The 144,179-nt window shown below is 46.7% G+C and overlaps 2 protein-coding genes across 5 annotated transcripts; one reads left to right on the top strand and one right to left on the bottom strand.

The window, feature by feature from the left end:
• Positions 1-2,992: 2,992 nt before the first annotated feature.
• On the top strand, positions 2,993-98,367 carry rhbdf1a (rhomboid 5 homolog 1a (Drosophila)). 4 transcript variants are annotated; one of them, XM_039773951.1, is made up of 19 exons: positions 2,993-3,425; positions 63,410-63,548; positions 65,239-65,369; positions 65,838-65,945; positions 76,385-76,598; positions 76,709-76,915; positions 79,466-79,588; positions 82,467-82,630; positions 82,825-83,076; positions 87,739-87,850; positions 89,426-89,500; positions 90,121-90,282; positions 90,557-90,657; positions 91,692-91,755; positions 91,851-91,945; positions 92,168-92,243; positions 95,375-95,475; positions 96,325-96,478; positions 97,605-98,367. In XM_039773951.1, exons 2-19 carry the CDS (start codon positions 63,438-63,440, stop codon positions 98,022-98,024), a joined length of 2,670 nt encoding a protein of 889 aa, XP_039629885.1. In that variant the 5' UTR covers positions 2,993-3,425; positions 63,410-63,437; the 3' UTR covers positions 98,025-98,367. The 4 variants fall into 4 exon arrangements, with proteins under 4 accessions (XP_039629885.1, XP_039629886.1, XP_039629887.1 ...); XM_039773952.1 differs by having other exon boundaries at positions 65,841-65,945; XM_039773953.1 differs by lacking the exon at positions 65,838-65,945 and having other exon boundaries at positions 2,995-3,425.
• Positions 98,368-101,538: 3,171 nt separating this feature from the next.
• On the bottom strand, positions 101,539-106,710 carry aanat2 (arylalkylamine N-acetyltransferase 2). Its single transcript, XM_039774821.1, has 3 exons — positions 106,451-106,710; positions 103,423-103,577; positions 101,539-102,501 (listed from the first exon to the last, which is right to left on the bottom strand). The coding sequence occupies exons 1-3, from the start codon at positions 106,605-106,607 to the stop codon at positions 102,196-102,198; spliced, it is 618 nt and encodes a 205-aa protein (XP_039630755.1). The 5' UTR covers positions 106,608-106,710; the 3' UTR covers positions 101,539-102,195.
• Between the last annotated feature and the right edge of the window lie 37,469 nt (positions 106,711-144,179).

The raw sequence follows: 144,179 nt of genomic DNA on the forward strand, positions 1-144,179 counted from the left end.
TTGACACGTGTCTAGGTGGTCCGGGATTGTCTGTCCTTTCATGGTAAGTCATGGAGCAGCCACACCAAGGGGGAGTGTAAAACAACAGCGAGACGTCCTTTTAACCCCCCTAACTTCAGGTACGGCACGTCCATGTGCGAAAGGTCGATGCTGTGAATTCTGGCCCGGCGCCCTCGGCGGTGTCTCCTGTTCAACTTCAGTCCCAAACTGCCATGTGCTGCCAGTCACAATAATTAGTCATCTGCCAAGTGTGATCAACTGAACAGAAACTGTCTGTCTGTTCTGGGAGGACACTGGAAGGGGGTCTCAAAGTGTGCAGTGGTGGGCTGGGGAGTTTTCGGTCTGAGGTATTAGTGGGGGATTTAGAAGTGAAAATACGCTCTACAAAAAAGAAGTTTTAAGAAAATCCCAAAGAGATCCCGGTCAGGTGGGATGAGGCCACAAGTGAGGGGGTCCTTGGGCCGAATGGATTCCTTTAGTCAAACCGGAGTGGCCCGATGGCGCAGAAGGAGGCTTTACCTTTGAGCGGCATTGAACGCTCAGACCCCCGTCTAAGGTCAGTCAGGCTCAACAAGCTGCTGACACACAACGCTGACTCGCTATTTATAAAACAGGAAGTGAAAAATCTCCTACTGCTGAATAAAATGAAGACTGCAACAAAAAGAACAAGCAAGTCAGGTGGGAGGCGGTCAGCTGTGACATCTGCGGAGTTCCGTCTGTTAACTCATAGGCGGGCGCTGTCACATTAGATACACAAAGTGACACTTGTACTGGACATGCAGTTTATATGGACATCCCCAGCTTGCGGGCAGTTCGCCACTCTCTGTGCCGCTGCTTTAATGTCCGTGTCCGAGTGGCCGTGGCCGTGTCCAGCTCAGTTTAGCCCGCTATCGATGGAGGCGCTGCAGCTTTTTAAACACGGCGGGTTATTTTGGGCTGGACGCGCGCCTGTGAATCAGACATGTCGGCCGAGAGGGGCGGGGCGAGGCGGGGCGTGGCCGAGTGCGACCGCTCTTTGGTCAATCTGGGCGCTGTGTCAAAAGAAAATGGATATCCCATAATAAACAGTGAAGGAAAACAACCGCGAATGTCTCACAAACGACGGCTTCACTTATAGACGCATAATATCATTCTTGTCACGAGTACCGAGTCCGGCGGAATTCCTTAATTTACACTTTACCTTGTACAAAATGGGGAATTCAACTGGAGGAGAAGAACAGTAACAGAGCAACAAGACAAATAAAAGGGATCTGCCTGCACTAGGGTACATATGGTATATAGCGCCCTCTGCACATGGTGCTGGTATACGCACCTGTCTGTGGTCTCTGCCATGCCTGTCTGTACACACAGTTCAACGTTATGTTACACACTGCAGCTCCTTTCTAATCCGCGCCATACAACATCTTTGGGGTCAAATTCTTAGTCGGGTTGGCAGGTCCGACCAGTGTAGTGGGCACTCAGCAGCGCAGGATCAGTGAGTGAATATATTCATCTTATAGATTTATTTGTGTCAATAATATAGTGCCTTTCTGTATGACATATTAAAGGTTTATTTGTATCTCTTATATGGTGCCTTTTGTGTATATTATAGTTCTATAAGGCCCTTATTGTCCAGAGTCTAGTGAAATACTTACTTGTATGTGCTAATCAACATGAAACACCTCTCCATTATATGGCGCCATAACTGGTGAGGAGGGCTACCATAGACAGATAAATATGAAAGGCACTATAGATAGATAGATAGATAGATAGATAGATAGATAGATAGATAGATAGATAGATAGATAGATAGATAGATAGATAGATAGATAGATGAAAGGCACTATATGATAGATAGATAGATAGATAGATAGATAGATAGAAGATAGATAGATAGATAGAGATAGATAGATAGATAGATAGATAGATAGATATAGATGAAATGCACTATATGATAGATAGATAGATAGATAGATAGATAGATAGATAGATAGATAGATAGATATAGATAGATAGATAGATAGATAGATAGATAGATAGATAGATAGATAGATAGATAGATAGATAGATAGATGAAAGGCACTATATGATAGATAGATAGATGTGAAAGGCACTTTATAATAGAAAGAAACAGGTGTAAAATCCATCCATCCATTTTCCAACCCGCTGAATCCGAACACAGGGTCACGGGAGCCAATCCCAGGGCACAAGGCAAGAACCAATCCCGGGCAGGGTGCCAACCCACCGCAGGACACACACAAACACACCCACACACCAAGGCCAATTTAGAATCGCCAAACTATCTAACCTGTCTTTGGACTGTGTGAGGAAACCCATGCAGACACGGGGAGAACATTCAAACTCCACACAGGGAGGACCCGGGAAGACAACCCTGGTCTCCTTACTGCGAGGCAGCAGTGCTACCCACTGCGCCACTGTACTGCCCCTTTTTTTATTCAGAGAAAAAAAAAATCAAAGGAATAGCGCCCGATGGCACTCAGGTCCATGTGGGTTTCATAGTCTAGGCTATCCAGTTTGATTGGGAGCTCCATGTCCTTGGAAGTGCAGGTTCAAAATGAACCCCGGTCCCCTAACTGCGAGGCAGCAGCGCTACCACTCCGCCACCATACTGCCCACAGGTGTAAAAGACACTATATAAATGACAGATAGATATGAGAGGCACTGTGTGTATATATATATATAATATATTATTGTAGATTGTTATATATTATGTTATTTTATTCAATCCATCTGTTTTCTAGCCTTCTATTGTTGGTCACAAGCCTAAATGGGCCATGCTTACTTTTCCGGGTTCCTGGGAGCTCGCCCTCCGCTCACAAGCACTGACCGGCCAGAGGCTGAGCCCATCTCGTCTATGCACTGCGCCGCCCAGCACCCCGCGGTATCAAGTGACAATCCAAATTCAAGAAGCGCTTTATTGGCCCGTCGGGTCACGTGCTCCCGAGGCGCCGCGCCGCCCTGTCACCTCTGGTCACGTCCTGCCGTTGCCCGCGGGGCTCGCGTGATCGCCTCTCACCCGCCAGTTCCCATCCCCCGAAGTTTTAGATCCCCCCCTTTCCCTTAACGCCGCGTTCTTCGTCGGCCGTCCCTGGCAAGCCCGGCCCACCCCCGGGGCCGCATGTGGCGGGGGCGGAGTCTCCGAGTTTTGCACACTGTCATGGAATGCGCTGAAGTCGGGGCGGAACTGCATGGTTTTCTCAAGAAATTCCCTGCGATCTTCAGCGTTTCCCTTTTTCAGTCGGATTTTCCTGCGGGCGGACGGACGTGTTTTTTTTTCTTTTTGTTCTTCACGTTGTTCCTCTTCGTTTCATGTCGTTCTCCGTCCCAGGGTGTTTTTCGCGGAGCTTCGCTAGTTGCCATTCCTGGATTTGTAGCCGCTGTCATTGGCTGAGATCGTTCACGACAGGAGCCGCACTTCCAGAAAGGTGAGTCGTGACATCCGCAGAGCTGCACCGCCTGCCACCGGACTTCTGCTCGTCGCTCGTTTGTGAGATTTGTAGTTCTGAATAGACACTGAGCGCCTGATGATGTGCAGCCGCTCTCATTACAGCCGGCTGGACTTGCAGCGGCTCTTCCTGTCCGGTCCCTGTCTCATTGCGAGATGACACGCTACATTTCCTCGGAGCCTTTCCAGGAGGCAAAGTCTGGAGAATGAGGCGCCTTTCATTGTGAGCAGGCAAGGCAGCGGAGCTTGGCGCGGGTGTGATACCTGCCGGTAGTGCCGGTTACACGCCATTTCGTCACTCCGCCACTTAGTTACAGTGGATCTGGTCGGCTGTTTCGGCTTCATTTGCAGTCATTCTGGTTTAACTACTCTTCGTATCTCTTTTCTTTTTGTTGCCATTGATCTCTTATATCTCTTTAAATGTTTATTTCTACATATTATCGGAGTATCAAACTTTCCGCCGCTGTTAACAGTTTCGCATACTCTTCACATCGGGCTTGATTCAAACAGAAATGATAGTCTTATCAAAACGGCAAAGAATCGAATCGCAGCCGCCAAGTTTGTGTTTTTGTTTTTGGCTTGTTTGGAGTTTTGTGGACTTTAAAAATGTGAACTTTGAATTTGACTGTATTAATATATGTAGGTACTGTATATGTCCGCATGCTTGAGAATACAATGACCATATCCGGCCGCTAGTGATCCGTCAACTCAACGTCCTGTGTGTAAAGAGAGACGTGCTTCTGCGCTGTGGCGGCCTGGCGCTCTTTGTCTAGGGTGGGAATCGATTTTATAGTGCCTTTCATATCTATCTATCTATCTATCTATCTATCTATCTATCTATCTATCTATCTATCTATCTATTATATAGCGCCTTTCATATCTATCTATCGCTTTTCACATTTGCCTATATATATATCTTATATAGCGCCTTTTACATCTATCTATATGTATAGCGCCTTTTATGTATCTTTAGTTATCTATGTTGTACATATAGCAACTTTCACATGTATCAATTATATAGCGCCTTTCAGACTTGTATTTCCATCTATCAATTATATAGCGCCTTTCAGACTTGTATTTCAATCTTCAATATAGTGCCTTTCATATCTGCAGGGATGGATGGATGAATAGATGAATGAATGGATGGATGGGCACATGTCCACAGCCCAGGCTTCGACTAATTTGGACCTGGAAAGTCCCTACCCATCCCCGGACACAGAGCTCAACTTGAGTTCCGTTCGTTTACATTCTGTGATTACCGGTACCGGGGACTAACGAGGGATTTTCTTTCACTTTGGTCTCCGTGGAACGCGTGCTGTAAATTCCTTATCTTTTTTTTTTTTAAGACCCCAGCAGACGCTCGTTCCACGCTGTCCCGTTCGTTTTAAACGTCCGCCGCACATTCAGTGAGCGATAAGGAGAAACCCGAGGAGGGATCAGATAACGTTATTTACACAGCCACTAAGCGGGAAGGGAGAGATTTATTGCAGGATCTCTTGGAAATTGTTTGAAGAGCCCCTGAGGTCGCTTATGGTTACTTCGGCCACCTCAGGAACGGACGGCTGTCCGGTCAGCTCGCGAGCTTCCACATTGGGTGATTTCCAGTCTGCAAACCTGAAAAATACATCAGGCATTTCCTCTCTGAGTTTACGGAGGCCATCGTTTTTGATTTGTGCGCACATGGCATTATTTTAGCCAGTAACAAGTTTGCTTTGTGCTCATAAAATGTGAGTTTATAGCGTGCGTAGCCCGGCTAGCTGGGCGGCAGCTGTTTGTGTCTGATGCGGACCCGCGCGAAGCCGCTATACGGTATTTGTTTAAATGTTTCAAACGGTGACCGCTGTCTGTAACGTCACCTCGCCGGTCTTTCTCAGCGTCTCCCACTAAGTAACCTAAACTGACAGACTTGGGTGCCGCAGTGGCCGGAGCGCGTACAGTTCGGCTTCTGTGCTCAGCGGACTGGCGGCCCGGCGGTCCGGCTGGCTTTGTTTGTACACACAGCGTGTCGGCCTGGGTGGGTACATCGGCAGCCGGTGCCAGCAGGGCTATTTACTGGCCTGTCTGGGGGACGGAATTGGCCGCCATCAGGTATTTGGGTTTTATATAGGGCCTTTATGACCTGATGCCTGGAGTATCTGCTAATCAGCTTTTGAGCCCGGCGTGGGCGTGTGTGTCTGGGTGTGTGTCTGTGTGCGTCCTCATTATGATTTCACATACACATCATTGCACTTTGACTCCGCTGATGTGTTCCTACTTAGTCATCTGCTCTTATTGCTAAACGTTTGTACTTGACGCACGATGATTTTTCGCAGCCGCTTGTGAACACTGAGCTACAAAGCCAAGCTCTCATTTGCGCTTTGTGTAACATAACGTGACGTTGCGCAGCGTAACATAGCTTAGCCTAATGTAACTAATGTAACGTAACCTAACGTAGCGTGACGTAACAAAGCGTAATGTAACGTAATATAAGATAACATAACGTGACATGGGCGGCACGGTGGCGCAGAGGGGAGCGCTGCTGCCTCGCAGTTAGGAGACCTGGACTTCCTGGGTCCTCCATGCGTGGAGTTTGCATGTTCTCCCCGTGTCTGCGTGGGTTTTCTCAGTCCAAAGACATGCAGGTTAGGTGCATTGGAGATCCTAATGTGTGTGTGTGTGTGCCCTGCAATGGGCTGGCATCATGCCCGGGGTTTGTTTCCTGCCTTGCACCCTGTGTTGGCTGGGATTGGCTTCAGCAGACCCTTGTGATCCTGTAGTTAGGATATAGTGGGTTGGATGATGGATGGATGGATGGATGGATGGATAATGTGACATAATGTAGCGTAACGTAAAATACATAACGTAACATAACACAACATAATGTAGCGTAGCATAGCATAACATAATGTAACGTAAAATAGCGTAGCATAATATAAAATAATGTAATCTAATGTAACATAATGTAGCGTTGCATAGCATAACATAATGTAACGTAAAATAGCGTAGCGTAATATAAAATAACATAACGTAATCTAATGTAACATAATATAGTGTAACATAACGTAGCATAACACAACATAACATGATGTAACGTAACATAACATAACGTGACATAGCATAGCATAACGTAAAATACCATAACATACAGTAAGTAACATAGTGTAATGTAATGTAACATTGCATAATATAACATAATGTAACATAAAATAGTGTAGCGTAATGTAAAATAGCATAACATAATCTAATGTAACGTAACATAACACAATATAACATAACATAACGTGACATAGCGTAGCATAATGTAACATAACATAATCTAGTGTAACATAACCTAACATAACATAACATAACATAACATAACATAGCAAAACATAATGTAACATAACACAGCGTAATCATAATGTAACCTAACCTAATGTAACATAACGTAATAATGGCCAGGAAGTACTGCATGTAAGAGAATGTATCCCACTCAGTCCTCTTCAAGTCTCTTAATTCAGTTTAGGGTTACAGAGGACCAGTGCCTAACCAATAAACACACAGACACACAGACCAATCAGCCACAACATCAACCCCCCGCCCAATTGCCAGAACAGCTCTGACCCGTCACCGTGTGGACTCCACGAGATCTCTGATGGTGCCCACTGCTATCTGCACCAAGACGCTAGTGGCAGACCCTTTAAGTTCTGTCAGTTGTCAGGTGGGGTCCCCGTGGACCGGACTTGTTTTCTCGAACAGATTGAGATCTGCAGGATTTGGAGGCCAAGTCCACACACCTTGAACTCCTTGTCGTGTTCCTCAAACCATTCCTGAACTTTTTTTGCGGTGTGGCAGGGCGCTTTATCCTGCCAAAAGAGGCCACCACCATCAGGGAATACTACTGCCTTGAAGGGGAGTGCGTGGTCTGCAGCAATCTTCAGGTAGGTGGCACGTGTCAAAGTACCAGCCACATGAACGCAAGGACACAAGGCTTTCTAGCAGAACATCACCTGGGGCCTCATGTATAAACGGTGCGTACGAACGTTTCCACGCTCAAATCGCGATGTATAAAACCTAAACTTGGTGTAAAGACGCGCACATTTCCACAGTAGCTCATACCCTGGCGTACGCAAGTTATCCCCTTGGTTTTGCAGACTGGCGGCACCCAGCGTCAAAGCAGTGTTACTGTTCCTGTGTGGTTACCCTTTCTTTTCTTGACGCATCTTTATAAATACACTGAAATTAAACGCATATTGTTTATTAGTTTAATGCATCTGACTGTAATTAACTTGTAACAATATAATGGTCCACAGAATGGTCAAACTATTCTAAATACCATAGCTGCTTTAGTGTTGTTACTCTCACTGCAACTTCTTCTTCTTCTTCTTTCAGCTGCTCCCCTTAGGGGTTGCCACAGCGGATCATCTTTTTCCATACTGTATTACTCTCATTGCACCACTCAGAATATTTATATCACTGTATCTGAGTGTGAATCACAGGAGTACAGCAGCTGATCAGAAAGAGAATTATCAGGATACAGCATCAAGCACACGCTGCCTCAGCCACGCTGTCTATTTGAACTGCTCTCATACGGCAAACACTTCAGAGCTTTTCCTGTACGGACCTCGCGGTTCACAAACAGTTTCATCCAAAGAACTCTAAACACACTGCGTCAGTCCATCAAGTGCTCCTTGTAGACCTGTTAGCACTTATTAGTACAATCACCTCACTGTAAACTGGTACTGCAATTATAATATTACACAACCTGAGCCACTTTATAAAGCGCGTGTTTACATATGATGACGATATCATTTTTAAGATGAAATGCAGTAAAATATGTTTATTATATTATACAGATACAACTTTAACTCGATTTAAATAATCTATATTGTTAATAATTAAAGGACACGGTGTCGCTACGCTAGCAAGGATCTGGCGCTCCGCTCACGATTGTTCCTGCCCTGCACTGTATGCTTCACTGGGACTGGCGTGAAGGGCAGAATAATTAAACACGTACTACGAAGGTATTTCGATGTTCCTTAAAAGTTTTGAAGAATCGTCGTTCTGAGCTTACAGATGGCTTAACGTCCATTACAGAGCTGATTGTGTGGCGATCGGTTACTTGGGGAAAGAAAAGCAAGGACAGGAATTGGAGGTTAGTACGTTTGAGAGAGACAGGACTGCTGCAGTAAAGCATTTCATCGAAGGTCGCGCACAATCACTGCGCCACCGTGTTCCCATGTTTAATAACGTGCGTTAACTCGTATCATTATGAAAATGATATCACGTATACATCTCAGTATTTTAGTTATTCAGAGAGCTGTAATATCACGAATGTAATGGACTCTGTGTCCTGTCAGAGGAAGAGAGCCGGTTTAAGAAGCAAGTAGTGATTCACACACACAGAGCACATAGAAGATCACATACAAAACAAAGCATTTAATGTGCTACTTTACTTACGATGGGATTTGAGAAACTGGTTAATTAAAGTTTATGATTTTCTACTTTAATGACAAAATAAACTACGTGATTAAAGTGGAAATGTCGAGATTGAAGTTGACATTCCTTGATTTTTTCCTACTGTGTGCCTATTTTTTTTTTCTCTGTATCCTTACAATCTTTCATATGACGCTCAGACGGTGGGCTACGACTCGCCCTTTCACGGCGATTTTGATATGTGACAACTTTTTTTTTTATTTCAGGCACTGTGCGACTTTGTGAACGTGAGCTTTTGAGTTTCTCCGACACTCTATGTCACTCGATCAACTTCCTTTTCTTGTTAATCCCACTGTTTAAATCAACAGTACGTTTTTTTCTTTGCCTCCACTTGGTATTCACTGAAATTCTTATATTTTGCCCCATGCTTTTCCCATTGTCTTTTCACAGAACGCTGAGTTTAAGGGTTATTTACATTGATTTGCATATTCAAAGAGGAGTAATTCTGGCAGGAGTTGGGGCGGGACAGCAGGCGCGTGCACGAGCGTTACTTTTCACACTGATCGGGATTTATGGAGCGGAAGAACATGGAAGTTTGCGTACGCACAGATTCCTGCATCTGGATTTTTCTGTGCATACGTACGTTCCCGCTTTTGTCCGTACACCATATTAGAGTGTGAGTTCTACACATGATGTTATGCATGAGACCCCTGGTGTGTCCCACTGACTCTCTACACCTGGTAAACGACAAAGCACACACACACACCTGGCCGACAGATGATATTAAAAGAAAATGGCATTCTTCAGACCAGGCCAACTGCTTCCAATGCTCCATAGTCCAATTCTGATGCTCAGGTGCCCATTGCAGGAGCCTTGGTGGCCAGCAGGGACACCCTGACCAGTCTGTAGCCACACAACTCCATACAATGCCCTGTGTGTTTATGGCCAGCATAAAGTTTTCCAGCAGTTTGTGCTCCAGTGGCTCTTCTGTAGGATTGGACCAGATGGGCTGATCTTCACTCTCCATACATACATCGATGAGCCTTAGGGGTCCATCACCCTGTCACCCCGTGGTCCACTTTTAGTAGGTCCTAACCACTGCATACCACAAACAATTCGACAAGACCTGCCATTTTGGAAATGCTCTGACCCGGTGGTCTGGCCATCACAGAGTGGTCCTCGTCAGAGTTGCTTAGATCCTTACGCTTGTCCATTTATCCTTCTCGCAACACTTCACCTTCAGTAACTGAATGATATAAGCCACCCACCCCTTGACAGGAGCCGTTGGAGCGAGATGACCCGCGTCATTCACCTCACCTGGCAGGGCTTTGAATGTTGGGGCTGATCTATGATATGATATGATATGATATGATATGATATGATATGATATGATATGATATGATATGATATGATATGATATGATATGATATGATATGATATGATATGATATGATATGATATGATATGATATGATATGATATGATATGATATGATATGATATGATATGATATGATATGATATGCCCCATGTGTGCGTGGGTTTCCTCCCGGTACTCCAGTTTCCTCCCACAGTCCAAAGACATGCAATTTAGGTGCATTGGCAATCCTAAATTGTCCCTAGTGTGTGTTTGGTGTGTGTGTGTGTGTGTCGGTGCCCTGCGGTGGGCTGGAATTGGCTCCAGCAGACCCCCATGACCCTGTGGTTAGGATATAGCGGGTTGGGGGAGGATTGATGGATAATATAATATAATATAATATAATATAATATATATATCGTTGGCACAGTGGGGAGAAGCTCTCAGATGTACTTATGTAATTTAATATCACATAACACAACATAATCCTCTTAAAACTTTTGATCCAGTTCACAGTTAGAGAGGAACCAGTGCCTATATAATATAATATAATATAATATAATATAATATAATATAATATAATATAATATAATATAATATAATAATCTGTACTGTTTTGATTAGTATTTGATGATTTTATTGTATTCTGCACCTATCAGCCTCCAGTCTAAGCTAATGGAGGACATCATGGTGGGGCAGCGACTTTGACTTTGGCCACACAGACCCAGCGTCCTGTTTGAAGTCAGCCCTCCGTCTTGGTTTGTGTGTCGTTTGCATGTTCTCCCCATCTCCATTTTTTTTTTCCTTACATATTCCCAAAGACTGGTGTGATCAGTTGATTGCTCTAGGACAGGGTGGGTGTGGTGGACCCTGTAAAGGACTGGCACCATATTTCCTGCTTTATGGCCCTAGTGCTGCAAGGATAATCTCTGGCTCCTGGTGGTCCTAAGCATTATGAAAAAAAAAACAAAACAAAGAACAATCCATCAGTTTTTTTTTTATTTTCTCATCCCATTTTTTATTTTTTTTATTTGATGGCATTACAAATGTCCAAGTCCACATGGGGAGCATCGGATACTAAGATGGAGCCCCACCACTTCACCTGGACACGATGCCAGTTCATCACAGGGTAAAATGACATGCATGCATCCTCTATGACTAATTGCAAGGGCCCAATGGCGAGTGTTTCAGTTTGTTGAGGAGAAATGGAGACCCCAGACAAAGCTGACGAGAACACAGGAAGAAGCAAACAAAAAAAAAAACACCACCATGGCCTGAGATGATCTCCATGTTCAGTGTGGCATTGTGAGCACTGGCAGGGAGCACTGAACCCGTGACACTGTGCTTACTGGCTGATGCCTTGCAGTCATACATACATGGACTGCATATCCAATTTAAGAGATGTTAAAGGCGCTATATGATAGAGAGACTGAGAGGTACTGTAGATGTAAAACCACTACATGCAAGATAAATAGAAAGTTACAGGTGAAAGACACCATAAAATAAGAGATGGACAGACAGACAGATAGATAGGAGAGACACTACAGAGTACAGACTGATGTGAAAGGCACTTTATAATGGATAGATAGATAATGAAAGGCACTATATGATAGATAGATAGATAGATAGACAGATAGATAGAAAGGCTCTAAATGATAGATAGATAGATAGAAAATGAAAGGCACTATATGATAGATAGATAGATAGATAGATAGAAAGGCTCTAAATGATAGATAGATAGATAGATAGATAGATAGATAGATAGATAGATAGATAGAAAGGCACTCTACAATAGATAGATAGATAGATAGATAATGAAAGGCACTATATGATAGATAGATAGATAGATAGATAATGAAAGGCACTATATAATAGATAGATAGATAGATAGATAGATAGATAGATAGATAATGAAAGGCACTATATGATAGATAGATAGATAGATAGATAGATAGTTTTCTTTTTTTCACATCTTCGCGCCCCCCTAGTTTGAGAGCCACTGAACAGTGCCGTTCACATCAATCAGATGTAAAGCTCGTTTTATGAAATGCCAGACGGTGCTGATGCTGTGTTGCGTGTTTGGCTTCTTTCCATGTCACTGTCGCGTGTCCTCCGCCCTATTCCGACTCACACACACGCTGTTCCCGAGGCGTCGCCCGGCAGTCTGTGTGCCGTTTAATGGCCGGTTGATCCCAACCCCGAAGACAGTTCCCTCCGCTCTCCTTTCCCAGCCCGGCGGCTCTTTCTGCTCCCAGCTGTTCCTTCTTTGCTGTCGTTTTTCCTGAGAGGTCCGAGGCTCGGAGGTGGGGGGATTTTGCTCTTCCATTTCGGGTTATTTTGGTGTCCCTTAAATCGATGTTGTGGCTCACGTCCAGCATCCGGGAAGTGTTTGCCTTTTTTGTTTTCTGTCAATTCACCAGCATAATAAAGACAGGGAAAAAAGAAGGAAAGAAGCCATGTGCTATTTATATTTTCTTAGTAATTCTTAATCTACAGGCAAACAACGGAAATGTTGTATTTGAGCCGCAGATCTGATATCTTTGTTTTTAGCCTCGCTAATTTGGGCCCGCATTCTTGACTCATTTGTTGCAGACAGTCCGAGTTACTTGAGTCCGTCATTCAACGATTTTATTGTCCCTTTGGCAGTCGACGCGCTCGGAGTCTCTGCCTTTGTTAACCCGGGTGTGTGAGGTGGGCTCTAAAGGCCCACTCGCGTGGTAAGCTCAGGGATGCCTGTCGTTATTGGACCAGTGGTGCTGAAGTGGTACTTTAAACGGCTTAGGGTCCAAGGGCCGCAAGTACAGTATATCACCGTGCGTATCATTAACTAGAACTAGAAAGGCGCATATGCACAAAAAGGTTCAGATGCAAAAAAAGTGCGTGTTCGCCAAGTTCACGACTTCTCCTTTATAAATCCCAATGAACGTGAAATTTAACACACGTGCACGCGCCTACAGCCACACCCCAACTCCTCCCAGAATTCCACATATTTGAATATGCAAATTAACATAAACAGGCAGTTCAGTTCCAACAGAGTGTAATTGCAGACCGCAGTACCTATGAGGCCAGTCACGTACATGTCATGCGCCAACATCACGAAACGCCCTCAACGTCAGTCACGTAACACCCATCGTATTAGACTATGATTGATATTAGGGCCCGTTACACAACGGTTTAAGATCAGAGTTTTGAGTCACAGAGCCTTTTGTGATTGACGTTGTGGGTATTAACTGATCAGGGTCTTGCGGTCAGGGGAGGCAGGTGAGGTGTCATCATGAAAAGTAAAAAAAAAAACTAATAATGACAGCATAAAAGAAATGTGTCCACTGGTCTGTGCTATACATTTTTTTCTGTATGATTACAATAATTATGATCATTTTTATAGTCAAAATCGCTGAATTTGCACATTCCTGTTTATACATAGGGGAGAAACGCGAGGTGCTGCACTGACGAGTCTCAACTCTGCTCGGACCGCGCTCTCCTCACACACGGGGTTGATGCATTCAATCGGCGCGTGCCCGTCGCTGTCTCTCAGTATGTCGCCAATATAAGGTTTGCAGACACGTTTAGTACACACCCTGACTTTCCACAGTCTGGCTAAGATCTTTAATGAATGTCTGTGGCATATTTAGTCGTGCTGTTCGGACATAAAACTACAGTGAAAAAGCACAAGGAGAGGTAGACAGTACCGTGTGGCACCGAAGGGGGGCGCAGGTGAGCCCAACAGGTGCTCGTTGCTGCTGTTCTAATATGCAGAGGCGCCAACAAGTTCGCGATATCAGAAAGATGTTTTATTTTGTGTCCCAACTGACTGCCAAAATAGAAGATTAAAACTTTTTAAACTAAAGGAGAAATAATAATAATAATAATAATAATAATAATAATAATAATAATAATAATAATAATGAGGGACTTTTAGAGGAAAGGCGATGAATAATGCACTTCATTTACAAATAAAGGTAAGACCATAAACGGTTTTCAATTTTATAAAAAAAATGGGATCAGACTAAAAAAAACAATCCAATATTTAAAAACTGCATTTTGTCCTTAAATAAAATATTCTCGTTTTTCTTGTTATCCTATTCTGTATTAAAATTAGTCTCTATTAGTCACTATTAAAATTGCTTAAAGCATCAGAATAAAAAACTTAAAATCCGTTTTTTGTATATCACTCAATACGATCATTTGTATTGAATGAGTATGAATTGTGGAATTGCAACGGCAAATTTAGAACACGTGGAAGGTGAGGAGCAAATGCGCTCTCTCTCTCTCTCTCTCTCTCTCCTTCTCTCTCCTTCTCTCTCTCTCTCTCTCTCTCTCTCTCTCTCTCTCTCTCTCTCTCTCTCTCTCTCTCTCTCTCTCTCTCTCTCTCTCTCTCTCCTTCTCTCTCTCTCTCTCTCTCTCTCTTCTCTCTCTTTCTTTCTCTCTCTCTCTCTCTCTCTTTCTTTCTCTCTCTCTCCTTCTCTCTCTCTCTTTGCTCTCTCTCTCCTCTCTCTCTCACCCTCTCTCTCTCTACTCTCTCTCTCTCTCTCTCTCTCTCTCTCTCTCTCTCTCTCTCTCTCTCTCCCTCTCTCTCTCTCTCTCTCTCTCTCTCTCTCTCTCTCTGCTCTCTCTTTGCTCTCTCTCTCCTTCTCTCTCTCTCACTCCTTCTCTCTCTCTCTCTCTCTCTCTCTTTCTTTCTCTGTCTCTCTCTCCCCATTGTTTCTTAAAATATGCGCCTTACCTGTGAGTGTGTAAAGAATGCTGATGAGATATGAAACATAACCACTAGTCAGTGTGCCTTTTGGGTTCATCCATCCATCCATCCATCCATTATCCAACCCGCTATATCCTAGGGTCAGCCAACACAGGGCACATGGCAGGAAACAAACCTCTGGCAGGGCACCAGCCCACTGCAGGGCACACACACCAAGCACACACTAGGGACAATTTAGGATCGCCAGTGCCCCTAACCTGCATGTCTTTGGACTGTGGGAGGAACTGATGTCTTTAATAGGTGGTCCTGAATGGAGTGCGTTACAGTAATCGAGTGTGAACTCATTTCTCAGCATCTTGCAATGTTATAAGAGGTCTAATTTTTGCTATATTACTTAAAAGAAACAAATGCTGCCCTAGTAATCTGATTAATATCTCTCTATTATAAAAAAAATCCCGGAAAGGAAAAGCAGGGCGGCGAGACGTGATCTTCTCTGAAGACACAAACAATATCAAGTAACACTCAGTCGTGTAAAGACACGTAGCACACACAGATCCTGTGCTCTCAGCACACATAACGCGTATAAAGACAATACGTTCTCCATGAAATGTCAACGACTAAGCAAAGAAGAAAGAGCAGCGCGGAGAAAAGAGACTCAAAAGCGCTGGAGAGAAGAAAGGCAGATAAGAGATTATGAAAGCAGAGGAATTTGAAACAAATGATGGCGCGATACACACGCAGAGAAAGGTAACGAATATGAAAGCAGGAAAATTCAAAAGTATTGTAGCGTCCCAGCCAGGGTGAAGCCTTTTTGGTTTTAAGTGACTGTTGGGTCCGATTGAGGGAGGGCGGAGTGCAGCACGGAAGACATAGCAGCGCGACAGCCGCAGAAAGACAGCAGATGATCCGACGGCATCTCCTTAGCGTGCGTTCATCTGCGGCACTTGACAACGCGCACAGCGTTATACGTCCGGAGAAAGAGATTTAACCACGCCCGGGGCTGGAAATAAAGGACAAGTACTGTTTTTACAACGTCACGCGAGACCAGGCAGTGAGCCACCATTTAAAACAAGTCCACGGACATCTAGCCTCGCAGTTGTTGGATTGCTGTTGGCAGACACGCATCACGTGCTCCCAGCTCTTAAAACAACGACATGCGACAAGAAAAACACGCAGCTCGCCAAACCGCAGAAAGACAGCAGATGATCCGACGGCATCTCCTTAGCGTGCGTTCGGCCAAAATAAACAGCCCTTTACAATGCGAAGTGGCAAAAGGACAGCTGCTGTACAGGCTTTGAAATGATCGGGCAGCATATGTCACAATTCCCATGAAACTAACAATCTCTTTAAATTGTATATCCGGTAAACCAATCACGGCGGTGGGCAAGCGGAATGAGCAGGGGGCGGAGCCTCCTAGTGGGATGTCAATAGCGACCCCTGAATTCTTTACCTCCGTCTTGACTTTTCATCCTAATGGCTCAAGTTTATTTCTGACGCCCTCGTTATTTCCACTTCCAAAGCTCGGCCCCCGTTGTTTTATGAATCCTTGCAATCTTGAGATCTTAACGTGCGTTCAGGTTTATACGTAATGATAAGTCCAGATAACTAAACCCGCCTCGGCCATTTCTGGCTTTATATGTTAAAAGGAGGATTTTGAAATCGGCCCTAAATTTAACTGGTAGCGAGTGTAAGGACATGAGGACTGGGGTTACGTGTTTGGATTTTCTTCTTCTCGTAGTAGCAAATGTAAAAATCTGATTTGAAAAGTTTCGATTACTTGTGTTTTTTTTTAGTCTGACTACACTTCTCTCAAAAGCTCAGATCAGATCGAAGTGAAAAAAATCCGATTTGAGTTACGGTGGTCCGCGTTGCCTTCGACTGTTAGTCACTTTTATGTGCCGTGGACAGGGTGAGGTGGAGATGATCGATGAAAAGTGAAACGTGAGCTTGTGGACGTGTTTGTTGAGATCTGAGCGGATCAGACTTTTTTGGTGTGCGTAAAGGAGACGACGAGATTCCAGACGAGTTTCATGAAAATGAACTGGGAGGCTGGGAATATCGGTGAGGTTGGTCTCTTCCAAAAGGGATTATAAGCGATCTCACCGTGTAGATACTGGGAAATCGAGATTATCAATGGGCCGTAAAGTGGAGATGATCCGGGAGGACGGCGCTTTTTGGGTGTTGTGTGGGAGAAGTGGAAGTTATCGAGGAGCATAATTTGTAGAAACTGGGGATTACCGAAGCGGAACTGGGCCATTGTGAACATTGGTGGGATTGGCCGATGTAAATCAAGAGGGTGAGGATTATTACAGAGTTTGGTCTGCGTAAACCGAAGAACTGGGACTGTTGATTGATTCGGGTCATACGAGAACATCGGTGGTCTCACCGTGAGTGAATAGGCGTGTGCGAGTTTCATGTGTGTGAACGGGAAGCCCGAGGATTATCTCGATGACTTTGGTCCGTTTCAATGGAGAGAGAGGCTGATACTGTTGAGAAGTTCTGGTGGTAGAAACCGGAAAACCAAGCTTATCGATGTGTTTCTTGTACGTGAACTGGAAGGCTGAGATTATCCATGAGGACCGCTTGTCCTAAATCGAGGAATTCTGATGAACAATTGACGTTACGTGTAAACACCAGAAGCTTGAAATGAGTAACATGTTTCATTTGGATCAAATGGAGAGCCGAGGTTACCGATGTGTTTATCTCAACAAACTGGAAGGCTGGGATCACTGGGGTGGGTTTGTAGACGCTTTGGATGATAAGAACTGGCAGCTCAGACAATTAGTGCCCTCCACGTGTACAGATGGGGGCAGGGGAATGGAAATGGCAGGTGGACTTCACTGAAATGAGCTGGGAGGCTGAGGTTATCCGTGAGGACCACCCCTTCTAAACTGAGAGGCGGAGACTCTCTATGGATGTCGTGCGTGACAACTGGATGGCTGAAATTATCGATGAAGTTAACTGGAAACGCGGGATTATCGAGACGTTTATCAACGTGAACTGGAGATCATCGAGAGGTCTGACCGATGTAAACTGAGAAAGTGAGCTTATCGATGAGTGAGGCCTCCGTGATTCGGTTTGTATGCCATCTTCAGTGGTCTCACTGTGCATTAAAGGGGCAGCGAGGTGACTGAGGCGTTTCACACATATGGATGGGACGAGTTGGGCTCCACTTGACTTTACAAAGCTCGTGCGGCCGGTGAGTTTGGACCGTGAAAACCAGAACACCGAGATCTTCAATGTGTTTGATCCAAATGAGCCGGGAGGTCGAGATTATCGATGAGCTTGGAAACTGAAACAGTGAGATTACTCAGGTTGGGTATTCTGCATAAAGTGGAAGACTTGGAGTGCCAATAGGGAAATTTACATTAATGGTGGGATCGAGGGGCTGCTCCGTGAGTTTGGTCTGCGAGCTCAAGAACTGTGACTGTCGATTGGTGGGGTTTGTACGAGAACATCGGGGGTCTGCTGGCGGATTAAAGGACAGTGAGATGACTGATGAGTTTCATCTTTGTGAACTGAGAGTACACTGGTAACTGCTGTATTACTATCTATTTTAAATTATTACTATCCATTTACTTACCTTTTATTTACTTATGGTACAGTTTGGCTCTTTACCTGCCCTGCACTAGTCCTGTCTTTATGTACCTGGTGGGCCGCGCTACAGTAGAATGGTCCTTGTGCCACTGTGTGCTGCAACAGAGGGTATGGATGGATGGGGAGTTGGAAGCGTAGCCACACACACCACGTGCTAGATAGATAGATAGAGAGGCACTATATGATAGATAGATAGATAGATAGGGTGAAAGGCACTATATAATAGATAGATAGATAGATAGATAGATAGATAGATATGAAAGGCACTATATGATAGATAGATAGATAGATAGATAGATATGAATAGGCAGATATATGATGATAGATAGATAGATAGATAGATAGATAGATAGATAGATGTGAAAGGCACTATATGATAGATAGATAGATAGATAGATAATGTGAAAGGCACTATATGATAGATAAGATAGATAGATAGATAGATAGATAGATAGATAGATAGATAGATAGATAGATAGATAGAGTGAAAGGTGCTATATGATAGATAGATAGATAGATAAACAAAGATAGTGAAAGGCGCTATATGATAGATAGATAGATAGATAGATATGAAAGGGACTATTAGATAGATAGATAGATAGATATGAAAGGCACTATATGATAAATAGATAGATGAATGCTGAATGATTCATTGGCTGAATGTCCCAGAGAGAATGTGCAGCGTTGTTCATAATGGCCCTCAGTTTTGTCTTCATTCTCTCTTCCACTGCCTCCTCCAGCAGGTCCAGATTGTGCCCCATAACTGATCCTGCCCTTTTAATCAGATTGTTGATTGGGTGGTCCTCTCTTGCCGTGATTTTGCCAGCCCACCACACCACACTGGCCATCACAGAGTTGTAGAACATGTGAAGGATGTCGGTCTCCACGTTAAAGGAATGCTCCTAAGAACACTGTGTCTGCTCTGTCCTTTCTTCTCCAGTTCCTTTGTGTTATGGGACCAGTCCAACATGTCATTGATGCAGACCCCACAAGTACTTGTAGGAGTGGACCCCCTCCACATCCACTCCTTGAATGGTGACCGGATGTAGAGACTCTTTGGTGTGGTGAAACTCTGTGGTTCTGCTGATGCTGAGGTGCAGACTGTTCTCCAAGTTCTCTCACTGCCTCCTCTCCTCCATCTCATCCCCCTTGTCAACCCCCCCTATAACTTCTGACCCATCTGAGAATTTCTGAGCTGACCTGCTGTTGTATTTCTAGTCTAAGGTGTATGCAGTGAAGGAGACAGGCCTGGTCCTTGTGGTGCTCCAGCGTTGTTCACGTCCATATCGGAGTCCATGACATTTATCATTGAGTTTGACCGCCATAAACTGGAGAGCTGTGACTGCTGACTGATTCAGTTTGTACGAGAACATCGGTGGTCTTAGGTGACTGGCCAGTTTCATGCGTTTGCGAGGTTTTTGTGTTTTGGCGTGCATACGCTGGGAGGCTGAGACTGTCAATCAGTTTTGATTTGGCTGGCAGAGATTGTTGGTGGTCTTCCTTTGGGACGTTGAGGCTGTGGGGTGGGTTTCACAAGTGTAAAGTGAAGGGCCAACATTATGGGTGGGGCTGTTCTGTTTACACCGTATGGCCGAGTTTATCGATGCTTTCAGTTCAGATTAGATTCACACACAGCTGACGACTGGCTGACTGCACCGAGTCTTATTGGGGTCTTTCACTTTGAAAATCTCAACTTTTGATTTCTGGCCCCCCCCCCACTTATGCCCAGCTCCTCCGTCTGGCGCTCATCTGTCAGCCTGTAACTCCATGTTACACTTCTAAGTGCCAACTAAGCGTGGTGGGGCTGTGTGAAGTCAGCAAGGCGGGCCGACCAGACACGGCCTCAGGCGAGGGGCTTTGGCGGGGGTCCAGGCATTCTGTGTCTGTCTCTGCCTCAGATGTGACGGAGCATCGGAATTCATTTTGTTGTTCTTTTGATGCCCACGTGGAATGCCAGGCATGAAGTTTCTTCACATTATTTGACTTTTCTACTGAGAGCCACTTTAGTTTTTGCATTCTCCCTGTGCCCGGGTGACTGGACCTTCAGGTACCCCATCAGTGCCCAAATCTGAAAGACGTGTGTTTGGGTGCATTGGTTAACCTTAAGCGGCCCTGTGTGAGCAGATGTGAGTGTGCCCTGTAGTCAGATGGCATTCCATCAAGAATTGAATGTGGTTGTGTGTGGGTGTGTGTGAGTGTGCCCTTCAATTGACTGGCATCCCATACAAGGCTGAATGTGAGAGATTGTGTGAGTGTGCCTTGTAACCAACTGGCATGTCACCCAGGGTTTAATGTGGGTATCTGTGTGTTCACTGTAGTTGACTGGCATCTCATCAAGAATCGGATGTGGTTGTGTATTTCAGTGTGCCCTGTGACTCACTGGCATTCCATCCAGGGTCAGTTGTGTGTGTGTTTATGAGTGTGCCCTGTACGGACTTGCATTCCATCCAGAGTTGAATGTGGGTGTATGCATAGGTGTGCCCTATAACTGACTGGCATCCCATCCAGTGTTAAATGTGGGTATATGTCTGTCTGAGTGTGCCCTTGACTGGCATTTGATCCAGTGTTGAGTGTGCTCATATGAGTGAGATTGCCCTGTAGACAACTGGCATCCCACCCATGGCTGAATGTGAGTGTATGCATAGGTGTGCCCTTTAATCGACTAGCATGCCATCCAGGATTGAATGACATGTGCCTGTGTGCCCTATTGTCAAGTGACATTTCCTCAAGGACTGAATGTGGTTGTGCATTTGAGTGTGCCCTGCAGCTGACTGGCAAAACATCTAAGGATAAATGTGGTTGTATGATTGAGTGTGCCATTTGGTTGTTTGGCATTCCCTCCAGGGTTGAATGTAGATGTATGTGTGAGTTTGCCCTTCAACCATCTGGCATCTCATATGGGGTTGCTTCTTGCTTTGTGCCAGATGCTGCCAAGATTGTCTCTGAGAAAGGATTAAGATGGTTAGTAGATGAGCGGACATGTTCTTTTACCTGGCAGTGGATTTCTGGTGCCCAGATCAGCTCAAGTGGATTACTGCAATGTTATTTGTGAAAGAGGAGTCCACACTTTCCTTCCCAGGTCTCCTCTGCCCCTTCCAGGATAATCCCGACTGGCAAAGCAAAGCCCCTTCTTAGACGGAGCCGCCTTGGATTGTGCAGCCACACATCCCTTTAATCCCAAAATGAATTTAATTGCAAAATCTATTTTACTGGGATTAAGCTATTATTTGTTTAGTCGTGGTATCCTGCCAGCCGGTGCCCATGCCAGGTGTTGTCATCAGTACCAGGAGTTTAACAGAGGCCTTGTTGGGGGCGTGGGGGGAATATCCATGAGCCATCTTGGGCTGCAGATCGGGGGCTTCCTGGCCGGCAGTGCGACTGGGTGACTGAAGCGCGATACGACTTGGCTGGCATGTGAAGACATAAATCTGACAGGTCAGTGCCAGAGCCCCCCGCCTAACCCGAAGCTACTTGTGGTGTCACCGAAACCGAAGCACTCAGGCATGTGATGTAATCCGCTAATAAAACCCCCTCGTGCATGTGACTCGAGCCCAGCGATGGACGGCGACGATCGGGTTACATCAACAGTGACATCATGCATAGTGGTCCTAAAATGGGATCAGTGGGGGGCGCGCCGCGGCCAACGGATGGCAGCAGGTGTGGGCGGCCAGCCAGCGTCTGCCAAACCGGGAAGTCCGAGCTCATTTGTCCGGTGTTGGCACCACTGGCCTGTGGGGGGCACTGCAGTGGGCTGGGGGGCTCTGCATGTTGTGGTCTCGTCGAGGTTTTCACTTTTCAGTAATCACCCCTTATTAGCTGGTGTCGTCTTAGCTGCGGTTGTCGAAAGTTTCCAAATGCGGGCAGCTTCGGCTTACTTCAAGCCACCCGTGGGACGAGCGTTCAAATAATTATCGTCGTTTTTTAAAAGTTTTAGTAAAATTCAGGCATAAGCACACTGTCAAATTTTTCATTGTAATTTTACAGTAAAATGCTGGCAGCAGAGTTGCCAGCCACTGACTGTGTTTTACAGTGAAGCTGCTGTAATTAAAATTTACAGTATTACACTGTCATTTAATCGTACAGTATGATACTGTAATATTATTGTACAATACTGTATTATGAAATCTAAGTGTAATACTGTAAATGTTAATTACAGCAGCTTCACTGTAAAACACAGTAAGTGGCTGGCAAATCTGCTGCCAGCATTTTACTGTAAAATTACATGAGAAAATGTTAGTTTTATAACTGTATTTTCTACAGATATGTTTAGATTTTTTATAGTGGTCATCCTGTGAATACCATTTTATAGTGTCACTACAGCATTGATAAGGACATTATATTGCAATATATACTGACAGGTTAATTTAAATGTAAACAAATAATGCTTCTTTCATTTGAAACATTCCAATAAACATTTATTTTTAAGATCTTGATTAGCTTTTTACATTACCACTTTTTTAAATTTCTTTCATTATTTCAGATAAACATAAATGGTTGCAACAGAGGTGGGAAACACTGGCTATAAACGTAGTGAAGCATTCATTCATCCATCCATCCATTATCCAACCCGCTATATCCAAACTACAGGGTCACGGGGTCTGCTGGAGCCAATCCCAGCCAACACAGGGCGCAAGGCAGGAAAGAAACCCCGGGCAGGGCGCCAGCCCACCACAGGGCACACACACTACAACAACAACAACAACAACAACATTTATTTCTATAGCACATTTTCATACAAACAGTAGCTCAAAGTGCTTTACATAATAAAGAATAGAAAAATAAAAGACACAATAAGAAAACAAAATAAGTCAACATTAATTAACATAGAATAAGAGTAAAGTCCAATAACCAGGGGGGACAGAAAAAACAAAAAAAACTCCAGACGGCTGGAGAAAAAAAATAAAATCTGTAGGGATTCCAGACCATGAGACCGCCCAGTCCCCTCTACCTCACATAAATGAAAGAGTCCTCTTTGGATTTAGGGTTCTCACTCACTATTTTAGGCTCACCAATGCACCTAACCTGCATGTCTTTGGACTGTGGGAGGAAACCCGCACGCAGACACGGGGAGAACACGCAAACTCCACGCAGGGAGGACCCGGGAAGCGAACCCGGGTCTCCTAACTGCGAGGCGTGCAGCATTCAGTACTAAATTTAAAGTACACGCCAAAATAAAGAGAGGACAAGTTCATGCAGAGAGAAAGTTCTTTTGAAGGCGGAGGTATCTTAGTAAGTTTCTCTGTGGCCATAACTTCAAACGTTCGTACGTTCATAAACGGCTAGAAAACCGCACGCCACCAAACAGTCCACGCCTCGAGCAGACAGACAGACGGACGGACGGACGGACGGACGATTTCCTAACTGGCTGAATTAACGGTCAGTTTTTATAGAAACGTCCAAGACATTTCAATTACATGTTAGCTTGGACAAACGGGACATTTCGTTTCCTATACCAGCACGAGTTGCATAAAAACGGGAATGCTAAATAAAAAAAAGTACGACTGGTCAACCTATCGTAATTTAAATGTCTAAAGTCTAAATATTCTCGATTTTTATTGATGCTTTGTGTTTTCTCACCCTCTGATGGAGGTCCATAGGGGGGCCAAGTCTCAAGGAAGGATCACAAATCCAAAATGACGTCATATCGCGGACCTTGAAATATCCTGAAACGACACCCCACATGCATATGTTTGAAATCTGTCATTTGTAACCTTCTCGGAGTGAATCTTGGAGGGGCTGGGACCACCGGTAAAGAAGCAAATATCAAAAATATTATCATATTCGTGGTGAGCAGCCCCAGAATAGCATAAAACGACACTCCACATGCCGAGATTAACGGGCCTCGTTTTTTTTTCCAACATTTTGTGAAAAGGAGCAACTTTGACCCCATATTTCCAGTTAGGGGGTCGGTTGATGTGCTCTACGCAACTTCCATTACCCAACCCGCTATATCCTAACACAGGGTCAGGGGGGTATGCAGGGCGCACACACACGGGACAATTTGGGATCGCCAATGCACCGAACCTTCATGTCTTGCAACCGGATACACGGGGAGAACATGCAAACTCCACGCAGGGAGGACACGAACCCAGGTCAACTTACTAGGAGGCAGCAGCACTACCACTGCGCCACCGTGCCACCCTGCGCAACTTCGCATCCTTTAAATCATTTTTGCTGAAGACGCCCTTTGGTTTACGATTTATCATACGGGTGTGCGAAATATATTGGGGTGCCAAAAAGCTTCACGGCGTGCAAGACGAGCCCAAAAGTGTTTTATTTTTGGGGGGTTTCTCGTCAGACCAAAAAAAAAGTGAAGTGATTTCTAAGCTTTCGCAGGTAATTCTTATTAACTCAATAAATATGCAAATAAGTCAAAATACCGTGAAAGGTGAAAATAAACAATGACAGTATAACTAATTACATGTGCCATGACATATATATATATTTTTGTTGCTTATGTCTTTAATTATTTCTTCAGTTTTTTATACAAGTGAACACCGCTCCTGAAATGGAAAATATTACTTTCACCCGTCAACGTGTAGAGGGCGGGCTCTAGAGAGTGCTGTGTTTTGATTGGTTAACCGTCCACCGATTGACGTGAGCTCCTTGCCTTGGCGTGCCTGCGGCTCCTGCGCATGCTCAAAGCGTTTACTGTGCGCGTCACGTACCAGTGCAAGAAAATGTTGCCCCAGAAGCGTCCACTTTAATTCGAAAACTTCCGAATTCATCGTAAAGAAATACGTCTGTGAAAAGTCACCTGTAAACGTGGCGCTTGATAGTTGATGGTTCATGCTGCGTTCTCGTGCTTTTAGAACATTCAGATCTCCAAATTGGGACGTTTTACCTTCACACTTCTGAACGTTCAGTGAGAATTTGGAGTAACGCGAGGTCGATTCGTGAAAATAAAGAGCTAACTAAACGTTGCCAGTGTGTGTCACTTCACTCCAAGCGCAATTTGACCTCACAAAAGTGGCATTTCTGGCCAGGCATGGTATATTTTTTAAATGTATACAGTTGACTGAGGCTGACGTCACATTACGTCACAGTAGGGTTTATCAGACTCGCTGACTTCGCTTGCTGATCTCAATGTCAATTTACACAACAGAAACTCGCTGGGTTTGTCACATTTAGCGACTGCCTGGTGACTTTTATAGCACAGTCGGAGATGGTCTGGGCTTGAACCCGGGACAGTCGATAATCATGTGTGAGATGAGCCAAGCAGTAAGGACACATAACCAGGGCCCTCTTAACATATGGGCACGCTGGGCATTTGCCCTGGAGGGCCCCCATGCTAACCTATGTATGTTGTGACTTTGCTGAGTGGATGTGTAGATAGGGGTCCCAGTGCTCTGCTTCCCCCGGGGTGAGGTGCAGCAAAGCACTCAGCGCTTTTTATTCTTTAGTGTTTCACAACAACAACGTGCCGCCCTTCTTCTGTTAAACAAATAAATTCGAGTGCCTCAAGTGGAGGTTAAAGCCAGCAGTAAATAAAGTTTGTAAAATCCATAACTAAAGCCCTTTTAACTCCCGTCAGTCCAGCTCATCGTTCTTCTCTGCCCCCAACCCAAAGCTGCCAGAGACACCCTGAAGCTACAGACCCTTTGTCCGGATCTCAGTTGAACTGCTGGGACACCCAGAGTCGGGTTTGTTTCTTCCTCTTTGACTTTCATAAATGGTGCCCCTCAGATGACGTTGTAGCGATCCGGTGCCGCTAACATTCACACCGTCAAGATGACGGGGATTTATTTATAGAGGATCCCAGGGACGCTCCCAGCCTTGGCCCGACCCGCACACACTCACAAAAAGAGACAAAATAAAGCACACTGGGAACTATCCATCCATCATACAACCTGAACCTGCTATATCCTAACTACAGGGTCACGGGGGTCTGCTGAAGCCAATCCCAGCCAACACAGGGCACAAAGCAGGAAACAAACCCTGGGCACCGCAGGGCACACACCAAGCACAATGTAGGATGTCTTTGGACTGCGGGAGGAAACCCACACAGACATGGGGAGAACATGCAAACTCCATGAACCCGGGTCTCCTAACTGCGAGGCGGCAGCGCTACCCACTGCGCCACCGTGCCGCCCCACTGGGAACTAATAACAAATAATATAATGAAATGAAATAATATAAATGAAAACAATAATACCACCCCAGTACCCCTATGGCAATACTACATTAAACACAAAAACCGCACAGCAAAATCCATGGAATACCACACCGGAATATCATGAGAAATGACGAGAGTAAGTCCAGAGATCTGTATGTTGTAAGGGAAATACAAAGCAGTCCTAGCGGTAGGCACTGTAAGGGTGAAGACGGATGGATGGTTCAGGAGCGGGAAAGCCGTGAATCCAATCAGTCCTCAGCACACAGGTAGACCGAAGACGATCGAGACCCCAACAACGAATACAATCCAGGACACAGCGACTGAATATGACTTACTTAACAGAAGGCAGTCCGACGGGTAAACGACACACAAAATACAACAACAAAAAAAAAAAAAACACTTCTCTCTCTTTCAGACACCTGCCCTCCTTTTAAGCCTCTCTGAGCACCTTTGACCCCAACAGGCCCTGCAGGGACTGCTGGGAGATGCAGTTTTAACTCAAAGTAGCACTGCTACAACCAGGGCCGGATTAACATGAAACTGGGCCTGATGCTGCAGCGCCTATTTTTTCTCGGCATTGGCGCATTCGACACTCACCGTACACGCGCACTCAGACCGACCAAGGAGCCTTAATTGCTTGCGACACAACCAGCCAGCCTTTATTGAACATGAAGAATAATGACGACGTCGAGATTAACATCAAACTGCGTAACATCAACGTGCAATAGCAATTGTCTGAAGAGTGCACTTAATGCAGAAAACCTAACAATGAAATACACCAAATTTTGCAATTCTCTTACGAAACAGAGTAAAAAAAACATTGGGTCAAAGTGACTCAGTTCAGGCTCTTGAGGGTAAAAATTTGTCCACGATTTAAATTTCATCCTGTCAAGGATTTTAAAAATTCTAAAGATCCATGCTGGGCCGGATTTTAGTTTTACCTTTACAGATAACCATTTAAATATTTACTGTATTTACTGTACTGTACTTTTAAGGTGAAAATTTGACTACGTGGCACTTACCGAACAATAATAAAGTGGCAAGAATCCCCAAGATATTGCAAAAAAAAACGCAGCTAAATTACTAAGTAAGCTGATTAACTAAAAAATTGATAGCATTAACTTGAAATCTTCGGTTAACAATAAACACGATGATGTTATTGTTACGTCACAGCGCAAAGAACAATAGTAACTGTTGTGGAAGTTGACGCGGGCACAGACAGGCAGACATGTTCATGTCACCCACAAACACGTTTATTCAAAATATATTTACAACCATTGGTCACTCAGACCCAGTCCAAATAGTGCACACAGACCCCAAAGTCACAGTCCTGGCCACAATGCCTTTCTTTGGGCCGCCTCCACAGCTCTCCTGAGCCTCGTCCTTCCTCCTCCCGACTCCAGCCTCGAATGAAGGGAGACGGCGGCCCCTTTTATACATGACCCGGATGAGCTCCAGGTGCTTCCGACACTCCCCCGTTGGCCATGCCCCAGCTATTCTCCCGGCAGCTCTCCGGGTATCCTCCAAAGTCTTCCCCCAGCACTTCCTGGTGTGGCGGAAGTGCTGGGGCAACAGGTCCCCAAAGGCATTGGGGCGCCTCCTGGTGGTGACCACGGGCCCCTACAGGGTGGAGCTGTACCCGTGGCCCCCAGAACAACCAGGAAGGCGACCCCCACGTGATCCAGGGTGGGCGCAGACCCACATCCGGTCCCTCATGACGTCCCGGCCGGGTCATGGCCCCTGGCATCCCTGACACTGTATAATAAGTAACGCTGTGTCTAGGCGTCTGAAAGTCAGACTCCAAATTTCACTCTTAAGAATTATTTTGAGGTTAATATAGCAAAGGAAAACTGTTCAGCTTCCGGAAAATTCTCGTCTGTTTTCATCTGGGCCCATTTCAGGAATGGGCCTAATGCTGCAGCATCAACAGCACCCACCGTAATCCGGCCCTGGCTACACCCTATGTCACCTAATGGATTGACCCGCTCAAGATGCAGAGGCCTGTCAAGGTGACGGTGAAGGTTCCAGGTGGGATGAAGATGAGAGGAGATGAAGTCACAGTCTTGTAAGGCCCGAGTTTGACTCCTGGGACGTTTCGGTAGCTACAGTACGTGGTCTGGGGGTAGTGTAGTCACCGATGTCACATACCGGCTTGCTGACCCGTGTTCAAGTTCCCCAGCACCCTGAAATCATACCATAAAAATCAAAAAAGAGCAGAAAGAAGCTTTGGGCCGCAGCTGCTTGTCCGGATTCACATGGCCGTGAGTCGCGCGCTTCCTGTGAGTCACGTCGTGCTGAAGATGAACTCTCATTTTCCACTTCTTTGAACAACATCGATTGCTTCACTCCTGCTTCCCCAGCGCCCTTGTGCTGGTTGCTTTCTGGATGTGACGGTTATTGACGTCTCTTCTTCCGTTTAGTTCAGTGGCTCCACAGCTGGCCGCCCTCCAGGCTCTCCTTGGCAGTTTTGTTCTTGTTGTCACCACCATTGTGTGCGTCCACCATCCTGATCCATTTAGGAGTTCAGAGAACACACCGCGACCCACCACCACCACCACCACGTACTGAAATGCTAACCGGGTGGGCTCGGATATCTCCCCTCTAATGAGATGCATACGTACAGTATATATATATATATATATATATATACAGTATACCTCTGCATTGTCTACCGAAAGGCACACGCTAGAGACGCTTCCGCCAGGTACGGACGTGTTGGCTCGTAGGTGCCATCCATCCAGATCCACACGCTGACTTGACTGATTCCACCTAAATCGAGGAAGTGGTGAATTGTGGGGAGTCTGCTGCTGTGAGCTTCACCTGCAGGAGCGTCAAGGTGTGCCCAGTCAGCTGAGACGCGCGAGAGACTCCGCCCACTTGTCGTCCAATCACGGCCTTCCTCAGAGACCCTTTGAAATAAACTGACCAATGGGCCTCAACCCCAACCAGATGCTGTGCAAAACAAGTCACAGTGAAGCAGTTTCAACGTTTTTGAAATGTCCGCACAGCCCTCAGCCAAGTCCTCGTAAGCAGTGTTGTGGTTTTCTTTGTCCCAGAGTTTTGTCAAATGTGCTCCAGGTCGGGTCTTATTGCTTCTGCGGAATTGACTTGGTGCTCTTAGCTCAATTGGCCCTGCAGTGTCCTCTGTGCCACTCTAATGATCCAGTTTAGTATTGTGTAGCTTTGAGCCCCCTCTTCTCTGCATTCAAATGAGGGCCGTCTTCTCGTATTCCCGGTTTGAGGTTTTCCGAGTCAAAGCTGTGCAGCACAAGCCATGTGAAGAGAGAGACATGGAAGTGCAGGGCCACTCGCTCCTTAAAGACATCGTGTCGGCCTTGTCTATAATGTGTGTGTGTGTGTGTGTGTCTTACTATACCGCAGATGCGTTTCTTCATAAAGTTTTATGCATTTCACTAGGCTCTGTGTGTCTTTTGTTACATAGGGCATGCATTTCAGTGTGGTGTGTATGCATCTCATTCTATCCTTTATGTGTCTTCATTTGACGTGTTTCATTACATACTGTAAGCGTTTCGCTATACAGTATAGTGCAGGCTTCTTTATGATATACTGTATGCGCTTTATGGGTTTTATTATTTATTGTATGTGTTTCGTTATGCATGCCTCTTTATATAGTGCATATGTCTGTGTTGTCATTATATAGTGCATGTATCTCATTATATATTGTATACATTTCATTATGGTGGTGCAATGGTAGCGCTGCTGCCTCACACTTAGGAGACCTGGGTTCACTTCCTTGGTCCACCCTGCGTGGAGTTTGCATGTTCTCCCCGTGTCTGCGTGAGTTTCCTCCCACAGTCGAAAGACATGCAGGTCAGGTGGATTGGCGATCCGAAATTGTCCCTTGTGTATGTGTGTGTGCCCTGCGGTGGGCTGGCGCCCTGCCCAGGGTTTGTTTCCTGCCTTGAGCCCTGTGTTGGCTGGGATTGGCTCCAGCAGACCCCCGTGACCATGTAGGATGTTAATGTGGATGATGGATGGATGTTTCATTATGTAGCGCGTATTTTCATTATATAGTAAACTACAAACAGGACAGCCCCCCACTCCTGAAATCACACTTCCCCGACTCGGCCCGCAGCCTCCACAAACAGGACAGCGAGAAGGGCCCGCCCTAATACTCCTGAAATCACACTTCTCCATTCCCTCAAGGCCCGCAGCCTGTCTCTCAGATTAGTACCGCAAATGAACTCTGATACTTAGCACGATGAGAGAGGTCGCAAAATCAACCGGAGTGTTCAAGCAAATTCTAGAAAAATAACCCGATCTAAATCTGTTAAGTAGTTCTCTCGTGAAAAGGCAGTCCGACAGACGTTAGATTTTAGAAATATAGAGATGTTTCCTTATATGTGTTTCACTATATAGTGCATGTGTTTTCATTATAAAGAGTGTATATTTTGTTTTATCTGTTTTATAATAAAGTTGTATGTGATTTATGTGTTTTATTATAGTGTCTGCATTTTCATCATACAGTATATGGGTTTCATTATATAAATATTCTATATAGTGCATGGACAGTATGGTGGCACAGTGGGTAGCGCTGCTGCCTCGCAGTTAGAAGACCTGAGTTCGCTCCCCGGGTCCTCCCTGCGTGGAGTTTGCATGCAGGTTAGGTGCATTGGGGATCCTAAACTGTCCTTAGTGTGTGCTTGGTGTGTGTGTGTGTGTGCCCTGCGGTGGGCTGGCACCTTGCCTGGGGTTTCTTCCTGCCTTGCACCCTGTGCTGGCTGGGATTGGCTCCAGCAGACCCCCGTGACCCTGTGTTAGGATATAGCGGGTTGGAAAATGACTGCCTGACTATACAGTGCAAGTGTGTTCATTATGTATTGTCTGTGTTTTGTTTCATGTGTTGTATTATATATTGTATGCATTGCATTATGTGTTTCATTATAGAGTGTGTGTGTGTTTTGTTATATGTGTTTTCATTACTGTATATGGAATACTGTATATGTTTTATGTGTTTTATTACTTATTGTTTGCGTTTTGCTATATAGTGCATGTGTTTTCATTATATAGTTTTATTTTCATTATATAGTTTTATAGTATTATATGTGTTGTTTTATGGGCAGCACGGTGGCGCAGTGGGTAGCGCTGCTGCCTCACAGCTAGGAGACCCGGTTTCCTCCCACAGTCCAAAGTTATGCAGGTTAGGTGCATTGGCGATCCTAAGTTGTCCCTAGTGGGTGTGTGTGTGTGAGTGCCCTGTGGTGGGCTGGCACCCTGCCCGGGGTTTGTCTCCTGCCTTGCGCCCTGTGTTAGCTGGGATTGGCTCCAGCAGACCCCTGTGACCCTGTAGTTAGGATATAGCGGGTTGGATGTTTTGTTTCATGTATTTTTTTATATATTGTATGCATTGCATTATGTGTTTCATTATATGGTGTGTGTGTGTTTGCATTATATAGGGTATGTGCTTTGTTTTCTGTGCTTTATTATACAGTGTATATGTTGCATTAGATAAGGTATGCATTCATTGTATGCGTTTCATTTTATAATGATTATAGTCTACATGTTAGCATGCCGTGTATGTGTTTCCTTATATCGTGTCTGTACATTTCCCCCGTAGAGTGGGGGGCTTTACTTCTGTAGCCTGCATGCATTTCAGTGTGCGTGGTTTGCACACTTGAGGATGACTTGCGTCCTTAATGGCTCCTCCTAATCCAAAGTGCGGTGAGGACATTGCGGACCCTCAGTGCACCACACCTGGGCAGTGTTATGATTTCAGTTGAGAGGAACACCGTGAGCCCCCCCTAAAAGTAACACTTGGGGCTTAAGCAGACCGTCACCCCCAATCCAGAATTAAGCCCAATTTAGGCCCAGCCCGGCACAAGCCTGAGGTTCAAGTGCCACGATGATGAAGACAAACAAAAAGACCAAGAGATGCAAAAAGGCCAAATGCTGAAAAGTACTCTAAGGGGGGCTTACAGGCCAAGACATATAAAGCAGACAGGACCCTGTTGTGATCTGGGGTGTGTTCGGAGCTCGCCAGGTCTATTTGTGCACGTTATTTGTAAGTTGCGTTGGCACCCCCCCACACACACACGTGGCTTGTTTGCCCTTCCTGCCCCACTCAGCCTCAGACCCCTTAACAGTCTAAAGCTGCCCCCACCACTTTATCTCTTGTTTTCCTGACCAGGGATCTCAGTTTCTCTATAAAGTTTGCAAATGACCACCTCGTCAGAACACACAGCCGTGGACGCCGTTAGGCATTCCCGATCCTCCCTATTCAAGTCTGAACAGGTTCCTGGCATTGCATGCCCACTTTATTTTCAGCTTGGCATGCCAATTCCAGTCTGCTGCTTTGCTTGCTCTGTTTGCTTGGGCACAGATGAGATAACCTGACTGAGGATGACTAAGTGCCCAGGCTCTGTCGAGAAGAAGCAATGACATGATGGCACCTGGAGAATGTGCTCACCCTGTCCGCACCCCCACTTTCTGAGTTCGGAATTTGCCCCCTTTGCAGCAGCAAATGGTACAACCAACCTTGGCACGAAGTACAGCCTGCAGCCTCCAAGGTGTGTACACCAGGAGTGGGCACCATCTAACACCACCCCCAATTCTTATGAGGAGCATGGCTCCAGATGAGTCACAAGTGACAGGGCCGCCATCGAGTTCTGATAAAGTTAGGTGGGCAACTCCAGCCTGGGCCTCGACTCAGATGCTCTCTTATTTGTAAGGACTTCATCGACTGTGCTGGGTCATGAAGGAGACGTGACTCGTCAGCTTCTTCCACACCCACTGCCAGTAGAGAGCGTGTGCTCATACTGGCACCACTGAGTGTCACAGTAGCCATCGAGTCACCTCAGTGATGCACAGTGCTGGACACACTGTTCACCGCCTCTCAGAGTGTCACTAAATAAACTGTATGTGGCACTTGACATGTGCCTGAGTGGCAAAAGGCTGCATCTGGGATGGTGGACCTCGGCTGACGTGGACATTTGGTGAAGTCCTCCTGTGTTAGGTGGGGAACTGAGCTGCAGGTGATGACGTCTTAGTCAGCATGGTGGACTACTGGGTTTGATAGAACTTTGTGCTTTAGGGTCACTCTGGATGGCACATGTGTTGTCAGTCTGTTATATAGCGCCTTTCACATCTTCCTACCTATCAATCTATTGCATACCTCTTTTGCCATCTATTTTATATGGTCTTTCACTTTTATTACTTTATGTATATGTATATATCTCTTCTATCTATCTATCTTAACGGATTTTGATCTGTTTTTTTTTTTCTAGAATTTGCCTGAACATTCCAGATCATAGTTTGCTTGAAGGAGTGAAATATTCGTGCTAATCTGAGGGAAAGGGGGCGGGGCCAATGGGGAGGGAGAAGCGTGACGTCAGGAGGGAGACGGGTGGGGCACTCCTCTTTCACACGCCGGCCTCCATTCGAGTCTCTCTACCTGTGCCCACGTTTTGGAGCGGACCTTTGCCTCCACTTAGCTAGCGGTACCTGTTTGTTTATTGGTTTTTAAAGTTTGTCCTGTTTCACTGCTATGTGGGCGGAGCCGTGGGGGACGGCTAGTAGTTTATATATCTACTCACTCTCTCTTTCTCTCTCTCTCTCTATATATATATATATATATATATATACAGTATATAGATAGATAGATAGATAGATAGATATAAAATCCTAAGCCTAAAAGTGCAACGATTTTGTGCAATGATTTTGTGATGTTTTTATGTCATGTTTTTTAAATCGGCATATTTTAAAACCTACATATATATATTTGGTGTCATTCATTTCAGAATTTATTGAACTTTAGTGTGATGTTGTTAGATTTTCAGATTCTCATTCCGTTTTTAAATTATAAACTAAAAAATATCAAGACTTTGTGCCAGGCAATTTAACAATGCCCGGGGCCAGAAATAAAAGACAAAGAGTAGAACAGCTGTTGTACAGGCTTTTAAATGTTCGAAGTGCCGCACGAGATGCAGATCATGTGGCACAGCAGCAGCAGCAAACCAGCATTTGATCGAGCAAAGAGAAGGTAAAAGAAAAAGTATTTGTTTCCCATTTAATCACCATTTAAGAGGGGGTTTCATGAGGAGCGACTGCGTCTCCTTGGGGTGCGTTCCGCCCTCCTCTTCACAATATGAGCAGCAAAGGTGCAAAGTTGATGGCATTTAATGCAGGCTGGTGGTTTGGCGAGCGAAGTGAGCAGGGGCGAACCCCCTAGTATATATATATATATATATATATATAATAGTACCTTCTGTCAGATCTATCTATAGCTTTCTGTATAGCTTTTTTCTTAGATAGACATAAAACATACTATAATATCTGTCTATCTGTTATTTAGTGCCTTTCATATCTTCTATCTATTATATAGTGCATTTCACATCTATCTATCTATATACCTATCTATTATATAGTGCCTTTCATATCTATCTATTATATAGTGCCTTTCATATCTATCTATCTATCTATCTATCTATCTATCTATCTATCTATCTATCTATCTATCTATCATATAGTGCCTTTCATATCTATCTATCTATCTATCTATCTATCTATCTATCTATCTATCTATCTATCTATCTATCTATCATATAGTGCCTTTCACATCTATCTATCTATCTATCTATCTATTATATAGTGCCTTTCATATCTATCTATCTATTATATAGTGCCTTTCATATCTATCTATCTATCTATCTATCTATTATATAGTGCCTTTCATATCTGTCTCACTGTTGGTCAATCATGCAGCCTATGGGCCTTACATAAGCAGCGCCATTGTTCTGTGGCCGCACTACTCACTCCCTGTGTGCCCCGCAGATTCACCTGCCTACTCTCTAATTACATCATAATTTGAAACAGTTGTATTGCACCGGTTTGCTGTGGAAAGGCACTATATAGAATTCAGACCGGTCTTCTTCTTTACAGCTCCGTATGTGAGGGTGCCTGAGGCAGTGCAGATCGTGCTTTGCATTGTAAGGCACCAGGAAGCAGCTTCATTCCTCCGCGCCCTGCTCCCTCACCGTTGGCGTTCGAACGTACCCCATTCTGAAGTTCATCCAAGTGCATCGACAAATGCTGGCAGAAAGTTGTGAAAATCAGGAGCCAGTGAGGCTTGTGATTCTGAGTTTTTTTTTATCATACTGTTTCTGTTGATCTCATTTTTTTTCACCATAAATTGCCACTCAACCCCAGCGCACAAAAAAACCAGCGGGGTGGCGGAGGCGTTAGCGCGGCTGTGGTGAGCAGCTCCAGAGATTTGGATTCAAAACCCTGATTGGTGTTTAGAGTCTGCAAGTTCTTAGACGTCCTGCTGTAGACTGAGCAGCATAGAAAATAAGTGCAATAATATCCAAAAGTGGCACTAGAAGCCGTTACACTTTTCTTTATTACCTGCAATCGCTTAGAACTCACCTTCCACCTTTTTGTTAACTTTAATTTGGCAGCGCTGTATAAGAATCGCATCAGAAATACTAATGCGTCCAAATTACAGGCTGTAGGATAATAAAGTGATAATGCAGAAAATAGTCTTCGTTTGGGGCGCGTCTCGTAAATTAAAAAAAAAGAAGAAGATGATGAAAAAGAAGAAGACGACGAGGTCATCGTCACTCTGACACGAGCGGAGTTTGTATGTCAGCCGAAACCTGGTGGGACGTTTCGGTTTCATTGAGACTGAAGAACTCCAGGTGAGCAAAGTGCGCGTGCGCGGACTGGACTCTCCAGAGACTGCATACTATTTATTTATTAGATTCATCTGTGTGTGTGTGTGTGTATTTTATGGTTGTTCATATCCTTTCACTTGTTGCTGCATTGTTTCTCCATGTCTGATTATGACTTGGCATCCTCTGAGTCTTTCGTAAGTAGTTTATTAAATTATAGTTTTTTTTTTATTCTCATATGACCGGATTTCTTGCTGTTGGAAAAAGGAAAACCGAAGTCGCAGACTGTTAAGAAAGAAAGAAAGAAAAAATTGCACCCCGGTAAGGCGCTGCTTGTCGTTTCGAACTCTGTAAATTAGTAACAAAGAGATCCGGAAATCGCGCGTTTTGCTGCCATGCCCTGCAGGTCTGCTCGTCGTATCCCGCAGTTTCCGGTCTGCAGCTGCGCGCCTTTCATTCTACCAGAAGAGCGGCCGCGGGTTTGGGACTTAAATGACTCGGGAGGAGATTTCAGTTACCGCTCCGGTTTCACGAGACGCCCTGAGTTGGGCCTTTCGATTCTCCCTGCTCCCAGCAGCAGCTCTCGTCTTTGTGAAAGGGGAGTTCCATCTTACAGTATATAGCGCCTTGCAGCGCACCGAAAGGCTTTCGCCTGCCATCGTGCCAGCTGCGCTTTCTGCCCTTTTATGCCTTTTGTACTAAACATGTCTGCAAAGCACCGTAAGCACTTCTTATATAGCGTCTTTCTAAAAGCGGAGCGGCGCGAATGATCATTTAGTCGCTAAAGCCCCCGACTTTGATGGGTGAAAAAATTCCAGTTTTTTTTTTTTTGTTTTATTATACAACTTGCTGTGTTATTTCGTAAGGCAATGGGCGTCAGTTATAGTGGCATCAGTTAGTCGGGTGTATCCGAAGTATTACGTAACTGAGTGCTTTTCTGTGCATAATATTTGTAGGTTTTACAGCTGATATCACTGACTGGCAGGCAGTGTGGCGTCGTGGCAAAGCTTTTGGCTCTGACTTTGCGACTTCAAATCCCACTTCTGGCACAAGTAAGCAAATCAATCGGCTCATTAAAAGCAGCCCTAGTATTCGGTTGTAGCCGCCTATTCCTGTTAAGTTATTAAAACTTTAACTCTGACGTAATTTTATAATCCACTTTAATATACCATGGCTGACCCTGTGCTCTGACCTCCAAAGGGCACGCGAAAAGACAGTTCTGCATCGGGGATTAATAAAATGTACCATCCATCCATTTTCTAACCCGCTGAATCCGAATACAGGGTCACGGGGTCTGCTGGAGCCAATCCCAGCCAACACAGGGCACAAGGCAGGAACCAATCCTGGGCAGGGTGCCAACCCACCGCAGGACACACACAAACACAAACCCACACACCAAGCACACACTATGGCCAATTTAGAATCGCCAATCCACCTAACCTGCATGTCTTTGGATTGTGGGAGGAAACCGAGTGCCTGGAGGAAACCCACGCAGACACGGGAGAACATGCAAACTCCACGCAGGGAGGACCCGGGAAGCGAACCCGGTCTCCTAACTCGAGGCAGCAGCGCTACCACTGCGCCACCGTGCACGCCATAAAATGTACCAGATACCAAAAAATAAATAAATGAATGAGTGTCTTTGTGCCCATCTGGTTGTTATGTCTCTGTCATTCCAACAGATGGCGCATCTCAAACATCAACACTGCTTTTATGAATCTTATACCAGATGGCATATAACAGAGACCAATGCATTGCATTTGTCATTTGAACAGACGGCGCATCACAAACATTAATACTATTTTTATGCATCTTGTACCAAATAGCATGTAGAGCCGTATCTCATCACAAATATTAACACTGCTTTTACGAATATTATTCTGTGGTGAGAGAGGACATGAAGGCGGTGGGTGTAACAGAGCAAGATGCAGAGGACAGGGAGATATGGAAAAAGATGATCTGCTGTGCAAGCCACTAATGGGAGCAGCCGAAAGAAGAAGAAGATACCAAATAGCATATAATAGACATGTATGCATTACATTTGTCATTCCAACACATGGTGCATCACAAACATTAATGCTGCTTTGATGAATCTTATACCAAGTGGCTTATAACAGAGACATATGCATTGCATTTTTCATTCCAACAGATGGCACATCGCAAATATTCATAGAAATACATGAATTTCACTACTACAAATGTTTGAGATGCGCCATCTGTTGGATTAACAAATTCAATGCATTTTGTTATACATACACTACGAAATACATTCCAATCGACAGATCACTTCTTCAACTCCTCTTAGAAGGGTAGCACAGCTAGTAGTCTATAAACGGATGCCAGCATGACCCCATATAGGATAATCAGACTTGCGAGTGTTCCCTGATAGGCTCCAGCGTCCCCAAATCCCTGTCCCGGAAATCTTGATAGGAAAATACCTGTTAGATCAGGTTAGGTTTACTTTGCATTAAAACCTCAATTAAAGATGAAACATTTCCTCACTTCTCTGATCTTTTACAAACCGCTCCCACTGCTTCCTAACATGGCAGTATGCTGTATCTGAAATCTTTATGAGGTCCATTTGGAAGGCGCTCCTCCACAAAGGATTTAACACTTCTATTAAGATATTCAACTCCCCCTCTTTCTATTTTCATTAGTGTTAAAACCTTGAAGAGGGTCCCGGTGGCAGCGCATCAAGGATAGCCACCCACCTCATCTCAGATGAGTCATGGATTCCAGTTTTTCTTTGGGGGAATTCCCAACAGCCCTAATGCCGTTGAATTTTTGAGAAGCAGGACCATAACCTGGACTGGGCGCAATTCCAACACAGGGCTCGCTCAGGCACGTCATCCATTTTCTAAACCCCGCTTCCCCAGATGCAGGGTCACGGGGTCCTGGAATCTGTCCCGGCCATAGCATCGAGCGCGCGTGTGCAGGCCAATCCGGATTCGTCACTGAACGCGAGCTGCACATCGTTATCGATGTGGAAGGAAAACGGGAATCCTGGGAAGAAAAGTCAGGCAGATAAGGACTGAGATATATGACAGAGTCCTAAAGGGCCATTACGGTCACGTCCACAGAGTGTGCTCGCGCTATTTTATATCAGGAAGCCGCCTTTATCCAACGGGAGTTGAAAGATGAGAAATCCTTACAATTGTGGGCGGCATGGTGGCGCGGTGGGTAGCGCCCTGCTGTTCTCCACGTCAGGCTTGTCTGTGCGCCCCACGTCTATGTGAGAGATATCCCTAAGGAGACTCTGGTTAGGAAAATGTGCGCCTCTCTGCCCCCGTATGAGAGGGTCCTGCAATGGACTGGAGCTCAGTGAAGTTGGGGAAGCGAGTTTAGAAATATTACCGTATTTGCGCAAATAAACGCCGCCTTCCCAAAAAAAAAATGTGCGTCGATGTTAATCTGAAAGACGCATCGCACTCAAAGTCACGCCGCAGCGAATCTTTGAGCCTGTAAATATAACCTCATCTTTTATAAAGTGTTCCCAATTTTAACAGTAGGCCTATGAGATGTGCAGGAAACCGAAAGCTACATTTTTAAACTGAAAAAAAAAACCAAATTATTAAAACAAGACTCTTGGGTTTGTGATCACAGGGTGTCCTGTGAAAACCGGGGGCTCACGCACAAAGAACAGAGGCGCCAGGTGGGCACGACATCCCTAGCGTTGGATCGGTAGTAAAATTCTAACTTCAGCGCTTCGATACCAGCCTTCGGACCTCCATAACGGCACTAGAACAATTTGAAGCAAATAACGAATAACTCCAGAACTCACGCACTCTTTGTTACCCCGGCCACCCTACCTACCGCTTCCTTCTCTATAGCCGTGAAGTCCCGATCACATCCAAGCCAAAATGGTCGGAGTTCCCAGCGAAATTCCGATCGTGTTGCAGGAACCGTTTGTGGTTTTGGTTGGGGCGGGGGTGGGGGGGTTGCTTGGGGGCTTCCAAGTATTTAGTTTCGTTTTATGAAGTCACGCAACTTTTTCCGCAACTGTAATAGCACAAGTCATAGGACATAGGGGTGGGAAGTGCTTGGGGAGTTCGGGTAGAGATGGGTGTTGGTGGGGATTGGGGGCACGTACGGGGCATTGAGAAGAAATCCCGATATGCTGGCACCTTGCCGTTTTTAAATTTTACATTTTTTAGGTTTTGGTATACCGCACAACCCCTGATCCCTACATTGACATTCTTGGTGCATACAGACAGAACATTGTAAAGTCCATGCGTTAGTTGTTATTTTTTCAACATTTATTTTAATTGATCAGTTTTGAAAATCTGCTAAATAATGGAGTGCAGATCACTTCATGCATTATTAATGTCACACAAATTGATCGGTTTTTTACCAAGTTTATATGACCAATAGTCGAGAAACGGAAATCAACTCCGCATCCGAATAAATGCGCTCTGATAAACACCACCGGTCCTTTATTTCTGAGAGAAACGAACACCGTGGCGTCTCTTTGCGCGAATACGGTATTAGCACCGTGTTTCTCAACCCCGGGGTCGCGGAGGTTGGCGCCGGTGGGTTCACAAGATGCTATTGTTAATAACGGCATGGGGTCGAGCAGTAGGTCGCGAGTGGGTTAGGATCACGGAGTTACACTGCCCGATGCTAGCTGTGCATCACGAGCAGGCCACGTTTAAATTATTTAGGAATCCACTTGTCCATCGGGTTTTCTGAACCGACTTCTTCCATTAAACCGGGTGTTCTATGTGGGGCATTTCATCCTAAACCTTAGTAATCCATCATCGTCAACACCAAATATTTGCTCTCCAACGTCCATGCCAGGTTCATTTCAGATTCTAACGTGCCCTCGAGTGAGTGCGGACGTGTGAGTGAGTGGACATCGCGATGGACTGGCACCTCCTCCTGGAGTGCTTTCTGCCTTTGCCGTGACCGTGAATTGGATAAGGGGGCTGGAAAATGGATGGATGTACATTTGAGTTTTTTTTTTTTTATTTATCTTCTTCTTCTTTCGGCTGCTACCGTTAGGGGTCGCCACTGTAGATCATCTTCTTCCATCTCTTCCTGTCCTCCTCATCTTGCTCTGTTAGCCCCATCACCTGCATGTCCTCTGTCACCACATCCATAAACCTTCCTCATCTCCTCTTACCTGTCAGCTCTACCCTTAGCACCCTTCTCCCAATATACCCATCAGCTCTCCTTTGCACATGTCCAAACCAACGCCATTAATTATTATTATTATTATTATTATTATTATTATTATTAATTATTATTATTATTATTATTATTATTATTATTTAAAACAAACCCCAAGTTGAAAGAATAATAAAACACAAGGGCAATGGCTGTTTAATTGTGAACATGACCACTGTGGTGTAAATGAAGAAGTGGCTACTGAACAGTCCTCTGTCATCTCTGCTCCCTGTGATGTCATTTTCTTTCTATATAGCGCCTTTACAGATTATCTTCCAGATATAACACACATATTTTATTACCTAGCTGGTAAAGATTTCAGGAGGGCATTTATTTTCAAGGTACTCCATGGTACAGTGACTGGGGTTCGTGTCCCAGATGTTCCCAGCGTGGAGTCTGCATGTCCTCCCAAAGAGGTGGACTGGCACGGCTAATTAATGGGTTGGCACCCTGTCCAGTTGGTGTTCCTGCCTTCCTGCCGTGTGACTGCTGGGATTGGCCCGGAAAAGCGGATTATGAAGATGGATGGCTATTTTTTAGCTCAATTCTCTTAACACTCTTGCCATTATTTTGTTGGAATTTTTGGTTGTAATTCCTTACTTAATTGTTTCAGAAGTTGCTTCTTTTTATTGAATCGACTGAGCTAATCATGGCCCCTACTATGCCGACTATCTCCTCCAGTTTTTATAGCTGCTTAGCCCCTACAATGCCTTCATTCTTTGACTTTTCTTCTCTTTCGGCTTTGGAATGTTCTCAGGCTCCATCCTGACGCTGGATACTTGCTTGGGATTTGTTTTGGGGTTTCATTACCGCATAAATGCAGCTGTGATAAATAGCTTGGCCTGTGCGCTGGTTAATCCCGCTGCTGCACAACTCCAGAATCCTGGCTTTGCATCCCGGTCAGAATAACACAAATGTGCAATTTGCACACTTTCCCCATTTCTGTATGGGTTTCTTTCCGGGAACTTTGGAATTTTTAAAGATGTGTAGGCTACGTTTAACAGCATAAACTGTATACACTCACTGATCAAATACTAAGGACCACCACCTGTCCACCTGCTCATCCAATCAGCCAGTCATGTGGCAGCAGCACAACGCATAAAGTCCTGCAGATACAGCCAGGTCAGGAGCTTCAGTTCATGTGCACATCAAAAAGTCCTGCAGATACAGCCAGGTCAGGAGCTTCAGTTCATGTGCACATCAAACAGCAGAATGGTGAAAACAGGGAGCTTGGTGATTTGGACCATCAGTGGCAGGCAGGCTGAATTGAGTGTTTCTGTTCCTGCTGATCTCCTCGGATTGTCACACTCACACCAGTCTCTAGAGTGTACTCAGAACGGTACAAAAAAAAAAAAAAAATCCCATGAGTGGCAGAGCTGTGGATGGACACGCCTTGTTGATGAGGGACATCTGTAGAGAACAGCCAGGCAGCTTCCAGCCATGCTCAGGTAACCACTGTGTACTGCTGTGGTGAGCAGAAGAGCAGCTCACAATGCACGTTGACCTTTGAGGTGGATGGTCTACCACAGCAGAAGACAACCTCAGGTTCCACTTCTGTCAGCCAGGAACAGAAAGCCGAGACTGCAGGGAACACAGGCTCACCAAAAATGAGCAAGTGAAAATTTGGAAAATATAGCCTGGTCTGCTGAATCTTAATTTCTGCTCAGATGGTTGGCACCAACAGCATGAATCCCTGCACCCATCCTGCCCTGTGTCAACAGTCCAGGCTGCTCTGGTGGTGGTGTAACAGTGTTATGAGTGTTTTCTTGGCACACTTTGGCCCAGTTAATACCAATCAATCATCGGTCGAATGCCACGGCCTGGTGAGGATTGTTGCTGACCATGGGCACCCCTTTGTGGCCACAATTTACCCTTATACCAGTGGCTACTGCCAGCATGATTAGCACCATGATGCGAAGCAAACTGGTTTTTCGTGAACATGACGATGACTTCAGTGTTCTTCATGGGCCTTCCCAGTCACCACTTCCGTGTCCTACAGAACACCTTTGGAATGTGTGCTTACGGCAGAGTAATCGTGAAAGCAAGTGATAAACACTGAAAGAAAAAGAAGAGCAGCGGCATCTGCTGAGCATTAGACAAATCACAGAAGGCGAACCAGAAAGAGTAAGAGCACATGCCATGTCGTTTCTTAAATGGCTGAATCCAGACCAGGGTCGAGGGGGGTGCTGAAGCCTATCCCAGGGAGCAAGGCAGGACCAAACCGAGGATGGGACACCAGGCCATCCCAGGATCAGAGTTGCCATCAATATGCGCAAGGTTTCTGTTCTGTTTCTGTTCTAAATGTCAGCTTGTGTGTTAAGAAGTTGCGTGCGCACATTTCCAGCCGCTTTTCGTGTGTATCCAAGTCTTTTAAATGGGCTTTACCATCACCGTAACGGCAAGGGGTCTTTTCACCAGTCCCCTAGCGCTCGATGAAATGATCGAGTATCCATGAGAGGAAATGACCCAAGAGATCCCCTGTCAACACTGGGGCTGGTGAAGCGATCGAGTCTCCTTCCGAGATCAACAGTGCGAAGTAACCGCGCGACATTACATGAAGTGTAATCAGTTCTCATAGGGAGACAAGTCCCCCAGGGGCTTGTGGGGTCTTAATCCGGCATTGGCTGGGATGGGAACGCTTTGGGATCGAATTAGCTCAATGCACTTACTGTGCGTCTGCGTGGTCGGTTAGTGGACGCTATCTGGCTGGAGCCTCATGGGTTACATTTACGGTGTTTACGGGGTGACGATGAGCGCACGCGTTAAAAATAAAGCAGGCAGAGCAGCGCTGGTGCCTCGGGTCTCAAGCTTTAGGGCAGGCGCTACATTTCCTGGATCGCTTGTTTATCGTAATAAAAGGCGCCTACATCCGCGCCGGCGACTTTCCAAATGTTCTTTGAATCCTTTAGCCGGTTGGTAGGTGGATCTGTTGAAACGGAGGCTTGAGATATAAATCATCTGTCTGTAAGCTGGAATCTTCACACAAAAGAGTCCACGAGTATTGGAAGGAAAGATAAAAAGAAGAATTCTGGGCAAAAAATAAAACCTCAAAAACCAGACAAGTTCTATACTTTGAAATTAATTATAGCGCCTTCTACCGGGAATTCACGCCCTCCATTAGGGAGCTGCCGGACTCGAGCAAAACAGGTGCATCTGCGCAAGTGAAACAAAAGCTTTGCTGTGCTACGGAGTGGCCCCGGCTAGGCGGCGGCCAGGGAGGGGGCGGCCGACAGAGGGGGCGTCCAGGGAGGGGACTTCGTGCTATGTGACTGCGCTGCCAGGTGGATTCTTTAGCGCTGAGGCACGGCGGCCCTCCTCGACGCTTTTATTTTAAGGGAGCAGACAGCATTCGCGACTCCATCCGGGTGGTCAGCGTGCCACACGTCTACCAGCTGAGAGCACAAAACACCAACACCACCCACCCATGTGTCATTTTTGGAGACGCATACCTGGAGGCGGGCGCCGTTATACCGCGTGAATCGCGTGCTTCCGCGGGGGTGGGGGTCCCGAATTCGGTATGAGTCGCACTACTTGGCATCTTGGGCACGGGTTTACGTGCCAGCCTCGAGTCGAGTGTAGCTGCCAGCTGTCTGTCTTTAGCGTGACTCTTGGCGTCTGCACTTTATATGGAAGCTCCTAGTCTATGCATGTCCTTATACTTTACGGCGGGCTTGTTTGTGTGGGAAGGGGGTGTTTAGGTTTGAATTAGCCGGGGGTCCAAAGTGTCTTCTCAGATTGTATAAATCAGGCGCGCTTATAGGAATCTTGATGTGCGTCTTAAGGGGAGATGCATTAGGGGGCGCTATATAACCTGAAAACAGAGGAACAATTAACTTTTCACGGGGTGGGGGAGGCGTTAATTTAGTTATGTGTGCGTTAACAGTGACAAAGGTGTTCAAAGTGCGGAGGTTGGATGTTCATCATTTTCGGCTGTTCGATATCTGATGGGTTACACGCTCTAGTTATTCGTGCAATGAAAGGCGCGCAGCGAGCTCTGCACTAGGGGGCGCTCTGATTTCTGCTGGAGAGGTGGTTTTTGCACACCGGGGGCGCATTGACTTCACATGGTGAGGTGCGCCTCGGGCTTGGAGGCCACAGTGTTGTTTCTTTTATAGCCATGAACTTTGCACATGGAGGCAATCGTAATTATTGGTGCAATGGTGATCTCACCACAGGATGGAGGGTTGGTTGAAGGGCTGCTCTTATTTCCGAGGAGTGATTAGCCTTGCACTTGGTGGGACTTCCAGCATAAATGTGACCTTTGCACATAGGGGGCGCTCTGGTGGACAGTGGTGGTTGTGGGGCAGACAGGCAGTGTGGTGTAGCAGTTAAAGCTTTCGACTTCAGACCGTAAGGCTGGGGGTTCAGATCCTGGCAACTGACACTCCGTGTGACCCCGAGCAAGTCCCTTCACCTACCTGTTCCCACTCGCCTCCGATAAACACGGCAGCCAAATCAGTGACATTTCAATTGTTACTGTGAGCTTTGCACCTAGAGGGCGCTCTATTGTTTGACGACATGGGCAGTGCACATAGGGGGCACTCTCATTTCACAGGGAGACCATTGCAAATAGCGGGCGTACTCTAAAGTTTTGTCGAAGAGGTGAGCTGTGCACAGGTGGGGTGACACTTGTCATTTTGTGTGTAATTGCAAGCTTTGCACACAGGAGGGCGCACTAATTGTTAATGTAGAGATGATCTTTACCATTTTTTTTTTTGGGGTGCTGTCATGTTTGGTAAAGAAATGAGCTTTGTAACTGGGTTGGACTCTAAATATTGACAGGGCTGCAAGCCTGGGGTGACAGTTGTCATTTTGTGTGTAGTTACAAGTTTTAGATAGCATATAGGGGGCGCTATAATTGTTCATGAAGAAGTGAGCTGTCATTTTCAGTAGAGATAAAGCCTAGGGGCAACACTGTCATTTTGTGTGTAGTTACAAGCTTTGCCCATAGGAGGCATTCTCATTTTTGGTGACAATAAAGCCTGGGGTGACACTGTCATTTTGTGTGTAGTTACAAGCTTTGTAAATAGGGGCCATGCTAATTGTTACTGTAGAAGTGAGTTTTAGTGTAAGGGGTTGGGGTGCTCTAATTTTTGGTGACAATGAAGCCCTGGGGCAACACTGTCATTCTGTGTGTAGTTGCAAACTTTGCACATAGGAGGCACTCTCATCTTTGGTGACGGTAAAGCCTGGGAGTGACACTGTCATTTTTTTTTGGAGTGGATGAGCCTCTCTGTTCTTTGGTGGAGTGGTGAAGTTTGTACATAGGGGGTCCTTTAATTTCTGGCTTAGCTTTAAGTGGGAGAGTTGTAAACTGTGCACGTTTTGGGGTATGTGTGTGTGTGTTAATTTCTAGCATAGCTGTGAATGTTGCACATAGGGGGCGCTCTAAGGAGTGGCATAGGGGGTGTGTTGCCTTGGACTTGGTGGGACTTCCAGCATCACTGTGAGCTTTGCACTTAAGGGGGCGCTGTATCCATTCTATTGATGAAATTGCAAGACTTGCATGTGTGTGTGTGTATGTGTGGGGTGGGGGCACTGCAGTTATCAGTTGAGCTTTGAGTTTGCACGTAGGGGGCGCTCTAATTTCTGATAAAATGTGTGAGCCAGTATGTTTATGGCGTGTGTTTGTAAAGAGCTTCTCACATATGGATGTTTTAATTTCTAATGAAACTATACTCAGGGGGGATGTGATGTCGGGGGGCACTGTCATTTCCAGTCTAGCTGTGACTGCAGTGGGGTTGTCAATGGAGTTTTGCACATGGGGGGGGGACGGTCTCAGTTGTTGGAAGCGAGGTGGGCTTTGCCCATAGGGGGCGCTCTAATTTCTCATGAGTCTTAGGTGTTTGTGGGGGGCGCCTTATGAACTTTGCAGATCTGGATGCTCTAATTTCTATTGAAACTATCAAGTCTTACACATAGGGGGCGCTATACTTTTTTTTTTTGTACCCGGGGTTGCTGTAGTTTGTGACTGCGCTGAGGGCATTGCACCCGTGTGCTCAGTCTTTGCACGGAGGCACTGCTTTAACTTTTGGTGAAAGTGCAAGCCTCGCATATGAGGGGCATTTCGCACATAGGGGGCGCTCTAGTGTCTTGCTCAAAAAGGGATCTTGCGTGTTGCGACCCTGGACTTCGTGGTTGATCCACTGCTTGGACTGCTTGTTGCCTTCAGATCTTTGATTTTACGGGTGAAGCAGGGGTCTCGTTTTGTTGGGGAGGAGGGTCTTTGAGTCTCACTGTCTGACCCCCAGGTTCAAAAGACTCACTGCAAGATGTTCATACCGTTTGTGCCCACCACTGAATTTTACACATAGGGGGCACTCTCAGGTCTCTCTGCCAGCCACTAGCCCCCTGTAAGTTCAGGGGGGGCAGTGCCAGCCCCTGAATCTGCCCTTTCCATTTGTGCCAGCTTAGTGTTAGGAAACATGGAAGGCTGTGTGCAGACCCTGAAGGTGGGTGTCAGTGTGTTGAAGGCGCTATACTGCTGAAGCCGTTGCCTAATAAAGCGAAGTCACTAAATTTGGTGACAGGTGCGCGGCAGCCCCCTTGTTTTTTTTTGTTTTTTTTTAACACTGAGCAGCTGTTTCTTATTTAAACAGCATGGAGAGAACATTTAAGGACATCCCACCCTGTAATTTCCTACTGAAACTGAAAAAGGGGAAAATCATTTTTAACGTTCATGAATCACAGAGTGTAAAATGACTTTGTGGGACAAGGTCAGCGGATGTAGCCCACCACATTTCTCGTGTCCAAGAAGGTGTCCGGTGGGCTGGACATTCGGTGACTTCTCAGTTCAAGTATTGCGCCGTCTGTCACCCTTATCTGGGAACACCGTTGGCAGGGACACTTTTATATAGTGGATGAGCGCCATATCAGTGTGCTGTCGATGTACGCTATGCAGCTGTGAGCACCGGTGGCTGTGATGACAGCTGGGGTCCTCAAGACATCAGTGCGGGCGGCTGGGCTGATGACCTTGAGTTTTATATATAGCGCCTTTCTCTGTCCTAGGGGGCTTTAGTGGTGCAATAGTTTTGTTTTCTTGTTTCCAAAAATTGAATTCTGGCAGGATGGTTAGATGAACCACTGAGGCTCACAGAATGAGTTGGTGGGGAGGACTGAGCCTGCGAGATATGTTATATACAGTATATGCTGCCCCTTAGTCATCGTCATCATCGTTCTGCATTGACACATTATAAGATATCAGTTACCTAATCATCATCATCATCGTCGTCATCATTGCTATCACCACAGTGGGATCTTGATCATATCCTGGTCATCACACTGTCTTGATGGTGTGACTGACCCATAATTATCATTATCAGTGTTTTCATTGGCCAACTCTGATACATTATAGAATATCAGTTACATCATTATCATCATCATCATTGCCATTATACTTGTATACAAGGAGAATGTTGGTCACATCCTGGACTGGACAGCACATTGACTTGGTGTGACTGCCCCTTAATCATCATAATCATCATCATCATCATCATTCTACATTGACACATTATAAAATGTCAATTACATCATCATAATCATCACTGTCGTCATCATTACTATCACGTCATGGTCATCACAGTGTCTTGATGGTGTGACTGACCCATAATCGTCATCATCATCGTTCTAGTACATTGACACATTATAAGATGTCAGTTACATCATCTTTATTGCTATCACCACAGTGGGGTCTTGGTCACATCACATTGTCTTGATGCTGTGATTGTCCCATACTACTCCTCCTCATCATCAGAATTGCCTTCTCCCTCAGCCTCTATAGTTATATACAGTGAGAAAGTTGGTCACATCCTGGACTGGACAGCATGTTGACTTGGTGGAGTGACTGCCCCTTAGTCATCGTCATCATCGTTCTGCATTGACACATTATAAGATATCAGTTACCTAATCATCATCATCGTCGTCGTCATCATTGCTATCACCACAGTGGGTTTTCGGTCACATCATGGTTATCACACTGTCTTGATGGTGTGACTGACCCATAATTATCAGTATCAGTGTTTTCATTGGCCAACTCTGATACATTATAGAATATCAGTTACATCATCATCATCATCATCATCATCATCATCGCTGTTTCACTTATATACAGTGACAATGAGAATGTTGGTCACATTATGGAATGGAAAGCACACTGACTTGATGGTGTGACTTCCCCATAATCATCATAATCGTCTTCATCATCATTGTTCTACATTGACACATTATAAAATGTCAGTTACAGTACATTATCATCTTCATCATCATTGCTGTCACACTTATATACAGTGAGAATGCTGGTCACATCCTGGACCAGATAGCACGTTGACTTGATGATGTGACTGTCTCTTAATCCTTATTATCATTGTCATCATCATTCTACAATGACACATAATCAGACGTCAAATGCATCATCATCATCATCATCATCATCATCATTGCTATCGTCACAGTTTGGTCTTGGTCACATCATTGTCTTAATGGTGTGATTTTCCCATCATAATCACCATCATCATCATCATTGTCTTCATTGGCCTACATTTGCACGTCCTAAGATGGCAGTTACAGTACATTGTCATTGTCACTGCTGTCACTCTCCAGCTATGTGATTATATACAGTGGGATGTTGGTCACATTGGGATCATCAGACTGTCTAGATGGTTTGATTGTCCCGTTGTCATCCTGATCATCATCATCCTCATCACCCTGCACTCATAAACTGCGAGATGCTCTTCAGCCTCACACTGTGTTGTTACCCTTTGTCGTCACCTAATTGTCTTCACCGTCATCATACCTCTAGAGTGTGTCACTGCCAGATGGTTGTCCCATCATCATCACTCCACCGGCTGGCCGCCATTATCCTCTTGATGCTGCCTCAAGGATCAGGGAGACCCAAGAAGCTGGGCCACATTCCACAGGCGGTAGTCAGTGGCTGTCTTCAGAGATCAGCTGAGGACGACGTGAATACATCCCATAATCACGCGCCATTTCTGTGTTATTTGTTGTTTTCCCAGAGTTAGTAGAGACGGTGAAAGAGGAGGCAGGCTGCCCAGTGTGGCTCCATTCCTGGCCCTGTCACTGTCTGTGTGGAGTCTGCATGTTCTCCTTTGTGTCCAGGTGTGTTCATGCTGGGGGACTCCACATTGGCTCCCAAAACCCCCAAACTGGCACACATGAGCGAGTGTGTAGGCATTGTGTCATGCAACCAACTGGCATAACTTCCAGGGTGGTCCCCTTGTCACCTGCCCTGCTTTTCCGATTCCTGGTCCGACCAACCCCCCCCAAATCCTGCTGTGCCCCATCTGTAACTTAACCCTAAGGAGCCCACTCCTGTTCACCCGGGTGGACCTTCCATTGGCACTTTTGTCCCTCAATCAGATCCTCTCCCATATCTTCTAAATCTTCCCATATAACTTTAAGGATTTATCTGTAGGTGGGAGTAGCCAGTCATCCTCGGGCCATCTCCCATGTACTGTCCCTTCCGGCTGCCTCTTGTGTCCCACCAGGTCACTTTGGACCCCCCCGACTGAATTCATCGCTGCCCTGTGTGGGAGTAAAGGTCCATCTTGACCCCGGCTGGCGCCAATAGCATTCTCTAGTTCGCTGGGGGGGTGGGCCGTCCTCTTGAACAGCAAGCCCATTGTTTTTATCAGGATGGGCTGCCGACCATCATGAAGAGTCCACTGGGGGGTCTGTCTGATATATCCGTAGGCTTAAAGAAACAGCAGACCAGGGGAACAGCAGACAGTGAGAGAGCCACCACCGTATGTTAGGGGGTCCATCTCCCCTTGCCACTTTGAAGTTGGACCAGAACAAATGGGCTGTGGCCCACCGAACTCTACTGGTTACCTTTAAACCCCAGATGTTGTTTTTTGGTATGTTCTGCAGTTGCAGTGCTCAGCTGAGAAAGACCACCAGCTGCCAGAATTTGTTCTGAAGATCTGCAGGGCTACCAGGAAATGAGCAGCTGAGTGTGCGGCGCTTTACAGCATTCTGAAGTAGCACAGCCGGGTGGTCTCAAGTGGCATACCCTGGGGGTGTAAGTATGGTAAACCCCAGCAATGAGTCTTAAAGTCTTTTGGGGGCAAGTCTAGGGTGGCATCCTGTGATGGCTAAGGTGTTTGGGACACAAACTCAAGTAAGACCCTTTGTGATGAGCCTGTATTGTGTAACGGGCCAGGTGGTCTACTATCTTGGACATAAGAAGTCTGGCAGGGAACAGGAGAGCATTCAACCCACCAGGCCAAGTGGTCCCAAAATCTGTACTGTACTCGTGTAGGGAGCCTGTGTGCCCGGGAGAGGACCCTATGATGAGCCTCGGTGGGTTTTGACCTTCACTGAGACCCTCACAACAATGCTGCTCGTCCTCTTTGTTTGGTTCAATTTTTCTCTCACAATCGTCTCCTTACCGGACCTCACTGAGACCACTAGAGGGTGTCTGAGGTACCACCCTACCGAATAATATCATGGGCAGCCCTTAATGACATAGTAGGGGCTTAGAGTACAGTGAGGGGTCTGAGGTATCCCACTGTAATTAAGTAAGGGTACACTGTCAGGGTACTTGAATAGACCCCTATAATGCATTAAGGGTCCTGGGTTAACCACCTATAATACTTTAAGGGTACTATGGAAGACCCCATTAATGTAGAAAGCCTCTGGGGTAACACCCTGTAATGGAGCATTGGCTCTAGGGTGGCCCCCTGTAATACTTTAAGGGTATTAGACTAGACCCCTAAAGTGTAGTATGAGCTCAGGGGTAGAATCCTACAATATTGTAAGGGTGCTAGGGTAGACCTCTATAATGTTGTTAGGGCTCTGGGGTGGCACCCTATAATGCGGTAAGTTTGAACTCTGGGGTGGCGTCTTATAACGGTGAGGGGTCCCAGGATAGCACCCTGTGTTTAGTCGAGTAGTGGCTGTAGGGTAGCACCCTTTAATTGGGCAGGGTTTCTGAGGTAGGACCCTTTAATAAAATAAAACTGCTGTAGAGCAGCAGCCCATAACACTACAAGGGTCCTAGGGTAGCCCCCTGTAATGCAATAAAGGCTCTGGGATAGGACCGTATAAAACAATGAGGGTTTGAGGTAGTGCCTTTAATAAAGTAATGGCTCTGGGGGAACACCCCCCCATATCGCACTAAGGAACTCCAGGGTTGCCCCTCGTAATACTGTAAGGGTCCTAGGATAGCCTTGTGAAATGTCATAAGGGCTGTAGGGTTTGGCACTTCATTTTGTAAGGGTCCTATGATAGCACCCCTAATTATATTACAAAGATACTGGGGTAACATTCTGTAATGGGGGGCTCTGGAATAGCACCTTTTTGAATAATGTGGGGTAGCCCCCTATATTGTGTTAAGGAGCTCCAGGGTTGCACTCTGTAATACTGTAAATGTTCTAAGGTGCTGTGGGGTAACCCCCTGTAACAGAGCAAGGGGTCTCAATTGGCACTCTTTAATACTATAAGAGCTCTAGTGTAGCCCCCTATAGTGTATGTGGGGAGCTCTATGATAGGCCCCTGTATCACAGTAATGGCTCTGTAGTAGCCCCCTTGTGGTATTCTACAGAGCGCTACGGTAGCCCCTGCCATGTAATAACTCCTTATAATGGAGTGGGGGTCTAGATTAGCACCATTTAATCAGTAAACCCCCATAATGTAATACAGAGCTCTAATATATAAAGTAGTAAGGGGTCTGGGGTAACACCCTATAATGGAGAAGGACCCTTTAATAAAGTAAGCGTCCTAGCATAGCCCCCCGAATGTATGAAGGACTCTCGGAGGTTCCTTTTTAAGTAGCACCCTCTTAACAGGTCCTTGTCCGCGCCCATGCAGTGGTGGGTGTGGGGGGCTCATCCATGTTCCTTCAGATGTACTTCTGGACCATGAGGGTCTCCCCGCCGTGTGTCGAGAGCAGCCGTCTTTATGCTTCTGAAAAAAAAATCAAGTCTGGAGAGCCGCAAAGCTGGGAAAAGTGAGATGAGGACCACCGACCTGTGAAGCCCAGCCAGCTGCTTGTCACTGGGTGTCATTCTGCTGAGGCCTCGTCACTTCCAGACTCCTACGGCTGCTCTGCTCTTTTCCAGCTTCTTTCCATTCTTCCACCTCCACTTTCCTCTCACTTTCCTCGCCAGTCTGGAACTTAAAGGAAGATAGAAAATATCAGGCATGCGGGCAATGGGCCAGCGGGTAGAAAGGTCCTCCTTGGTGGGCACTGTGCAGAGTGAAATGGAACTTTCAGACAGGTACCTCACTGAGCTTCATGACTGGGACATGCAGACCCCTGCCTGAAGGTGGCCGACTGCTACATGACTTAGGTGGGCATACAGCTGGGCAGCCTGGCTGGGGTCCTCATTGGGCTAATTGTAGGCTTGCACCATCCTGGCAGAGTCAGTTGAGCGCCATGCCAACTCATCTCTCTGTGGTGGTTCTGTGTACAATAAATGCCATTTTCTCTGCTCCTCAGAGTGAGTTGAGGTGGGTCGCCATGTATAGCGCCATGCCAACCTATCTTTCTGTGCCCCGCCCAATATGCGGTAGCTCAGTGGCTCTGCACACAAGAGGCACCTTTGTCTGCTCCTCAGAGAGAAAAGGTGGGCGACCATGTATAGCGCCATGCCATCTTATGTCTCTGTGTCCCCCCGATGGGTGGCTCCCCAGTGGCTGTGCACATAATAATTGCCATTGTTTGTGCTCTTCAGAGTGAATTGAGGTGGGTCACCATGTATAGTGCCATGCCACCCTATCTTTCTGTGCCCCCCCCCTAATATGCGGTAGCCCAGTGGCTCTGCACACAATAGGTACCCTGGTCTTTGCTCCTCACAGAGAAAAGTTGTGTGTTGCCATGTATAGCGCCATGCCACCTTATCTTTCTGTACCCCCATGCCCCCTCCCCGATGGGTGGCTGCCTGCCCAGTGTCGCTGCACACAATAAGCGCTGTTGTCTCTGCTCCTTGCTGATATCACCCTGGAAAGTATGTCAGAGTGGGTCACGTGGCATTTGGGCCGCGGCCGATTATCTCACTTAACAGGGAAGCGTCTGACTTCCTGCTGACAATGAGCCGCTTGTTGCCTCGCCGGGGATTCCTCTGTGAGGGGCTTAGCTGGGCTCGAGTGCCGACGACCGTTTCAAAGATGTCTTGTTCTTTGTTTGGATGAAGAAGCGGCCTGTTTCTTATTGCTGGCCCTTGGTGTGGCCAAAGACCAAAAGTGGCCTCCCGTGTCTGATCAGATCTGGGCCACTGGTCCTGGGTGCCACCCCAGAGTATGTAGAGGTCACATTCACTTCAAGTGACAGACGTGGAGGTGCAGCGGGAATCATCCTTAATTGTACTGATGATTTCAACGCTGGCTCCTCCTCCTCATCCTCCTCCTCATCGTCCAGATGTTTAATCGCCTGATGCCTTTCTGAGGTCATTCATAGATAACTGGACACAAATAGCCGCTCAGACACAAAAGGGAGGCCTGCAGATAAATAGGCCTGATTCCCTGCTACGCCCATGCCTGCCACTAGAGGTCCAGACTTTCCATAGGCAGGTCAGATGACGGTGACCCCAGTGGGCCAGTCAGTTTGGCATCAGTAGAATTCTTGGGAGTGGGTGGACAGCCCCACCTTCATTACAGCTGCCAGAAATGGATAGTGGGGGGGAGGAATTGTGTGAGAGGCCATCCGTCCGCTATGGACTCGTCCACACAGGCACAGATAGAGGTGAACTTTGAGGTGCTTTGTAAAGTCCGCCACTTTGGGGACCTCCGTGAAAGACGCCATATAAAATAAAGATTTGTTGATGGAGCCTGTGATTTAAAGAGCACCCTGTGAAAGGCGCTATATAAAATATGCTTTGTTTCATTGCTTGATTCTCTGCATGGATATGTCACTGACATTTGCTTTGTAATTAATTTTTTTTATATAATTGAAAGGCACTATATAAAATGCCACAATTGATTCTTTAAGCTGCGGTGGACTGTTGCCCTGCCCGGGGTTTGTTTCCTGCCTTGTGCCCTGTGCTGGCTGGGATTGGCCCCAGCAGACCCCCGTGACCCTGTAGTTAAGATATAGCGAGTTGGATGGATGGATGGATGAGTCCTTAAGTTTTCTTAGTGAATTTATATTTTTTAGTTGATTGAAAGGCACTATATAAAGCATTGATTGATTCAATTAGCAGTGTGCTATTTAAAACGCCCAGTCACTCTGTAAAAGGTGCTATATTAATTAGGGGTTACCCTGGGTGATTATACTTTGCTTTGTATATTACCTCCTTGTGCTTTTCATTTTTTAGCAACCCGAAAGGCGCTATATACAATTAGCATTGATTCAGTGACTGATGCCCAGACTGGCTAGGTGTTATGTGATTATTCTTTTCCTGGTATATTTTTTACCATATTGAAAGGCGCTATATAAAATAAACTTTGATTGATTATCTGATTTGCTGGATGGGTGGGTATTGGGGGATTAAACTTTGCTTTGTAAATTGGCCTGTAATGTTACAGCTTATTGAATGGCGCTATATCAAATACACGTTGTTTCGGTGACTGATTTCCCTGAGCGGGTAGATATTATGTGATTATTGTTTGCTCAGCAAATGTTTTACCAAATTGAAAGGCGCTATATAAAATATGGATCGATTCACTAAGCAACCCCCTGGGTGGGAAAGATGTTTGCTAAATCTGCTTTTTAAGATGCCCAAGTCATTTGGTAAATTGTATTTCCCAGAGACGGCTCTCTCTTTGAAAGGCGCTATATTAAAGAGATGGATTCCCTGTGGGGTCAGTCATTGGCCAAGTTGCCTGCTTTGTGAAATGCCATGTAGTTCTGTGAAAGGCGCTATATATAAAGAAACGACTGATTCATTAAGTGCTTAGTGGGTTAGCCGTTTGCTTCACTCAGTGCTCTGGGACGGGTGTTCTTGAAAGGCGCTATATAGAAACGGATTCACAGACTCTGAGTAGACACAACATGCACTGTGCCTTGTGATTGCTTTTTTACTTTAGTGAAAGGCACTATATAAAATATGCATTGATTTATAGGGCGAGTCCCTGGGTGGGTAAGCCATTTGGTACCCTGCTTTTTTAGTAAAGTGCCCTCTGATGGGTCTCTCTGTGAAAGGCGCTATATAAATAAGGAGGGACCTGGTGGGTTAGTCACTGCTAAGACTGTCTTCTTTGTAGGCTTTGTTGAGTGTTCTGTAACAGGTGGAAAGGTGCTATGTAGAAGGCACATTGTGAAAGGCGCTATATCAGAAAGGGTTGTGTGGTTGTTTGAAGCCCTGGGTGGGCACGCTGAAGTCTCGTCTGCTTTGTGAATTCAAGTGAGCTCCGTGAAAGGCACTTTATAAAATAAGGCCTGAACGGGTTACGCATTTGTTTGTCTTCCTTCAGGGCAGGTGAGTTTGTGAAAGGCGCTATATAAAGTTTGCTGTTTTCACTGCATTAAGAGGGTGTGTTGTTTGGTCGTTTGGGGGAGTTTTGTTTAGCTTCTTTAAATGGCATTGGCATTAGCACAAAGGGAATTGAGATTCCAACTTCTAATTATACAGGATGGCACAGTGGTCAGTGCTGCTGCTGTGATGGACTGGCACCCTGACTCCAAGGATGTTTTCTTCCTGGTGTCTGAGTCTGTCTGCAGAGGCCCCATGCCCCCCTGAACTGGAATAAACTGGTTTTGCTATGCGACTTTTCATCTGACATTCCTATGATAGTTGAAATACAGGGACTCTTCTTAGGGGGGCACCATGCCATCTTAGGGCACACATAATGCATACCAGTCACCGGACTTGGCACTGGCCGTGTTATAGAGAGGGCTGAATTAAATCCAGTTGGCTCAGAGTCTGCCACTTTTGATTTGGTGGTCTTGTCAGGGTGTTTTTGGGGTTGAGGGTACTTAATGAATATGTCAGGATTGACCTCAGCACATGGATGTACTGTATGGCAGATATGGCAAGCGGTATTGGTGTGGCACCCTGAAGAGGGCGCCCATTAATATTAGGGCACTCAGATTCACATCAAAAGAGGAGGTTAGCAGTGCCACCTACTGTACCCTCATGAGAATGTGCCACAACAGCATGGTGTGACCACGTTAGCCCACATACAAGGTGCTTCAGCGCAGAGTTGAACCCGGGTCCAAGCAGTGCCCTAAAGCGACATTTAGAGTGCCTATCATTGTAAAAGCGTAGTTGATCATTTATATCTAAATTAGCATATTTAAAAATCAGACCTTTGAATGGCAGGAACCCCGTGATTCCCAATGGGTAAGGGCAAACAGAATAATAAGTCTCATGTGATTCAAAGGGCAGCACATTGGCACAGTGGTCACTACTGCCAACCACACAAATCCAGTATCCTGGGGTTTGAACCCATGTTCGTTTATTGACATTGTGCAGCCTGCATGTTCTCCCTGTGCCCGTCTTGAGATGGACTGGCACCCCATCCTGACCCGCTCCTGCCTTGTGCCCAATGATACCAGGATAGGATCTGCACCCCCACTACTGGATGAAGGGTGCAGTATGTGATTCTGTGACACCCCCTTCGGAGCTCCTCCTGAACAGGCTGAATGGTCTAAAGAGATGCCAATGGTGTGTAGTCATCGGCCGTCTGGCTGGTGCGCGGTGACTCCCACCATTGTCTGCCCAGTACTCGGTCATCATTAATCTGCTGTCCCCGGACATGCTCAGTGAGGCGCATCGTCGTCCTCCCGCAGACATTTCAGGAATTTCCTCCCAAGCTTTTGTCCAGGTTAGCTGGGCCTGACCAGGCCACATTCCAAAGGGTGATAACGCCGGGGTCAGAGGATTAAAACAAAAGATTCCTGGGGAGGGTGGCACAGGTCAGGGCAACATGGCGCCACCCGCCTGGAAAAAGGCCTGCCCAGGTTACATGGTGGTGACACGTTGCATGTTGGTGGTGGGCACCACATTGGGTCCACTCATCCACATGGCACTACTTTCAAAGAGGAACCAACAGCTCAAGATGGGTTGACAGGTACAGCCTTAGTGAAAGGCACTATATAGAACACTGACGGATTCATGGAGCCATTCCCTGAGTTGGTAAGTCAGGTGGCATATTGTGCTGCTGTGTGCTTTCTACAATGCCCAGTGAGCGTTCTCTCTGTTAAAGGCGCTATATAGACCAGGGACTGATTGATTGTCTGAGTGGGTAAGTTGCTGGATGAGCTATGGCCTAATCTGTTTTGTGCATTAAAGTGAGCTCCGTGAAAGGTGCTATATAAAGAGGGCAGAGAATTTGAGGTATTTGTTTTTCTTCATATCTGCTTTATACAAGGGTCACCATGAAAGGCACTATAAAAATGAAGGATTGGTTTCTTGTGTGACCTCCTGGCTGGGTGAGATGTGTGAACAGATACATTGCATTCTTCTCTGCTTTTTTAAAGTGCACAATGTTGGTTTGTTCTGTGAAAGGCACTATATAAAATAAGGGGTGAGATGTGTGCTTTCTGACTGGTATATTTGTGAAAGGCGCTATATGAGATGACGATTGGTTTGCTCTTTGATTCCTGGGGCTGCTCAATCGTTGGTGAGTTTTAGTCTTCCCTGCTTTATGAAGTGCCACGTGAATTCAACTGAGCTCTGTGAAAGGCAGATGTCCTCTTCTAGGAGGCTCATTGTATACTTTAATGTATAAACTAACAGATTCCCATTTCTGGGGGCACACTCTTCATTTTGATGTATAAATTACCAGATGCCCTCTTCTAGAAGCGCACTCTTTATTTGAATATATAGACTGGCAGATGCCCTCCTCTGGGGTGTGCAGTCTCTCTTTCAATGTATAAAACAGCAGATGTCCTCCTCTAGGGGGCACACTCTCTGTTTTACTGTGTAAATTGGCAGATGCCCATCTCGGGGTGGGGGCAAACTCTCTGTTTTAATGTATAGACTAGCAGACTTCCTCCCCTATGGGGCACACTCTTTATGTTGATGTATAGAGTAGCAGACTCCCCCCTCTAGGGGGCACAGTCTTTATTTTACTGTATAGACTGGCAGATGCTCTCTGCTTATGGGGCACATTCTTTACTTTGATGTATAAATTAGCAAATGCCCTCTAATCAGCGGCACACTGTTAATTTGAAGGTATAGACTGGCAGATGCCCACCTCTAAGGGGCACACCCCCTATTTTAATGTATAAACTAGCAGACACCCATCTCTGGGGGCACACTCTCTTTATTTTGGTGTATAAATTAGCAGATGCCCTCTTCTCAGGGGCACACTCTCTCTTTGAATGTATAGACTGGCAGATGTTCTTCTCTAGGTAGCTCATTCTCTATTTTACTGTATAGATTGGTGGATGCTGTCCTCTTGAGGGCACACTCTTCATTTTATTGTGTAAGTTAGCAGATGCCCTCCTCTGGGGTGCCCACTCTTCATTTTAATGTGTAAGTTAGCAGATGCCCTCCTCTGGGGGGCACACTCTTTATTTTACTGTATTACACCAGTGGACCTGCAGGTGGGGGGCTCTTTCTTTTTTCAGTACCCAAATCCAGCAGACCCTCTTTCTCCGTGCCTCAGCTTGTGAGGCAGTTCCTCGTCCCCGGGGGGCTGCTCCTAATGAAGTGATGCAGACGCGTCCTGCCCTGTCATTTCACAGGTAACCTGACCGGCCCCCTTTTGTCCCCCCACTGTCTCATTTCCTTCTCATCACACAATGCACTTTTGCCTTTTGTTCAAACCCCAGTGGCTCAGATGTCGGTGCCTAGGAGGGGAGCTCAAAGTGTGTAAAATAAAATAAAACTCCAAGTGATGCCCCTCTCTGCCCAAGGTCAGTCTGAGCTGCCGAGTCCACCCCAAGGTGTTTCCGCTGTCCTGGTTTGGTGGTCCCGTTGTGTTTAAAGGTGGGCGTCTCTTCAGTGTGTGTTTTGTTCTCTGGCATTTCCAGTTTTCCAGGAGCCCACTTCAGGAAAGCAGGGGAGGGGGTTGGCATTGATAGCACCAACAATGCCGCGTCCCTGAAAGCGGGTAATCTTGGCCGTGGGACAAGGGGCCGCTGATTTGCAGACAATGGCGGGTAACCCGAGCACAGGCCATCTGGCGTGTCTGTTTTGACATGCCAAGTGAGCGCGTGGTATGTGGTTATCATGAGGAGGCCCCCCAGCTCTGACATGGCGTCCCGGAGCAGGGCATGCGCCCTCCCTGCCAGCGGGCACATCTGAAGATTTGCTGCCAACATCCGCTCTGTGAGGGGCTGGCGCTGTGCTCCTCTTCATGGCTGGAGAGCTCAGGCGCTCCTGGGCTTCATCTGGCTGACTCTAGGGTGGTCTCTGGACCCTGGCATTGGTGTCTTGTTCTGGAAGGTTCTCTGTCTTTTAGGTAGTCTGACCTTCTCTCTGGTCTCTCACTACTTCTTGCTGCAGGCCCCACTGTGTAGTTTATGAAGGTCTTTAAGTGGGCTTGGTGCCCTGTCTCCAGATCAAGAATTGCCAGGCTGTGGGCACTGACTGCTCTGGCACAGATTTGGGTTCTTGTCTGGGGTTTTCATGGCTTCTTTGAATGCATGGGACAGTCCAACATGTCACTTGGTGGGCTGAATGTCATAACGGACAGACGGGCCACTTGACTGGGATGGACACCATAATGGACGACCATGTGGAAGAAGGCGCAACCTGGCTGGGGTGGTTCCCAGTTCTCATCTCAGTTGGGGAGACAGAATAATGGACGGAGTGGTGGGGGGGGGAAACTTTGTCTCCCAAGTATGAAAGGTGGCAGTACACCACTGGCATGGTCCCAGTTTGGACACCTGCAGGGTAAATTGGGACTGACAGTTCAAACGAGCAGCCCTGTTGGGGTCCTTGAGGGCAACTAGAGGGATCTGCCAGAAGAAGACCTCCCTGTTTTGTGGAGCGCCTGGTGTGTGATGCTGCAGCACCAGAAGTAGTCCTGAGTCCAGCATGATAAGAGCCCGTCTAGGAGGAAAAGGAAGAAAAGGAATTGGGACTGGGACTGGGATTATGACTGGGTTTGGGATTGAGATAGGAATTTGAATTGGGAGTGGGATTTGGATTAGGATTGGGATTAGGACTGGGGTTGGGATTATGACTGGGATTGGAATGGGAATTTGGATTGGGATTGGGAGTGGGATTTGGATTAGGATTGGGATTAGGACTGGGGTTGGGATTATGACTGGGATTGGAATGGGAATTTGGATTGGAATTGGGATTGGGAGTGGAATTTGGATTAGAACTAGGATTGGGATTGGAGCAGATCAGTGGTTATATTATTTTGGGGTAACAGCCTGTAAAGGGACCTTTGTATGATAAACAAATCCCTGTTTGAACCCGTGACTATGTCTGTATGTGTGCTTCACCTTCCGCCCAGAAGGGAGCAGTCTAGAGTTTCTTGGTGGCCAAAGGGCATTTTTTAGGACCCATAAATGAAGGATGGGTGTACCTTAGACCCCAGACAGTTCAGTTTTGGATGGCTGGTGGTACACAAGAACCAAAAGGAGGAAACCTCATCACATCAGACCCCAGAGTCCAGCAGATCATCTTAGACCACCAAAGTGAAGGAACCTCATGTGAATGGAGTTTACAAGGGGTCCGCACTTCAAGGGGCTTTTCTTAAATCCCAGAAATACTGTAGACTTGAGAGGTTCACCTGAAGTGAAGTCATTGACCTCGAAATCAAGGCATGACATGAAAGGGGAGCTAACCTATGACAAACGGGAGGGGGGTCTCCTCTCAGACCCCACATTTGAATGCATTTAAATTAAAGAAACTTATAGAAAAATGCAATGAAACCTGAAACCAGTGTGAACAGTGAAGGGAGAAGGGTGTCTGAAAGGCAAATCACATGCCAGCGCCACACTGGCAGTGCCCTCTGGCTGACAGGCCGCCTGGGAGCTTGGGGTGGGGAGGTGTGACTAGGCATTGCAATGGACTGGATGTGCTGTGGGATCTTGTTTCCTGGCTTGCACTCAATGCTGCTCGGATAGGCTATGGACCACCGTAAGGCTTGAATTGCGTTGGGCGGCTTTGAGATCGTTGAGGTGTGAAAGTTGAACTGAGCGGCGCGGCAGACGGAAAAAAGGCGAAGTGGTGAGGATCTTCTGCCATCTAGTGGACATGTCGGAGCATTGCGTGTAGCGTCCTTGCCGGCTTCACTGCGGGTTACGATACTGGAAGGATCCTTTCGTATATAACGCTATGGCATATTGTATCTGTCTATCCATCTGTCTATCTATCTATCTATCTATTATATAGTGCCTTTCATATCTATCTATCTATCTATCTATCTATCTATCTATCTATCTATATAGTGCCTTTCATATCTATCTTCTATCTATCTATCTATCTATCTATCTATCTATCTATCTATCTATCTATCTATCTATTGTCTGTGTTATATAGTGCCTTTCACCTCTCCCTATTGTCTTAGTCCTATTCATACTTATCTGTGTCTATCTGGAGCTTTCATTTCCACGTGACAATAAAGACCCTAAAAGCCCACAATTGATTTGTATTTTATTTATTTATTTTTGTATATTCGCCGTTAGTTTTTTGTCCCATGTAGCTTATAAGATCCGGACCCCTGACTATTCTATTGGTGTTCTTGAACGATTTGACGACCCCCACACACACACACATCCCCCCACCCCTGGTTGATAAAATGATTTCTTCAGAGTCACACAGGAAGTTGGAAGCATAACCTGAACTGAACATTTTATATTTGAAAGCCCACTATTCACTTTTTATAGCCCCTTGCATTTCCTTCTGACCACCTGTTTGTGTGTTTTGGGATTTGTGAAGCCCTCCATTCCAGGGGTTTTCCTCCTGCTCTCCCCCTTCACACTCATGTTTGCTTTTTTCCTGTAGTCTTCTGAAATGGTGACACAGACAGCCCTAGTGGTCTTGCACCTGTTTGCCACGGTGGACACCTTCCGTGCTTTTTGTTATTTTCGTTTTTATTTATTTGTGCCCACCATGGTTTTGTCTGATGACGTGGCGTCCTCTTTGTGTTCATTTATTTTTTTTTTTTTTTGCTGACGTTTACATTTTGTTTTTTTCTTCTTTCTGCAGCTGGACTGGGCTCTGAGCCGCAGTGACCATGGCTGAGCCGAGACGGGACAGCACCAGCAGCCTGCAGAGGAAGAAGCCCCCGTGGCTTATGCTGGACATTCCTGCCACCCAGTCCGTGGAGGAGCCCCCTTTGGTGCAGGTACGTACTGACCATTCTGCTGGGAGGGTCGGGGGTTGAGGGGTCCCAGCCTTGGATGGGGTCCCAGCTGAGGATTTCACTGCGAGTCTGCTGGTGATGGGTTGTGCACAAAGGGGGTGTTTGTCAGGACCCTCTCACACACATACCCATTCAGGGCCAGTTTAGAATTCCCCTTAGTCGTCTTTGGGAAAAGAAAGACCACTGAACTACACTGACACAGGGAGAACAAACAAAATCTACATAAGTAGTGACTGGGCTTAGGATTTGAACCCAGGACTCTGTACGGGTGGCGGGGCTTTCCCGCCTTGCCAGTGACCACCCAAACTCCACTCAGTCACCTAAAACTGAGAGGAGGTGAAATACGAACTCTGAGGCCATCTAGTGGCGATGTACGGGAAGTGCAGGCAAGACTGCCTCCGAAGGTCAGGAATCAGGAGCAGGGGCTGGGGGGTCAGGGCATAGTGTGGCATCTTCACGTTCTCCTTGTGCCCATCGGGGGTTTCCCTCTCAAATCCTGGGGGTGCATGTGTTGGTCTAACTGGTGAATCCTGACTGAGCCTGCATGATCTCTGAGCAACTAATAGTGGGGATTCCTGAGGACTTCAAAAATGAAGGGATGAAGGAATGGATTGGTGAATGGATTTGCAGATAAATGAATGAATGGACAGATGGAGGAACTACTGTAGATGAGTGGATTAATGAATGGATGGATGGGCAATTCCTGGACTGATGGATGAATGAATAAACAGATGGATGGATTAATGAATGAATGGAATAATGGATGATCAGCTAACGGGTGAATAGATGAATGAATTGATGAAAGTAATAATGAACGGATACATGAATGGGTGGGTGGGTAGATGGCTAAATAGATGAATGTGTGATTGAATGATAAATACAAAGATTGAGGGATGGATGGATTAGTGGGTGAATGGATTGAGAAAAAAATCATGGATGGATGGAAGGAATGAATGATTAGGTTGGATGGATAAACAGATGAATGTGTGATTGATTGGTCAATACATAGATTGATGGATGGATGGATTAATTTAAGAAATTCATGGATGGATAAATGAATGAATAAGCAGATGAATATATTGATGGACGAATGAATGAATGAATGAATGGGATAATGGATTGTCAACTAATGGGTGAATAGATGATTGAACTATTGGATGGATGGATGGATGGATGAATGAATGAATATATCCAAGTAATAATGAATGGATGAATGAATTGGATAATTAGATGAATGTGGGATTGAATGATCAACACCATAGATTGATGGATGGATGGATTTATGTGTGAAAGGATGAGTAAATAGTTGGAAATATTATTGAATGGATGCACAAATTAATGGATGGATAATTGATTTGAATGCATGTTTGGATGGATGGATGGATGGATGGATGGATTGATTTCTGAATGGATGAACATATGAATGGCTGAATGAGGGGTGACACGTGGATGGATGGAGGGCTGGATGGATCACTTGCTGAGTGAATGAATGGCTGGCTGACTAAAGTGTGACCCTCTCCCCCCGTCATGTCTTTGTCCCATTGCACTTTTCTTTTTTCCTAGCCCTTCAGCAGACCCAGTACCCCCATCCATTGAACCCTTGTCCCCCCAGCAGGTCATCGTGCCTGCCATGTCTCACGGTCTTTTTTCCTCGCTCTCCTTCTTTCTCCAGCCTTTAAAGCGCCAGCCGTATTTCCGCAGCGTCAGCATGCCAGCTGAGAACACGCGGATTTCTTCCCCGCCCAATGAACCACAGCGGCCCTCCTTCCAGCGGCAGACGTCGATCACACAGACCATCAAGAGGTGAGGAGGCTATGGAAGTCTTAACTGTCCAGCATGGGTAACGGGGCAATATGGCCAAAGGTGGAATGGGCACAAAGATGGTGATCCTTAGATTGGGACCACCGGGGGTAGAAGGCACTGATCCATGAAGAGTAAATGGAACAGCTGGCTTGGTGGCACGAATGCCACAGGTATGGCAACCAGGTGTGCCAAATGTCTGGAGACCTCCTTGGATGTACCTCCTTGGATGTTTCGGGTTGGACCCTTTGCCCACCTCTCCCTCTCTCTCTCTCTCTCTCTCTGTCGCTGACTAACTGTGCACATTTCCTCCTAGACCTGAACATCTCGCTGCTGCTGCCTTCCCGTTTCACTCTCTCACTTCCTCTCACTCTTTCTCACTCTTTGTCTTTTTCTCTTTCTCTCTTTCTCCCTCTCGCTCTCTTCGTTTCCTGCTCTCCATCTTCTTCCTCCGCACTGCCCTGCATCCAGCAGCAAGAGGGTGCATTTTGAGAGAATTAACACCATGCCCATCCAGGGTCAGCGTGCCGCCCGGAGGTCCATGACGAAGCCACACTCTCTGTCCAAGCTCTTCCTCAGGTATTTGGCTGCATGTCTGTGGACCGGGCGCTGTGTGTGCTGGGTGTGCCAGCGTGGCAGGGATGCCCACCTGGCAGAGGAGGCTCATGCTCATCACGGGCAGGGGGGCGCGTCACTCATGCATGCTCCAAAGACAGCCAGGTGAGGGATGGGCAAAGTGTGGTGTCAGGGGTGGGATCAGGACAGTGTCAGGGTAGAATGGGGACAGTAGCTATTAAGAATCTACTAGAGATTGGGAAGTGCCCATTGGTGACTGGTGACCATCACATGAAGTTTTAGATATAAACTAGGGGTGGTCTTCACCTGCTATTGTTTGAGATATAGCCATCTATGAGTGATGACCACCTCTTAGAGGTCTGGTGTCCTTCTGTGAAAGGTGACGGATTTTAAGATTTGTCCATCGGTGACTAGTAGGGTCTGTCCAACTGTAAGTGGTGACCTCCTGTTAGAGTCTGATGGATGTCCTTCTGTAAATTGTGACCAAACCACAGGATTGAAATTTATGTCATTTTGTGACTGGTGACCATCTTGTGGAGCATGGGGTACGTCAGTCTGTGACAAGGTCTGACCTGTGTCACCTTTGTGACTGTTGACTGCCATGTAAATTTTGGGATATGTCCAACTTTAACTGGTGGCCAGTCATCAAAGTCTGGGGTGTGCCTGTTGTTGACCGGTGACCCTCCTGTGGAGTTCATGAGACATCCAAATGCAAATGGAAGTCATTTCTTGGAGTCTGTGACATATCTGAGGAGCAAATAGGGGTCCGTCTTTAGAATCTGCAGACTTGCACCTCTGGGTATAATGTGAGATCTTTGACATGTCCAAGATCCAGCGCCGCTCCCATCTAGCATCTTGGGGGAATAAAGAATACTTGGTGACATCAACTTCCTATGGGCTGTCTGTCCATCCGTCCATCCACTCTGGCCATCTCTTCCTGGCCTGGCACATTTTTCTCTCCCCTGACTGGGATGCTTGTCTGCCTGCCAGGACCCTCCCATCCAGGCAAAGAAGCACGAGGGTCCACCTCATAAATTGCAGATGTGCTCCTCTGTCCCGTGCTGGATGGTGATATACATCGAGTCACTTGAGGATGTCCTGCAGATGTCATTCAGTGGGTTTAAGGTGCTCCAGTTCTGTAAAGTTTAAGGGTCCACCTCATAAATTACAGATTTGCTTATCTGTCCAGTGCTGGACGGTGAAGTATGTGGAGCTCTTTGAGGATGTCTATCATTAGATTTAGGGGTGTTCAGTTCTGTAACTCTTGAGGGTCCACCTTATAAATTACAAATGTGGCCATCCACCCATTGCTGGACAGTGATCTACGTAGAGCTACTTGTCCAGCAGATGTCCATCAGTGGGTCTGGGGATGTCCTGTTCATTGAAGTTGAAAAGTCCACCTCATAAATTGCAGTGCTAGGTGATGAAGTATGTGGAGCTCTTTGTGGATGTCTATCATTAGATTTAGGGGTGTCTAGTTCTGTAAAGCCTGAGAGTCCACCTCATGAATTACAGATGTGGCCATCCACCCAGTGCTTGACGGTGATCTGTGTGGAGCTACTTGGGGATATCCATAAGAGGGTTTAAGGTAGTCCAGTTCATTAAAGGATGGGGGTCCACGTCATAAATTACAGATGTGTACAGATCTGTCCAGTGTTGGATGGTGATATACAGTATGTGGAGCTACTTGTTCAGTAGATGTCCACCAATGGGTCTGGGGATGTCTTGTTCATTAAAGTTTGAAGGTCCACCTAATAAATTACAGTGCTGGACAGTGAAGTAGTGGAGTTATTTGTGGATGTCTACTGTTAAGTTTAGGTTTAGGGACATCCAGTTCTATAAAGCTTGAGGGTCCACCTTATAAATTACAGATATGCTTATCTGTCCAGTGCTGGACAGTGAAGTATGTGGAGCTCTTTGAGGATGTCTATCATTAGATTTAGGGGTGTTCAGTTCTGTAACTCTTGAGGGTCTACCTTATAAATTACAAATGTGGCCATCCACCCATTGCTGGACAGTGATCTACGTAGAGCTACTTGTCCAGCAGATGTCCATCAGTGGGTCTGGGGATGTCCTGTTCATTGAAGTTCAAAAGTCCACCTCATAAATTGCAGTGCTGGATGATGAAGTATGTGGAGCTCTTTGTGGATGTCTATCATTAGATTTAGGGGTGTCTAGTTCTGTAAAGCCTGAGAGTCCACCTCATGAATTACAGATGTGGCCATCCACCCAGTGCTGGATGGTGATCTATGTAGAGCTACTTGGGGGTGTCCATAAGAGGGTTTAAGGTGGTCCAGTTCATTAAAGGATGGGGGTCTACGTCATAAATTACAGATGTGTACAGATCTGTCCAGTGTTAGATGGTGATATACAGTATGTGGAGCTACTTGTTCAGTAGATGTCCATCAGTGGGTCTGGGGATGTCCTGTTCATTAAAGTTTGATGGTCCACCTCATAAATTACAGTGCTGGACAGTGAAGTAGTGGAGTTATTTGTGGATGTCTATCATTAGGTTTAGGAATGTCTAGTTCTGTAAAGTTTGAGGCTCCACCTCATAAATCACAGATGTGCTCCTCTATCCCATGCTGGATGGTGATACACATAGAGCAAGTGACTGGAAGGTATCGAGTGGAGTGGTGGAGCTGGTGGAATCACCTCAGTACCGACCACCAGATGCTTTCTCTCTACCTTCCCTCCCCTGTTCCCAGGGGGTCTGTCAAAGCCCTGCTACTCTGAAGCGCCACCAGGTGGACTTGTGCTTATATGCACATTGACATTGTGGTGGGAACACCGTGTGCCCTGGTGGTGGGTGTGGCGGGCACGACGGGCACTTGTGTATTTCTTATTTGTTTATCTTCATCTGGGTCCCTCCTCGGCAGAGAGGCCTGCGCTTCCCTGACATCCCGGCCGCCTCCTGTCCCCGCGGTGCAGCAGGATGTTTTTCATGCTGTTGAGGCGGTGGACTGGCGCGCTGGCGGGCTGTCCCTGCCTACCTCCTGAGCTCATGCCCAGACATGCCGGCCCTCCTGTTGCCTGTAAAAGGCAGAAAGGGAGGGAGAAAAGGCAGAGAGCAAAAGGGAGACGGAGAGATAGAAGGAGCTCTGAGCAGACGTGACGGGGGGCAGGGGGGGCACTGGATGTAGCAGTGGTCAGCACGGCCGGGCCATCCCAAGGAGGCCGACGAGAGCCCAGAATCTATGTAGCGGGACCCTCAGAGTGGGGGCTGTTCTTACAGAGTTGGACTGCGGCCACGAGGCCGAACACGCGCTGGAGAGGATGGCCAGCATTCCAGAGGAGAGAGCCTGCCGACTGCACCCAGCGAGTGCCACCGGGCGATGATGAGAACGTCACTGGGCGACTTAGCGGCCGCCATGTCCTCCTTGACTCTGTGGGACGATCTAGACTGGTAAAAAGCCGGATTGTTTTTGGGACGGGCGGTGGTGGTGGGGGGTTAATCCGGGGGTCCAGTCATAGACTGTTCATTCTCGATTGCACATCTGTGTGTCCTCCATGTGCTGGAGGTGGGTGTTGTCGTTGGTTCTGCAAACTAGCTTTAGGCTTCTGGTGGCTCGGGGGTCTTTTTTTTGGAGTGAAAAAGCCTTTGCATTACTGAATGTTATATAGCGCCTTTAGCCTTTGGAATGATGTGAAGTTTGCCTTAAAAACAAAAAAACTAGCAAAGGGATTTCCTGACACCCCTCCACCCCATCCAGCAAGTGTTTTGGTGGTCCTTCACCCCCAGACATTCATGCTGTAGATGCAATTAGATGAGGGTGATATCCCACATGACACCAACAGTAGTGATATAGCGCCTTTCATCTTTGAAATGATATGAACTTTGTATACTAAATTATGAAAAGCCTCTGAGTCGAGGAGTTAGGGGGTCTCCTTGAGTGCCCCCTCCCCCCAATTCGTGGGACTACCTGTGAGTGCAGCAAATGACTGGAACACTGGAGACTCATTTTGGGGAGATAAGGTTAGTGAAGGCATATAGACCCCTCATCAGGTGTTCAGGTGGTCCATCAACCCCCCCCCCATCATTCTGTAGGTGACAAATGTGACAGTCCCACACATAACCTTATGTAGCACCTTCTGTCTTTGGCATGATAGGAATTTGCCATCTAAAATATGGATAAACAGAGCAGAAGAGCTGAGCAGTTAGGGGTTCCCCTCCAGTGCCATTTCTTAATTTGTGGTGGGACTAATGGGGGCATGAAGAGGGCACCTGTGAGAGTAGCAGACTTTGGAACACCTGAGCCCAAATCTGTGAGGGGATATCAGCCCCCCATATCTGAAGTGTTCAGGTGGTCCATCAAACACCCCCCCTCCCATCACCATCGTTCTGCAGATATAACAGGACAAGGGTGACAATCCAACACAAGTAACAGTAGTGGGGCTCCCACCGTGTCACCTAATGGTTATATAGCGCCTTTTGTCTCTTGAATGATTTGAATTTGCCTTCCAAAATATGGAAAACATCTGAGAATCAGTTCAGAAGAGTCAAGTGGTTAAAGGGTCCCCTCATGTGCCACCTTTTCATTCATGGTGTTAGTGAAGGGGGCAGAGTTACAAGTGGGTAACTCTGAGGGCAGCAGACTTTGGAGCACCAGAATCCAAATCTGGGGAGTGTATGTGGTTTGCCCCCGTGTGGCTGAACTACGTCACCACAGCTGCACTTTCAGGTGACCGCGGCACATGATTCTCGTCACTGACCTGTGGCAGAGGTGCCACATATGAAGTCACTGACCTGCCAGGGTTTGCCACTTGAGATTGTGTGGCTTTGTGCTGATTCAGCTTTTAACAGTAAAACACCTGAACTCAATGGGGCAGTGGGGCGGGTTTGGTGGTCCACATACAGTTGGCACACATCTCGTTGAAAATGGTCCAATCAAATTCCAGGAGGCCTAAAATATGTAAATGTATGCAAGCTGAAATTACCAAGTCCTTACAATACATATGGTGTAAACATTGACGGCCGAGTAAAAGAGTTGGGGTCCCGACTGGAGACCCCGTGTAACTGGTGTAACTAAAATAGACCACTGATGGCTGTAAGGTGTTCACGGCCCTGCAGCTCTTCCTAGGAGAGGAGTGCGTCCCCACCTGAAGCTGCTTCAAGACTGAACTCGGATTTCCAGGGTCCGGCGTCTTTAAGTAAAATGTGGTAAAGACCCTCGCTGTTGGTGTTCTGAAATCAGACCCTAAAATGCTGAAGGTGTCATCAACTACTCTCACCACATTCAGCATCTCACATTGTGGGGCTGATAGCACGGGGGGTTCTCTGTCTCACTGTCAAAAGTATAGAAGGGGCCGCTGTATCATCATGATACTGATAGAGGGGAGGACCCCCACCTTGCTGCCCCATAGTCACTCTTTAACAATACTGAAGGGGGTTATCAGCCATTCTCAGAAATGACAAATGCTGCTATAACGGGGGGCTGTCTGCCCCTCTGTAGACGTGGGCTACAATTCTTTCGTACATCAGGGAATATCCCACCCCAGGAAACACAGAATAAGACCCTAAAACACTGAAGGGGTTGTCTGCCACTTGTACCGCACAGCAATGCAAAATGCCCAAGTTCTAATGCGGATTTAAGAGGGGGGTTCACTGCCCCATTGTGAGAAATACAGAAAGGGGGCCAAAGTCCATTCTCACGTCAGGGAATATCCCACTCTGCCATGATGGTAATATGGTGAAGGACCCCCTGTGCTTGTGCTCTATAATCAGACCCTAAAATGTTTAAGGAACTGTCAATCATTCTTATGATGAAAGAAGACAGACGCCCAAATATTAGAGCGCTGACATTAAAAGAGGTCATCTTACCAATCGTGAGAAATACAGAAGCGGACCCCCAGTCCATTATTAGATAATAATTCAAGAAATGTCCACTCTGTCTGGATACTGAGCCTTTGGGGGGGTCCACTCTCACTGCTCCATATTCAGACCCTAAAAACGTTGACGGGGTGGAAAGGGAGGAACACTACACCCCACATTGTAATGAAAATTTGGGGGGGGCTGTATGGCCCACTATCAGAAATATAGAGGTGGGACCCAATCCACTCTCGTATCATAATGTGGAGACCCCATCCTGGTCCGGTACACTCTGCTCAGATGTTAATAAAGCACTTGGGGGGGGGGTCTAGAATGCCCGCACCCACCGTCCTCCATCACTCAACTTAGAGGATCCCCCATTCCTAATAACTATCTCTTTATAGGGCGAGGGGGAGTACACTGGCACAGAAGTTAAGCGGTGCCCCCCATTGGTGAGGGGATGGAAGGAAGGCACAGAGATGGTTACAATGCTTCTGTGATCCACTATACATGCGGATGGGTGACGTCTTCTGGGGTTAAGGGGGTGGGCTTTGTGTTGCTAGCACATGGCATGCAAACTGGCATTTTCTGGGTAATCTCTGGGTTGACATTTTGCCACCTGTGTTGTCTTGAGGTCATTCCTGATGGAGCTCTTGAATTTTTTATGGCATACCAGGCAGTTTGTCTGCCACCCATTTTGCTTTTTGCCATGCTTTATGTGGGGTACCACTCAGCTTGAAAGGCGCTATATAACAGTCGGCTCTTCTTCTGCTTAACAAACGGAGCACGGAATTCACAAAGGGCCCTTAGTGTGTCAATGGGAGGAGCTGAGTGCTCAGAAAGGAGGGCTCTGCACACAGAGGTGGGCGGGGGGTGGCAACTCTGCCCACTATCTTGGGTCAGGTTTCAGTGAGCCTGGTTAAATTTAGTAACTGCTCACGGGCTTTCTTTAGCCCGGGAATGAAACAAAACAAAATTTCCAAAACAAAGCTTTGGGTGGGCTGGGCGCAGATGGCAGCACACTCTTTTCAGGTAAGCCGATTCTGTAAAGCAAGCCAGCATTACATGGCATCCCAGGTGTTGGGGTGGGGGGGGGGTGAACAGGGTGGGCAAGTCTGAAGGTCTACAGCTCTGGGATGTCCCTGCAGGTGGGCTTATGGACCAGAGTGGTGGTCACACTTACCTCACTCTTTGTCCACCCGACTCCCTGTCAGTTCTGTAAAAATGGCCAAGGCTGCCCCGGTTGGTGGCGACCCCCCTTCCAAACCCCCCCTCCAGTCCATCGTGGTGTGTCAGCCAAATGTCTTAGCACCTCAGATCCATGGGGACCTGCTCTGCCTACGATGGTCACATAGATTTCTGGCCGTTTGGGGGATGCATCCTTCCATTTTGTAGTCGGGTGGTCCTCACTAGTCTCTTTGTTTCTTCTTGCAGGATTTGTGTCCATGTGGGGGCTCCCATCATTTTTTTTTTTTAATTTGTCAGTGATGGTTTTAGCCCCCCACTCCATCACTGGGCGTCTTAAGTTTATTTCTGTCCAGCGGTCAGTGACACTCGTGGACCGCACATTCAGTTTTGTCCTCCCCTTTTCTCTTTTAGCTGTCCCTGCTGTCCTTCTCGACCTCCTTCTTTCTGTTGTCTTTCTTCTTTCGGACAGCATGCTGTGTCATCCTCTACGTCCATCAGCGGCCTGGGTGTCCACCACATCCATTTCTTACATGACTTTTAAGTGGCGCACCTTCCTTGTGTGTCTTCAGGGTCCCCTCTATACTCGGCATCCTTTCTCTCCAGTGTCCTTATATTGTCCATCATGTCTGTTAGTGTGGCCTTTTTTATTGTTTTTCTGTTTTTTAAGGTGTTGTCCTCTCTGCCTTCTCTGCCCATTCCTCAGTTTTTGATTGTCTTGTATTTTCCTGTCATGTCCTCCATGTCCATCCATCGTGTCCTTTTTTTTGAACAAGTTGACCTTCACGGCCTGCTGTGTTCTTGATGAGATGTCCTCTTCCTTACTAATTTCATTCCCCATATCATCCATCATGTCCATCCGTGGTGTCTTTTCACTTGCCCTTGGGTGTCATTTCCATGTCACTCATCAGGTGTCCCTCTGTGACTCCACAGTATTCCAGTGTCCTCGTCATTGTCCACCATGTCCCATCAGTGATGTCTTCTGTGTTTGTGGGTTTCCTCTGCTGGGTGCCTTTTGGTCTCATTTCTATACCCAGTGCCCCCCTGGGTCTCCTCTTCTTACTCCTCAGTATTCTGGTGTCCTCATCATTCCTTTGGTTGTCCACCCTGTCCATTAATGGTGTCTTTATTTTTCTTCTGCGTTTGTCGGTGCCTTTTGGTCTTATTTCTGTATCAGGTGTCCTCTCGGTCTGCTCCCCAGGTGTTTTAGGTGTCCTTTGTTTTCCCATCTTGCCCACCTTGCCCACCCGTGATGTCCTTCTTTATGTAGTTTTCCCTTCCTCGTCTCCTCCTCTTTTAATTCCTCATGTTCATTTCCCTTTCACATCCACCATTCCATATTCCTTCATGGCGGGTCCTCCTGTACTGATGTGGTGGTCTCACTCTCCATGTCCATCCTTCCTGCTGCCTGCCTCCCCACTGTGGTGCCCCCTAATGTAAACATTGGCAGCCTTCCATCTGCTACACCAGTAAACACAAAGCTGTGACTCATCTGGCAGTGGTTGGGGGTGGCTGAGGCATGGGGGGGCTCAGGCCATCTATCCTGTGTCTTCCTTGGCGCTGCTGCTCTCCCTCCTTGTGGTTTTGTGTTTTTCCTCTCCTTGGATTTTCTTTTCTTTTTTGGCCTTTCGATACTACTAGTACTGCCGCTAGTGAGCCCCCCCACCATATCGTATAGATGTGCAGTGGCGTATCTCCAGTGAAGACCCCCCACCACATCATATAGATGTGCACTGGCGTATCTCCAGTGAGCCCCCCCACCGTATCGTATAGATGTGCACTAGCGTATGTCCAGTGAAGACCCCCCACCATATCGTATAGATGTGCACTAGCGTATGTCCAGTGAAGACCCCCTACCATATCATATAGATGTGCACTAGCGTATGTCCAGTGAAGACCCCCTACCATGTTGTATAGATGTGCACTGGCGTATCTCCAGTGAAGACCCCCACCACATCATTTTTCCTGAATAAGGGGGTCTTCAATTTCTTGGCTTTACCCACCATTGTGTTAGCCCAACTAATACATAAAGCCGGCTGGGGGGCTTCAGGAAATGTTAGCAGGGTGAGGCCGAGGTGCCTGGTTGGCTTCAGACCCTAAGCAGCTGTAGTCCCCCACTGCCTGTCGGTGCCCCCCCCCCTTGTTTGTGTCACTCTGTTTGGTCACGTGCTCCACCCCCACTGCTTTATTTACCATACACCACTTGAATTTCAGACGCCCGCCTCGGATTTTTTGTTTTTTTTTTAATACCAAGGAGCTGCGGGAAGACGACTGGTCAGGAGTGACCACCTTTAGGCCTGGCTGCGCAGTTTGGTGGGAGTGGAGGTCACGGTGGTCTCTGTGTGAAGAAATTGCTCATTGGTCGTTTATTGGTGGGACACTGGGCTTCACTGGTACGTGTTGGTTGGCCCAGTGTGTGCCAAGCGCTTTGACTGGCAGTGGCCTCGCTCTTTAAGGAGATCCTATTGATGACTTAACATCAGACAAACTGAATGACGCTGAATGTTTGCTCAGTTGTGTGACATGCGTTGGCACCTCATTCTGTCCAGGGTGAGTGGCTTCATGCCTGGTACCAACATCTGGTCTGAACTGAACAAAGCGGAGCTGAGAATGCATGGCAAGGTGTTGGCAGGCTGACCAGCAAGTCAGAAGGATTCCTTTGTTTTAATTGCTTCATTTATTGATCCCAATTGACTAAACTAACCGTCCAACCTCTGCATTTGTCTTAATGGATGACAGAAGAACAGCCTGGTGGCACAGTGGTTAGCCCAGAGTCTGCTCTCAGAGGTGAGCTTGGGTTTGTACATTTGAGTGTGCCCAGGGTCAGACTGGCACCCTGGTCCACAGCTGGTTCTTTCCTTGTACCCGACACTGCCAGCAACTTGAGCAGATGGATGGGATTCTGCTGACTTAAACTGGGCAACTGATTGACCGTGTTGGCACCTGATAAGCCCACTGACAGGATAGAGGCCCACTATGTCACTGATTTGTGATGTGATTGATTAGCTGATTAGTTTTGTATCCATCAAGGTGGTACTTCATGGGCACACGGCACTTGTTAGTTGGTGCCATCTTTGGGACTTTAAGTGAATTAGCAAATGCACTGATTGGCACACTGGTGCCCTGATTAGGATGCATCTGACTTGGAAACTTCTCACCAGCCAGCTTGGCATTTGTTTTACTTTAACGTGTCTGCTGGCCAATGAAATGTTAACAGATGAGCAGACTGACAGGTCGAATGGGCATATTGATCCACCCCTGGCAGATTGATTGGATGTTAAATGTTAATTTAGTGAGCAGCCCAATTGCTGGACTGGCGAGGTGCCATCTGGCGATCAGACTGTCCGATTGTGCGTGTGAGTGGCGTTCGTCTAATGCCAGCCTCTACCTTCTTCCGCCAGTAAACTGTCCCATTCAACCCCCTCCCCCTTTCATGTTTTTGTGGCAGGGGTACGGCCGACTGGTTTGGGGTCAGTAAAGATGGAGATGCCACTCAGAAGTGGCAGAGGAAGAGTCTCCGGCACTGCAGCCAGAGGTACGGGAAGCTGAAGCCTCAGGTGATTCGCGAGATGGATCTTCCAAGCCAGGACAACATCTCACTGACCAGCACCGAAACGCCGCCACCGCTCTATGTGCCCACGTCGCAGCACGGCATGCAGAAGGTACGGGGGGGGGGAGGGGTGATGCCACTGGGCACATTGGCACTTTCTTCACCGTGGTGTTGTTGTTGTTGTTGCCCATTTTAACCTCTGATCTCTGCTTCGGTTTGCAGATCATCGACCCCCTGGCACGAGGTCGGGCCTTCCGCATGGTGGAGGAGATCGACGGTTACAGCGTCCCGCACACCCCCATTACGCCAGGGGCCGCGTCCCTCTGCTCCTTCTCCAGCTCCCGCTCGGGTTTTAACCGCATGCCCCGTAGGCGCAAGCGGGAGTCGGTTGCCAAGATGAGCTTCCGAGCTGCAGCTGCCCTCGTCAAGGTGAGTGAGTCAGTCAGTATGGGAGCTAGTGGGCAATGCCAGTCACGTGACCTAAATTCAAACATACCTTCCAATAGAGTAGCAAGAATTTCCCTCCTGGCGCTTGCGGACTGGGGCGTGTCAAAACCTGGGCGGGGTTTAAGCATTAAGAGCCGCCTCTAATTCTGTAGCCGTCACGCGTTTGGGTCCTGCTGAGCTCGACGCTAAACAGGGAAGACAAGACCTGCACGCAGCAGATGACAACTTCACGTTCATGTCACCCGGTTTACTCGACAGTCGTCATTATTTGAGTCAGGTGACCCTCCCACAAGCCTCACCGTATCCGTAGTGTAACCAGACGTCACCGCCCTTACAAATGGCTGTTACCTGACAGCTGTCAATGCCAGCGGGCATGGATGTGGATTATGGGCGGAGTTATTCGTTCAAGTCAAATCGAAACTGTGGGCGGAGTTTAACGTTGAAGTTAAATCGAAACTGTGGGCGGAGTTCAATCTTGATGTTTAGCCAAACTCCATTCCGCTACCTGCAGCGAGTTTGGCCGCCGTCTCCGCCCGATATTTTCCATTTTCTGTTCAGTCACGAGACATTAGACAGATGTGCCAGTCGAGCCATCAGTATTCCTCAAAGCGGCCCGCTGATTGTCAGATCCTTACGACTTTAGACTCACATTTTTGCTTCACTTTGCCATTACGAGTCACAGACCGGTCTGACTGGGGACGTCAAACTAGACAACTGCGTGTCAGTCAGAGGGGCGTCGCGTGTAAACGAAGTCTGTGCGTGGCGGAGCGGCTCGTCACCCATCTTCGGGTGGGAGCGGATGTCATATCTGACAGCAGGAGCGGACTGGGTCTCAAAACCGGCCCGGGCCTGCTTCAGGGAGTGAGGTGATGTGGTGACCCACTCGGCCCGTTATTCATTGTCATTTTCTTACAATTTGTGAGGAGTACGCGGCTCGCTTCTCGTTATAAGCCTATTATATGCACTCTTGTCTAAACTGTTGCCAAACTTAATCTGTACACAGTTGTTTGGACACAACTTAAAATTTGAGGACATGCTTAGAAATAAATTTTATTGAAAAATAAAAATGTAGTAACACGGCTTACACGTTATTAGAGTACATGTCAAATGTCAGTGTCATGTCCAAGTGCCAGTACCCACTAGTAGCTGCTCATTTACAATGGAATAAGTTATAATGAAAACCTCACGTGATTGAAATGTTCCATTAATTTAACGATCAACTATAAGTGTTCCGTCTTAATATGAAAAATTCCTATTTTATGCTTTATAACTTTATTTAATCATACTAATAATAGCACCTGAAAACTACTATTAATCGCTCACGCCGACGACCAGAGAACAATGAAATGCATAATACATAATCTAAACTAATTATTAGTACCGAATAATTTAAATACTAGATATGAGATATAATAAATTGCAGTAATGTATATGCTAACCGAAATGTAGCGGTATCGAAACAGAAATCGGCCAAAGGCAATTTTGAGCAAATTTTTCGCTGCAACGTTGAGTACTGACAACTAAAACAACTTGATGACGTAATACGGTATATTATAGGACTACGGAAATCGCAGAACCGGGCAGATAATGTTTAGTAGTTTAGAAAATTAATTTTAATGTCAAACATACCAGTGCATAAAATGTATTTCATGAAATGGTCGGCCCATGACCAGACCAGAGTCCGCGGCCCACCGGGCATTGCCCAAATGACCTAATGGCCAGTCTGCCCCGTCTGACAGCTGATCTTGTCACCTGATCATGTCCGATTTACACGACTAGCTATTGCAGATGAATGCGTTCTGCCGTACGACTTTCCGTTTGCAAAGAGTGGCCCTTTTTCCGACAATCGTTAAACGTGTGCTGCCTGGCGGATTCCGTGCTTTTCAGGCATGGCGGGTGGAGCCGCGATCTCTGCCGCGTTTTTTTGTTTTGTTTTTTTATTCTTCATTCGTGAAACACGCGACTGTAGGTCTGTACTCCTTGTGGCCGCACTCTATGCATGGTACTCGTCAGGCTTGTCGTCTTGAGGAAAGTGAAGGACTGCTGCGACTGAGTCACTGGGGATGTCACACTACACAACTCACGGTCACACATATGCCTTGTGACTTCCCCCAAAGTCTCACTAAGATTATCTAAATGAAGTCTGCGACTAGTGGGTTTGATCATGCAGGGCAGGTAGTGCCAACCAGTTAGTGAGCTCCATTAACCCTGAGCTGGACTAAATATTAGTGACGAGGTTCCATCGAAATATACACCTTGTCATCATAATAAAGGAACAGTTTAAACTAATCTGTTTAGCTGCATGACAAGCAAATATTTCAAATGAATGAACACCGAGTGTGCTCAGTTAGAGGAACTTTGAATTTTTCAGAATCGTCCACAGCAGGCGTCCAGTTCCAGATCGGTATCTTGAGCTCCGGACTGACCAATCATCTTCAGTTACAGAGTGGTCTAGACTGACCAATCAGCTCCAGTTCCATAGCAGTCGCTTGAGCCTCAGACTGACCAATCAGCTCTCTCCTTCTTTTACAGGGTCGGTCACTGAAGGAGAGCACTCTTCGCAGAGCCCAGCGGCGCAGCTTCACACCGGCCAGCTTCATAGAAGAGGACACAGTTGACTTTCCTGATGAGCTTGACACCTCCTTCTTCGCCCGGGTAAGTCCTAAATGTTGACTTCACAGGGTAAATGAAAAGAGATGTGAGCTGACAATAATAACCCTTGCACTTTACCTGTTGTGACCACTGGGGGGCACTCCATAGCCTCGAACATCAGACACAACTCAACCAAACACAGTATTGGGTTCAGATAGATGAGATTTTTATTTAACAAGCACACCTTGACAGGTTTACTTTAGTCCAGCGCACTAGTATTTATTTCTTCAATAAGTATTCTGCATCTCCTTTCACTCCTCTTGCTCTCTACCCCCCAACTCTGACTCTGTGATTGAGGTGAGATGGCCCCCTTTAATCATGGACCTGAGATACTTCCAGTGCCACAGCATTGTGTGACAGAAGCTGCACCAAATCAGGAAGTCCATCCTGGGCACCCAAGGACACCAACAGGGCGACTCTTCTGAATTACAGGACTCAGGTAAACCTGCAGGTGACCAAGCCAGAGGAACACTGCTGCCTCTCATGCTGGATGATGAATCACTCTTGATAAAATGACTTTCCATTATCTGCCCCAGACCATCCATCTTCTTTTCACCCCAGCTGGGATGAAAACTGCAAACCATCCTGACCAGGCTATGCCTCCATCTGCATAGTCCTTCTATTATGGCCTCCCGGCTGGATAAGTATTCACCCTCCATCCCAGTCGGGATGCCAGTCCGCCTTCACAGAGTATAGATATATTATACTGGACCTCTAGTTTTACAGTTGGTCAGTCCAAAGTTGGAGTTGAACCAGCATCTTTGTTACTTGGAGGCTACCTCCATATCCACTAAGCCAGTCTGCCTATTATAGCAGATAGAAACAAATCCATGAATTTAATGTAAAAAAACAAAGAGATACACAGTGATATGTTCGTATAGGGTGTAATTGTCTACTGTGATTAGTAGAATTCAGGTAGCATATTCACCATTAATACTACTTCAGTGAAAGGGCAATTGTGTGTCTGTTTATATGTGTGTCCATCCAGAAGTTATGTCTCTGTCATTCCAACAGATGGCGTGTCACAAACATACTAACATTATGATATTATAGACAGATAGACATGAAAGGCACTATATAATAAATAGATAGATACATGTGAAGAGCACTATATAATAGATAGATATGAAAGGCACTATATAAAAGATAGCTGAATACATAGATCGTTATGAAAGGCACTATATGATAAATAGATAGATAGATCGTTATGAAAGGCACTATATAATAAATAGATAGATCGTTATGAAAGGCACTATATGATAAATAGATAGATAGATCGTTATGAAAGGCACTATATAATAAATAGATACATAGACAGCTAGATAGATATGAAAGGCACTATATAATAGCCAGATTTTTTATTGTATATAGGGACTGTACTTTTCTATTAATTATTATATATATCTATGTTATATAAGTTTGTATTGATTTATTTTTAATTATTTGTTCTTGCCTAATTTAACTTCATTTTTTCTTTTCTTAGAACTATTAATTTGACATCTTGCAAAGCAATTTGAGTTAGAACTGGTGTATGAAAATGTGCTATAGAAATAAATGTTGTAGTTTGTAGTAATGAAGTGCATTGCAGTTGTCATTCCAACACATGGCACATCACATACAATAACACTGCTTTTTACAAATCCCATACCAAACGGCATATAACAGAGACATATGCATTGTAGTTTTCATTCCAACAGATGATGCATCACAGACAATAAAATGGCTTTTACAAATCCCATGTCAGAACAACAACAACAGCATTTATTTCTACAGCACATTTTCATACAAACGATGAGCTCTAAGTGCTTTACATGATGAAGAAAGAGAAAAAAGACAAAATAAATAAGAATTAAAATAAGGGAACACTAATTAACACAGAATAAAAGTAAGGTCTGATGGCCAGGGAGGGCAGAAAAAACAAAAAAAAACCTCCAGATGGCTGGAGAGAAAAATAAAATCTGCAGGGGTCCCAAGGCCACGAGACCACCCAGCCCCCTCTAGGCATTTTACCTAACATAAGTGACCTCAATCAGTCCTCATGGTATTCAGGGTTCTCATGGAAGAACTTGATGATGACGGTCATGTGGACTTACGGAAAAAGAACAGAAGAGAAAGTAGGGGTTAGTGCGGATTTTGAATATGAATACCATGAATAATAATGATAATTAATTGAATATAAAGAGCATCAGGATTAGACTAAGATGAAGCTCTGAGAAAGCCATGCCAGAAGGCATATAACAGAGACATCTGCATTGCATTTGTCACTCTAACAGATGATGCCTCGCAAACATTTGTAGAAATAAAATGTACAGCATTTGACATTCCAACAAATGTTGCATTGCAGACATTAACATGGCTTTTACAAATCCCATACCAAATGGCATATAACAGAGACATATGCATTATGTTTGCCATCTCAACAGGTGGTTCATCACAAAATTTGTGTAACGCATTTTATTGCGACAAACGTTTGTGGTGTGCCATCTGTTAGAATGGATAATGCAATGCATTGTATTGCATCACAAAATACATTCCGACAGATGATGCATTGCAAAAGTTCACACTGACGCCTCTGTTTATTACTTTGACTTCCGCACAGCTAGTAATCTGATTAATACAAGTTGGTTTCTGTCCATCTGGCAGTTCCATTCTGTTAGGAATATTCCGGTTTAACATTTGAGGTGCGCCAACGATTTTTTGTTTTTGCATTGCTTGTAGAAATAAACTGCCTGGCATTTCTCAATGGTCTCATATGCTGTGCCAATTTTTATTACAATCAGTATCATTGGATTATTATCTAAGTGGTAGCCTATGATGAGCGATGAGTGGGTGCCCATGGGCACAGGAGCCCATCCTGACTTCTTCTCTTGTTTCCATCTAGGATGGGGTGCTCCATGAGGAGATGTCCACCTACCCCGATGAGGTCTTTGAGTCCCCTTCAGAGGCGGCCATCAAGGAGGCAGAGGCCAGTAACTTCCTGGACAGGTCGGAACTCACCGGCAGCGCCCTGGACAAGAGTGAGCTGGAGAAGAGCCACCTCATGATGTGAGTCTGCTGTTTCTTTGGAGGTGCTATCTCCTTGGGTGGCACGTCTTTACGCAATATTAAAGTTTCAGTGCCATGAAGTGCAGAAGTTGGCGCACACCTTCTCATGAGCTTCAGGCACAGCACTCCCTGAAGTGCAGGAGGAGCGGCGTCTGATTATCTGTTTGGTGCCATTCTTTTTTTTGTAATTTTAGACCTTTGGAGCGAGGCTGGCGCAAGTCAAAAGAAGGAGCAGGGGTGCAGCCGAAAGTGCGTTTGCAGCAAGAGGTGGTCAGCATGAGTGGCCAGCGACGTGGACAGAGGATCGCAGTGCCGGTCAAGAAGCTTTTTGCGAAAGAAAAGAGGCCATATGGGCTGGGCATGGTGGGCAAGCTGACAAACCGAACCTACCGGAAGCGGATCGACAGTCACATCAAGAGGCAAATCGAGGACATGGATGACCACAGGTGAGCCGGACATTACTGAGGGGCTTGACCAAGGCAGTCTTACCAGCATCATAGACCCCCGGGCAAAGTAGTGTACTGGGACCCCTGTTTTGAGAGCAAAACAGAAACATACATAGGCATCTGAAACATTATGGGCCCCTATTCTCCTGGTGCCCCCATTGTGCCCATTGTGCCCACATGTTAAGATGGCCCTGGGCTTGGAGGGCATGACTGCTTGTGGATGGTGACGACACCCTTTGTCTGACTGTGTCCAGACATTCTTGTTAAAGCAGGGAAGGCACAGAGGGAGGTGGGGGGTGCCTAGTGGGGCAGTGGGTACCCCCATAGTATTCGAGTTCAGCTCCTCGACAGGGATGCCCTTCTCGTTGGACTTCTTCTCAGTCTCTGGCAGTGTTTCCTTCTCTGCCAGTCAAGTCACCATGGGTGGGCATGAGTGGGTCCTACTTTGGACTGGTATCCCCCCCAGACCCTGCCACCCTATAATTTGTGCAGGACTGTTTTCTAGCGTAAGGGAGCTAAGTGTCTACCTGTGGTGGGTGTCACCCAGAGAGCGGGGGTGAAGATGGCCCCAGTCCCTTAGTAGATATCAGACTCAGGGTCCCAAAATGGCCACAGACACCACTGCTCAGTGTTCCCAACATTTCCAGTGCCCACCTATCCTGAAGTGAATGAATTGGTTGGTTTGTTTTATTTTTCAATATGGTGCCCCCACACCCCCAATAGCTCCATTACACTTCATCCACTTTTCCTGCAATGACTTTAACCCCTCTGGACAAAAATAATCTTCACAGCCACCCTGACGTCTTCACTCGAAAACCTGCCGTCCACGGAGAGCTTTCTTCAAAACTCGGAACGGGGAATAATCTGAGGGCGCCAGATCAGGACTGTTGGGGGAGGGTGGTCCAGCTGCTGGAGCCCACCTTCTGTGATTGGCGCGACAAGTGAAGCAGTGGGCGCCTTGTGATAAAAAAGAGGTACACGCCTGCTGTGAGTTCTCCTCGTCTTTTCTCCTTGATTGACTCCCGGATCATCGTGTTGGCGTAACTCTCCATAACCGGTTACGGTGGTCTTGTGTGGCCTGAACTCCAGAAGCGAAAGTCCTTCGGTATCCCAGAAGAAAGCCACAACTTTGCTTGCAGATTTGAACTTATTTTTGGGACTTGGTGGTCTTCACGGACCTTCTCCACAGTTCCCCTGGCAGCACTGAAGCCTCATGGCCGTCTCATTCTTGGAAGCCATCTTGCACGGACCGTCGACGTGCCCACCTTTTTTCATGGATTATTTCCCAAAGATCCCCGTTTCTTCAGCTGTTCTGGAAAGTTGAATTCGTCTGTCTGACAAAATGAAATCCTCGACTTTCTTGCACGCTTCTGTGGAGCCGTCCAGTGCGAGGGTCCTCTTCAATTGACTCTCTCAATGGGCCCCACTGACCCTGCTTGCGCCAGAGGATGATGGGGATAGACTCACCATAAAGTGCCAATCTCCTTTTGCTTTTTCCCTTTTGTGAGAAATTCCATCACTGAACGTTGCTACTTATCTAGCATTTACTTACAGGACTCTCCTGATCTCCTGTCTCTTGAAATGTCAGACTGGCACTGTGCCACAACTGGGCAGGAGTAACCCTGAGACCCCCGTCACAGCATCCCCGGACTGGACTCAACTTTCTTTCCTACTCTGGTAGATCAATTATTGAACACCCCCCGTATCTCCATAGGTTTATATTTTCTTTGTTGTCACAGTGCTGTTAAAAAGTATTTGCCCCCTTCTGGAAAGCCCCTGGTTTTGCATGTGTTCCTCAATGAGTGGCCTCAGACCTTTAAAATGAAATGCAATATTGGAGGATTGGAACCTGATTGGGTGGCATGGTGGTTCAATGGTAGCACCAGGGAGTCTGGGGGTTCATGTCTCAGGTCCTCCCTTCCTTGTGTGGTCTTCCTGTGTCTGTGGGGGTTTAACCCAAGTTCTCTGGTTTCCTCCCACCATCCAAAGACATGCCGATTGGGTAGACTGGCGATGCCAAACTGGCCCTACTGTCTGTATATGTGTGTCCCGTGATGGACTGGTGCCTCATCCAGGTTTTGTTCTTGCCTTATGCCCAGTGCTTTCTGGGATAGGCTCCAGTTTCCTTATGGCCCTGATCAGGCTGAGAAAGTTTAGAAAATGGATGGATGGATGGAACCTGAGTGCAGTTTTAAATGATCACTTTCATATTGAAGGAACAAAGTTAACTGACACCCTTTACCACCCATGTGAAAAAGTCTTTGCCCCCTTTACCAGCACCTTTAGTAACAGCAATAATCACAACTAAGCTCTTTCTAGAATTTGAAACCAGTGCTGGTGAATTTTCACCTCCTCATCTTTTCAGATCTGCCTGCATTCAGGACAAGCTGGCAGGTTTGCCACCCTTCAGGTCTTTGCATGGCATTTCTTTTCGGTTCAAGTCAGTTAAACAAGTCAGCATGAGTTCAGAAGAGGAAGGTCATGTTTTACTAACACACTGGAATTCTATGAGGAAGCAACAAAAGGATATGACCAGAATGGAGCTTATAATGTTATTTATCTGGACTTTCAGAAAGCATTTGACAAGGTGCCACATGAGAGGGTGGGCATCAAACTAAAAGACGTGGACATTCAGGGTATGGTGTGTATAGTGGGGCAGAATTGGCTCAGACACAGGAAGCAGAGGGTGATGGTGTAAGGAACCTCATCAGAATTGGGTTGAAGTTAAGAGTGGTGACCACCAGGGTGCAGTGCTGGGGCTGCTTGCTATAATATATAGAAATGATTTGGATAGCAATATAAAGAACAAGCTGGTGAAGTTTGCAGACGATGCAATAGGCAGATAGGTGGATTGGCAGATAATTTGGAATTTGTTAAATCGTAACGGAAGGACTTGGACAGTTGACCACCTTGGGCCGATTTGTGGCAGTCAATGTGAAGTATTACACATAGGAAGTCAAAATGTGAGGTTTGGATACACAATAGGAGCTCTGAAAATCGAAGGTCCACCTTATGAGGAGGACTTAGGAGTCACGGTGAACTCCATACTATCAACTGGCAGACATGATTCAGAAGCCATGAAGAAGGCTAACTAGAAAGTCAGGGTATATAGCGCCTTGATGTGAGGAGTACAAGTCACAGGAGGTGATGCTGAAGCTTTATAAGGCACTAGTGAGGCCTCAGCTGGAGTCCTGGGTGACATTTTGGTCTCCATAAAGACACAGCAGCACTGGAGAAAGTCCAGAGAAGAGCGACAAGGCCGATTGCAGGACTACAAGAGATGAGTTATGAGGAAAGATTAAAAGAGCTGAGCCTAATGCTTGCTTGAGGTTTGGGTCTTGTTAGGTTTGAATACACAATGTGGGGGTCTGAAAATCAAAAGTACACTTGAGAAGGACTAAGGAGTCGTAATGGAGTCAACAGTATCAACTGGCAGACAGTGTTCAGAGGCCATTGAGAAGGCTAACGTCAGGTCAGGTTATATAGCGCCTTGGTGTGTAGAGTACAAGTCACAGGAGTTTCTGCTCAGGCTTTATAACACACTGGTGAGGCCTCATCTGGAGTACTGGGTGACATTTTGCTCTCCATAAAGACACAGCAGCACTGGAGAAAGTCCAGAGAAGAGCGACGAGGCCGATTGCAGGACTACAAGAGATAAGTTATGAGGAAAGATTAAAAGAGCTGCGCCTTTGCAGAAGATTAAGAGGACACCTGAGTGACGTGTGCAAAATCATGAAGGGCATCAGTCCAGTGGGTCGAGATGGTGACTGAAAATGAGTTTGTCAAGAACACGGGGACGCCATTGGAAACTTGGTAAGGGTGAATTTAGGAAGTCTTTCTTTACACAGAGAACCACAGACACATGGAATAAGAGACCAAGCAGTGTGGTGGACAGGAGGACTTTACGGACCCTCAAGACTCAACTTGATGTTATTTTAGAAGAATGAACTGGATAGGACAGGCGAGCTTTGGTGGGCTAAATGGTCTCTTCTCATCCAGAATGTTCTAATGTTCTAAAGTCAAAACTTTAGCTGGACCACTCCAAAAACTTTAATCTTATTTCTTATGTCGTCTGCTTGCTTTTGTGTTTTGACACCTAGTCCTCCAACGAGGCGTCAGCTTCAGGTCACTGACCGATGACAGGACGTTCTCCAACCTCATGTCACAATTCATGGCTTCTTCAACAATGGCTTGTCATTCATGGCATCCTTACACCATCACACCAGCACTGCCATGTCTTATTGTAGGTCTCATATTCTTCCCTTTGACCACACAAGGCATAGTGGACCCCATCTCTTTCAAAGAGTTCTACTTTTACCTCATCTCTCATTATAGCAAAAGGTTTGGGGGTCTTTCCTGGTGTTTCTTTGGAAAGGTGAGACGAGCACCGATGTTCCACTTGGTTTGTAGTGCTGCCCTCCCTTCTAATTGTGGAGTCACGGACCTTAGCTGAAGCTGGAGAGGCCCTGAAGCCATTTATTGTGACAAATATACAAAGAATAAAAGGATCTCATGAAGGGGCAAATACTTTTTCACAGCACTGTGGCAAATAATGGAAGACTTCTGTTGATATTCTGGTAGTCAATCTCCTCAAACGAAGGTCACATTTCCAAGCAACTCTAACTTTCTAACTTCACCTTCTTTTTTTTTTTGCTTTTTCAGGCCTTTTTTCACGTATTGGATCACATTTGTCCACTTGGTCATCACCATCCTGGCGGTGTGCATCTACGGGATAGCGCCGGTGGGCTTCTCTCAGCATGAGACGGTGGACTCTGTAAGTTGACAAATCTTTGACCTCAAATTAGGTTTCTCACCTTGCTAGTGAGTCATTGCTGGATTAAGAGCGGTGTGAATAAGTAAATGCCCCCAGTGGCTTAACATAGCAGGACCTCATTAGTTCAATTTCAGCATTCCATTAATCCTCTCTGCCTGCGGGGGCGCTAGTGATAAGATGGTGGGCTTCTCTCAGCATGAGGCGGTGGACTCTGTAAGTTGACAGATCTTTGACCTCAAATTAGGTTTCTCACCTTGCTAGTGAGTCATTGCTAGATTAACAGTGATGTGAAAAAATAAATGCCCCCATGTCTTAACATATCAGGAAATAATTATTTGAAGCTCAAGATTCCATTAAGACCTCTCTGCCTGTAGGGGTGCTAGGGATAAGCCGGTGGGCTTCACTCAGCATGAGGTGCTTGACTCTGTAAACTGACAGATTTTTAATTCAAGTCAAGCTTCTCAGCTTGCTAGGAGAGATTGCTGGATTAACAATGATGTGAAAATGTAAATGCCCCCCTGTGGCTTAACACATCAGGACCCGACGAGTTCAAATTCAAGTTTCTATTAATCCTGTCTGCCTGTAGGGGCACTAGTGATAAAGACCCCTGTGGATCGGTGTGGCTGTTGCCGTACTGAGGGGGTTTCATTTAATTTAACCCTTTTAACCTATTGTTGTTAATGATATTTTAGCTTCAATGAATAGTTTTGTTAAGTTATTGTTCTGTTATTACTTGTTTCTTTTCTTATGTGCCTCATGTACTATGTGTTGTACCTGTGGGGGTATGACCACCTGATACTTTAGCTGGGCCTGCCCCCAGTAATTTTAAAGAATCAGCAGTTCATTCATGGGCTGCTTTCACCTTGTTGTTGTCCTCCATGGATTTGGATTTGCCTTTGTTTCCGTTTTTTGTGTCGTTACTGTGGGCCAGAGGTTTTTATGGTTTCCCTCTCTCCCATTTCTGGATTTTTGAACGTGCAGTCCGTGAAGCCTGCTTGTAGAGTTTGGGGTCAAGTTCATCTTTCTGGTAGGACACTTTTGGAGAGGCTCGGCCTCCTTCAAAAAATTGAAGCCTAAGGCTTTGAGCTTTTGAGAACCCAGCAGATCATAACAATAGTCAAAAAAATGCAACTGTGAAAAAAGAGCAGAGAAGAGCAACCAAAGGTGCACGTGGGCTGAAGGACCTGACCTGAGGGGCTTCATTCAGCCTCTTTAGCCTTGAGCAATGTGACGACCTGATCTAGGACTTCAAGGGTATCAATAAAGTTAGACACTTCAATTAAACCGTGAACTATGAGTTTTATGATATTGATTATTATGATATGCTGGTTATTTTTTTTTCTAAATTCAAACAACAGGCTTTAATTCAAAAACTAGGCCTCAAGACTTCATCTGAGGCCTACAGCTCAGGTAAGCCTGGCCCCAAACTTGAGAAGCAGGCGTCAGGGGCTGAAATGAAGTAAAGGCTCAGAAAAGGGAGAGGGGAAACCATAAAACCCCTGGCCTTCAATAACAAGAAGTTGTTCCAAAGCCATTTTGGGTTGATCATCTCGACGTGTTAATTGTGCCTTCTAGGTCTTAAGAAACAAAGGGGTCTATGAAAATGTGAAGTATGTACAGCAGGAAAACTTCTGGATCGGTCCAAGCTCTGTAAGTAACAGGATTACAAGGGGGCATTCAATTTTTAGCCTTAAAGCTGGCTAAGAGGCCCAAGTGTAAACTGTGATGCCATCTCCTGGCAGCAGAGGGGCGGCCATTTTGGTGCCATCCTGCAGCTTTTTTTCATGATTGGCATCAAGGTCGATGTCAGTAAACCTGGGAGTTGTTAGTGGACTTGGTGAGCTGGACGGACTGGGCAGAATGGACAAGCTGGGACGTTTGAATGGGACTAGGGGTGGCCTGGGCTGGTTAGATGGGATGGTTTGGGAGTGGGGTTTAGAATGGTGGGCAGGATGGAATATGTCTGAGGACGTTTGTGGACTTGGACACTTGCTGACTGGGTTAATTAATTAGGAGGGCTGGGTCGCAGTTCAGTTTCTATGCGCACAGTACAGGGAGGGTCTTATTTACGTGTCTCTCACAGAGTTGTGACCGCAGTACAAACCCCACAACAGACAAAGGGGCACAGCATCAGATGACAGGGACGATAAAGACGACAGCACACATCTGGGCCGACCATGAACTTCACACTACAAGTGGCCCTTTATTTCCTCAGGTGTTAAAATTATATAGGATGAATCACAAAGTTTGTTTTTTTTCTTCTCCAACAGGAGGCGCTCATCCATCTTGGTGCAAAGTTCTCTCCCTGTATGCGTCAAGACCAGCAGGTCCACAGATTAATCCAGCAGAAGAAGGAAATGGAGAAGAAGTCGGCTTGCTGTGTGCGGAACGACCGCTCCGGTTGCGTGCAGACATCCGAGAAGGAGTGTTCTGTAAGGAGACCTCTTTTGGGTGGAGATGGGGCATCTCACGCAGACCATTAGTGTTAACTGGGGTGTTTTATAGCAATGTCTTCTCAGAGCTGAGCAGTCACTGTGCTTCATGCTTTGCTCTTTGAGATTTGGGGTTCACGTTCCGGGAAGAGAAGGCCAACCTGGGCTCCTCTCGTCTTAATCCGTCCATGGAATTCCCGTTTCCCATTCCCAGCCTTTCCGGATGGCATTTCCTGGTTTGATTTGTTCTCGTTTGTCTTCTTTTCTCTCACAGGCCACACTTGCAGTATGGGTCAGATGGCCGGACCACCCCAGTACCCCTCCTCTGAGCAGCAATCCAAGGCAGTCAGGGTCAGTCTGTCACCAGGATCCCAGGTTGGTAAATTAAGGGGGGTCAGGTAGTCCGTGTGACCACCTGGGAGGACAGAGGGCTTCCCCTTTGTCTTCTTATGAAACTGGACCCCCTGGGGGGTCTCTCCATTAGTCGGCTTTGGGAATGTGTCAGATGTTTCAGGTCTCCCAGTGTCTCCCTGTGGACAGGATTTGGATTTGCTGTTGTAAGAACTAGACATAGGACTCCCAGGACTCCCCTGTGTGTGATTCAGGACATCATTCGGACTTTCCGGTATTTCATTTAGGACAAGAGCTGGACCACCCAGGGTCTCACTGCAGACTCCTCAGTGTCTCACTCAGAATAGGATTTGGACTCCAGGGTGTCCCACTGACTGGACACAGGAAGCTGACTCTCCATTATTACATCTGAGGATGTTCATTCAGTGGGAATAGGATTTGGACTCGCCATTGTCTCACCAGGTCCTGGTGCCTGCCTTCCCAGTGACTCACTAGACACAGGAACTGGAATTCCCAGCGTTTCATTTTGGGATATAATTTAGATATTCCATTGTTTAATTTGGGAGTGCTCCATTGTGAAAAGAATGTGGACTCCAGAGTGCCCCCCTGGGGGCTTGTGTCTGTCCTAATACTAGACACAGGGACAGGACTCTCTGTTAATTGGTTTTTGGACTTCATTGAGATCCTCACATGCTTCATTTGGGACAGGGGTCTGGACCCCCCAAGTGTTTCACTATGAACAGAATTTGGACAGCAAGGTGCCTCACATGGAAATTGTGCCTGACTCCCCAATGAGGGACAGAAACGGGACTCCCAGTTATAATATCTGGGCATGTAATGGAGATTCTGCAGTAGGCACCTCTGGCTAAAAGCGAGACCCCGAGTGGTCCCATCTGGACACCCTCCAGTATTTCAGTGTAAACAGCCTGTGATCTTCTCAGTGTCTCACCATCTGGCCATAGCAGGCCTGGCAGATGCCCTCTTAATTATCTGAAGGCTCTCTTAGGTCCCCTTGCTGGGCACTGGGATTGACTTGACCCTCCTTTTCCATATTTTAGGTTTTGTGATGAACCGGCGTCCGTTTCACCCCACGAATGGCCTGATGACATCACCCAGTGGCCTGTAAGTAGTGCCAATGTTAATGGTGCCCGCCTAGACTGCTTTAGGCAGTACCCTGGCTGGCAGCGCTGAGCTCGGAGGTCTGCTGTGTATTTCAGATCTGCACAAGGAACAGTGCCGGGAACCACACCAACCTGCCACACATGGACTGTGTCATCACGGGCCGACCCTGCTGCATCGGAACCAAAGGGAGGTGAGAGAGCCTGCAAGGCACCGCGGGGTGGGCACATGCCAGTCTAGTGGGATTTGTAGCCCAGCTGCTATGCTGCTGTGAGGAGTGGCATGGAGTGGCGTTCTGTTGCCACTTCTCTTCACCCCCTTTACCTGTCTTGATCAGCGTGCCTCATGTGTCTGTCCCCCCAACCTGACCAGGTGTCGGACCACTCACAAATTGTATTTTTTTTTTGCTCTCCAGCTGTGAAATCACATCCAGAGAGTACTGCGAGTTCATGAAGGGGTATTTTCATGAGGAGGCAACCCTCTGCTCACAGGTGAGTGTGCCACGATTAACCCGGGCATAAACTTAGTTCTGTAATGCCGACCTCTGTTCACTGAGCCCAAACACCCCCCATGTCACTCTCATGTCAGACGTGGAGCCGTGTGCAGGCAGCTGAGTGTCTAATCCCCTCACTTCTGCTGATTGCTCACAGGATTCCCAGCCCGTCGCCTTGACCCACATTGCACGCTGTCGTGTGACTGTCACCTGTCATGAGTGCCCACTGAGATGCCATCTCTCAGCAGCAGGGGGCAGGGCTGCACAATTTAACTTTGTTGGTCTGCCTGGGGGATTTTTTTTTTTTAGATGATTGGTCTTTAGGTGGGTTTCAGTAGACCTGGGTGGACCTAGATGGTCTGGATATGGCGGGGTTAATCATGACTGTTGGGCAGGGGGCACCTTGGCAGGTTAATTAATTTGGGTGGTGTTTAGATGACTGAGTGGTCATGATGGGCTGGGCACACTGACTAAGCTGGTGAGGTAGGTGGGTCCTCGGTAGGCTTGGATCTTAAGAGTGGAGCACAGTGAGTTAGGATGGCTGGGACAGCTCTGGACCTTGGTGGTCTGGATGGAATGGTCAAGCTCTGTTGGGGTGGGAGGGGGTTGTTGAACTGCCTCTGTGGACTAGGATTTCAGGGTCTGGATAGATGTGGCTGGTTAGAAAAGTCATTAGAACAAGCTGATCAGGGTGGGATGGGTGGTCTGAATAAAGTGGGGTATATGTAAGGGTGGAGGACTTGGGCAGCCACTGAATGGGTTAATAAAGTGGGCTGCAGGGACTTCAGAAGAGGTCACCCACCTGAAGCTCAGCACGTTCAGGCCTGGCCAGCACTTGGATGGAAGACCATCTGGGAAAAACTTGGGTAGCTACTGGAAGAGGTGTTGGTGAGGCCAGCAGGGGGCGCCTACCTTCTGGTTTGAATATGGACCCCAATGCCCCCCTGTGGTGCAGTGACGGGGACACTTTGGTGTAAAAATGGCACCGTCCTTCAGATGAAACATAAAACTGAGGATCTGACTCTCTGTGGTCATTAAAGACCTCCCTGGGCATCCTTTGTAGGGGGTATCCTGATGTCCAGGTTAAGTTGCCCACCACTGCCGAGTCATTTTGTCCCCCTAATCATCCCTGTCTCTCTCACCACTTCACCATCTAAGAGTTCATGTGTGGCGAGTGTCCTGGCACAAAAATGGCCAGCACTTGGATGGGAGACCATCTTGGATATACTTGGGTTGCTGCTGGCAGAGGTGTTGGTGAGGCCAGCAGGGGGTGCCTACCCTGTGCTCTGTGTGTGGATCACAATGACCCCTTAGTGCAGTGACGGGGACACAATGCTGAAAAAATGTCACCATCCTTAGGATTAGACATAAAAATAAGTGACATGGGTGGAATGGGCATGCCAGGTTATGGGGTGAAGTGGGTGGGGGTACTGCAATGGCTCCATAGACTAGGATATATTGGTCCTGATAGATATGGTCATTTGAGAGAGTGGCGTAGAATGGATGGGCAAGTCGGATGGTCTGAGTAAAGTGGGGTATATTATGGGGACGGTGTGGACTTGGGCATTCACTGATTGGGTTAATGAAGAGAGCCGGATGACAGTTTGAGTTCAGGTCTATTTGTTAATCTGTGACTGTCACCTGTTATGAGTGTCCACTGTGATTCCACCATATGACAGCAGGGGGCAGAGCAGGCCAATGCCATTTTGTTGCCTACCTGCAGGGATTTTTATGTGTTTGGCATTTGGGTTTGTCAGCATATCCAGGGGTTGCTGGTTAGGCTGGCAGTGCTAAGTGGGTTCAGTGATCTTGGATGGTCGAGACAGCTGGGTGAGGGCTGAATGGGCAAAGTTCTGTCTGGCCTGGCTATAGAAGGGCTGAGATTGGTAAGACCACATGGAATGGGGGTGTGGCTGGATCTTGTGAGGAACCTGGGACATTGTGGGCCAACTGGGCTGGATGAAGTGGGTGAGATGGGCTGGATGGGTGGTCTGGGTTACAATTCTGTTTAATCAGGAGATTTGGAGGGATGGGAAGACTTGAGAGAGGAAGAATCCCACACACTGGGGGAGCAACTTTGAGAAGATGGTCTGACTAAGATAGCTTTGGTGGGCTATGTCAGCTAGGTGGGCCGAGTAGTCTGGGTTTCACCGGCTTAGCGGGAAGTGTTTTCCAGCCTTGGGTGGCTAGTTGAACTGGGTGGTGGGATGGGTAAACTAGGTGATAGGGTTAGTTATGGGGGGGGTCTAGGGGTACAGAGGCCAGCTAAGCTGGTCTGGGTGGTCCAAGTGAACTGAATAAACTTTGTGGGTCTGAAGGCCTTAAAAGGGCTGTGATAGTAAACTAAGTGACCTGGTGGGACTGCATGGGCTGGTGTTTGGACAGCTGATTTACCTGAATGGTCGGGTGGGCTAGCTGGACTGGGTGTTCAGGTAGGACTGAGTGAGTGGGAAACTGCTGCACTGGGAAGACTGGGTGTATTGTATAACAAGGTTAACTGGGTGGGCTGGGTAGATTTTCAAGGCTAGGTAGACTGAATGATTTGGACTGGGTGCGTTTGGGTAGCTGAGTGGCTAGGGTGGGTGACCGGGTGGGCTAGTTGTAATGGGTAGCCTAGTTTGGCTGGGTAGCCTGGGTGGTCTGTGTGCTCTGGATCGCCTGGCTAGGCTCTGACTTGGGTGGGGCAGGAATGTTGCAAGAGCTTGGCTAGGACAGTGTGGTGGTCTCAGTGCTTTATTTAGATGGGGTGGGCATCATGGCTGGATGGGCTGCCAGGGCATTGATGGCTAAGTGGCCATTGAGGTATGGGTAGACTGAGAGAGGTGGGAAGGCTGTGTGGGGTAAGTTGGGGGCCATGCAGGGAGGGGGTCTTCTGATTTTTAGGAAGGAACGCTGTGAGAGAAAAAGTTATGCAGATTAAGCAGGTTTGGTTGTTTTGGGGGGAGTTCTTCTCCTATGGTTCCTTTTTTGGGTGGGGGGCTTAAAAGAGGAAGAGCTGAATGGGCTAAATGTTTTAGTTAAGCTGGGTGAGTTTAGGTGGCTGAACGGCCAGGGTGGGCTTGAGGAGCTCATATTCTGTGGGCTTGGTGAAGTGGGGTGGGGTCTCACCCTGTGCCTTTTCGCCCGCAGGTGCACTGTATGGATGACGTCTGTGGTCTTCTGCCATTCCTGAACCCCGAGGTGCCCGATCAGTTTTACAGGCTCTGGCTCTCCCTCTTCCTTCACGCTGGGTACGTTCACATCATGACTGTTGACCTTGCCAGAGAGTGTCAGTCAGATAAAGCTGGGCAGGATGGTGGGCACAGCACGGAGTATCCAGGTGCCCAGCACAGATCTGGGAGTCTCGGGGCGAATCCTGGATCCTCTTGGCTGCGGTCGATAAACCTGGGAATTTGGCATGCTAATCAATTGTAGGGCAGCTTAAAATTAGAGCCAGGAGGCCCGTGGCAGCGAGTGGCACATGCCGCCGGCACACGTGTACCTAAAGGGGTCTAATTCCTCGTGCGGCTAAGTCTCTTTATCTTTATAGAATTTAATCTCCATCAAGCCGTAAGACACCCTTTGGTGGGTGTGAGTGCCACTCCGGTACTCCCTCTTGTCTCACTAATCAGCTTTTAGGGGTCAAAAACCAGAAGCGGGCACTGATGCTCCACCGGACTAATGCCAGGTAAAAACATAAGGTGGGTGGGTGCAGCAGTGGGTACACCTGCCAGTCTGGACCCCTGCTGTATGCCACCAGTTGCCCCCTGATAGGCTGGCCTGCTCGGATGTGGCCCAAAGGTAACGCCCATGCGGGTCGAGAGAGTCGACATAAACCCAAATAAAGAGCAGGGGATTGATTGGTTGATTGGTTAACTGATTGGTTGATTGGCTAATTTGTTTGTTTCTTAATTGGTTAGCCAATCTATTGCCTGATTAGTTAATTAGCTGGTTAATGCGCTAATGGATGGGTCGATTATTCAGTTGAATGATGAATTGATTGGTTGATTGTGTGAATACTGGCATGATTGATTGGTTGATCAACGCTGTACCTGAAGGGCACTTGATGCTTATGATGGCTTTTGTCCTTCTTGTTTTAGGATTTTGCACTGCCTGGTGTCCATGTGCTTCCAGATGACCATCCTGAGGGACCTGGAGAAGCTGGCAGGCTGGCTCCGCATCTCCATCATCTACATTGCCAGTGGCATTGCTGGAAACCTGGCCAGTGCCATCTTCCTGCCCTATAGAGCTGAGGTACTGCACCGCCACATGTTAGCCATAAAGAATCGCCGCCAGAAAGGTGGGCTGGTAGAGATTTAGGAGGGTGCGGAATCCCCCCTGCACCTGGTTGGATAGGGGTCAGTATAATACTATTAATAATATTATAATACTGATAATAAGATGAGATATGGACGCCTGTGAGGTCCATCACTTGATTTTATATGCAGCTTATCCAGTTTAGGGTCCTGCTGAGATGGGACCCAACCGGGCTGCTTCAGGCACAAGGCAGGAATCAGCTCTGGGACAGCGGGCAATCGCAGGGCACAATCACATTTGACTTATTTGGCATTGCCCGTGGAGCTCAAAACCATGTGTTTGGGATGTGAGTGGCAGACAAGGAGATCCCTGAGGAAAGACCAGGGAGACCCGGGGAGACCCTGCAAACTCCACAGAAGGAAATGCATAGAAAAGAAGACCAGATGGTGAAGTCTCCTGTCATCTTGGACTCCTCCTCCTCTTCATCAGGTCTGCCTGCCCAGTGCCAGGTCGGGATTCAGGACGGCCCCTGTTTTTCTGCTGCTGCTGCCTTATGGATTCAGCAGGGTGCTTTCCTGGGGGGACTCGACAGCCTCACGAGGGTCCTGCAGATGTTTCCATTCCTCTTCATCCCAAAACTGCTCTGCTGGATTGGCAGTCTGTGGACCTTTGCCAGCTTTAGGTGTGAACCATTTGGAGGCATTGAGGGGCACTCATTGGTTTAGAAGCAGTGCTTGGGTATGCTGTGGCATGTAGTTGATGCTCAGTTGGCATTATGCACCCTGGCATGTGCCAAAAGGATGTTCACACACTATGACTGGTATATCACCAGCTTTTACACGTTGGTGCTGCTTATGTGAAATTCTGAGCTGCTGGCAAACATTGAGATTCATCCGCTCAGTCAAAATTGGTATTTGGGGCAGCTAAGTTGGCACCGTGAATCAGTTGATCCGTTTATGTGGAATGTGTACCCATAACTGAAGCCCCTGTGGTCTGAGGGTGCCTTTGTGGAGCGAAGGGTTGCTGATGAGATGAAGATGGTAGTATTGGCTGCATAGGATTGCCCACTGATCATCTCACTCTCTTTCTCTCTTTCTCTCTCTCTCTCTGTCCACGTTGGCAGGTGGGTCCAGCTGGCTCGCAGTTTGGCATCCTGGCTTGCCTCTTTGTGGAGCTCTTCCAAAGTTGGCAGATCCTGGCAAGGCCCTGGAGGGCATTCCTGAAGCTCTTCTGCGTGGTACTCTTCCTCTTTGCCTTTGGCCTGCTGCCCTGGATCGACAACTTTGCCCACATTGCGGGTTTCATCTCCGGTTTCTTCCTCTCCTTCACCTTCCTCCCGTACATCAGCTTCGGCCAGTTCGACTTGTACCGCAAGCGTTGCCAGATCATCGTCTTCCTGCTCGTCTTTGTGGGGCTCTTCGCCGGCCTGATGGTCCTCTTCTACGTCTACCCCATCAAGTGTGAATGGTGCGAGTTCCTCACGTGCATCCCTTTCACGGACAAGTTCTGCGAGAAGTATGACCTGAACACGCACCTCCACTGAGAGCAGTGGGGAGTCGGAAGGAACAAATACCAGGCCTCGCGCCACCTCCCAGCCCCACCAGGCATGGCATGCTCTTCCAGAAAGGGCAGTGCCAATGGCCCACGTGCTGGTGGTGCCTGACTGGGCCGAGTGGAGCCCTCTTAGCTCACCCAGGAGTCGGGAGAGAATTTGGACTCGGACAAGAAAAGTGGGAATCGCCGTTTGTGCCTTTTTGAACACTGCTGTACCAACTACTGCCGTACTTCCTGATGCCCGTGTGCGTGCCCGTTGTGACCGTTACTGTTCTTACTGCTGTTCCAGTGGTGATTAAACGAGAAGGTAGTGTTTTAGCTACCAGACAGATGCACTTGAGAGACTCTTGTGGTCCACCAGCCCACCTCCGCTACTTCATGACCCCCCAGCCAACCGGTAATGGGTGGGCTCTGTCATGAGTAACATAACCTTCTCACCCAGGGCCACCACCCCTTCATTCAAACACACTCAATGCTGACTTACTGTCTGTATACACAGATACACTTGCCACCCCTTGAAAGAGACTGGTGGTAGACGGTGCCACCTCTGCTGCTCTGTGCCACTCCAGCTGACCGCCTGAGTGGCATAACCCCCTTCACACATTTGCACCCCATTAGCACATATACACTACATTCAAACACATTCAATGCTTACCCACTGCATGATCATACAAATATACCTGGCACCCCGTGAAGGACTCTGTTGGTGGACTGTGCCATCCCAGCTGACGATTACAAGTGGGCTCTAACCTGAGTGGCATAACCTCCTCACCCAGGGGCACCATCCCTTCATTCAAGCACACTCAATGCTGACCCACTGTGTGCTTACACAAGTAAACTTGGGACCCCTTGAAAATGCCTGGTGGTTAACTGTGCCACCTCTGCTTCTCTGTGCCATCCCAGCTGAGAAGTACGGGTGGGCTCTGGCCTGAGTGATGTAACCTGCTGAACCGGGTGCACAAAAACACCCCATTTACATTCATGCACACTCAATGCTGATCCGCTGCATGGGTACACAAATACACTTGGCACACCTTGAAAGAACCTGTGGTCTTCTGCACCTCCCATGCTGCCCCATGGCATCCCAGCCATGCTGGTGGGCTCTGGCCTGAGTGACATAACCCGATCACCCAGGGGGCACACACCCTCATTCCAGACGCACTCCATGTATACACCAATAAACTGGAGACCCCCTTGACTAGAGCTCTGTGGTCCACCGGGCCACCGCTGCTGCTAAGGGATAACCCAGTGGGAAACCCAGCCAGCCGGGCGACGTCCTCACTCCGTTGACACACTCACTCTTCCCTTAACTACATGTAAAATACACACGCGGACACACACTCCTCCCCTCACTCTTTAAAACCCTTCTCACACTTACCACCGTTACTCCACACACACACTCACACTCACTAGATTGTCACTCCACACACACACACTCACACTCACTCCATATGCATACACAATAACCGAGCACTCAGTCACTAGCCAATCACTCCACACATAAAGGACACCCATATGTGCACACTCACTCACTCTTCCCTTGCCCTATAGAGAATGTGAAATACACACACACACACACACACCCCATACTAGTAACTCCTCACTAACAGTGTTCACCCGGGTGTCGTGTGCTGCTCCCTTTTTGCACACACACACACACACACACACACACATTCTGGGCTCTTCTCTCACCATCAACAGTTGGTTCCTGCCTTGAACCCGATGCTGCTGGGATAGGCGCCGACTGCTGGGGTCTTCTATTGGACTGCGTGGGTCTGACGATGTCGGGTTGCTCTTTTTTTTCTCTATTAGGAGTCACTATTGGTGTGTCGGGTCCAGCACCGGCCTGCTGCTCCTCCACTTTGACGTATTTCATCCCTGAGTGAAGTGATCCAGGGACCTTCCTCACTCATCATCTTCCTCCATTTTTATTTTATACTGTTGATTTTTTTTTTTTTTTTTAAGGAGGAGGGCACAGTGGCACAGTGGTTAGCGTTGCCTCAGGAGTCTAGGACTTCTTTCTTTTCTGTGTGGAGTCTGCATGTTCTCCCCTTGTAAAGGATACTTTGACTGGTCCAGTGTGTGTGTGTGTGTGTGTGTGAGCTTGTGTACCCTGCCCATTAGTCCCCCCACCTCACAAGGTAGACATTTCCCTCCCACAAGCCCCAATTCAATGAAGTGGATTTGATGTTTCTTCTTGGTGATGTGGAGCCCCATGTAGCTTGTCAGGGGGTCAGATGGTGTCGGTGGTCCACGGTAATGGAGGTCGGCTCTGTAGGCCTTTGCAATGAAAGAACTCTTGGGCTCCACCTGCTGGCAGGTCTAATAAACGGACGTTGCAGTGCTGCAGGTTTGACTCTGCAGGTGCTGCTCATGGTGTCCTTGTATGTTCGCTGTACTTCAGACCCTTCTTTTATGACCACAGACAGTCAGGACCTTCAACTTTACATCCCATCTGATGTATGGCCAGATACCCCCCACCCAAAAAAAAAAAAAATTCTACCTGTGGTGCCAATTTTAACAGTGCAGAGTGTCTGTCACTGGACTGCAGCACTGGGATCTACAGACAGACCACAGCTACGGTGTCCCCTGCTGTCCCTCCCACACTATCCCCCACATCCCCTCCCTTCACTTGTTTGCCGCTCGTCTCCCTGTGCTCTGCTATCACTGTTCTTCTCTTACTATGCACTCACATTTTCTCCTTCCTCCTCTCATTCACTTTCCTCACTGCCTCTCTCTACACATACTCACAGCCCCTTCCCTGTACTCATCCCCTTTCCCAATCCTAGTTCTCTTAAACTGACCCAATGCCTTTGTGTACTCCCAATTTTCTCCTCTCTCTACTCATTCACTATCACCACATCTTCCTTCATTCACTGCCTTCTCATACATATGCCCACCACCTTCTTACTGGACTTCTCCCTTCACTCATCCCCCTCACTGTTCTTTTTCGCTGTCCCCATACCTACACGTACCCCCATTTTCCCTACTTGTGCTCCACCACTTTCTCTACGTCCACACACACACACTTCACTTCTTGACTGCCCCTCCCTGTGCTCATCCACTGTCCCCATCCCTCAGTGCACTTCTTTTTTTCCCCTCCTCCCTCCACTCATTTACTTTCCCCTCTGCCCCTCTACACACATACCCCCTCCCTGTACTCCTCCCTTTCCCTGTTCTCTTCCACTGCCCCATCCCTCTTTTCACTCCCATTTTCCATTCCATTTCACAATGTCATTCACTGTCTTCTTACACACATGTCCACATCCCCTTCCTTTGTTCCTTTATTGCCCCCTCCCTGTACTCCTCCCCTTCCCTATTCTCCCTTTTTCCCTCGCTGTGCTCACTCACTCCTCTGGTTCTCCTCACACACTCACTCACTTCCCTGACCCCCCACTGCCGTTCACTATTCCTCCCTGTACTCCTCCCCTTCCCCCTCCCTGTACTCCTCCCCTTCTCCCTCCCTGTACTCCTCCCCTTCTCCCTCCCTGTACTCCTCCCCGCCCAGTCCCACCGCAGGCCGATCAAGTCATTTCAGACACACAGCTTCTTTTTTTTTTCATCCACTTTACTGGGTTTCCAGTCGGTATAAAGAAGGCCACTAAATCGGCGCAGTGTTTATAAAATACATGGACGGGTACGAAGAGCGGCAGGGCGCGCCATCACCGCGTCATTCGCGCACGTCACGCCTCCTCACGTTGTCGTCGAACAGGGCGATCCGAGGAGCCCCCTTCACGGTCCTTTGTGTCCTTTCACCCTGCTCATCCACACCAAGCCCGGCGCACTGGGGATTCCTGGTGCTCTCCATGCATGTCGCCCATCTTTATACTCCTAACGACAAGGGTGTCGCACCCAAAGTGCGCGTCTTGGCAGGCCACTTGGGCCCCTCGCTTGTAAAGTTCCAGGCAAACAAAATGTCCCAGCGCCGGCCGGGGTCTTCCAAATCTCCCTTTGCCTTTCCCCAACATTAAAGGCAGGTGACATTTTAGCGTCACCTCTCACCTGTTCTGGTGGCTGCCAGTGAAAGCTGTCACAGCTCCCACCACCACCTCCAGCATGGCCCAGGGACTCTTGGTGGTCAGTCAAAAGTGTCTGTCATAAGCCATCGGGAACGGGGAGACTGAGGCGACGGGGCAGTGACTTCACGTGTGTCCCGTTTCCTAGCAGCCACTGTTACGGCGCTCGAAGGCTCGTCCGCCCAGACTGTACTCCATTTCGGTGAATTGGAGATGTCCCACAGAGATAAGCGAAGGACCCTTCTCCTTGAAGCCAGCCTTGAGGTAGAAGGGCACCAGGAACTCCTCGCAGACCAACAGGGCCCGTCGCATCCACGGCAGGCAGCGCAGGTACTGCAGGTATCGCCACAGCAGGATGGAACCTTTGCCTTGCTGTCGGCAGTGACGGTGCACGGAGAGGACGTGGATGTGGACGGTGGGCGTACCTGCGACGTGAGTGGTCAGGGCGTCCTGCAAAGCAAACAAAATAACGGGGGTTAGAAGGAGAAAAAGCAGCGACATTCCGTTAGGCGACATAGGAGGGCGACATCAACCGAGGGGAGTCGTTTATTATACTGGAGTGGCGCGCGCTCCCGACACCAAAGGGGAGACCGCCAACCCATCCCCGGTCCTGATAGTAGTTATAATAGTGAATGCGCGCTCTGGACATCGTGGGGGGACAACGTGCATGTAACTCAAGAGGCGCGCGCTCCGGATTTAAAAGGGCCCCTCTGTCCTTGCTACGGATACGGGGTTTAGGGGCACATGCACGGTCTTCGAAATTTTCTAATGCTGATAGACACCGAGGGGCGCCGTTTTGATAACTGAAATGGGCACATAGAAGACTTCCCTGCAAACACCATTAAACACCATTCCTGAGGTCGCCCACCTTGACTTCCGTAGTTGGCGCTCCTCGGATGACCGCCGCCTATATGCTGCCTAATGGATTGACAGGCTTTGCATGTAAGGGTCTGTTGGGGGCGCTCTCTCAGTCTTCAGCCATTTCAGTAATGTCGTGTTCTTTATTACTCCTTATACAATTTTTGTACTGTATTAGGAATTTGTTAGTTTTCGCATACCCCTTAGGATCGGAGCGCAAGGGTCTTGCTCAAGGGAGAACCCACCCAGTATACAGAGTAAGATCCCCTTTGGCAGTAACGGGGACTCGAACCGGCGGATACCGGCTCAGATCTTTAACCTCAGAGGGAAGACTGGGGACTCGAACCTGGGGCTCTCTCAGCCTACCATTGTCACTCTCCCCGCACAATCCCGATGTGGAGCAGCGCAACCCGTCTATTTATTTTCACTAAGCGAACTTGGCCGTTGCTTTCACGTAAAGTCAATAGAACCTTTCAAAAAGCGAAAAAGGAAATCCAGGATTAGCTAACTGACCTGTGAGAGGCGCTCTTTGTCCCATCCAGAGCCGATGATGAACGCCACCAGCTGACCCTCCTCGAACCAGCCCAGGGACAGCTCCGGACACAAGCTCAGAAAGTGCAGGACCTCGTCGAGCGTCAGGGGGCACAACCCAGACACGGACACGAATGCTGAGGGGAGAGAAAAAAAAGAGAGACCAACCTTTAGTATTTTATAGCGTCTTTCCAGCTGCTTCATAAAACACAGGACTGCAGCCGAAAAGCAGCAAGATATCAGAAAGCAGTACCAAGGAGGTGTACTTTGACTAAAAGGGACAACCTTACATACAAAATAAATAACCTCGTCCAATTTTTTGAATGTGACGATGCAGGGTGGTCGATCTTGAAGCTTTTCACGTATTAAAATGATCATCGCATGGCCATCATTGGCTGCAGCCTTTATAAGAACCCCGACTGGCTGGACACTCTTTAAAATAAAGGAGGTGCCAATGCGGTTTTTTAGACCGATGTGCTATAAGGGAACCATTTTTGGTTTACAAAAGAAATCAGCCACATGAGGGTTCCAGAAAGACCCTATATTAATTTAGATCCGTATCAGGCTCCATAAATATGAACGCTAATTCGTGCCCAAATGAAATGTAATCCAACGTGTGAACAACTTTGGAATGTGAGGTATATATGCACGAAGAGCCCTTCAATTTGTCACGGTCTTGCCGGGTCATAATTAAAAATAACATCTATTAAATGACCGATTGCTTTTCACTACGGCACGCAATTTTCGTGTCAGTTTAAAGTGCAATTCAAAAGCGCATTACATTTTAATTCAGGTCCGTAGATCGCGTGTCATAACTAAACGGCAGGCAAACATTGCATTTTAATTCAACACCGCGCTTTCAAAACGAAATTGAATCAGATGACCAATCAGCGTCAAGAGGCGGGGCAAGAGGCGTTACACTTCTAAACGTTTCTGGCGGCAAATAGAGGTTTCATTTGAGTGGACTGTAGAGTGGTCAGTGAAACGGCGTAAAGGATGTTTTTAGGTCTCGCTGAAAAGGTTTACTCATATATAGTTCTTTAATTGTTAATACTTCTTAAAATATACACCATTTGTGCCAGAATTACTTAAACGGAAATTATAAAATAAATAATGCCATGCAGAAGTACAGCGATGCATATAATCGAATCAATACATTGAGATAAAAAAAAGTATCATTAAATAAGAAGATATCTAATTATTATGGAAAGTCATTTTATTTATTTCATTTTGGCATAACTGTCAATCCATAAAAAAAACATTCCCCATCCATCCCGCTATATCCTAACTACAGGGCTGCTGGAGCCAATCCCAGCCAACACAGGGCGCAAGGCAGGAAACAAACCCTGGACAGGGTATACACCAAGCACACACTGGGGACAATTTAGTATCGCAAATGCTCCTAACCTGCTGGATTGTGGGAGGAAACACGGAGCCCTGGGAAGAAACCCACGCAAAACACTGGGAGAACTTGCAAACTCCACGCAGGGAGGACCCAGGAAGCGAACCTGGGTCCCCTAACTTCGAGGCAGCAGCGCTACCCAAAACGCAATAAGAAATTAATCGGTCAGTAGCCCAAAAACACAGAGGAGGTTAAACGTTCAGGGTTTATCAGCCTCAGGATTTATCACACTCGAGCGTCAATTGAAATATTTTTCCAGCTTTTTTAAAACGTTTGCATGTTGTTTAGGAAACGGTGGCGCAATGTGTGAAACTTCTAAAAGTCAACACTTTGCACCCCCGTTTTGCCCCCTTCTGTACTCACCCGACATATCGCATCCCATCTTCATCACATAGTGTGGGTGCCACAGTGCGAGCGCTGCTATGCCTTGCGGTAAGGACCCTGGCGTTCACAACCCGGGGGTTTCTTGCCGTTCTCCTCGTGTGGGTCTATTGACGCTCCGTGTGCTCCAGCAATAATAGTTAAGTGGATTGGCGGCGCTGAATTGGCCACTGATGTGTGTGTGTGCGAGTGTGTGTGTGTGTGTGTGTGTGTCTGCAAGTGTGTGTGTGTTCTCCAGGTGATGCGCTGACACCCCGTCCTGCCTTGAACTTTGTGATTTCTCGGTTAGGCTCCAGCTGCCCCGCGTTCCAGAGCTGGAAAAAGCGTGTTCGGACGATGGATGGCTGATAATAACAAAATAATAACATAATAACACAATGTTATAATAATAATAATAACATAATAACCCCCTCCCATCCGCTTAATACGATTTAGTTAGTTTGTGATTTAGCGTTTCTTGCGATGGACTTACAGAACGTATGCATATTCAGAAAAAGAAACGATGGGTGCGACTGAGCCATCTGAAATTTCTAATTTAGAAAAGACAGATATGGACGACTGTCCTTTCATTGATCCATTTTCTAATTCATTTGAGGGTCGCGGGATGCGGGCGCGTTAAGCGTAGGGCACAGTTTACGGGATAAGCTTAAGGATAAGTCAACATTAACGGTTAATTTGGGGTCTGTGGAAAGACCACGAGATTTTCCATCGATACCCAAACAAAAGTACTGACCAAAATAGTAAGGTCATGGGGTCAATCTGTAGACGGAAAGGAAAACGAGAACAGAAATAGCAAAGATTCGGACAGACAACTGCACACAAAGGGGGCAAAATGAAGGTTAAATAAAGTAAAAATTAGTCTGAGACGAATGTGTAACGGCGGTGAACTGGATGGATAAAAAAAGATGTCCCAATTCACCCGGGGGTCGGCTAATAAGTGAAAGTCAGGTGGTAATTGATCAACGGGGCTCGGTCAATAAATCAAAGGTGGGCAGTTCGACTCTCCGCCATTCGACTTACTAATTAGTGACTTGCGGATGGACTTCAGACCAAAGAATTGGACACAGCGGGCACATTTGATGGATGGACCTAGACACGTCAGCACTTCGGAGCGTCAAATGATCCGACACATCATCCACAAAAAGAGACAAGACCACCCGACGGCTGCAGTCCCCCTCCAGTCAACCACCCCAAACCAGTAGTTTGACTCTTTTCCGCTTCAGTTACCTTCTCTCTCGATCTCGAAAACGCTGATCGCGTCCTCCGGAGTCAGGTTTCGGAACTCGCTGGCAGGCAGTGTGTGTCTGCGCTGTCGGCTGGGGATCCCTCCACGGAGCAAGGGCTTGAGAAGGAAGGGCGAGATGTTACTCCGCTGCTGAGTCATGATGAGGTCGCGTGGCAGCTGCTATCTTTGTAGCTAGCCGGAGATGTGAGCGGAGCTTTAAAGCATCGACTTTAAGTGGCTTAGCGCTAAAAGGGCTGCAGCTTTGAAAATTAGCCAATTCGTTTAATCGCGTGTCACACGCGCGTTCTCTCTGTCTCCCTGGCGCGCACACACACACACACACACACACACGTAGACACACGTACACTCGCTCTCTCGCTGAGGGAATTAACGTTTCGCGTGGAGGTACAGCAGGGACGCGCCTCCACCGAGATGGGGTCCTCATCCAACCTTCAAGAAGATTACCAGCATCTGTAAATTCAAGGCGGTTTTCCCTTTTTCTAAATTCCTTCTAATCCTTTTCACACTCCATACTTTCCCCCAGTACTATATACGATTATCCAATTCAGGGCTGGATTATAATTTTCTCAAAATTTTTAAATCAACAGTGTATAGCGCTGCTGCATCCCAGTTAGGAGATCCGGGTTCGCTTGCCGGGTCCTCCCTGCGTGGAGTTTGCATGTTCTCCCCTTGTGTGCGTCGGTTTCCTCCCACAGTCCAAAGACATGCAGGTTAGGTGCATTGGCGATTCTAAATTGTCACTAATGTGTGTGTGTGTGCGCGCCCTGCCGGGGTTTGTTTCCTGCCTTGCGCCCTGTGTTGGCTGGGATTGGCACCAGCAGACCCCCGTGACCCTGTAGTTAGGTATAGCGGGTTGGATAATGGATGGATGGATGGATGTTTAAATCAATGGAGGACGCTGGTCGGCTGCGCTATAGTCACAGCGCCACTGTGCCTCCCCCGAGTTAAACCAATTATTCTTGGTTTGATATAGGGCCTTTAATGACATTCCTCGTCTGAAAACTTTTTAAGGGTGTACTCATTTAAATTGAGTAATACATTCATACTGTGTATATATAAATATATAAGTATTGTGGATCACTGGGGCGCTCCAGCCGGACCCAACCCTGACACCGACAGGCAGAGACAAACTTAATGGAAGCGCTTTTCTTTCTCCCACGGCACAGTTACAGTACAGAAAGCACCAAAGCCCAGCTCTGCCCAGCCCAGCCCAGCCCAGCCCAGTCTTCCTCCTCCTCCTTCTTCTTCTTCTTCTCCTTCTCCTTCTCTCGACTCTGGCTCTCCAAATGCAGTGAGGGGGCTCCTTTAAAGCAGACCCTGGGAGTGTTCCAGGTGGCTCATTAATCGAACCTGGAATCACTCCCGTGTGTGCTGAAAGCCCCATGTAGGTCTCTGCGGCTCCCCCTGGCGGCACCCAAGGAACACAACAGGGCAGTGCCACACTGCAACTCCCAGTGTGCCCTGCGGGAATCCATGGTGCCCCAGCAGCCCAGGAGGGTTGCCCTCCAACATTCCAGGGGCGTAGTGTCTTGCAGATACCCACCTACACCCCCCGTCCTTCCATGTGACTGGCGTCCTGGCCGGGTAATGTCTGTGGCCACCCATCACAGTATTTATATACACACACACACTATATTGCCAAAAGTATTGGGACCCCGGGGGGCTGCTAATAAGTGAAGGTCATGTGGTTATTGGTCGACTGGGCTCAGCCAAGAAATCAAAGGTGGGCAGTCCGACTCACCACCATTCGACTTACTGAAGTAAATAGTGACTCGCGGGCCACTGTTGGTGTCGATTCCTGCTTTGCCCCTCCATGCTCCCTGGATGGGCTTCAAACCAAAGAATTGGACACAGCGGGCACATATGATGGATGGATTAAATAAATATGTGACCCTCCCCATGGTCACCACTTCGGAGTGTCAAATGATCCGACACATCTTCCACAAAAGGAGGCAAGACCACCCGACAGCTGCTCGTGTCCCCCTCCAATCAACCACCCCAAACCAGTACTTTGATTCTTTTCTGCTTCAGTTAATTTCAATCTCGATCTCGAAAGCGCTGATCACGTCCTACGAACGGGAGAGCGTCCACCGTGTGGGGAGAAGAGCAAATGGCCGTGATATCTCTGCCAATGAGCAGCTTACCCTCTAAAACACACGTAGCTCTCCTCTCTCATAAACGTCAAACGTTACTCCTTAACAATCTGTAAATGAACAAACAGGTATCGCTAGCTAAGCGGAGGCAAGGTGCGCTCCAACACATGGCGACAGGTAGAGAGACTCGAATGGAGGCTGGCCCTGCCCACCTCCCTACTCCTGAGGCCCCGCCTCCTTCCTCTCGGAGTCACACTCCGCTTGCACCCACCGGTCAGCTTGTGCAGACTCAGTCAGGTCCTTCTCTAAGGTAAAGTGGAGGTTTGCCATCCTTGCCTAGCAGAAGGAGTGCGGCACACACCCTCCACCCTCTTACCTGCTTCCTGGAGTGTTTTCAAGCCCCCTCGATTGGATTACTCCCATCGGGGTATGGCTCCAGGTGCTCTTCCGCCGACTGCGGTTCCTCTCTGAACAGCGGGCCCTCATCCTCCTCGGACCTCGTCCCATCATCAACCCCCGGAGTTGGCACCTTTAATCGGGGCATAAAATACGCCAAAGGTTCTCACCTTGAAAGAAGGCTCTAGGAGTCAAAGGACAGGCAAACAGAGTAATTAGCTTTATTGCAATAATCAATAACACGGACTCAACTCAATGAAGTCAAACCGAGTTGAGCCCCGAATGCGCCAAAAGTGACAGTTTATAGAATCATTCCTTATCATTGTGGCCTCGCCAACGACAGCTCATTGTGCTGCTTATTCTGATTCCTCACTCCAGCTGGCCAATTTCAGGCCCTCTTGGAAACCACCAATATTACCACTATCTTATCCCTCATTATAATTCCTTGCTTCCCTTATTTCCTAACCGGCCCTCAACCTGGCAGGTGCTCCCCCTTCTCGGACCTCAGGCTGTCTCTATTCATTATTCTCCCCTTTCTCCGTCCTTTTGGGTTATCAAATATTGGTGGCTTCACTCTGAGCTCAATTAAAAAACAAATATGGCGCGTGCCTTCATTTACTGTATCTACTAGGGGGTTCACCCTGGTGTGTCAGAAGTGCTGCAGTCCAGGGCTTAGCAAATGTCCAGACGCCCACTGGTGGTGGCCACGGGCCCCCACAGGGTTGAGCTTCCAAGTTACTCTGTTGCAGGGTGGCTGCCCTCTCATGTTCCAGGGGAGATACTGCTCCTCTCCCGGTCCTCCCACTCTGCGGACATGCCGGCTAGGCAAGGGTCCCAGCCAACCATAACAGTATATACAGTGATGTCAGCTGATCTTGACACGAAAACAGTGTTGGAGAACAAGTAGACCCCCATTTAATTCAGAGGGAAATTACGGAGAGCAGGCTAAAATAAACCACACACGAGGGCTCGGAAACAAGAAAAGAGAGTTGTGCTTCTGAGCGTTGTGTCTCAGTCGCTGGCAGTCATCAAACCGACTGCCTTCTACCGGTCCCAGCCAGCTTTAGCATGTTGAGTCCCAAAAGGGCCGAGTTCTAAGGATGTGGACTCAGAAGTGACGTCACTCGCCGTCCGTTTGAGGTTTTGAGATTTTGTTCCAGGCAGAGTAAGAGATTACGTCAACAAGAGCGCCCCCTCTCTGTCCAGAGCGGTAATGCTTTCCTGTGAAAAACTTACAGGATGTGTCCTAATTGTACAAGTGACAATATATGTATTTAACCCCCCATGAATATTTTTGATGACAGTTCTCACTGACTCGTCATAAGCAGAGTTATGATTCATGGAATTTCTTACCCAACCCTGTTGAAATAATTCCTGGCTAAGATCCTGGTGCTATGTAATCTAAATATGGAAAAATTCAATAATGAATTACAGAAATGTGATGACGGAAAAACCAACTACTGTAGCAGAGGATGGAGAAATTCTTACTTTCAACATGGGGGCAACCACCAGAGCCATGAGAAACAAGAAGGTATCATAAAAAGTAGACAGATTGATAGGTAGGGGTGAAAGACACAATATGATAGATAGATAGATAGATAGATAGATAGATAGATAGATAGATAGATAGATAGATAGATAGATAGATAGATAGATAGATAGATAGAAATGAAAGGCACTATATAATAAATAGATAGATTGCGGTGGGCTGGCACCCTGCCCGGGGTTTATTTCCTGCCTTGCGCCCTGTGTTGGCTGGGACTGGCTCCAGCAGACCCCCGTGACTCTGTAGTTAGGATATAGCGGGTTGGATAATGGATGGATGCATAGATAGAGATAGATAGATAGAAATGAAAGGCACTATATAAAAAATAGATAGAAATGAAAGACACTATATAATAGATAGATAGAAATGAAAGGCACTGTATAATAGATAGATAGATAGATAGATAGATAGATAGATAGATAGATAGATGTGAAAGGCACTATATAATAGATATTATATATAGATTGATGTCAAAAATACTCCATAAGATATAGATAGATAGATCGATAGATAGATACTGTAGATATGAAAGGCACTATATAATAGATAGAAATGAAAGGCACTGTATAATAGATAGATAGACAGATAGACAGATAGAAATGAAAGGCACTATATAATTTTATAATATTGTCTCATGTACAGAATACAGTAAATTTCAAAATGTCATCACACTCCAGCACTATGACATATTATAAATGGTAGACAGATCGGCAGATAGATACAAAAAGCATTCTACAGTGACAGACATGAAAGCCACCATATAACCAACAGATGGATTGATGTGATTGGCAGTATATGACAGTATATATGTACATATTTATATATATATAGTAGTAGCTATGTTAATGCTGCCATGTGTACAGATTCCAGTTCAAATCTTACATGTATGCCCACCCAGCATGCTGCCCATCACCACTCTCCAATGCCATGATGTTGTAAAACACAGAAGTCCACTTTATTGACTATAAAACACAAGTCGCCCTCTGGTTCACCTCTCCCTCCCGTTTCCTGACATTTTCCATGCCATCTCACACTGCAGGTGTCTTTGGTCTGCAGGAGGACCCCGAGACTCTGGCCGGTACCCTCACAGGTCCATAACATGGACTGCAGCTGAGATCCAAGAGCCGTGACCATTAGCACTGACTGATGTGCCACTGTGCCACAGACCAGCCATTCCTCTCCTGTGATGCTCACTTGTATGATTGGGGTGCTGTGGCAGCAGTTCAAGTGCCCAAGACCACCGTGACCCAGTCCACTAGCGGCAGCTGTCAGAGTAATAGATGTGATGTCCAGAAGCCGCCAGGTGACCACAGCTGGGTCTTGACGTGACTCTCACAAAGTTAAATATTTCAGTTTTTAGCAGACTCTTAAACTTTGTTTGGTGCACCCACCTGTGAGCCCCTTTGATTAGCTGTTTCTCCTTCTATTCTCCATCATAATACTTAAGAGTGGGTTCTGGCATTAAATGACAGCTGAAGTGCCCACCTCAAGATTCCAGCTGTACTCCAACACCAATTCCAGATGGGACAATTTAGGGTCAAGGAATGTCAGTAATGAGACACTGGATCAAATGGGATGCCATGTCCAGTGCCAGGTGCACTCACACTCACTGTGTTCAGGTGTCAGTTCATTTGATCTGAGTGGCAGGAGAACGTAAGACTTCAAGGTGAGCACCTTAGTTCTGTAAAAGTAGACTTTGCCCTCTTTGATTGATAGTGGCGTGCTCCACGTTGCCCACCATATTTCTAGAGGATGTCCAGTGAAGATGGCATGGCTGCCCTGATGCTGGCATACTAACAGTCCTGGGACAGTTCAAAGTTATTATACTGTGCTATGACAGGAGACATTGCCCCCATAAGGTGCCCCCCTCCCAATAAATGATCTCAGTACCAACGTCACAGCACCTCCAATGTTTCCAATGAATGACCCACCTCCGCCACCTCTCCCTGTCGCTGTCCTTTTAAGGGGGTGCTGAAATGCCGCCGGACTCTTTGGGACCTTTAAGTGAACCCTACAATGATGCTCAACTGCCCCCTCGTCTCTCAGCAAACCCCACCCAGAGTGACCAAGCATTCAGCGTGACTGCCAAGTGAGCCTCACGCGCCTTCCATACTGTATGTCCCACCATGTCTGGATGTTTCAGTCAAGCACCCGCCCTTAGCATCACTTCGTCATCTCCATCCATTTTATGCATTCACAACTTCCAGTTTAGGCTCTCAGGGCCACAAAAGCAAAGCAGCAAAGGGTCCAAGCCAGGAATTGCCCCTCATCCCAAGGCAAACTGGCACTGCACCTGTGAAAGCCCCCCATGGGATCAGCAATGCACACATTTGTTTGGATGTGACAATCAAACCCCACCAAACAAACACTGGTTTGAAACGAAATCTCCATGCAGACAGCGACACTTCAAAAAACGGAACCCAGACCCGTACAGTGCTGAGGCTTCTTCTCTAACCGCTGTGCCACCTAATCCCCTTTCTCAAAGATGTGCGAGGACAATAACGCGTGACTTGAGCGGGCATGAAGGCCGGCGGCGTGAGTCCCGAGAGCTCAGGTCCCCAAGGGCAGCCGAGCTTTAGGATTAGAGGCATACGCGGCCATCTGGGGATTTGAGAGGATCGCCCTGCATGGGAAATGGGATGTTAAGGTAAATAAGCCCACCGACGAGTCCACGAGAAACGAGAGATCGTGTCACTTGGAGGCTGCTGGGCGGAGTGCTGCCACCTCGGCGTTGTCATAGCGCCTCCTCCTCTAAAGTCCACGACACAAAGGGAACGCCGCCCAGATCAGCTCGGCTCCAGGTGCCGCAAAATGACACATTTCGTTACTTTTATGAGAAGTGGGGTGGCCCTTGGATATTAAACACTTTTCCTACTTTAGAATCACCAGAAGAAGAAAAAATGTTATCTATTGAATCGGCCTGAGAGGGTATAAGGGTCATTAAGTCTGTCTTGGTAGAACTGGGCATCAGGTGGCAACCGACTTTGGGCGGGGCGACAGTCACGAGGCGCGCGGACACTAGTGCTTTCAGTTAATTTCAGCTCCACGTGACCCGTGAAGTACCACCCCGCTAAACCCCCGGAACTCCATGACCCCCACAATGTCAAACTTGAACCCGCAAAAACACCACACGGCCTTCGTATGTTCGTCGAGATTCATTTTTACTTGACTTTTAAAAACGCGTTGATGTTTGCCAGTTCAAAAAAGTCTCCCGACTCTGCTCACCGGCAGGTCTGCTAGGATTCCGCGTTGTCAGCCAGTCTGTCCTCTGTGCCGTGAGACCACCGCTCTGACCCTGCGCTGCCATATCAACTCATAGTTATGTTCCGAAAGCTGTTTATTTGGATCTGATTGGACGGACTTATCATCGCAAGAGTAAGGTGTGTGTCGCTTGGAGTGCGGACTGTGCGGAGATGGAGGAAACTTGGAAGTTTTAATATAATAATAATAATAATAATAATAATAATAATAATAATAATAATTAATAATATTAACTTCAAACATAAACTTGTGCAGGTCTGACCTAATCGACTTCATCTACACTCCTTTATTGACACTGGCAGCCCTCCATTATCCATGCTACACGTTTTTATGAGTTTGGGGATGCTGCTGTTTCTTATTTATTTATTTATTTATTTATTTTATTTATCTATCTTTTATACAATGCCTTTCACATCTATCTATCTATCTATCTATCTATCAGTTATATAGTGCCTTTCACATCAATCTATCTATCTATCTATCTATCTATCTATCTATCAGTTATATAGTGCCTTTCACTCTATCTATCTATCTATCTATCTATCTATCTATCTATCTATCTATCTATCTATCTATCTATCTATCTGAAAATGTTGCTGCTCATAGTCCAAGGCTCCTTTTTTCCTGATGTGAAAGATCTAGTAAAGGATACAAAGCCCTTCTACAACCTTGAAGGTCCCCAAGAGCACAGTGATCTCCATAATTATAAGTTTAAACAGTCACAAGCCCTCCTTAGAGTTGACCACCTGGCCAAACTGAGCATTGAGAGGAGGTATTTGATATGAGAGGTGACCAAGAACCTGATGGTCACTCTGACTGAGCTCCAGGAAATCTGGATGGAGATGTGAGAAACTTCCAGGAGGACAGCCACCATGCACTTCCACACTCAGAAAGGCGCCTGAAGGAGTCTTGGACTGTGAGGAACAACATTCTCAGGTCTTTTGAAGCCAAGATTGGAATGTTTGGCCTCATTGTCAAGTGTCCTGTCTGGAGGAGGGCAGCACGGTGGCGCAGTGATGGCGCTGCTGCCTGGGTAACTCCGTGAGTGGAGCTTGCAGGTTCTCTCCGTCTTTTTGGTTTTTTCGAAGTACCATTTCATTCTGAGAAGGGTTTTTGCATATGAAGTTGGTTCTTGTAATTTATGTGGAAAAAGATGAAACCTTTAATGTGTGCGGCACACCTAGCAGGACACTAACAGATCAACTAAACTTTAGCTTAGCGTGTGTTATTCTACTCGGCGACAGTCCTTTTAAAAATCCTTTAAAATCCATGACCAATTGGTAGTTCACACGGGAAGGAAGACTGCGGTGGGCTCTTTTATACGGACGCTGCGCTTGTGTGCGCTGTTACGGACGTGCATGTAAAACAAGTAGATTCATACCCCCGCCTCCTCCATTTTTTAAAGGTTGGCGCCCATGCTTGGAGTCTCTCCTATTAACCAGCAAACCTCCCAATCTTTACCATGGCATTTGTATTCCGTTCTGCCCCTTTCTCGCTCACTCGCCTTGCATATCAGAGATTCTTCCACTTGTGGCCACTTGGTGGCAGCATTATACCACGGCTTATACACTCGTGCGATAATCGGCTCAGTTACCAGGAGGCTCGCAGCTCTTTGCTGTAATGTGACTTCAATTCTTAGCTCAGGCATCAGCGCCTGTAAGAAGTTTGCATTTTCGAATTTTTTATTTTATTTTATTTTGTTTTATTTTTTTTTTTTACTATGGTCAATTATCTGTCCAGTCGAATCTGCATAGGCGTGATATATCGTAGGCATGCTGCCCTGGAATGGGTTATGTCGACCTGATCCGTCAAGGTTTGGAGCATGCGCTGACAGCGCGTTGTCGCACCCACCACATGACGAACCACCTAATTGGGTCCCGAGTGCAGCGGGTGACACCCCAGCAGCACACTGGAACGTCCAGCGACTTCACAAACAGGTGGATGTTTGTGACGCCTTGGCAGCAGGGTGTAATTTTTTTTTTTTTGTCCCATTCGTGCCATTTTATTGTATAATGTAAGGGTTCGCAAGCGGAATGGCACTCTGTCATGATTACGCGTTTTTGATCTTGGCAGCGGGGGCTAAAGTGGTCCGTCCAGAGCAAAAAAAAAAAAAAGCTTTTTGCTTCAATTGCATTGTGTAGCTTCTTGCTTTATGGCCTTGGCGGACTTGCTCATCCCCATAACCAACGCCCTACTTTGGTAGTTCGCGGGACGCCACTTCATTATGGCGCTCCTCTGCCCCCGCATTGCAAACGAGCACCTTTGATAAGATTTCCTAAAGCCGAATCCACACGTGCAGCTCGTTGTGAAACCGGGCAGAGCAAAGCGACAGTTACGGGCTTCTGATAAGGAGGCCGGTTGGAATGAAAAGGCGCATGCGCACAAAACAGCGGCAAACCCACCTGTATAGGGAGGTGGATTGTGTGTGTATGGGATTGGAGGGGTGGGGGGGTGTGAAGGGGTAAGGGCTCCACAGCATTAAAAGTGAGGAAAAAATACAGACACCCCCCCCCATAACAGGCATGAACCAAACCCGAAGGGGCACATTGACTTACAGCGCCTCCACACTTTTGTCACATTTGTTTGCTTCCATCTTCCTGGGCACCCCTGGTGAGGAGGGCCATTCTCCTAACCCTCAGCTGCAAAGACTTGGCATTGCTATGGCACAATACTGGGCATCAGCAAAGTCTTCAGACCCTTCGCTTTACTCACAATTAGTTATTTTGCAGCCTTGTGCTAAAATCTTCACAATTAATCCTCATCATACAACGCTCGGTACTCTCGAATGACAAAGTGCAGGTAGTTATTTAGGAATTTTTGCAAATTTATTCAAAAGTTTAAAAAAAATGGAAAAATCCAATTGGTATAAATGTTACTCCTCACTTTAGTAGCCATTGGGATGGACGTAAGCTTCACTCTTCTGGATTTGGAGATCTTCTGCCCTTCATTTCTGCAGAACCTCTCAAGGTATGTCGGGCTGGGTGAAGATTATCGGTGGTCGGCTCTTTTCTGGTCTCTCCAGAGATGTTTCATCAGGTTCAAGCCACCCAAGGACATTCCCAGAGTTGTCTCTAAGCGACTGCTGTGTTCTCTTTGCTTTGTCCAGTTGGAAGATGAACCTTCAGCCCACCGTGAGGTCCAGAACACTCTGAGCAGGTCTGGATTAAGGACATCTCTGGACTTTGGACCAGTCAGCTTTCCCTCAACTCTGACTTGTCCCCAATTTCCTGATGCTGCCACCACCCTGTGTCACCTTTGAAATGGCATTGCACAGATGACGAGAGCTCCCTCTGGATGTCATGTTATTTTCTAACCTACCCTTCTATCCCACCTAGGACAGGGTTGAAGGCAGGAGCAAACCCTGGACAAGGTGGACACACACACACACACACACACACTCCAGGGCCAGTTTAGCATCACCACTTCACCTAATCTGCATGTCCTTGGGCAGTACGAGGAAACTGGAGAAACCCAAGCAGACACGGGCAGAACCTGCAAGCTCCATTCACAGAGGACCCAGGCAGCAGTGCCATCACTGTGCCACCGTGCTGCCCTCCTCCAGACAGGACACTTGACAATGAGGCCAAACATTCCAATCTTGGCTTCAAAAGACCTGAGAATGTTGTTCCTCACAGTCCAAGACTCCTTCAGGCGCCTTTCTACAAACTCCAAATGAGCTTTGGTGGTCGTCTGGCCATAGTAGCCATAAATCCCTGATTGCTGGAGTGTGGAAGTGCATGGTGGCTGTCCTGCTGGGAGTTTCTCACATCTCCATCCAGATTTCCTGGAGCTCTATAGACAGATAGATAGATAGATAGATAGATAGATAGATAGATAGATAGATAGATAGATAGATAGATAGATATGAAAGGCACTATATGATAGATAGATAGATAGATAGATAGATAGATAGATAGATAGATAGATAGATAGATAGATAGATGTGAAAGGCACTATATGATAGATAGACAGATAGATGGATAGATAGATAGATAGATAGATAGATAGATAGATAGATAGGCACTATATGATAGATAGATAGATAGATAGATAGATAGATAGATAGATAGATAGATAGATAGATATAGATATGATAGATAGATAGATAGATAGATAGATAGATAGAAATATGGCACTATATGATAGATAGATAGATAGATAGATAGATAGATAGATAGATAGATAGATAGATAGATAGATATGAAAGGCACTATATGATAGATAGATAGATAGATAGATAGATAGATAGATAGATAGATAGATAGATAGATAGATAGATAGATATGAAAGGCACTATATGATAGATAGATAGATAGATATGAAAGGCACTATATGATAGATAGATAGATAGATAGATAGATAGATAGATAGATGAAAGGCACTATATGATAGATAGATAGATAGATATGAAAGGCACTATATGATAGATAGATAGATAGATAGATAGATAGATAGATATGTGAAAGGCACTATATGATAGATAGATAGATAGATAGATAGATAGATAGATAGATAGATAGATAGATAGATAGATAGATAGATGGGCCAGTTTAGCATTGCCAGCCCACCTAACTTGCAGGACTTTAGGATGCAGAGAGAACATGCAAACTCCACACAAGGAGCTCCAGGAATTCCACCCCCAGTCTCCTTAATGTGGGACAGCAGAGCTACCACTGCACCTCCATCATGGGGGGGTTTGACCTTTAGGCTGGAGATTGAAGGTCGCACAGATGACTCATAATACATATTTGCATTTCCTTTACAGTCACAACATCACTGCTCCATGCTGACACCTTATCCCATGTGACCCAGGCGTGTGTGTGTAATAACATCTCAACAATCCAAGCAGAGTTTATGAGTTCTTGACACTGCCTATGAGCATAACTGCATGCAGAAATGTGTGTGTGTATTGAAGTATGGGGGCATTAGCCAGACCCCCAGAAGCCAGGTCTTCCTCTGATTCCGTTTTATAGCCTTAAGTGACCGTCCCCGGGCCTCCGTTGATGACTCACTGTCGGGTCTCCCATGCCTTTGGACTCTGCTCAGCCGCTATCTGCCTACTCACAAACTGCTAAGAGATAACAAGTGCCATATCTGCACTTCCTTATTCAAAGCTGGCATGGAGAGAACCTGAGCATGATGTCACCGCAGTTCCCAACACGACATTGTATTTGTTTTACTCAACAAGTTATCTTTATTTATTTATTCTTATTCCTGTTACGCGTTCCAAGCAGGCTGCCGTTCTGACCTGGATTTTCTGGGTCAGATAGTCGGCCAGGGGCTCTCAAACGACCTCCGCTGTTTTGTTAAGTGTTTCATAGATAAATAGATAGATAGAGTTGTGCTTGAAAGTTTGTGAACCCTTCAGAATTTTCTATATTTCTACATAAATATGACCTAAAACATCATCAGATTTTCACTGAAGTCCTAAAAGTAGATAAAGAGAAACCAGTTAAACAAATGAGACAAAAATATTATACTTGGTCATTTATTTATTGAGGAAAATGATTGAATATTACATATTTGTGAGTAGCAAAAGTATGTGAACCTCACGGATGATCAGTTAGTTTGAAGGTGAAATTCGTGTCTGGTGTTTTCAATCAATGGGATGCCAATCAGGTGTGAGTGGGCACCCTGTGTTATTTAAAGAACAGGATCTATCAAAGTCTGCTCTTCACAACACATGTCTGTAGAAGTGTATCATGGCACCAACAAAGGAGATTTCTGAGGACCTCACAAAAAGAGTTGTTGATGCTCATCAGGCTGGAAAAGGTTACAAACCATCTCTAAAGAGTTTGGACTCCACCAATCCACAGTCAGACAGATTGTGTACAAATGGAGGAAATTCAAGACCATTGTTACCCTCCCCAGGAGTGGGCGACCAACAAAGATCACTCCAAGAGCAAGGCACACGTGTAATAGTCGGCGAGGTCACAAAGGACCCCAACTGAAGGCCTCTCTCACATTGGCTAATGTTCATGTTCATGAGTCCACCATCAGGAGAACACTGAACAACAATGGTGTGCATGGCAGGTTGAAAGGAGAAAGCCACTGCTCTCCAAAAAACATTGCTGCTCGTCTGCAGTTTGCTAAAGATCACGTGGACAAACCAGAAGGCTATTGGAAGAATGTTTTGTGGACGGATGAGACCAAAATAGAACTTTTTGGTTTAAATGAAAAGCGTTATGTTTGGAGAAAGGAAAACACTGCATTCCAGCATAAGAACCTCATCCCATCTGTGAAACATGGTGCTGGTAGTATCAGGGTTTGAGCCTGTTGTGCTGCATCTGGGCCAGGACGGCTTGCCTTCATTGACGGAACAATGAATTCTGAATTATAACAGAGAATTCTAAAGGAAAATGTCAGGACATCTGTCCATGAACTGAATCTCAAGAGAAGGTGGGTCATGCAGCAAGACAACGACCCTAAGCACACAAGTCGTTCTACCAAAGAATGGTTAAAGAAGAATAAAGTTAATGTTCTGGAATGGCCAAGTCAAAGTCCTGACCTTAATCTAATCGAAATGTTGTGGAAGGACCTGAAGTGAGCAGTTCATGTGAGGAAACGTATTCGATCATTTTCCTCAATAAATAAATGACCAAGTGTAATATTTTTGTCTCATTTGTTTAACTGGTTTCTCTTTATCTACTTTTAGGACTTCAGTGAAAATCTGATGATGTTTTAGGTCATATTTATGTAGAAATATAGAAAATTCTAAAGGGTTCACAAACTTTCAAGCACAACTGTAGATAGATAGATAGATAGATAGATAGATAGATAGATAGATAGATAGATAGATAGATAGATAGATGTGAAAAGCAGTATATAATGAACACCAAGGTGCGAATGTCAAATGAATATTGAAAATCAAGCTAACGTTTCCTCTATAGACAGACCATTGCACTGGTACATCATTGGTCCGGTTCATTAGGGAGTTCGCCTTTCTTTCTTTCTTTCTTTCTTTCTTTCTTTCTTTCTTTCTTTCTTTCTTTCTCTCTCTCTCTCTTTCCACATTACCCTCCTTTTTGTCAACACGTGTTGAATTCTACAGAGTCGGAATTCGCTTGATACTCTGAATCCTGGTAGTAAGCCCCCCAACCATGTGCCTCTACCCCCTTCTTTTCTGTTTCCTTTCCTCCGCAGAGAAGCAGATCAGGGTAAAACGAGACCTGAAGGCGCGATTCCCAGTCGCCGCAGCACGTCGCCTCTTGTTGCGGAGGGACGCACGACGGGATTGAGCGGTTGCATCAGACGGGGTGGCTCTTCGTAGCCTCCGAGTGTGGTCGCGCGCTTGTGCGCGTGCGCGTGTGCGCTGAATTTGCACGCGAGCTCCCGCTTGAGCCTCGTGTAATGCCAACAGGGGTCCACAGAGGATGAGTCCCTAAACTCGAGCGTTCGCCGTGTCTTTGATCTATCAAGTCCGCCGAGGGGCTGTGGGTCTCTTGGGACTTTCTGGGGGGTTGTTAGTTCCAGCGCCTTCTTCTTCACATTTACGTTTACAGTAATGTGCGGGATTCCCGCTGTGGGTGTGCTTTAAACGAAGGGTCTGCTTCCACCTGTGCGCGCTTTGGGAAATCCGGCTTGAGAACTGAACAGTCTCCGATGGAGAGTACAAAAAGTGCTAAGTCTTGAGAATACCGTCTGTCTTCGGGTGACCACAAGGGGGCAGCACACTCAAGAGATTTCGTAGGTTTGTCGCGCATGAGCTCTAGTAGCACGATGTCTCGTCTTCTTAACTAATGAGACCCCTTAAATTTCGGGTCTCTCACCTTTGATTTAAAGGTTACAAAGGCTAAAAGTGTGGTTTTTTTTTAGAAACCACCTGGCGGATCGTCCTCATCTCCGGCCAGTCGTGTCAAGTGCCTTAGACTGGCTGCAGTGAAAAGGCGGATTTTGTGATCGTAAAAATGACTTCTGAACGCCTTGAAATCACTCCATTTACGACAAAACCCACACATACGATATGTCAGTCGACTCGTCTTGATGTTTGGTTATGCAAGATGTTGAGCTTTTTTGGGTGCCACCCTATCTCGACCCGAAACCCCCTGACTTTTTGACCATATTTTGCGTGGGACATTCCACCTTTATGTTGCCCTTCCTGCTGGGTGAATTGTGCAGCTGCAGCACTAATCACTACACCACCACGCCACCCGAGCTGCCTGTAATTTGGCATTTTCTTATATCCCACCCTCGAGCTGAGGTCTGACCGTCAAGCCTCGGGGGGGTTTGGGGGGGATTTGGGGATTTGTCCTCCTGCTGAAATGCAGCAATAAGTGACTTATTTTTTTTTTTGGAGCTGACGAGGCAGTAATGCGATGTGAAGTGAGGCTGATTACCGTCCAGCGATCTGAATCAAGTCATCCATGACATATGGCAGCAACTCCACCACCACCACCACCATCACCACCATCTCCGCCATACACACATAGGTAGGTGTCGGCCTCCCCCCGATCTTCAGTGGTGACCTGCGCCAACTGGAATCCACAAGTGCTTTTAACAACTCTGATTTGAAGAGATGAATTTGTAAAGCTGAGCCAGTCTGTCGGAGGTCATTTCTTTATGAAGTTGCTGACCTCATTATGAAGCCGGCTTGGGGGGCTGGCGGGGATTGAATCTAATTAAATGTGGTTCTTGGAGGGGTTCCCTTTTTAATCACTTTGCTCACATTTTAATTTCACACCAGAGACTGGAGATTTTATGAAGTCTGCTAAGACACTCAATGGGCATTTGTCTCAGGTCCTAATCAAAGTATGACACGGGTGTCTGGGTGGGCACCCTTTTGATGGGCAGTCTGCCTTCTCTCTCATGTTACTGACCTCACTGTGGTCACCAGTGGCATTTTTTGTGGCATGAAGATTGTGATGGGAACGAGAGAAAAGTCAGAAAGGGGCGTGGTCCAGGCGCGACGTGACGCTTTAAGGGGTGTGGCCAGGTAGTGGTATGATGTCAGAAGGGGCGGGGTCACCCTCACCCCCATCTTCAAGACTTTTTATTGTTAAGGAGCCTGCTGACAGGAGAGCCATTTCTCAGACAGGACCCTTTTTCTAAAGATGGTGGGGACTTTTGTCCAGCTCAGTGGTGGCCCTGATCTTATTGTGTGTCAGACAGCCATCCTTAAAAAGCTTAGTGGACCCCTTTTGCTAAAGCTTCTGGGTGTTTCAGGGGACTTTTGATCCGCACATAGACGTTGTGAAGCTAAGCAGTGGCTGTAAGACTTTTTTTTATTAATCTGTCTTCACAAAGCTCAGTGTCGGGGGGCCCATTTTTTATAGTGGGCCCTTCTTAAGAAATATTTGTGATTTCTGGGTGGCTTTTTGATCAAACTGAGATTATTTTTTTCTAAACTTTAGGGTTGATGGAGGTCCCTTATGTTGCAGGTCACAGACCTCGTTTTAAATCGTGAGGATGGGAGGCCCTTTTTTTTTTTTTTTTTTTAGAGAGGGTCCTTTGATTCAATGCTGAAAGTGCATGGGGGCTTTTCATCCAATCAGAGACACTTGTGGACATTGGCATGCATGTGAATCTGAGGATCTCCTCACGGGGCTTATCTGAGGTATTAATAGCCCACCAGAACAAAAGGGGGCGCTGTGGGTAACATCTTTAGGAAACCGCCCATTGAGGGCACTTAGCCACGCCCCTTTTGGTCCACATAACAGAAACCCGACGGAGCCTCGTGAAGGACCCTACTTGTCGTGATGCCATTAGAACCCTTGGAGCTCCCTGAAAGACCCAAATCGTGACAGCCAAAGATCTTATGACTTGCCCACCTGAGCTGCATTTTTAAAGCCACAAAGGCACGTGTTTAAGTTGACTGCTAAATTAAACGGGACGGCCCGGTTGGCATCCCAACAATTCTTCTGTTTTTCATCCTGCCATTCCAGTACTCGGCCACAACATCTGTTATTTTTCATCTCTTCGAATTTCCTATAAACATCAATGGTGGGGCCCCCTCTTTTTAAATCACGTTGGTACTGGTGGGATTTCTCTGGCAGTTTGAGGTGGTCCGTCAAACCCCCCCATTACACCATATGGGCATTGAATCATCATTTTCCTCTGAGTTCTGCAATTCCCTACTAATCTCTGCTGTTCTCAACTGTCTTTCCCAGTTCTTCTGTGTCACCACCACCTGATGAAGGCACCATGCTACCCCCCCTGTGTTGATGGAGTGAATGATGGGGGTCCCAGATGGCCACATGACCGTCATCATCAATTTCTTCCATGTGAAGCCTGAAAACCTTGAGAACTGACTTAAGACCATCTCAGTTAGATAGAATGCCCGGGGTAAAGGGGGCTCGGTGGGCTTTTGTCCTTGGGACCCCTGCAGATTTTTTTTACTCCAGTCTAACTGGAGTTGTTTTTGGTTTGGCTAACTGACCTTACCTTTCTTTCTGTCACATATCGTAAAATGTTACTGCCTCTCATGCGACTTCAACGGCTCGGAAGCAGCGACTGGAGCAGACGCAGCCTGAGGACGGGGGGACAATAGAGGGCGCTGTTAGCTCGGCTGGGGCTCGGCCTTTTAAATGTTCCAAACCTCGCGTGAGAAACACGTCACTCGGTGAGACCACAGCTGATCCCGCAAAGGTGACCCCTAAGAATGTGTTGAAATGACGGGCAGCCATGTTTCAATGGAGCAGTGACATTGTTCACAATTTCTTTCTTTCTTTCTTTCTTTCTTTCTTTCTTTCTTTCTTTCTTTCTTTCTTTCTTCATTACTGGTTTCTAATAATTAAGGGATCCCTTGGCCAGGACTTTCACAACCTTCTTTCTTTGAGATCTCTTTTGACCTTGACATGATGGCACCACCCACGCCAACGACAACAAGGACTCCAGACCCTCAACATCTGCAGTTTAAATAAAACAGTCAGGTCCACCTGCAGACCCCCCTGATCAGGTTCTAATCATTGGCCCCTCATCCGGGATGTTCTGATTCTAATCTGAAAGGTGGTGAGAAATGTAGGGGTGGGCTTACTTTCTCCACGTGACAAATGTCCATTTTTGTTCATTTCGATTATGAGATTGTGAGCCCACCGTGTCAGTTCAATGTGTCGTGAGTTCAGGTAGACCCCCCCACCACCCCCTTTATCTGTGCTCATGGTTTCCACGTTTGTCAGTCCAAAAATGTTAAAAGGGCCAACAGTTTCCATGGGTGGGGGGCACTTACTTTTTCACACGACTGTTCTTCCGATTTTTGTTTCCTTTCTTTTTTTTTCTTTTTCTTTTTTTTTCCAGTTAAGTGAAAGCTTCCTCAGCGAGTGAGCCGAGGGCCCCCCGTTCCTAATCAGATTAATCGCACTGAAGCCCTCCGCTTTCATTTATCTCCAATGTTTCCCATATGCACACTCTTGAATCACAGCAATGGAGAGAGGGGGGAAAAAAAAATGCCCGTCTTTGTTAAATTGGAAATTAGCAAACAAATTGAAAAGAGGCTAATTAATCCAGACCTGCTGCTCGCCTGGGCGGCTTTGACAAGCCAAGATAGCTGGGGGCCCGCGAGCTCACAATGCCCATAAAAATAAAACAAAAAAAAAAACACGACAACAAAACGGAACAAAAACGAGGACCCCCACCCTGACCCCGCAGCCCCTTCCACCAACTCCACCGAACAATGCGTTTGCTTTGCAGGGAACAAAGAATTGGCCTGTTTGTGAATTGCAATAAAACAACAAGTCTGGGTTGAGCCTCACTGGGGGTTGTAGTGGTGGGGGGTTAGGGGCAGGAGGGCTCGGCTTTCAGGAATTTACAGCCTCAAGGAGGCCTCAATGAGACAAAACGACACTGGGCAGAGTGTCCAGCAGGGGGTGTCAGCTCCACAAATGGGACTCAGCTCAAGGCTCGCAGTCCCCTAATTGAGGTACGCTTTGTGCTTTTTTCTTATTTTTGCTCATTGTTCATATGTCCTTTGTATTCATGTCAATTTGTTTCATCTTTTTTATGTGTATTTATGTGATGTGCGTTTAAGTTGGTTCCTTGTGTTTTGTGGGCGGAACCTCCTTGGAGGCGGAGTCAACATGATGACACAGCTCCTGGGACCGCCCCCAGCCTGTCCCTTCCCCTTCCTTTATATTCAGGTAGAGAAGTTTGGCCCAAGAGAGGTTCGAGGGCTCATCGATTGTGGGAAGGTGCGTTCGGATTGTTCTAGTTTTTGATTACACTTCACATTGTCTTCTTCTTATTATTATTAATTAATTTTTATCACTTACTACTTGGCTGACGTCTGTCATTTAAGGCAACTTAGAACATCTACGATAAAATTGTTATTATCAAGTTGGAGCACAGGCAGGTGAAGTGGCCTGCTCAGGGTCACACAGCATCAGTGGCACCATTTGAACCCGCAACCTCTGAGCACTGGAGTCCGACTTGGACCTGTCAGCCTCGGGTTGTCATTTTAGGGAAATATTGGTTTCCCTTTTTTTCTTTATTTTTTACTCTTCCTTTTTACCATTTAAAAGTTACATTTGTTTATTTATGATGGGAACAAACGGCAAATTCATACTTTAAAAAGAAATCTACAAAATAATAAAGAGTGCAGGAATCTGGGGGTTAGGGTGTTTGGTGTCTGGGTGTCGTCTGAATGCCATGTAGAGTTTAATTAATGGAGCAGTTTGAACTGAAAAATGAGGTTAACAGAATTTAATGAAATGGGCCAATTTGATACATAGATAGACAGCTACATATGAAGGGCACTATATGATAGATAGATAGATAGATAGATAGATAGATAGATGTGAAAGGCGCTATATAACAGATAGATAGATAGATAGATAGATAGATAGATAGATAGATAGATAGATAGATAGATAGATAGATAGACATGAAAGGTGCTAATAGAATAGATAAATACACATGACAAGACCACCATGTCTACTATTACTAATTCTGTGAGACCTAGTACATCTTTATTATGGTAATTAGTGTCCAGCCATTCAGTACCTGCGTAATTCCCATTATTATTATTATTATTATTATTATTATTATTATTATTATTATTATTATTATTAGTCCCACTGCTACTGCATCTATAAGACTATGGCACTTTTCTGTGGTGTGTATACGTGTGTTTATGTTTTAGGGGACTTGTTTCTATGTGACACACAGTTCTAATGGCTGCTTTCTGTAGTTTTTTGTCTGTGGTTTCTGATTCTGTAGTTCTTTGTGTGGCATATGTGAAATGGCACTAGTGGTGGAGATGGCAATCAGCACAATGATCACCTTGTCCATTCTTCACAAGCAGTGTATTTCTCCTTTCATTGTTATTATTATTATTATTATTATTATTATTATTATTATTATATTTTTTTTCTGTTCATGGCTTGTTAGCAGAGCCTGTGCTGGCAGAGCTGTTTGGAAAGCAGGAATCAGCTGCGGATGGGGGGGGGCACCTGCTCATCCAAGTGCCCATCTGCACACACACACACACACACACACACACGGCAGGTTTGGAATTATTTATCAACCTAAAGTCCTGCTGACTCGGGAAGAACATGCAATGAAAATAAGAGGGCAGAGGATTGGGACCCTGCCTGCTGGATGCATTAGGCCTGTTGTTTAATTATTATTATTATTATTATTATTATTATTTTAGAATCTCCTTCACAAGCATTCTAAAGTGCATATACTTTACACGGCACTAAATAAGACAAACCTCCATTCTTGTTGTAGCCGACTGTTCAGGGTGACGGGAGGCCGGTGCCTTTCCCAGCAGCACTGGGCACAGGACAGGGTGCCACCCTAGAGAGGGTGCCAGTGAGAATCTGTCTGCTGTTTAATGGCCTGGTGACCCCTAGGCTGCCAGGCATTAACATGCCTGAATTGAGGTGCAGACGACGATATTAAAAAGTGCTGAAGGGGGCTTGAGTGACTCTCAAGCCCCGATTGAAATGCTCGCATTTCGGCAGCAATCAGCCCGGCGGAGGAGAAATGAGGAGCGTGAAGGGGGCAGCTGAGGACGCCGTAAGTGGCAGGGCTGGATTGCTTAGTGGTGTAAAATGAAACGGAAGGGCCACTGAGGTTTGGATTTGTAGCCGTGTGAGGCGTGAGGGGCACTATATAAGGTAAAAGCCGATTAGCATCAAGGTGTCACAGCATGAATGGGACAAACCGCCGTGAGGTCGAAAGAGGAATTTGGCAGGAACTTCAGAGGCCGTTTGCTCTGTAATTATAGACGCTGGCAGAACGTTCTTCTCGGCTCGTGTGTTGACATTCGGTATGAGCTGCGCCCGCCTCGCCACAATCAGGCTGAAGTGAGCCTGAAGGGCGAAAGGCAGGAACATCAAAGCCTGTCAGGCTGACGCGCCCGTTGTGAAGGCTGTAATTCTGCCATTCTCTGCTGGCTTCATTCCTTCTTGGCACCCTCATTCTGCTCACCACCAGTGGGGTGGCCGTGGGATAAAAGGCTCACCTGGTGACCTGCACGCGTGGGCCTGACATGATGAGACATTGTCACTATCTAGCCTGAGACCATACAGAGGTGGCAGCAGAACTCAACTGATTCAGAGCTGGCATGCAGGGTACAAGGTAGCAGGGAGAGACAAAGGGCAATGTGGCTAGCAGCCCCTCAAGGTTACTGATGAAATGCTGGTCAGTGTTGGGGTCAGTTCTTGAAAGCTTTCTCACCTTGTGCTTCAAATAGGAAAGTCAGTGCTGAGACCAGCCTTCTGCATTGTCCCAGTTTTCCAACAGGTGGCGCTCTTTCCAAAGGTACTTAATGAACTGATCAGTTGATTGAGATGCCAGTCTGTGACAACACACTCTTGTCATTCTACATCCATGTCCAGTTGAGGGTGGGATATGTTCAGGTTGATGGGGGGGGGCAGTTCTTGATGGGTCCTTCAATTTGTTTCACTTCTGGATTGTTCTGGTTTGCTATGTGAAAGGCTGCTTCATGCAATTGACTGATTGCCTTATATGAGGTGCCCGCCTGTAACGGCACCGTTTTGCCCTCCAACCCCCTCCCCATTGTCTGTTTGCAGCCTGGCAGCCCACTCAGCCCCTCACTGCTCAGTGCCTCGTTTTCTGTTTTGTTTTTTTTTTTTATTTCATGTCAAAAGAGGTCAAAACCTCAGAAAGGTGAGTGATGAGTGACGGGCACCCGCTAAACAGCCTGGCATCAGCAGCTGTCTGACGGTCAGCTGTACAGAGCGGGGGGAAGGGAGACAGGTGCTGTGAAATCCTACCCAGAGCAGGTGGCCTGCAGGAGGGACTGGCCGCTTTCGAGGGTCCCGGCCGCCTGAAGGAGGTCTGGACACTCAAGCACATCCTCAGGATAACAGAGCAGCTGCCAGCCTGGCCTCAGATGTTAACAAAGTCACACACAAAAATGGCCGAGTAAAACAAGAGAGAGAGAAATGGACACTCTGTAGGTGTGTGTGTGTGTGTGTGTGTGTGTGTGTGTGTGTGCGTGTGTGCAGACGCATGCAAACGTTTGGGCCCCCTGACTGAAAATGTCTGTGACTGTGTGAGCACCACAATGCAACTTGTCCCCACTCTCTGATGCCATCATTAGTGAGCACAAGGACCTGACCTCAAAGCATCAGAGTCTTCCTCACCTTTAAATATTGATGTCCCTGACTACGCTGACCTCGAGTGTCTGGCTTCCACCTGACTCTTTTATACATTTCTATGTACGGTGACATTTTTACTGCCTACGTTATCAACGTGTATCACGTCTCCACACTCCAGTGCCACCAGTACTAAGGGGAACTGCCTGACCTCAAATTACAATCTAAATTTACCATTAAATAATGTAATGTGTCACTGTCACTAATCGTAACACTGGCTACACTGTCCTCTTGTGTCACTGTCACGAATTCTAACGCTGTCTACATCGCCCTCTTGTGTTACTGTCACTAATTATACACTGCCCTCTTGTGTCACTGTCACTAATTCTACATCGCCCTCTTGTGTCACTGTCACTAATTGTAACACTATCTACATCGCCCTCTTGTGTCACTGTCACTATTTCTACATCGCCCTCTAGTGTCACTGTCACTAATTGTAACACTGTTTACATTGCCCTCTTGTGTCACTGTGACTAATTCTACATCGCCCTCTTGTGTCACTGTCACTATTTCTACATCGCCCTCTAGTGTCACTGTCACTAATTCTACATCACCCTCTAGTGTCACTGTCACTAATTGTAATGCTGACTACATCGCCCCCTAGTGTCTGACTCTGCTATTTCCTTATAGGCTCTTTATTGCCCTTCATACTGAGCCCAGATGTATGCTAAAGAACATGCAACATGTCTCCACGCTCCGATGCCAGCATTACTGGGTAGAATGTCCCAACCTCTGCACTTTGGTCTTCCTCACCTGTGAAGTCTCAGAGCATATTGATTGTAATGGGCAGATAGTCCTGAAAGGCACTATACAATGGACTGATAGCTAGATATAGTACTAACAGATGTCAGCGGCACTAGAAGTCCATAGGGTCACTACCGACATGTGTCAAGTCCTGTGCATTTCTTACTCATTTGTGCCAATCAGAATGCACCTCATCACCAGTCTCCAGTGCCATCATTAATAAGTGAAGTTGCTTCACCTCACATGATGAGAAATACTCATGGAAAACATGGAGACCCGTATGGGGACCCACTCCAGATGTATGGAGAGACATGACAGATGACCCCCTAGACCGTCCCAAGAGAAGACACATAGTGTCTTTAAAGAACATGGACATCCCCCCAGTGTGTCAGGTTTGTCACCATAATGCACCCTGGTGGCACGGAGCTCAAAGTAGTGGCAGGCCTGGTGGTGTTAAGAATGACCAATGACGGAGGGAGACACAGAATCGATGAACCCAAACATCCGTTTACCACAATCACAGTGCAAACCTGAATGTTTGTTTAATAAGTGGCCAGCCACCTCTCTTTTAATGTTAGTTTATTTTGGGGGTCACTGCCCTGTGGGCATCATTTAGAGCTGCAGGGACATTCCACTGTTCTGCAACAACAAAGACCCACAAGGAAACAGGATTTCCATAAAGACAAAACTCGAGGAACATCAGAACAGCCAGCGCAGCGCCAGGCTCTCTGCCGGCCACGTGCGGCCAAACTGGACATACCTGCTTTCATGGAGCGGCTAATCTTTTCAACGCAGTCGGGCTCGGTGACAAGTCAAACGTGGCGTATTGTGTGCAGGAATGCTGCTCAGTGGGCTCTGGAATTTACTCAGGCCGTGTGATCAGTAATCAGGACGTGTTGGGACCTGCAGCTCCTGAGGGTGTGGCCAGCGTCTGAGGTCAAGTGGAGTGTGGCAGGAGTTGTGCAAACTGAACGGGGGCATAAGAGAGGAGATTAAAAAGGGGGAATGTGAGGAAGGGGCTTAGGGAGACACAGGCAAATGGGGATGAGGGGTGGACTGAACAAGAGGATTGTGAGAAAAGAGGAAGAGAGTGATGGAGGAACAAGGGAGTGTGAAAGAGTGAAAGAAGACAGAGTGTAAGGGGGGTGGATATGAAAAATGTCAGTGGATTAAATAAGGGAACAACAGAAACAGGGAGTCGGGAAGAGAAAAGGTTGAGGCTTGAAAAAGAGGAGTGAGATGAAGGGCATGAGAGGTGCTGAGAGAAAGAGAGAATTAGTGGGTGGGAGAATAAACAGAGAGGGCAAAGGGGTGGGATGAAAGAGAGAAGGATTTAACAAAAAAAAAGGTGGAACGGAAGAGAGGACATAAAATAGTCAAGGGTGGAAGGACCGAGGAAAACTGAGAAAAAGAACGGGAGGTTTGAAAAAGAAGAGTGAGAGAAAGGGTTTGAATCAGATTCGTACATAATATACATATATCTATATATATATATATATAGAGAGAGAGAGACAGAGAAAGAGAGAGAGAGATAGAAAAAGAGAGAGAGAGAGCAATCATTAATGCCGAGGAGAGAAATGGGAGTGATAAACATCAGGAGAAAACAGGAGGCACCATGGAGTGAAGTCGGATACAGACATATGATTGTGGGGGGGGTCACAGGGCACTCAGATTGGCACTGCCCTGGAAACACCCTCCACCTACCCATCAGCAAGGTGTGATTCTGTGAGGCAATCCCAGGTGCTAATCAAGGAGCATGCTCTCTCCTCCCTCCTCAGTGGTGGATCCTGCCGACTACGCTAATCGTCTGACAGCCGCACCCTAAGAGACACATCATCTTTTCCTCATCCAGAGCTCTCACTTCTTATGACTTCAGGGTTCCCCTCTCCATCTTGTAGGTCCTGGCGTGATTTGCTTTCCTCCAGCTACATCCCTACTCTGGTGGTTTGCTACATTGAACACAAGCAATATGGTGTCTCCAGATTCTTGATTTGAGAGAGAGAGAGAGAGAGAGAGAAAACATACAGAGAGAGGAATGAGGGAGCAAAGGGGGAAATGAGAGAATTGGAGGGCAGTGTTATGAATTACATGAGGGGCAGGACTGACAATGAAGAAGTGGGGAGTGCATAAAAGAGGAAAATGTCACAGTTGTTAGAAAGAGAGGGAGGAACGAGGGTGTGAAGGAGGGAGTGAGAGATTTGATAAAGGGAAGAACAGAAGTGGGGACCGAAAATGGTGAGTGGGATTATAAAAAAAAAAGAATGAAAAGAAAGGACCAAGGAAAACAGGGAAGAAGAGGGTGGAGGTTTGAAAAAGAGGAGTGTGAGAAAGAGCTTGAAACAGATAGAGAGAGAGAGGATGAGAGAACATACAGCGAGAGGGACAAGGGAGCAGAAGGAGGAAATTGAAAATGGAGACCTCGAGATGGGGCATGAAAAGATGAGGGAGAAAATTAGAGGGTAGCAATCCAATTAAATGAAGGGAAGGACTGACACAGAAGAAGTGGCGAGTGGATAAAAGAGGAAAATGCAAGAGTGCAGGTGGAAGAAAGACAGAGAGAGGGGCACAAGGGGGAAAGAGAAAGACTGAGGAACTGGATGAAGGTGGAAAGGAAGCGGGGACATAAAAGGGTGTGGGGGAATTAAAAGAGAAAGTGAGAGGAACGGACCAAGGCAAACTGGGAGAAAGAGGGCGAAGGTTTGAATTTTAAAAAAGAGGAGTGAGAGAAAGAGCTTGAAAAGAGAAAGAGAAGGAGAAAATATACAGTGAGAGAAATGAGCCAGGAGGAGGAAATTAAAAATGGAGACTGAGAGTAGGGGCAGGAGGAGAACAGGGAGAGAATGTAAGGGTAGAGATGAGAATTAAAGGTAAGGATTGAAATAACAGAAGTGGTGAGTGGATAAGAGAGAGGAAAGAGTGAGAGTGTAAGAAAGAGAGAGAGAGCTGAACAAAGGGAAGACAGAAAGACTGGGGGATTTGATAAACAAAGAATGCAAAGGGAGGACATTAAAGAGTGAGTGGGATTAAAAGATAAAATGAGAGGAAGGGGCCAAGGAAAACTGGGAAAAAGAAGGTAAATGTGTTAAAAAGAGGAGTGAGAGAAAGAGCTTGAAAGAGAGAGAGAGAGAGCAAATACAATGCAGACACCAAGACTGGGGGAAAGGAAAGAAAAGATGACGGCTTAGGAGAGAGAAAATTGTGAGTGATAGGGGAAGAAAGAGTGGGAGAGGAGATATGCAAAATGAGTAATAAGTGGGGAAGGGAAAAGTGTGGTACAGTATGAAAAAGGGGGAATGAGAGAAGGAGTGAGAGTGAGAGAATTAGGGGGAATGAGAGAGAGAGAATTAGAGAATCAATAGTGGAATGAGGAAGGAGAAAAACTGAAGAAGATGCAGTGTAAGAGAAGATGTGAAATAGCGAAGGGATTAAATGAGGGAATAAGAGAAAGAGAGGCGGGCCAAATAAACAGAGGAACGAGGGAAGGAGAAAGACAGTATTTGAAAAATGCAGACAAAGAGCAGATATAAAACAGTGAAGGGATTAAAAGAGAAAATGAGAGAAAGGGGGCCAAAGACAAGTGGGACAAAGAGGGTAAAGGTTTGAAAAGAGGAGTGAGAGAAGGAGCTTGAAAGAGAGAAAGAGAGAGAGAACAGAGAGCGAGAGTTATTAACAATGTAGACACCAAGACTGAGGGAAACTAAAGGAAGGATGGGGACTTAGGAGAGGAAAATTAGTGAGTGATGGGGGAAAAGAGTGGGAGAGGGGATCTGCAAAATGAGTAATAAGTGGGGAAGGGAAAAGTGTAGAACATTACAAAAAAGGGGAATGAGAGAAGGAGCAAGAGTGAGAGAATTAAAGAATCAACAGTGGAATGAGGAAGGAGAAGATGCAGTGTAAGAGAAGATGTGAAAAAACGAAGAGAGAGGAAAGAGGGAATAAGAGGAGAGGTGGCAAATAAACAGTGACAGGAACAAGGGAAGGAGAAAGATGGGATTTGAAAAATATGGAGAGGAAGAACACATATAAAACAGTGAAAGGATTAAAAGAGAAAATGAGAGAAAGGGGGGCAAGGACAAGTGGAAGAAAGAGGGTAAAGGTTTGAAAAAGAGGAGTGAGAGAAAAAGCTTGAAACAGACAGAGGAAAGGATGAAGCAGCAGAAGGGGGACATTAAAAGGGAGAGTAGGGGTATGAGAAGAAGAGGGAGAGAATGAGGGGCTAGAGATCAAAATGAAATGAAGGGAAGGACTGAAACAGAGAAAAATGGTGAGTGGGAGAAACAAGAACACGTGAGAGTGGGAGGGTGAAAAAGAGTGAGAAAGGAACTGGGCAAAGCGGGCATGGAGAAGAGAAAGAAAAGGAGATGAAAGAGTGAGGAGATGTGAAAAGGGGGTAAGAGTGTAAAAGGATGAAGGAGAGAAAAAGGGAAACATGCAGTGAGTGGAAGGAGTGAATGAGAGAGACAACATGAGTGAGGAGAAGAAAGAAAAAAATGTGAGGCTGGACATACTGAAATAGTATGAGAATGAAAAAGAGGACTGACAGAAAGGGCTCGAGAGGCAATAAGCATGGAACACTGACAGGGGTGTGAGGACTTTAGCATGGAACACTGACAGGGGTGTGAATTTAAGGTCTCTCCGGGTGCCAGTTTAGTGCTCCTCATCAAGGAGCCCCTGTCCTGTCACCATCTGCACTAGTACCGCACCTTGACTGCCACCCCACACCTTTTCCGTCCTCCTTGCCCTCCTGGGCGTCACATTTCTGTCTCCTAAGCTGCCGTGCCCATCTGGAGTACTTTTCTTGCCTCCAAGTGGCTAAACCTCCAATGGCATCATTTGTATGTCAGTGCCATCGCTCCTCTCTGCAGCAATCAGATCTTTAATAAACCGCGGCCACAGATAAGTCTCGTTTTTTTTTTTTTCTTTAGTTGCTCATTCCCTGAAGCGGCACTCTAATTTGCTGCCCAACGCTCGCATCATTGATTCAGATAATTGTTTCATATCCTCCTGCCCGGCCTCTCCACCCCCATCCCTCCTTTCTCTCATCAGATACCAGGCTAACGAGGACCGAATAATTACAGCTGAAGTCATCAGCCATGTTAGTCACTTGAGATGGCAGCGGTCGCCGGGTGCCAGACAGCCCTGCTGCTGGAGGAGGGCACAGGCAGGGCAATGCCCAGCAATTCTGCTTGCAGTGCTGATCTTGTTTACAGAAGTCATAGCAATTGTTTCCTAATGAAATAACCCATTTATATATTAAGTTAGTTGCCTGCCCAGACCATGTGGTGGCAAACAAGACACCACAGGTAAAATGGAGAATCAAAGGGTGCTTAGCAGTCACCAAATAGGGGAGAGCATGGGGGGGGAGGGTGAAGTCAGACGTGGCACCTCAAATTTGATGTCTGCAAAACCCCCAACATTGTGAAGGACCACTCACACCCTTCCCATGGTCTCTTGATACCACTTCCATCTTGTACCACAGCATCCAAACCAGTTCTGCCAGGTTCTGCAACAGCTTGTACCCCTTGATGGTCCAGACTCTGAGCTCTGTGCTGCTCCCCGTGCCCTCAGATCTGCTCTTAGTAGTCTCTCTATATACGGGACACATGTTACTACTGCTGTCTCTGGCATTAGTTGTTCTTATCTATTTATCTATCTATCATATAGTGCTTTTCAAATCTATCTATCTATCTATCTATCTATCTATCTATCTATCTATCTATCTATTATATAGCGCCTTTCATATCTATCTATCTATCTATCAAATTTGATGATCCTGCACTTCACCCTACTCACTATCGTGACCTCAACCCCTAACAGATTTATGTTAAAACATCTCTGGACCCGAGGGGCGCAGTGCTTAGTCCAGCTTCTTCTTTTCTGTGTTGAGTTTGCGTGTTCTCCTGGTGTTTTGCAGGTTTCCCTTCCACATCCCCATACACATGCATGATGATTCCAAATTGTACACTACATGAGCGGGCCATGCGATGGACTGGCATCCCGTTTGGTGTTTCCTGCTTTGCTGTCAGGACAGGCTCCACGACCCTGAATTGGACTGGATTTGGCCGGTTTGAACGTGGATGAAATAAACAGATCTGATTTTTAAATCTAAAGATCAGCCCCACAGCACAGGGGGCAGACGCTGTCGAACTTCTTTTTTGGGAATCAGTGACTGATAAAGCTTCATTTCATATAGCGTCTTTTGGATAAAGAACCTTTACAGCGTGTAGACCTTTCACACATCAGGCATTTGCACGACAACAATAATGTTTTGTCTTAAATGTCAGTGTTGCAAATGTTGCACAAAATCAGTCTTCAGAGCACTGGAAGTTCCAGTTGTTATATTTCAGCTCATGCTAATTGCATATAGTGCCTTTTACAGGGCACAACGCCAGTGCTGAGGCTGCATAAATCGGGGTCTCGTTTTTGAATGTGTCCCTGGGCTGCTTTCCTTTGGACCCCGGAGAACACAATTCCCACCCAAGCTCTCATCCACTTCATCCCCAACATGCCCAGTGGGTGACTTTTTTTTTATTTCATGTTTTGCCACTCCAACTGCACAACCCCCTCGCTTCCCCCTGCCATCTTCCTTCTCACTGCATCTAATAACATCCCGGAAATGAGATCTTTGAGATACGGCTTCACGGCCACGTCACTGAGCTGACCGCTACCTCCTTGGCTGGGGTGATCAAGGTCCTCGGCAGACAGTTCAGTGACCTAATAAGAGGGTCACTCCGCAGTGAATCAGAGGGACCCCAGAGGGTCATGAGAGGGCTGGATGGTCAGCAGGCCTAGTGTGAAGTATTACTGAAGCTGATCAGGCAATGAGAGCTCAAGACGGCAGCCACTCACAGGGCATCACAAAAATAATGCCCACTGCATGGGTAGGCTCGGCACAAAAAAATGCCTTTATGGGGCCAAATTTGAATTGGGGTTTGCTTGGGTGAATGGACTTGGCATCCCAGCGGATAGAACAGGGCAAGGATGGCATCAAGCATTGGCGACACAGACCTCTTGGAAAAGGGTAAAAAGGCGCTTTATAGCATATTGATGAACGACCGCGATCTTTTTGCCCCGCAGCGCTTCGTTCCAATTTCCTGCTCGGCCGGCAGCCGCTGACGTGGCGTGACGTGTCCCAGGCAAGCCGAGGCTCGTCGCTGGGCCGGGCGGCGTCGGAGCACATCGTGCCTTTCTGCGCTACCCTATCATTAAACTGGCAGGCCCGCGGCTTGAAAGGGAGAGGAAAAAGAGCGAGGTTGTGCAGAAGGGGGGGGGAGGTTGGCCAGAGGGCGCATGCCATCACTCCCTAATAGCGCGCTCCGGGGCAGTGGGGCGCACAGCTCCTCCTAGTCACGCGCGCGGCTTTTCTGCTGGGGGCGGAGCGAAGGGCGGATGGGCGTGGTTTCTAGACTGTTTCGGTGAGCCACGAGGGTCACGTGCAGATCGCCGGCGAGTACAACGCGCTGCCAAATGCTTAAGATTTTTATCAGGACGGAGAATAAATATTTACACATTAAGCCGATTTGAGAATATTATGTTATTTGATTACAAAACAGAAATGAAAACAAAAGAATTCTAAGCTGTTTTTGCTACACTTGAATTCTTTGTTTTTTTGGGGGGCGGGGGGGTATTTATCGATTCGTGCTGTTTTGTCGAATTCTACTGCCACAGTATAAGTTGATGGGTATGTCTGTTGGTCTGGGACATCCGATTGGAATGTAATACCGAGAGCAGTTTTTGCAGCTTTATAGCTAAAGTGATGTTTATTTCAAAGAAATGCTTCTGAATAAATCATGTGTTAGTTTTCATTAATTTTATCTAACAAATTCGAAAACTTTCAAGTAGCACAAATTGTTAGACTTTCTTCCTTTATCAGGTAATGCTGTCAAGTAAATTTTTAATCAAAGTTGTCCTTATAAATGAGCCAACCATAAACATGGACTGCTGGGTAGCAGAGCTCGATGCCTTATTAAAACATGCTGCCAACATAAGCAGAGTTTAGGGGGGGTCATAGGGAGCTAAAGAAAGGAAGCACTAAATAAATCTCCAATTAAATGTTTTTTCTCCCTCATTTTTAAACACAACAGCTAATGTAAATATGTGAATAATAATCTTTGAATACGGTCATTTAACGTCACCTACCCTTAAAACAGATAATCATTCTGCACTACATGGATTACGGATGTCTTTAATGTTTCAAATTTATCTTGAGAGAGTGAACTTCAACTTGTATTTTTTGCACTTCAGATAGCTGATCCTCAGGTAGCCATTTAAATGACCGCAATGTGACGAGCGCGTGCGTGTCCGCGTGCCCGCGTCGCGAATAGAACCTACTCGACGCACACGACCGTGACAGCATATGTAATAAACAAAAATGTCTTTTTCAAAGAAGAAGATCAAAAGTTGAAAAGGGTTTAGCTTTCCATCAGCCCGTCCATTTCCTAAACCCACGCATCCAGAGCAGAAATGCAGGGAAGCTGAAGCCTAACCCAGAGAGCACCGCGGGCGCAAGTTTTCTGTCATTTCAGTATCGTTAATGGAACTTGTGGGATGATTCACAAGCTCAAAGTTTTAAACGGGGTTTTGTAAGTGTGATTAAGGTTATTTTGTACCTTTATAGTACAAGCAATTTATGAAATGCGACTTGGGATATGATGTAAATACATCGCTTGAGAATGATAAGATTCGATTATTACTATTATTATTTTTTTGTTTTATGGTTCGTCCGGCCACCCCAAGCCTCAATTTCAGACTCCGCACAAGGCTGCCAGGCTTGTACAAAAATGCGGTGGCTTACTAAGGCATAACTGACATGGTGTCCAGAGCGCGCGCCCCTTGAGTTACCAAAACGCCCAGAACGCGCTTTTACTATTATTATACCACGAAGAACGTGTTGGATATAGTGGTGGGGGGGTGTTTGGATGATCCTTAGTATCCGGAGCGCGTCGGCCGCTTGACTGACGTGAACGGCGCGTCTCAGCATTCGGAACGCGCACACCTACTTTCATAAATGGCGCCCCTCGAGTAACGGTGCCCTAAACGCGGCCGTGTATGTCGCCTAATAAATTGACCGGCTCTGGGCTGACTAGACGTCTCCGTTTTATGCATCGCGTCCTGGAATTTGACAAATTGTCCTGACTTTTGTCGGCCGAAGCACAAAGGGGGACCCGACCCCCCTCACCCCGCACTTCGATTTCAAGTACATTTGTAAAAGACACACACGCACACAATTCCACTGGGAATGCGCGTTAATGTGTTGTGTCACTTTCTGAAACCATACAAAAATTGGGTAAGTCTAATATTAAAAAACGCCCACAACAATGACTGTCTTAGAATCAGTCGATCAGACTACTTAAAAAATAATAATATTGTTTTGGAGGACGATAAATAGTGAGAATAATCTCACAGTAAAGGCCCTGATCTTCTTATTTGTTTTGCCAATCACTCTTTATAATGGCGGTTTTGAACAAACAACTGCGAGTTGCTACAAAGTAAGGACATCGGACGGAATCGCCACAGTTAAAGACGCAGACTCGTTAAGTTTTGCTACGTTTGAGACGCTGCGTAGTCCATAAGAGTTTAAAGGAGCCAACCACCACCAACACCCCGACTCCCCCCTCCCCCAGCTAACTGACTGTCACGTAATTTTGTTTGTTTTGCACTTCAATTGACACCATTTGGTTGGAATAAAGGGTACGCGCGTCATAAAAAGAGCGATTTAAAATCAATAAAGGCAGCTGAAGTATTTCATTAGAATGTAACGCTCACGTGAAAAACTCGAGCAGCTATTGAAGTCTCGGGCGCGTAAACGCGAAGGGGCGTGGTGCGATTGCGAGGTGAGCATGCGCAGTACTCGATCTCTTCAGACGTTTCATCGGCAGAGTTGGATGGCCAGCAGTTTTTGAAAAGAGAGCAGACGAAGTTTATTAAAGACTGGTCAGGGGTGACAGAGCAGCCTGTTGTTTCATTTTGTGACAGAATTAGGGTCTGTGTTGGTGTAATTCAGTCAATTTGTCGGCCATTTTGGGTCTATTGATTTGTGATGCCAGTTGAACTGGGGGACTGGAATTGTCTGATTTAGGATATTTGACAAAATCAAAGTTTATTTTGGGGGTTTCTTAGGATGGGCGGCATCTCAATTAAGATGCTGGATGATTAGGCAGAGGCCGATAAAAGGTGGGCTAATATTACTTGATTTAGACTTGATGGTTACCAGGCAGTACAGTATAGAGCCTTTCTGGGCCCATGGAACCCAAAGCAAGTCAAGTCCAGTTTATTGAGGAACAGATTCCATGGTGGGCACCTGGTGACTCACTTTACTTGGTCAGTTAACACCAACTCCATAGCGAAGGTGGCACAGCAGCATCTCCACATCCCTCGACGGCTGTGGAATGGCAAGCCTTTCCCCTCCCACCCTTCCTCACCACATTCTACAGGGGCAACCATCGAGAGCATTCTGACCAGCAGCATCACCGTCTGATTTGGGAACTGCAATGTGTCTAACCACAAGGCCCTACAGCAGAGAGTGTGAATAACAGAAAAGAGCATTGGGACCCCCATCTTAATTGAGCACTGCATCCGCAAAGCCCCCAGCATTGTGACGGACCGCTCCAACCGTTCCTATGGTCTCTTGGCCCCACTTCTATCTGGCAGAAGGTACCACAGCATCCAAACCAGTTCTGCCAGGTTCTGCAACAGCTTGTACCCCTTGGTGGTCCAGACTCTGAACTCTGTGTTGCCCCCCCCGTACCCTCAGATCTGCTCTTAGTAGTCTCTTTATATACGGGACACATGTTACTGATGCTGTGTCTGGCATCTATTTATCTATTAAATAGTGCCTTTCACATCTATCTATCTATCTATCTATCTATCTATCTATCTATCTATCTATCTATCTATCTATCTATTATATAGCGCCTTTCAGATCTATTTATCTGTCTATCTGTTATATAGTGCCTTTCATATCTATCTGTCTATCTATCTATTATATAGCGCCTTTCACATCTATCTATCTATCTATCTATCTATCTATCTATCTATCTATCTATCTATCTATCTATCTATTATATAGTGCCTTTCATATCTATCTATCTATCTATCTATCTATCTATCTATCTATCTATCTATCTATTATATAGCGCCTTTCACATCTATCTTTGTCGATCTATCTATTATATAGCACCTTTCATATCTATCTATCTATCTATCTATCTATTATATAACGCCATTCAGATCTATTTATCTATCTATCTATTATATAGTGCCTTTCATATCTATCTATCTATCTATCTATCTATCTATCTATCTATCTATCTATCTATCTATCTATCTATTTTTTATTTATGACTCTATTCATTTGTCACCTATTATTTATGTATTGTAGATGCTGTCACGGATGGACAGGTGTCCCAACCGGGTTGGACTGCCATACCTTACCTAGCCAGGAAGCCATAATGGAGGGATCACGTGAATGGAGATAAGTTGGTTCCCAATTCTCATCCCAGTCAGAATGAGAGAAAAATGGATGGATTATTGGAGTCTAAACATCAGGGGATGATTTGTTCCCCCACCATGAGAGGTGTCAGTGTTCCTCTGGTATTGTCCCAGTCTGGCAACTACAGGGTTGTCTGGGATGTGTACTTTAGCAGGCCATTAGGGGGCGCTGCCAGGATAGGACTTCACTTCTTCTTCTTTCAGATGCTCCCGTTAGGGGTCGCCACAGCAGATCATCTTCTTCCATATCTTCCTGTCCTCGTCATCTTGCTCTGTCAAACCCATAACCTTCATGTCCTCCTCTTAGACCTTCCTCTTCTCCTCTTACCTGTCAGCTCCATCCTTAACACCTTTCCCCAATATACCCAGCATGTTTCCTCTGCACTCGTCCAAACCAACACAATGAACTCCTTTAATTTTAAATTCCAGTCTGTCTTGGTGTCATTGTGTTTTGGGATTTGGTGCTCAGTGGCACCCCCTTCTGGTCCCACTATATATCTTCTTGTTATTACAGTATAGTTTGGTTCTTTACTTGTCTTGCACTTGTCCTGTATTTGTCACAGCGACAACATTATTTGATGCCACTGTATCCCGTGTGGAGTTTGCATGTTCTCCCCGTGTCTGTGTGGATTTCCTCCGGGTGCTCCAGTTTCCTCCCACAGTCCAAAGACAAGCAGGTTAGGTGGGTTGGCGATCCTAAATTGTCCCTGGTGTGTGTGGGTGTGTGTGCCCTGTGGTGGGCTGGCACCCTGCCCAGGATTTGTTCCTGCCTTGTGCCCTGTGTTGGCCTGGATTGGCTCCAGCAGACCCCCGTGACCCTGTAGTTAGGATATAGCGGGTTGGATAATGACTGACTGTATGCTGCAACAGAGTGTATGGATGATGTGACACTAATGTCACTTGACTTGACTTGACCTGACATCTCTACAGAAAGCTGCTGGCCCAGCACCATCAGCACCAATGACCTTTATGGCAGATGCTTTACAGAAACTGAGGGATGAACTGGACAGACCCTCATGAAGCGTCCCACCAGCGTCACCAGACAGTCCCTGACCTGGAATCCCCCTTCCCCCCCCAAGGCAAAAGGAAAGGAGCGAGGCTGAGAAACCTGAGGTGCTGGGTGACAACGGGAGGACGGGCCCCGCTGTACAGAAGAGAGACGCCTGGGGGACCCTTAGCGGTGGCCTGTGCCCCAGGAGGGGTAGAAGGTGCCAGTAATTATGTAAATATTTGAATTGGGGCAAATAAAAGCTGATTGAATATTCATGAAGGCTAATTGGCGTTCCTGGGTGCTGCCTGGTAGGATTCGATGAAATATTCACGATCCTTAATCGCTCAGGTAACCCTGGATCGAGAATTGTGGCCGCGCTAATAAAAGATGAAGTGTAAAAATAAAACTTCCAGAGAAGTGTATCAGCCTCATAAAAGCCACTAAATTTACGAGGTGCCAACGTTTACGAGCAGCGCGTGTGGACCCTTCATGTCCAGAGACGTCCCGTTTATGACAGCCAAACATCGGGCGTGCGGGTGACATGCTAGGAAGTCACTTTATGGCATCTCTTTAAATACGGGAGTGATAAGGAGTGACAAGGTGCACCTTCACTGGAAGTGCCCATTCTATGCCAACTAGGGGGGGGGGGTACTGGAAACTGGTAGCTAGCAAAGCAATGGCTGTGAAATCATCGCCTCACCTTCTCCTGTACCTGACATGAGACCCTTGGCATGAAACGCTCCATTCCTTCCCTTCCCTTCCCTCCCTGGCACTGAGCCTTAATGTCCGGACCACCCAAGCTTCACCCACTATTCAAATTTGCACCCGTAACTGTTGTTTTGTCAATTAGCTCAGGACACCTTAGATGGGGCCTTGGCAGCAGATAGCAGCATCTTGGCTCTACCAGCTGTGCCACTCTGGTCCAGACATTGGTCAGCTCTCCAGCCACCAGCTGTCACTCGTTCCTCTTAAGCCACAAAGACGGGGTCCCCGCCTGCTTGCTAAATGTCGCCCGCCGGCTTCCTGAAACCCAAGGACTCCCCCTTGACTTCCCTGGGAAACCCCTGCAGGTGACCTCCCATTGGGAAAGTGCCACGGACTCGGCCCCCCAGCTAGCACTTGAGGACGGGGGCGAGATCAGGAATTGAGCCCCTGCTGAATTTGTACATTTGCTCTCGGTCTCTGATTGTTACTGGAGAGAAACAGAATGTCAACCAAAAAAACAGAAAAGGAAAACACATTACGTCAAAGTTCGAAACTGATCTGCGGCTCATTGAGAGAAATAAGGATTGCAGCCTCTACAACCCGGCCAGAATCCTGGCACTCACAGATTGGCACACCAATTACAATCAATCAATCAATCAATCAATCAATCAATCAATCAATCAATCAATCAATCAATCAGCCAATCAATCAATCAATCAATCAATCAATCAGTCAATCAATCAATCAATCAGTCAGTCAATCAATCAATCAGTCAACCAATCAATCAGTCAATCAATCAACAATCAATCAATCAATCAATTAATCAATCAATCAGTCAATCAATCAATTAATCAATAAATCAATCACAGATCCTTCTGATCTCCACTCATGATGTCTGTAAAGCCCGGCCCTCCTCAGAATCCA

This window comes from Polypterus senegalus, chromosome 13 (genome assembly GCF_016835505.1).
Source record: "Polypterus senegalus isolate Bchr_013 chromosome 13, ASM1683550v1, whole genome shotgun sequence".
NCBI classification, from domain to species: domain Eukaryota; kingdom Metazoa; phylum Chordata; class Cladistia; order Polypteriformes; family Polypteridae; genus Polypterus; species Polypterus senegalus.

Coding starts and splice junctions, on each gene's coding strand:
- rhbdf1a (XM_039773951.1), top strand. CDS start 63,438: ATGGCTGAGCCGAGACGGGACAGCACCAGCAGCCTGCAGAGGAAGAAG. Junction 90,658..91,691: donor GTCTGTCACCAGGATCCCAG/GTTGGTAAATTA, acceptor TCCATATTTTAG/GTTTTGTGATGAACCGGCGT. Junction 96,479..97,604: donor TCCTGCCCTATAGAGCTGAG/GTACTGCACCGC, acceptor CCACGTTGGCAG/GTGGGTCCAGCTGGCTCGCA.
- aanat2 (XM_039774821.1), bottom strand. CDS start 106,607: ATGACTCAGCAGCGGAGTAACATCTCGCCCTTCCTTCTCAAGCCCTTG. Junction 103,578..106,450: donor TTTCGAGATCGAGAGAGAAG/GTAACTGAAGCG, acceptor CTCTCCCCTCAG/CATTCGTGTCCGTGTCTGGG. Junction 102,502..103,422: donor ACAAAGAGCGCCTCTCACAG/GTCAGTTAGCTA, acceptor TTTGCTTTGCAG/GACGCCCTGACCACTCACGT.